The sequence below is a fragment of the Catharus ustulatus genome, chromosome 12 (genome assembly GCF_009819885.2).
Source record: "Catharus ustulatus isolate bCatUst1 chromosome 12, bCatUst1.pri.v2, whole genome shotgun sequence".
Taxonomy (NCBI): Eukaryota; Metazoa; Chordata; class Aves; order Passeriformes; family Turdidae; genus Catharus; species Catharus ustulatus.
The window spans coordinates 3,958,853-4,082,176 of NC_046232.1; the positions used below are offsets into that span (position 1 = coordinate 3,958,853).

General features: G+C 52.6%; 9 protein-coding genes across 19 annotated transcripts; 5 read left to right on the forward strand and 4 right to left on the reverse strand.

Moving 5' to 3' along the window:
* Nucleotides 1-1,590: 1,590 nt before the first annotated feature.
* Nucleotides 1,591-15,300, reverse strand: UBL7 (ubiquitin like 7). Of its 8 annotated transcripts, none has more exons than XM_033070919.2 (12): nt 15,239-15,300; nt 14,433-14,623; nt 13,875-13,994; nt 13,279-13,361; nt 13,095-13,179; nt 12,217-12,274; nt 10,965-11,098; nt 10,809-10,858; nt 10,132-10,299; nt 9,227-9,349; nt 8,460-8,614; nt 1,591-1,691 (listed from the first exon to the last, which is right to left on the reverse strand). In XM_033070919.2, the coding sequence occupies exons 2-11, from the start codon at nt 14,614-14,616 to the stop codon at nt 8,477-8,479; spliced, it is 1,143 nt and encodes a 380-aa protein (XP_032926810.1). In that variant the 5' UTR covers nt 14,617-14,623; nt 15,239-15,300; the 3' UTR covers nt 1,591-1,691; nt 8,460-8,476. The 8 variants fall into 8 exon arrangements, with proteins under 8 accessions (XP_032926810.1, XP_032926809.1, XP_032926808.1 ...); XM_033070918.1 differs by lacking the exon at nt 1,591-1,691 and adding an exon at nt 4,609-4,687; XM_033070917.2 differs by lacking the exon at nt 1,591-1,691 and adding an exon at nt 8,229-8,354.
* Nucleotides 15,301-15,927: 627 nt separating this feature from the next.
* Nucleotides 15,928-18,421, reverse strand: LOC117002105 (actin, cytoplasmic type 5). The gene is made up of 2 exons (XM_033070926.1): nt 18,324-18,421; nt 15,928-17,317 (listed from the first exon to the last, which is right to left on the reverse strand). Exon 2 carries the CDS (start codon nt 17,305-17,307, stop codon nt 16,177-16,179), a length of 1,131 nt encoding a protein of 376 aa, XP_032926817.1. The 5' UTR covers nt 17,308-17,317; nt 18,324-18,421; the 3' UTR covers nt 15,928-16,176.
* Nucleotides 18,422-18,533: 112 nt separating this feature from the next.
* ARID3B (AT-rich interaction domain 3B) lies at nt 18,534-46,032 on the forward strand. Its single transcript, XM_033070925.1, has 9 exons — nt 18,534-18,645; nt 20,539-21,070; nt 28,416-28,487; nt 30,114-30,186; nt 36,547-36,730; nt 41,505-41,758; nt 43,007-43,267; nt 44,484-44,576; nt 45,183-46,032. The coding sequence occupies exons 2-9, from the start codon at nt 20,582-20,584 to the stop codon at nt 45,356-45,358; spliced, it is 1,602 nt and encodes a 533-aa protein (XP_032926816.1). The 5' UTR covers nt 18,534-18,645; nt 20,539-20,581; the 3' UTR covers nt 45,359-46,032.
* Nucleotides 46,033-48,129: 2,097 nt separating this feature from the next.
* LOC117001991 (synaptotagmin-5-like) lies at nt 48,130-52,632 on the forward strand. Its single transcript, XM_033070762.1, has 5 exons — nt 48,130-48,142; nt 49,737-50,476; nt 50,874-51,039; nt 52,104-52,270; nt 52,391-52,632. The coding sequence occupies exons 1-5, from the start codon at nt 48,130-48,132 to the stop codon at nt 52,541-52,543; spliced, it is 1,239 nt and encodes a 412-aa protein (XP_032926653.1). The 3' UTR covers nt 52,544-52,632.
* A 1,315-nt stretch (nt 52,633-53,947) lies between these two features.
* Nucleotides 53,948-63,278, forward strand: CLK3 (CDC like kinase 3). 2 transcript variants are annotated; one of them, XM_033070873.1, is made up of 13 exons: nt 53,948-53,998; nt 54,251-54,399; nt 56,389-56,596; nt 58,365-58,458; nt 58,715-58,781; nt 59,603-59,719; nt 59,911-60,077; nt 60,163-60,257; nt 60,921-61,050; nt 61,485-61,567; nt 61,869-61,948; nt 62,035-62,125; nt 62,909-63,278. In XM_033070873.1, exons 2-13 carry the CDS (start codon nt 54,251-54,253, stop codon nt 63,092-63,094), a joined length of 1,467 nt encoding a protein of 488 aa, XP_032926764.1. In that variant the 5' UTR covers nt 53,948-53,998; the 3' UTR covers nt 63,095-63,278. The 2 variants fall into 2 exon arrangements, with proteins under 2 accessions (XP_032926764.1, XP_032926765.1); XM_033070874.1 differs by lacking the exon at nt 53,948-53,998 and adding an exon at nt 54,082-54,106.
* A 1,163-nt stretch (nt 63,279-64,441) lies between these two features.
* On the reverse strand, nt 64,442-86,567 carry EDC3 (enhancer of mRNA decapping 3). 2 transcript variants are annotated; one of them, XM_033070987.2, is made up of 7 exons: nt 86,495-86,567; nt 81,811-82,008; nt 79,675-79,988; nt 74,040-74,375; nt 69,688-69,841; nt 67,362-67,579; nt 64,442-66,339 (listed from the first exon to the last, which is right to left on the reverse strand). In XM_033070987.2, exons 2-7 carry the CDS (start codon nt 81,972-81,974, stop codon nt 66,005-66,007), a joined length of 1,521 nt encoding a protein of 506 aa, XP_032926878.1. In that variant the 5' UTR covers nt 81,975-82,008; nt 86,495-86,567; the 3' UTR covers nt 64,442-66,004. The 2 variants fall into 2 exon arrangements, with proteins under 2 accessions (XP_032926878.1, XP_032926879.1); XM_033070988.2 differs by having other exon boundaries at nt 86,522-86,561.
* Nucleotides 86,568-88,412: 1,845 nt separating this feature from the next.
* On the reverse strand, nt 88,413-92,700 carry LOC117002005 (cytochrome P450 1A4). The gene is made up of 6 exons (XM_033070777.1): nt 91,837-92,700; nt 91,552-91,678; nt 91,249-91,338; nt 91,039-91,162; nt 90,531-90,617; nt 88,413-88,719 (listed from the first exon to the last, which is right to left on the reverse strand). Exons 1-6 carry the CDS (start codon nt 92,695-92,697, stop codon nt 88,413-88,415), a joined length of 1,596 nt encoding a protein of 531 aa, XP_032926668.1. The 5' UTR covers nt 92,698-92,700.
* Nucleotides 91,581-101,524, forward strand: LOC117002004 (cytochrome P450 1A5-like). 2 transcript variants are annotated; one of them, XM_033070776.1, is made up of 7 exons: nt 91,581-91,588; nt 98,350-99,169; nt 99,742-99,868; nt 100,342-100,431; nt 100,516-100,639; nt 100,790-100,876; nt 101,042-101,348. In XM_033070776.1, the coding sequence occupies exons 1-7, from the start codon at nt 91,581-91,583 to the stop codon at nt 101,346-101,348; spliced, it is 1,563 nt and encodes a 520-aa protein (XP_032926667.1). The 2 variants fall into 2 exon arrangements, with proteins under 2 accessions (XP_032926667.1, XP_032926666.1); XM_033070775.1 differs by lacking the exon at nt 91,581-91,588 and having other exon boundaries at nt 98,313-99,169; nt 101,042-101,524.
* Nucleotides 101,525-108,090: 6,566 nt separating this feature from the next.
* CSK (C-terminal Src kinase) lies at nt 108,091-117,511 on the forward strand. Its single transcript, XM_033071100.1, has 13 exons — nt 108,091-108,174; nt 112,578-112,654; nt 112,821-112,934; nt 113,714-113,826; nt 114,345-114,564; nt 114,725-114,818; nt 114,899-114,964; nt 115,107-115,206; nt 115,329-115,419; nt 115,737-115,810; nt 115,910-116,105; nt 116,903-116,989; nt 117,087-117,511. Exons 2-13 carry the CDS (start codon nt 112,640-112,642, stop codon nt 117,267-117,269), a joined length of 1,353 nt encoding a protein of 450 aa, XP_032926991.1. The 5' UTR covers nt 108,091-108,174; nt 112,578-112,639; the 3' UTR covers nt 117,270-117,511.
* Nucleotides 117,512-123,324: the final 5,813 nt, after the last annotated feature.

Below are 123,324 nucleotides of genomic sequence, written 5' to 3' on the forward strand. Positions count from 1 at the left end.
AAAAACCCCGCAGCCTTTAACACCTGAGTTTCAATGCTCGTTCCGTGCGGGGGATTTGGGGTCTTTTTTTGGGGCTTTTTTTTTTCCTTTTCCGCGGTGGGAGGAAGGTACGGGGTACCCGAGGTTGGTGAAGAACTTCCCGTGGGGGCTGAGGAGGGGAAATAAAGGTTGGGACGGCTGAAATGAGAAGGGAAATGAGGGCGGTGGTGTGACAGCCAGGTGCGGTGGCGGCAGCGGAACAGCTGGATCAACAGCTGGATCAAAGGCCCGCTCCTAGGGCCACCCAGCTGTCACACCTCGCTCTGTCCCCAAAGGAACGCGACATTCCCGAGCGGATGCGGGAGGAAACCGAACCGGCTGCTCGCTCCTCCAAAGTCCTTGTCCCAAACTGTCACCTCCTCGTCCCAAAGGTGCCCCGGGGCAGGGCCGGCAGCCTTTGTGCCTCTGCTAAAAGAGAGGAGCGGGGCATTCCGAGCACGGAGAGCAAGCCGGGACGTGACCGGAATGGGAGAAGCCCACCGGGAACGAGCCGCAGCTGCGCCCTTTAAAGTCGCGATTGAAGCTCCGCTCCTGCAGGGACGAGAGCAGGGCCAGGCCAAGGGGGGCACGCTAAAAGAAGCAAAAAAAATAAATTAATGAGCCGGCTAATGGTGAATTTGCAGGAACCACAGGGATTTCCCGGCACCTCTTTGTGCGGCAGGGGTTCATCTTCCTCTTTGGCCACGCAGCTGCCGGGGTAATTACAGGGAGAAGGCAAACACTTCCTGCCCTGGAGCACTCCCAGCTCACCCCCAGGGCAGCTGCAGGGCCCTGTGTGCTCCCTGAGCTGCCAGGCCCTGTTAACTCTGGGTTTCCAGCAGGGAAAAAATGGAGTTTTCTTCCCAATAAACACTCCTGAAAAAGGAGTTTTCTTCTTTCTCCCCTAGCCAGCAGCTGGGGGGCTTGGGGGTGGTTGTGGTTTTGGCTCTGAGCTTGGGGATTTTTTGTTTTTTCTTTTCTCAAATTTAGCCTCAAGCTCCTTGAAGGTTTTAGGAGTGTTTGTAGGATCCCAGACTGGGATCTTGCTGTCCAACACCTCCAAGCTCATCCTGGAGTACTCACAGGGAATGATTCCTCCCTCAAACCCCTGAGAGCAGCCAGGAGGGAGCCTGGCTCCCAGAATCATGAGATCATTGCCTGGGACAGCAATTCCAGGACATGGAAAACAGTCCCAGGAAAACCCAACCCTTCAGAGCTCCTCACAGCCCATCCCAGCTCCCTCCAGCCGGATTGCAGGAGGTGCTGGAACGAAGGACACGCTTCCCAAAGCGGAGAAGGAGCTCACAGGTTCAGTTTGTCAGCTCAGGCCCATGTGGAATTGGATTGCAGGCACCAGCTCAGCCCCTTCCTGCAGCATTTTCCATCTGCTCCACTGCAGGATCAGAACTTCCCCAGCACAACTCGTGAGCAGCTTTCTCTCTCCCGGATCATGCGCTCGCTTCCAGCACGGATCAGGAGGCAGCCACCCCCAACAATCTTGTCAGAAGCACAGATTTTTCCCCAAGAGGAGCAGTTTTATTCATCACAAACCGAATGTTTGTGGCCCAGGCAACCCAGAGAGCTCGGATTGCGCTTGGCACCCGAGCAGGCGGCGCGGTGATTTTTATCCACAAAAACAGATCCGTTACCTTCCCTCAGCCTGGAATGTGACCCTTGGAAGCACCAAAAAACAGAAATGTCAGCCCTGGCTGAGCCAGGCAAGAGGATGTTCCTGCTCCTCACCCCCTTTTTCCCCCAGACAAGATTGGGATGCTGCAGGTTTTGTCCCAGAACCAGAAAATCCTGATGGCCCAGGAGGTTGGGACAGAACTTTTGGAAGATCAGAGCTGCCATTCCTCCTTTTGGGAAGGAGCTGGCTGCTGAGGCTGGGTTTGGAGTGGGAATCAGTGCAATTCCCCTCACAGCTCCTCTTGGTGCTGACAGCCCCTTCATTCCCCAGCTGACAGAGTGAGGAGGGAAGCGAGCAGAGCAGATCCTTCATCAGCTGCTGCATTTTCTGCTCTCCACGCTCAAATTCAATTCCCCAGCTCCTGTTCCTGGCAGGCAGCAACCAAAAAACCTCAACCACCCCTCCCCAAAGCCACAGTCCTGAGAGTCTGGGGGCTTCCCAGCTCATCTCTTCAAGCTGGTTTGAGTTTTGGGGCTCTGATCAGCTGGCACAAGTTCCCCCTGGGTTCTGCCAAAGGACAGCACGGCACAAATGTCACCAAAGGGGCCCAGATGTGCTGAGAGCCACCCCCAGGGCTTCACAAACCACTCAGGATAAGGGTGGAGGAGCCATGTGCCCCCATGATGAGATTTCCCAGGAGATTTTGCCCTCCCAGAGAAGATTTCTCAGGAGATTTGGCCAGAAGGGAACTTGTGACCGAGCTGATTTGCACTCAGTGATTTTGAGAGCAGCACAAAACCCCAGCCTGGGACTCCCCTTCTTGCTGTGCCTCCAAAGGAAAGCCCAGGGGCTGGCCCAGGCCCTTCCAGGCCAGTATCACCATGTGATTTACTGGTGACAGGTCCTGCCTGACAGCCAAGCCCACCCTGGTCACCAAACCCCCCTGAAGGTGTCACATCTTCAGAGGGGTGGGGCAGGAAACGAGGCAGGGGTGCCAAAGGTTTCAGGCAGAGAAAATAAAATCCTGAGTGAAGTTTCACACAATTAGATAAGATAGGAGAACAGAAAGAACAGGAATGGGGGGCTCTGCCCAGCCACACTCCCTTCATCAGAGTCAGCTCCATCTCGCTGCCAGGACCCAGCAGGTCACACTGCTCTGCAATTCCTGATCCTTCTTTCCCTGGGTGCTGTGCTCCTCTGCCATGGGAATGGCCACAAAACAGGATTGGCACATCCCTGGAGGACCCAGCACCATCACCCATCCCCTAAACAAGATGACAATTTTGACTAGTCACAAAATCCTCCTGCACACACTTGGTTAAGGTTTGACCTCTCTGCAAATCAGCAGCTGGAACGGTCAGCCTGCAGAGAATCCAAACAAACTCACCTGGTTCTGCAGAAGCTGCCTGGGAAAAATGCCAGAGTTAACCAAGCTCATAAACCCTTGAGCTGCTGGGGAAAAGCAAACTCCTTTCCCTGTGACCTGGGAGCGCTGCCAGCAGTGCTAGTGCTGTCTGTCTCGCCAGGAAGGGAGGCACAGGGAAAGGCCATGCCCTGCTCCTCCTTCCTGTGGGACTCCTGAGAGCCCCCCCCCAGGCCTGGTGACACACAGGGACACTGGTGACACTGCCATCAGCAGCACCAGGCCACCAACATGTGCTCAGGCAGAACTGGCTGGTTTTTCCTTTCCTCCCGTGTCCCATCTGCCTTTCCTGCCCTGCCTGTCACCTGTCATGGGGCCAGCCTGGTCCCACAGGGACCTTTAGGGATTGGGGATCAGGGAGGAAAATGGGAATAGGGAGGACAAACTGGAGCTCATCCCAGCAGACAGCAGCTGGCAGGACTGGAGGTGATTAAATGATGGCAAACAGAGTGCTCTGGGGTCAGAGTGTTTAATGCCAGACAAACCCCATGGAAGGGATCCTGAGGGGTGGGAGCACCCTCAGATTCCCTGCCCTGGAACAGCCAGCAAACCTGGCAACACACAAATCCCAAACAAAAAAAAAAAAAAAAAATTCAGCACCAAACAAATCCAGCACCCAAAAAAAAAAAAAATCCAGCACCATGGAGGGAAATGCTTAGGGTGTGCTGGGCTGGCTCCTCACACCCCAGTGACAATGTCTTTGCTGTCTGCCCTGTCCTTGGCACCTCCTCATGCACCCCAAAAGGAACACTCAAAGCTTTCCTGTTTACCAGATTTAGCAGTTGAAGGAAAATCCTGGTGTGGGGTGTGTTCCCAATTCCCACACCCAGCTCTGAAAGTCCCCCAACCTCTGACAGCCAGAAAATCTCTTAGGAATGGGTTTTTCTCTGCTCCACTCTCTGTTCTTGGCCCTTGTAGGAAAAAAAAAAGGAACTCTGGCTCCCCTCTGATGCTTTTATGGCTCCTGGAGTGGAACCCCACAGCTCCAACTCAACACCTGAATTAATTCCTCCCTGCTGAACCAGCAGAGCTTGCTCTTAAATCAGCATTTATTTCAGAGATAGAGGGGGGAAAAACCCTCTCAAAGGGATTTTGGGACACGTTTCTGAATATTGGAACACTATAAATATAAAAGGGAACAGAAGGAAATAGAAATATTCTCACAGGGTGACATTTTCAGCCCATTTCTGCTTTCACCAAATTAAAATAGTTGCGTGGTTTTATTGTGGATCACGTGGGCCTCTCAACTCTGTGACCTTAAAAGGGCTTTGAACTCCTTTTCTTGTCACTCCTAACAGGAAAATGGTGATTCATGCCAGGAAAGGGAGCAAACCCCCCAGGACATGGGTCACTGGGATGTGTCACCTGCTCTCACCTCAGCAGAATTCTCCTCCTTTCTCCAAATTTCCCCTAAGAAAGAATAAAACCAAAATGTCCTTATTGCCAAGGACATCTCTGTCCCCTCTTCTTTTGTCCCTTCCTGTCCCCTCCCTGAGACCCCTCAGCTCACTGAGCCAGCACAGAGCAGGAAAAGGAAGAAAAACTTGAATTTTTGATGTATTCTGGACTTTCCTACAAGGACAAAGCTGGAAGCAGCCAGGAAACCACCGAGTCCTCTGCAAAAAAAAAAAAAAAACAAAACTGGTGGGCAAAGGCTGTGCCAGACAAATTCCTGCTGCTGCTGCTGGATGTACCTGCCCAAGAAATCCTGGAGCACCAGGGAAAGTCACCTTGAGAGATTTTTCTGGAATTTATGTGCCAGGGAAAGGTGTGGAGCCCCAGGATGTGATTCTCAGAGTTTGTCAGGCTAGGGGAGAGTAAGGAACAACCATTATCCCATGGAAACCTGTCCAGAATTGGTTGAAGCACTGCAAAAACAACCTGAAAGATTCTGCTCCAGCTCTATTCTACCTTTTAGCTGGAAAATTAAGCAATCAAAAAGGGTTCCAGAAAAGCAGAGCACAAATCAGCCCAAAATGAAAAAGATCTCCAGAAAAGCAGAGCACAAATCAGCCTAAAATGAGAGATGAGGAGAAAAAGATTCCAGAAAAGCAGAGCACAAATCCCAAAATGAGAGAGATGAGGAAGAAAAGATCTTCAGAAAAGCAGAGCACAAATAAGTACAAAATGAGAAATGAGGAGGAAAAGGGTTCCAGAAAAGCAGAGCACAAATCAGCCCAAAATGAGAGAAATTAGTAGAAAAAGGTCCCCAGAAAAGCAGAGCACAATCAGCCTAAAATCAGAGGCAAGGAGAAAAAAGGTTTCCAGAAAAGCAGAGGACACACAGTGCCAATCCTCCCCCACCCTGCAGGTGTCCAGCAGCAGGATGAAAAACAGGATTATGGAAAACAAGGCAGGAAAAGCAGCTGCTCCCATCCCATCCCATCCCTGCTGTCCCAGCCCCATCAGGCCAGCAGGGAAGCAGCCCAAGAGCTGCTCTTTGATGTCACAGAAGGTCCCTGCTGACGTTGGGGAACTGGCCCGACCTCCTGCTCTGCCAGGGTGAGCCAACTCTTCCCAGTCTGCTCCCTGGCTGTAAAATTTAGCAATTAAAACCCCCAGTACAGTAATTTCACGATTATAAGCCCCACATTACAATACAGAGTGTGATAAAAGGTATCTGTTCTATCACCATCTGTTGAGGGTGGGGGCAGTGATCCTTATCTCAGTGGGAGATATTCTGCTAATGGGCCATCCATTGAAACCAGGCAGGGCATTGTTCTTTATCTTTGCACAACCCATCCTCCCTCCAGCCAGTCATTTTCTGCTCATGGCCATTGAGTCCCACTGTGGGACTGATAAAATTACTGCATCCCATTGGAAGTTGCTCCAGCCAGGGGGAAGAGCCCAACATTTCTTACCAAGATAAAAACAGAGGTTTTGGGACACTAAGGGAGCCCCTTTCTCCACTGGACTCCAGAGGAAAACCAGATTTCTCCACATCACCACTGGAGCTCCGGAGGGAAACTGCACCTTGTACAGGAGCACTGCTCCAACTGAATCACATCTGTCACTGCAGGAGGATGCAGCCACTATGGAATGAGACTGCTGCCAACACCCTGCCTGATGGGGTGTCAGGTTGTACTCTGACTGTGTCAGGGTTTGGGGTTTGTTTCTTTGTAGTGCTGTATTTCTATTTTAATTTCCCTAGAAAAGAACTGCTATTCCTAATTCCCATATCTTTGCCTGAAAGCCCCTTGATTTCAAAATTATAATAATTTGGAGGGAGGGGGTTTACATTCTCCATTTCAAAGAGAAGCTCCTGCCTTTCTCAGCAGACACCTGTCCTCCAAACTAAAACAGCAACTTTTCATTCTTTGTCCATATATAAGCCACACCTGATTATAAGCCGCACTTTGGGTTCAGACCAAAATTTTAGTCAAAACGGTGCAGCTTATAATCATGAAATTACTGTAAATACAAATCTGGGTGTTCTCAGTTATATGGACAACTGGAGCTTTGAAGATGCTTGTGTAAAATGTCATTGTCTCCCCCCACTCACGTTTTTAGTACAAAATTTTGATTGCAAAATTCTTTGCTTTTAGTAGGTTTAGTGTGAGCTGAGGTCAGCTCAACATTCAGCATCTCCAAGTCAGCACATGGTCCATGATTCCATGGAAATTTAGAGAGAACATTATTTCACTGTGACATTTGGAACTGAGTATTTGGTTTATCCCCAAAATCCAGCACTGGAAGATTTTTACTTCTACCAATTAATCTTTTTATTGCTCCCTTTTTTTCATAGCAGAGAGGGGAATGATGTGTTCAAATCCCACTCTATCAGGGTCCTGACAAATAAATAACTCAAAAATTGTCTTTTCAGCTGCAAAATCCACACCCCATGCCAATAAATACCACAACCTAACCCTGTATTTCCAAGCCTTTCCTTGCTGTTCTGCTTCTCCATGCCCTTGAGCATCACTTCTGTGTGCCAGCACCAATTCCATGTGAGGCTGGGAGCTGGAACGTGCCCTGGGGCAGCTGCAGAAGCATTCCCAGCCCCCTCTAAGCTCCCTTGCTCCTGCAGGAGCTGCCCAGCCGTGCAGGAGGCAGCAGAGCCTCTCCCCAGCCCTGCAGCTCCTGCCAACTTCTCCTCTGCTGCAGCCTGAATGTGCCTGAGATGCTGCTCCCAGCCAAGCCCTGCTGGTCGGGAGAGGAAAGCAGGGAAAAGTCACTTCCAGCCCAAAAATCCAGGCAGTTCTCAGCTCTCTGGGGGTGTGGGGAAGCAGGAATAGCAGCAAAAACAGCTTTGTGTCAAACATGGGTCAGCAGGGGGATCAAATATCCTGAGAGTGATGCAAAAAACACAATTTTGGGACAGCAGTGAGGCCTAAATTGAGAAATCAGGTGGGGCAGGAAGGGAAACTGGTGTCCAGTGCTTCCCAGCTTTGGGCAAGAGCTTAATCCCTGGTGATCCTGCAGGATTGGGGGCTGCCAGCAGGGCTGTGGGGAAGGGAGGGTGCTGTGCATATGCTCTGCAAAGCCAGGAGCCAGGATTAATCAGTTTTCTTACACATAAAACCCGTGTGGTGTTCGTGCAGAGGGCAGGGACCCCGGCAGGGTGTCAGCAAAGCCATCGGTGTCCATCCCATCTTATCTGCTGCAGCTTGAGGCACAAAAACAGCCCCTCCCTGCTTCCCTCGGGCATTAATCCTCTGGACAGGATTAAAGCCTATCAGTGCAGGGCTCCCCCCGCAGAGAGCAAGCCGAGATGGTATCAGCAGGATCACAGAGCTCACTCAGGGATTACAGGGCAGCGCAGCAGCCTGGAGGTGAGGCAGGAGAGCACCCGAGGAGAACCTGCTCCCGTTTTCACGGCTCGTTAAACCCTGGCTGCGATGGCAGTGACGCTAGGCCCGGCTCCAGGCCGGGCTTTGCGCTGCTCCCACTGATTGCAATTACAGGCAAACATGGTTAATTGGTTTTGCAGCCCCGGCACGTGGTGGCACCCGGGATTAGAGGGCACTTCTCCAGCTCTGCAAACAGCCTCGGTCCTTGTGCTGTGATTTCTTTGTCACTGTCACCTCGTGGTGGCCGTGAACCGGCTGCCCTCTGCTGAAAGCACCACCTCCCACCACAGCAGAGCTTTTCCTGCAGTTCCACTCCCTGCTGCGATCTGCAGCACAACCCGGGACAGAGCACAACCCACACAGCAGCCAGGGAACCGCCCAGGGTCTGTTTAATGCAAGGATAAAACAACAGGCAGAGTGTGGGGACAGATCAAACATTGCACAATTGGAGGGGTCACATCTCCAGCACCTCTTCCCTTCTCCGTGCTGAGTCCTGAGGAGGTTGGAGAGAGGATTTGGAGCTGCCCTCGGTGCTCCCCCACAGGAGAGCAAGGCAAGGAGCATCCCCAGGCACAGAACCAGCCTCAGCACAACTCACCAGCCCAGCAGGAAGATTTAGGGAGCTCCCCCAGCAAAGATGAGCTCCAGGGCAGCCTGGATGTCCCCTCCTGTGGCCTGCAGGGCCCTCAGGCTCAGCTCGTCGTCGTGGATTCCCATGTCTCGCAGCTGCTGCAGCTGGGGCTGCCACTGGCTCTGCTCACAGCAAACAGGAGAAGTTTGGGGTGGGTGTGAAAACCCCAGCTCCTGACAGCCCAGTGATGCAGTATAGCCCCCAAATCCACCCTCCATCCCAGCTCCACCCAGTGTTTTTGCAGTGTCTGTGGTGATGCCTTAGGATTTCTTGCTTTTCTATTTCTCATCTATTTGTAATCCTGCAATTCTTTAGTGGCTGATTCTGAGCTCCATACAGAGTGTCAGCTGCTGCTTTCCCATTTTGGTCAGACACAACAATTCCTCCCTAGGCCTGGAATCAAGGACACTTCACTGCCTCAGGCCCTGAGGAATGTAAACAAAAATGAGTTATGGGGGAGTAAACTCATTGGGGGATATTAACCTCCATTATGCAGATGGACCAAACTTATAAAAGTGTGAAAACCCATGACACATCATCCATTTTTGGGTGTAGCCCCTGGGGGAGCTTCATCTGCCCAAAACCTGCCTGAAGGCCCTTCAATAAATATAAACAAACTGACTTTTATCCCTTAATTCTGTCTGGCCTCTGGTTTTAGGTAAAAAAAAGAAAATCAGTGATGCCCCTTCCAGCCCCAGGAGGGATTGAGGATTCCAGGGGCTGCACTGACTGACCTGGAGGCTGGGCTGCCCTGAGGCCTGCAGGGCATGCTGGAGGGCCTGGCTGAACAGGTCATTGGTGATGGGTGTCCCTGACTGGACACTGGAGGACATCGGGGACGTCCCGGACGAGTGGCCCTAGGAGGGAAGGGATCAGAGAAGGATCACAGGAACCAGCACAGCCTCAATCCCAGAGGGATCAGGATCACAGGAACCAGCACAGCCTCAGTCCCAGAGGGAGAGGATCAGGATCACAGGAACCAGCGCAGGCTCAATCCCAGAGGGAAGGGATCAGAGAAGGATCACAGGAACCAGCACAGCCTCAATCCCAGAGGGAAGGGAGCTCCTCCATGAGGGAGGGAAGAGATCCCAGTGCTGAGCCAGGCTGTGCTAGCTGTCCCCTGGGTGCTGGGATCATGGGGAAGATAAAGATCACATGGATTTGCAAGGGTGAATGCAGAGCCAGGGTTGGGATCACACTGGGAACAGCTCCCTGAGGGAACTGGGATCACCCTGGGAATTGCTCCCCTGAGGGAATGCAGAGCCAGGGTTGGAATCAGCCAGGAACCTCCTCCCCAGGGGAACTGGGATCACCCAGGAAACTCCTCCCCTGAGGGAATCCAGAGCCAGGTGTGCCAGGGGTTGGGATCACCCAGGAAACTCCTCCCCAGGCGAACTGGGATCACCCAGGAAACTCCTCCCCTGAGGGAATGCAGAGCCAGGTGTGCCAGAGGTTGGGATCACACAGAGAACTGCTCTCTGAGGGAAGGGAACTGCTCCCTGAGGGAATGAAGAGCCAGGGTTGGGATCACCCAGGGAACTCTTCCCCAGGGGAACTGAGATCACCCAGGGAACTCCTCCCCGAGGGAATGCCCACCCAGTCCTGCCAGCCCAGAGCTGCCCCTGCTGCTGGCTGTTACCTGAGTGCCCGGGGTGGGTGTGTGGGAGCTGCTCTCGGGGGTGCTGGCCAGGGCCAGGGCTGTGGCCAGCTCGCTCTGGGTGATGGGCCGAGGCCCCGCCGCCCCCGCGTAGCCCAGCGAGGCCGGGCGCGAGCCAGAGGTGCTGCTGGAAGGGGTGGACCTCGTGCTCTGCAGGGAGGGAGAGACAAACCCAGCTGTGACCTCGGTGTTTGTGTTCCAGTCAAACCACTGATCCCTGCCCTGCCATCCCCAAGACTCCTAAAGGTGGAAATTCTGGAAGGCAAACATGCCAGAGGGGGATGTGCTCTTTTTCCACACAGTCAGCTGGAAACCAGCAGGAAAGCTTTCAATCTATCATCCATCAGCCCCCAGCCAGGGTGATATCAGCCTGGAACAAAACAACTGCCCATTGACAGGCACCCAAATATCCAGTTTTCCTTCCCCTTTGTCCTATGGAGAGGATGAGTGCAGGAGGGCAGGATCTGCATTCCCACGCTCCACTTTGGCCCTCTGCTCCCTTTTCCTGTTGTGTGCTCAGCACTGAGGAAAACCCTGCAAGCAGCCAGGATCAATATGTTTGTCTCCACATCCCCCTGGGGAGCCAGAGCAGCTCGTGCTGTTCACCAGGCAGGAAGAAAACAGCTACAAATTAAACCCCAAAAAGAGGTGTTGCTTACCTGGTGGAAGTCATCTTCATCATCAGAGAGCCCCTCAAAGAGAAAGCCACCTGCACCAGAAAGGGGGACAAAAGGATGTTGCACACAGCAGGAATTGGGAGTTTCTGGCTGAGTAGCCAGGACTCAGGCCTGAGCTGCCCTCACAGGTGGCCATACCTGGCATGTCCCGGTAGGAGCCCAAGGCCATGGCCCGTGAGGACGTGTCCGGGGCTGGCAGGGGGGTGCTGCCGGCCACCGAGTGCAGCACCAGCACGATGGCGTTCACCAGGGCAGGGTGAGCCGGGATCAACCTGGGCACAAATGGGCACAGGGCAAGGTAGGAACCAGCCCTGAGCAGCTCAGGGCACAGCCAGCACCACTGCTGCCTCAGTTGCACAACAAACCCCTCCAGGCAGCCAGGGATCCTTCTGGGACTGGCCTTGGTGAACCAGGGATTCATCTTGGACTGACTTGGTTCACCAAGGATCCTTCTGGATCCATATTGGACCCGGGCTTGGATCCTTCTGGATCCATCTTGGACCTGGGCTTGGATCCTTCTGGATCCATCTTGGACATGGCTTGGGTTCACCAAGGATCCTTCTGTCTCCATCTTGGACTGGCCTTTGTTGACCAAGGATCCTTCTGGATCCATCTTGGACCCGGGCTTGGATCCTCCTGGATCCATCTTGGACATGGTTTGGGTTCATTAAAGATCATTCTGTCTCCATCTTGGACTGGCCTTGGTTAACCAAGGATCCTTCTGGACCCATCTTGGACTGGACTTGGTTGACCAAGGATCCTTCTGGATCCATCTTGGACCTGGGCTTGGATCCTTCTGGATCCATCTTGAACACGGCTTGGGTTCACCAAGGATCATTCTGGACTGGTCTTGGATGCTTCTGAATCCACACTAGACCTTTCCCTGGTTCACCAAGGATCCTTCTGGACCTGGATGCTTCCAGACACATCTTGGACCTGGCCTTGGTTCACCAAGAATCATTCTGGTTCTATGATGAACCTGGCTTTGGATCCTTCTGGATCCAGGCTGGAGCTTTCCTCAGTTCCCCAAGGATCCTTCAGGATTTATGTTGAACCTGGCCTTGGATCCTTCTGGATCCATGCTGGACCTTTCCTCAGTTCCCCAAAGATCCTTCTGGACCCACATTGGACCTTTCCCAGGTTCTCCAAGGATCCTTCTGGACCCATGCTGACTTTCCCATGGTTCTCATTTCCCACGTGCTCTCTCTTCTCTGGCTGAGCAGCCCCCTCCAGGTGTGACCCCCAGTCTGGAGGTGATGGTGGCACCCCCTGCATTAACCCAGCTGCTGAGGGAGGGGTGTCCCAGCCTGGCAGGCAGGAGCAGAGCTCTGTCCCACCCAGGTGACACTGGGGACACTGCTGAGTCACTGCCCCACCTCAGGGAACTTACGTGTCCAGCATGCTGGGGTCTGCAAACACGGAAAACAGATCCTTGTCCTGCAGAACTCCTGGAAAAGACCAGGAAATGCAGTGAGACAGGATACAATAAACAGGAGCCAGTCTCAACAAAAGCCACAGAGACAAATAGGAATTGTTTTCCAGGAAGTGAGTCATGAGTAAACACCACAAATAATATTGTTATTGTTCCTCTGAGGCCTTTGTGTTCCTGGAGAGGCTCTGGTCACAGCCACACACCCAAGGGACCTTTTTTTTTTTTCCCCAGCAGATCCTGTGGGTGTTCCACCTCAAGGGCAGGATGGAAGCTGGGCCCCAGCTCCCTGCAGCCAGGCTGTGACTGCATCCCAAATTCCACCTGCCTCACACTGCCACCATCCCACAACAGGCTGGATTTAATGAACCACTTTGTAGCACTTGGCAGCAGGGAGAGAGCATCCATTCCCTCTCTTCCCTGATCCTTCTGAAGCCAGGATCCATCCCCAAGGGAAAATCATCCATCTCTCCTTTCCCTGATCCTTCTGAAGCCAGGAGCCATCCCCAAGGGGAAATCATCCATCTCTCCTTTCCCTGATCCTTCTGAAGCCAGGAGCCATCCCCAAGGGGAAATCATCCATCTCTCCTTTCCCTGATCATTCTGAAGCCAGGATCCATCCCCAAGAGGAAATCATCCATCTCTCCTTTCCCTGACCCTTCTGAAGCCAGGACCCACCCCCAAACATCACCAATGGAACACAACAATGTTTTCAGTTTTTTTTTTTTTTTAAACTCTGCTTTCTCCCAATCAGGAATTCAAGCTAGATTTGGGTCTCTCCCTTCCCTTACCAGGAATCAAACCCTTCCTCAGATCCTCTGGATCACAGCCAGACTCACCCAGAGCCACAGGGTCACTGCTGAGGCCAGGAGTAGCCACAATTATCTGATCCAAGGATTCCTTGTTTCCCAGCATTTTGAAGACCTGCCAGGGCAAGCAGAGCAGCTCAGGAATGTCACCCACTGTGGGACTGTCCCCAGAGGGAGGGGACAGCTGAATTCCCCCCAGGAGCAGAGCACTCACAGCATCTCTGTAGGCTGGGCTGCTGTGCAGGGCAGTGTGCAGGACACGGAATTCCCGGACAGCTGCCACCTTATCCACGGGCTCTGAGGGGAGAACACACCAAAACAAAAACACAGCTCAGCCTCTGCCAGCCCTCAAAGCCATTTCACATCCCACTGAGGCTTCCATGCTGCAACAGGGATCCTTTAACATCCTTGGATTGGGTGCAGTCACTGCAGAGTAACGACTTGCTGCACACTCATAAAAATAGCCAGGAATATCCTCCCACATGTGCCATTACAGGAATGCCAACTCCAATTCCTCTTTTTGTACAGTCAGAGTACACAGCAGCTTGCTCATCCCTGGGGCTTTGCTCCAGATTGCCTGGCAATGCCCTAAAATGGATCAGAGGCAATTAAGGAAGGGATGATCCCTCTCCATGCTGCACAGCCCATTCCTTAACTCTTCTGTCAGCAGGAAATCAACACCCAGGTGCTGCTGGGAGAGGTGGGGAGTTCCCAAACAAGGGGATTTGTTCCACAGCAGCAAATTCAGAGAGAAGCTGTCCCTCAGCCCAATAAAACACATCCCAAGGGGTAATTCCCACAGCTCCTCACCGGGTTTCTGGTCAGGCTCAGGCCAGGACTTGCGCAGGACATGGACGGTGGAGCCAGACTGGATTCCATAAAAATCCAGGGTCTGGTCATCCCTCAGCTTCCTGCCACAGTAGATCAGGTCTGGGGGAACAAACACCTGAAGATAAACATGTGCCACAAGCTGGGGGTCTCTAGGTGTGGTTTATACCCCCAGGGGTTATTGAGCAGCTGTAGCTGCTCCAGCTGGCTAGGGAACAACACAGGGAAATTGTGGAGCTGACAGCCAGGAGGGAAATCATGGAGCTGACCTAGAGGGGGTGGCAAAGTCACCTCCTGTGTAAGAGCTGACCTCTCTCTCGTTGTCTCAGTCCCCATGAGACATCTCACAAGGACACAGAGACAGTGGGAAGCACAAATACTCCCTACCAAGGGCACTGCCGCAGCTGGAGCGCCGTGACCCCAAGGAAACAGGGAAGGAACACCGAGCCCTCCCAGCAGCAGCAGCGGGATGCGCTGGGAGGACGGGCCGAGGGTGTCCCCAAGCGGCGGGACAGCGCCAGGCTCGGGCGGGGCACGCACCGATGAGCTCGGGGTCCGGCATGGATTCCTGCAGCTTGCCTGCGATGAGCTGCTTGAGGTGCGAGATGCTGCAGCCGCCCAGCGGACACTCGCCCAGCTCGGTCTCCGGCAGGCGCAGGATGGATTTGGGGGCCAGCGGCTGCTCCGCCAGCTTCACGGCAATGTGCCACTCCGGCAGGGCCATGGCGGCTCTGTGCTGGGGACACGCTCAGTCAGACCCCGCACCCCCATCGGCTCCGGGGGACACAGAGCCACAGCTCCGAACCCCGCTGCTCAGGGGTCCCGGCTGTGTGAGCCATCCCCAGAGCCCCGATCCCTCCCGGTGCTCAGGGATCCCATCCCGTGCTTCTTTTAGAGCTTCCCCTCAGCTCAGGGGGATCCCGTGTTCCTCCCAGAGCGTCCCCTCAACTCAGGGGGGTCCCGGCCATGTTCACCCTAATGCTCCCCTCAGCTCAGGGAGATCCGGGCCGTCCCCCATCCCAATCCTCCCCTCAGCTCAGGGAGATCCGGGCCGTTCCCTATCCCAATCCTCCCCTCAGCTCAGAGCGACCCCGGCCGTGTTCCCCATACATCTCCCCTCAGCCCAAGGGGGCCCGGCCATACCCACTTCAGGCCGCCCCTCACCTCAGGGGGATCCCCCGGCCGTGTTCCCACCAGAGCCTCCTCCTAAGCTCAGGGGGTCCCGGCCGTGTCTCCCGCCCCTCCCCACCTCCAGAGGATCCCGGCCGTGTCTCCCACCCCCCTCACACCTCAGGAGGGTCCCGGTCGTGCCCCCCAGGCCCTCCCACAGTTCGGTGCTACCTCACCCCAACGGACCGGAAGCGGAAGTGCTGTAGGGAGCGCAGTGCGTGCTGGGAAATCGAGTCCGGCAGAGTGGGCGGTAACGCCCTCCCGAAGCGAAGGCGCTGCTGATTGGCTGCCCTGCCAAGACCAGCCAATGGGCGGCCGGCCGAGGGTTTAAAGGCAGGAGCGCGGCGAGGGGCGCGCAGTTCCGCGATACGCCCCCACCACGACCGGCTCTAATTAACGCTACCTCAGTAATTAAGCGGCTGCCATCCTTCCCCCGTGGGCGAGCAGCTCCAGTAGATACCCCGCCACCGCAGGAGGGCCCAGCTGTCCGAAGCTGCCCGGTCTTCAGCGCTATCCGCTGCTCCATCTCCTCATCCTCTCCCAAAAAAGGAGAGGCCACTACGCCTGTGACCAAATCCCGTGCCAAGGCGCCAACTTTTTCTGACAAGAAGAGCTGTTTGTGTTCTAAAAAAAGCCGAGTTACCATGAAAGTCCAGTCAGGCTGCAAGAGCCACATTCCAGGCACGCTTGGCTTCCTAACAGCTCTTAAAATGGTCCGAGCAGCACCAGGGACCGTGATGGGATTTGAAGAGAATTCAGAAAACAAAACTCAGGCTAAACTTTAACTTCAAGCCAGGTCATAATCGCAAAACCTTTCCTTTAGGATAGAGAACCCACCCCTGAAAGAAAGCAAGCAAAAATCAGCTTTTCTAGTGTTTAAACCTGGGAAGTTTATTTGTTTTCCTACAAAGGAACCTAGAGGTGACAAACCAAACCTAGAGGTGACAAACCTAACTGTAGTGCCATCCTATCTGTGTTACACAGGGAAAGTGAACAACCCTCGAGGAGGAGGATGAACAGGAGCCTAACGAACCATTAAAACACACACACTAATTAGTACCTCAACAAAGGAATGGGAACACAGGCTGAGGGACAACGGGGTCCAGCAGCCCCTCTAGAAACATTTACGGTGCACGATGGAGGGGCCGGACTCGTCGTACTCCTGCTTGCTGATCCACATCTGCTGGAAGGTGGAGAGGGAGGCCAGGATGGAGCCGCCGATCCACACCGAGTACTTGCGCTCGGGCGGGGCGATGATCTTGATCTTCATGGTGCTGGGCGCCAGCGCCGTGATCTCCTTCTGCATGCGGTCAGCGATGCCCGGGTACATGGTGGTGCCCCCAGACAGCACCGTGTTGGCGTACAGGTCCTTCCTGATGTCCACGTCGCACTTCATGATGGAGTTGAAGGTGGTCTCGTGGATGCCGCAGGACTCCATGCCCAGGAAGGAGGGCTGGAAGATGGACTCGGGGCAGCGGAAGCGCTCGTTGCCGATGGTGATGACCTGCCCGTCGGGCAGCTCGTAGCTCTTCTCCAGCGAGGAGGACGAGGCGGCCGTGGCCATCTCCTGCTCGAAGTCCAGCGCCACGTAGCACAGCTTCTCCTTGATGTCGCGCACGATCTCGCGCTCGGCCGTGGTGGTGAAGCTGTAGCCGCGCTCCGTCAGGATCTTCATGAGGTAGTCGGTGAGGTCGCGGCCGGCCAGGTCCAGACGCAGGATGGCGTGGGGCAGGGCGTAGCCCTCGTAGATGGGCACCGTGTGGGTGACGCCGTCCCCAGAGTCCATCACGATGCCCGTGGTGCGGCCCGAGGCGTAGAGGGACAGCACGGCCTGGATGGCCACGTACATGGCGGGCGTGTTGAAGGTCTCGAACATGATCTGCGTCATCTTCTCCCGGTTGGCTTTAGGGTTGAGCGGGGCCTCGGTGAGCAGCACCGGGTGCTCCTCGGGCGCCACGCGCAGCTCGTTGTAGAAGGTGTGGTGCCAGATCTTCTCCATGTCGTCCCAGTTGGTGACGATGCCGTGCTCGATGGGGTACTTGAGGGTGAGGATGCCCCTCTTGCTCTGCGCCTCGTCGCCCACGTAGCTGTCCTTCTGTCCCATGCCCACCATGACGCCCTGGTGCCGCGGCCGCCCCACGATGGAGGGGAAGACAGCGCGGGGCGCGTCGTCCCCGGCGAAGCCCGCCTTGCACATCCCCGAGCCGTTATCCACCACCAGGGCAGCGATCTCCTCGTCCGCCATCCCGCCCAGCCTGCGGGCAAAGGGACAGCGGGGTGTCACTGCCTGCCCCTGGGGGACAGGGCAGGGATGTGTCACCAGGGGTGGAAGGGAGGGGATGTATCATGGAGGGTGGAAATTAGGCCCTAAGGGGTCTGCAGATAGAATTTCTATTTATTCCCTCAAAACACGCATAGAAATAAATGCGATCCCCCAGAGGACAAGATGTCCCCACCAGTGGCAGGGGGTTGGAAAGAAAACAACGTTAAGGCTCTTCCAATCCAAACCCTTCTGCAATTCCCACTCCTCTCCCAGGGATCTGAGAGGGAGACTCCCCCACACAGCCCCACACCCCACAGGCCTGAGGGAATAAAGGTCCCCAGCACAGATCACCATCGCCCTTCCCTGACAGGGCCCACACAGGGCATCCCAAACCCACGCACCCAAGAGCCCAAAACCGCACAGGGAAACCCTAATCTCACCCCAATAGCCTCAGCAGGGCATCCCAACCTTCCCTGGTGGCCCAGACAGACACGGGGAAGCCCAAATCCCACACTCAGAGCCTGAACAGACATAAGGGTGGCCCCAACCCTCCCTAAGGACCGAGACAGGCATGAGGGGGGACCCCTAATCCTCCTCAGGGACCCAAGGAGACACTGGGGGACCCCTAACGCTCCCTAAGGGCCGAATAGACATGGAAAGGGCCCTAAGCCCCGTCTGAGGGCCAAAGCAGACATGAAGGGACCTTAACCCCTTCCCCAAGAGACAGACCCCTAAATTCCCCCCCGAAAGCCCCAACACACACGAAGGAGCCACTAAAGCCCCCTGAGAGACCCTTAACCCCAGGCTGAAGGGCCAAAGGGGCACAGGGAAGCCCGCTAAGCCCACCCTCAGAGCTCGAACAGGCACGATGAAGACCCTAACCCCTTCTCGGAGGGATCCCTAAGTCACGCCTCAAAGCCCAAACAGACATGGGGGGAACCCCTAAACGCCGTCCCCGAGGTCTCGCTGGGTGCCAGGGTTCCCCGGGCCGCGCTCACCCTCACGCGCTCCCTCAGCCCCTGGCGGCGCCTCCTCCGCGACTGCCGGGCCCGCGCCCCGCGCGAGCTTTTTATACCACCCGGAAGCAGAAGCCGGCCCGCGGCGCGCTCTCTGATTGGCTGCCGCTTTCCCTCCCCGCGGCCGTTCCCGGAAGCGGCGCGAGCGCTTCCGGCGCTTCCGGCCGGGCGAGGAAGGGGCGGGAGGGGGGAAGGAAAGGAAGGGAAGGAGGAAGGGAAAGGAGAGGAGAGGAAAGGAAGGAGGGGAGGAAGGAAGGAGGAGCTGAGGCGGCCGCGCACGGACCGGCGGGACCCGCCACGGGAGGTAACGGGGGATAACCGCGGGCGGGGGGGCGGAGCGGTGCTGGGGGGGGCCCCTCGGTATTTCCGCCCGAGGGGAGGGTCGGAGCCCTCGGTCATTCCCCTTGAGGCGGGGTCCGCGGTACGACGGGGATGAATTAATGAATTAGTGAATTAATCAACCGCTCGGTCCGCCTTGAACTCTTCCAGGTAGTTCCCGCTTGGAAAAGCGCTGCTTCCCAGCGAAGCCGGTTAAAATCTGCAATTAAAGGGGCTCGCACGGGGGTTTAAAGCCCCGCCGGGCGTGGGGAGGCTCGGTCCTTGCTCCCATTGCGTGAGGGAAGAGGCGCAAAAAGCGGGGGAAAGCCGCCCAGAGTGGCGGGGGAGACGCTGAGAAGTGAGGCAGGGCCACCAAAAGCGAGCAAACATCCCCCCGAGGGCGTGGAGCCGCTCGACAAACCCGCGCTGCCTTCGTGGCTCTGTCCCCATTCCAGTTGTCACCTCAAAGGAGCGATTAACCTGAGCGAATCCTCTCCTTTCTGCCCCAAAACCCGCTGTCCGTGCCCCCGGGAGCGGTGTTTATTGGGGAACACTGACCGTGCCAAACCCCGTTTTTGCCGGGATTCTGCCCTGCCCCAGCCCTGTACCGCATTCCTGGGTGGTGCTGCCGCACCTGAGCCGTGTTTTTTGCTCTGCTGCTCCTTCCTCAGCCTGGATCTGCTTTTTGGGGCCGGCTTGTTCCTTCTGGGGGAGAGTTTGGCCAGGGAAAAACCAGCTGGGCAAAGCCAGCTGTTATTTAGGGGTTAGAGGGAGGGGAAAAACTGAGTTTGGCACCCAGCTAGGGATGCTCCGGCGATCCTGGAAGTTGTCTCACTCAGAATCCTGCTGCCTGGTAGGTGCTCAGCAATTTTAGAGCCGTTTCCAGCCGGTTTTTGCCAAAATAATCGCTTTTTTCCCCCCAAGCAAGCGGGTGGCAGGAGCTCGGCGCTTGTTTGGGGTTGGTTTTTCCTTTGTTTCCCCGAGCTGGCCGTATTTTGATACCCCCCAGCCCCGGGATGGGAGGTGTTTGATCACTTTGGATGTGTTTGATCACCTCTGGATGTTTGATCACCTTTTCCTCCCCCCACGAGGAGGACAATCCGTGCCAGCAGGGCCGGTGGGGGACACAAAGTCCAAACTGACTGCCGTGGCTTTTCCAGGATTTATCCCGAGCTCTGCTTCCAGCCGGGGGCTGTTCTGTCGGGCTTTGCTCAAGTGCTGGCTCAGCAGGTCAGAAATGGAGAGCTGGGAAAGCTCCCGGGCTCCTCGGGCTGGGAGAAAATCCAAAGGAGGGCAGGGATGGGGCTTGGGATACCCTGGGAATTCCAGGATCCTGCGGCAGGAGCTGCTTGGTGCTTTGCTGTGCACTGAAAAATAACATCGACATTTCTTTGTTTTTAAAATTATTTTATTTATTGATCTATTCTGTAAGAAGTGGCAGGGAGTGAGAGCACAGAGAAGCCCTGCATGACAAATCCCAGCCTGGCACGGGTGTATATATATATATATATTTTTTTTTTTTTAATATATAAATATGGTCAGGCTCATCCTGGCTGTCTCCTTTTAAGGCAGTATTCCAGGAGCACCGAATCCCAAACCTGCCCTTGCAGCAGCAGTAATTTGGGAAGCGTGGAAGGCTGGCTGCCTGCACAAAGCCGTTCGGGACGGTGTCTTTGGGGCAGAGCAGAGCTGGAAAAAAACACAATTAACCAGTCTGCAAACTGAATAGTAGCCGGGAGCCCGAGGCTGTTAAACGCTGATTGTTTCACGGTCTCCTGCACAGGAAAGAGCGTTCTGTCCATCCCCTTCCTGGGGAAAAAAAAAAAAAAAAAAAAAAAGATGAAAGGCTGTTTCTCAGCCCCGTTTGTGTCCCCGGCAGATCCTGCGCGGCTCCCGGCGCTGCCAGCCATGCTCACGGCGGGATGAAGCTGCAGGCGGTGGTGGAGCAGCTGCAGAAGCAGCAGCAGCAGCAGCAGCAGCCAGCGGCTCCCATGGATTGCCGGGAGCGCCAGGTGCCCTTCCCAAAACCGCCCTTCCCCGCCCAGCCCCGCGCCGGCCCCGCCACCATGGCACCCGCTGTCCCCTTGGGCTGTCACCCCCCTCCTGCCAGCCGGCCCGAGCACAGCGCCAGGAACTCCGAGGAGGAGGAGGATGAAGATGACGAGGATGACGATGAGGAGGAGGATGAAGAAGACGGCAGCGAGCTGGAGGTGCCCTCCCGGGAAAGCTGCTCTGCCCTCAAGTATTTCCGTGCTCCCAAAGCCAGCCATGCCAACCAAAGAGTGGCCTCCAGCCCCGGGGCAGCCCTGGGCCACCAGCAGGGCAGGGAGGAGCAGGGCAAGGACTCTGGCAAACATCCCGGAGCCACGGCGGGGCGGCCAGGCTGGCGCCTGGAGGAGCAGCTCAAACAGGTCAGTGCCAGCATCCCCTGCTCCCAAAAACTGCTCCACTCCCATTTCTGCACCCTCAGCAGGTGATGCTTCCATCCTGTCCTCTGTGGAGAGGTTCTATGGCAATTTCTGGGTTCTGTCCCAAACCCAGCTCTCCAGGGCTGTAAAACACCCAGGGGAAGCATTTGCTGCTGGTTTTTTTGAGGGAGCAGCTCAAACAGCATCCCCTGCTCCCAAAAACTGCCCCACTCCCATTTCTCCACCCCCAGCAGGTGATGCTTCCATCCTGTCCTCTGTGGAGAGGTTCCATGGAAATTTCTGTTCCATGGCAATTTCTGGGCTCTGTCCCAAACCCAGCTCCCCATGGTTATAAAACACCCACTTGCTGCTGGTTTTTTTTGAGGGAGCAGCTCAAACAACATCCCCTGCTCCCAAAAAACTGCTCCACTCCCATTTCTGCACCCTCAGCAGGTGATGCTTCCATCCTGTTCTCTGTGGAGAGGTTCCATAGGAATTTCTGGGTTCTGTCCCAAACCCAGCTCCCCATGGTTATAAAACACCCACTTGCTACTGTTTTTTTTTGAGGGAGCAGCTCAAACAGCATCCCTTGCTCCCAAAAAGCTGCTCCACTCCCATTTCTCCACCCTCAGCCGGTGATGCTTCCATCCTGTCCTCTGTGTGCTTCCATCCATTCCATGGCAATTTCTGGGTTCTGTCCCAAACCCAGCTCCCCAGGGTTATAAAACACCCACTTGCTGCTGGTTTTTTTGAGCATCCCCTGCTCCCAAAAAAGCTCCACTCCCATTTCTCCACCCTCAGCACCCTGGGGTGCTGTCCTCTGTGGAGAGGTTCCATGAGAGCTTGGATTTCCAGCTCTTTGAGAGCCATTTTGGGGAAGAAAATCCCCAAAAGCTGGTGGATTTGTGCTCATTTTGGATGCAGGCAACTCTCTGCTGACATCTCACAAGGAATTATTTCATGTCAGAGCTCTGAGATCCTGGAATTGGGAATTTCTGGGTGCTGACCTTGATGCTGGGAGTCAGAGCCACTTTATATTCCATGTGTAGGAAGGGAAAGGAAGGAAAAGGAAAATAAAGGAAAAATAAGGGAAAGGAAAAGGAAAATAAAGGAAAAATAAGGGAAAGGAAAAGGAAAATAAAGGAAAATTAAAGGAAAGGAAAAGGAAAATTAAGGAAAATTAAGGAAAAGGTAAATGAAGGGAAATAAAATTAAGAAAAAGGAAGGGAAAGGAAAAGGAAAATTAAGGAAAAGGAAGGAAAAGGTAAATGAAGGGAAAGGAAAATTAAGAGAAAGGAAAAAGGAAAATTAAGGAAAATTAAGAAGCCATCTCGCTGCTGGCTCGTGGGAGGTGAATTCCCCATTTCACTGAAAAATTGCTGCTCCTTGCAGCCAGGGGATGGTGGAATGAGTCCCTTTGTTGGAAGTGGGAATTTCTGGGGCCTGTCCCTGCAGAGCAGCTGGGTGTTCCCAAACCCAGCTCTCCAGGGCTGTAAAAACACCTTTTTTTTCAGTTTTTCTCTGAGAGGGAGTTGCTCAAGCCTCCTGCAGGGAAATGAGGTGGGTTTGGCAGTCAGGGGCCATTGCCTCAGAATTTACTGGATGGGAGTGGTGGAAACTTCCTCTTTCAGGGCTGGCTGGGTGGGGAAAAGGAGGCAGGGCTCAGGTCTTAAGGGATCTCTTTCTTTAAAAAGCCAAATAAGCTCGGCTTAGTCCGGTTTTTAGTCTGGTTTTGTTCCTTGCCCAACTGCTGCTTCTCACTCCTGTTGGATGAGCAGATCTCACTGGTCATTCTGGCCATTAAACCAGCCAGAGTTGGGTTTGGCTTGTGTTGAAGAGAAGAAAAAATAAAATAAAAGAAAAGTTGGCACAATGTGTTTCAGGTCATCCCTAAATTTGGGAGCTCAGGGAGCCCAAAGTGCCCAAAAAGCTCCAGCAGGAAAAACTGCACTTTTGGTGCTGGGGAAGGCAGGGATGGGAGGAATCAATGGACATTAAATAAAGTAAATAATAATAAAGGAATAGCAGGGCTGTGCTAGGAAAATGTGGCAGGAAAAGGGCAGGTCCCCCCTGTTGTCCCAGATTTTGTCCCCTGCCACAGCTATTGGAGGTGGAGTGGCTTGGATCCATGGTTGGGGTCCAAATGGAACTGCTGAACTGGGAAATAAAATTTGGGGGGCCTGGCATGGCAGAAAAGGCACAGAATTGTGTGGGGAGCTGAGAATTGTGTGGGAATTAAATGGGCTGGCCACTCAGTTCCTTGGAATTTTGATTATCAGGGCATGTTTTGGAAGGATGAACTCTTTCCTTTGCTCTCTGAAAAATCCAGGATACAACAGGCTCTGCAGTTTGAAAGGAGAGGGGGTAAAGCAGGCAATTCCCTCTAACCAGTGGGTTTGAACTTGGGATAATTACCAGGAAATAAAACTTTTAAAGAGCTTGAAAAATTAAACATTTGGCTTGTTCTCTAGGGAACCACAGCTCCACTCTGGGATCCTGGGAGCAGCTCCTGGGAAAAGGAGCTTGGGGGGAGCTGAAATCCAGGGAAAATTGGAATTATCCAGGGGAAAAACTGGAATTATCCAGGGAAAAACTGGAATTATCCAGGGAAAACTGGAATTATCCAAGGAAAACTGGATAAAACTGGAATTATCCAGGGAAAAAAACTGGAATTATCCAGGGAAAAACTGGAATTATCCAGGGAAAAACTGGAATTATCCAGTGGCCACCACAGCCTTGTCTGGGCTACTGTCACCTTGGGGCCACCACAGCCCTGTCTGGGCCACTCAATTCCTTGGAATCTTGACTATCAGGGCATGTTTTGGAGGGATGAGCTCTTTCCTTTGCTCTCTGGAAAATCCAGGATACAACAGGCTCTGCAGTTGGTTCCCAGAATTATTCCTGCATTAGGCTTTTCTTTTTTAGCTTCTTTTACCAGTGCTGTGCCCTGCTCCAGGAGCATTCCTGGACTGCAGAATTCTCTTGGAAATGGGGGGAAAAAATCAATTAATTCCTTCCCTCAAGGCTGGCTTGTTCTTCTGGAATCCAATCCCTTGGAATTGTGAGGCTGCCATTGCCTGGAGGTGGCAGAAAAATGAAGCCACTTCTGTCCCAGCCCAGGAAAAAACTGTAGGGCAAGGCAAAATGAGCTGGATTTTGGGATGACTGGGAATTTTTTCACCACAGGGAGTGAAGGTTGCTCCTCTGGGATGCTCTGAAATCCATGGCAGCTCCTGGAAAAGGAGAGTTTCATTCCAGGGCTGATCCCTTGGGTGAGTTGGGAAAGCTGAGCAGGGAAAAACAGGAGCAGAGCTGGAGGCTGCTTCCTCCTGGTGCAGCACTTTGATCAGGAATGGGAGGATAAATCCCAAATTTCCAGCCCTCAGCTGCTGCTTGGAGCCTTTTTGGGGTGAAGTGAGTGGGGGGGTTTGTGCCCTGGGATTTTGGGGATAACTCAGGGCAGCTTCCCAGAAATCAGCAGCTGGAAAAGCCTGACCTGAACCTCAGCAGAGGTCACGCTGTTTATTAAGATAAGTCAGCTTCAAATAATTACTGAGCCTTTGCTGCAGGCCCTGGGATTCCAAAAGCTCAGGTATGTGCCTGGAGTGCAGGGATTGCTCAGGAGAGACCCCTTGGTCCAGCAGGGAAAAAAAAAAAAAAAAAAAAAAAAAAAGGGGCATTTCAACACTGGGGTTTTGTCCTGTGGTTTTTCAGCTCTTTTTTTTTTTGGTTTTTTTTTCCTGGGATATTTTGCTTTTTATTCCACTTTGGGAGGTGATTCCTCACTCTCACCTGCTTTTTCATCTGCTGTAGTGATAGCTTAGAGTTGTCTTGTTCTGCTCCTCCTGAAATCCCTGGCTTAGGCTCAGAGGATGGCAGGATTCCATAGGTGAGTTTTAGGCAGGAGAAGGAGCTCCTTCACATCCCAGGCTCCCTGTAGGATTTATTTATAAAATAAATTCTATTTCTGGGAGTAGTGGCAGCTCCCAGGAAGACAGGAGGAGCTGGAATGTGTGGGCTAAATCTGAGAACCACTCTTCTCACCCCAAATCAGTGGGGTTTGGCTGATTCCTCTGGCAGCAGGAGCCATTCAGAGAGCTGAGTTTTCCCTCAAGGATTAAGGAGCAGGTTCCTGTTTGTTTAGGAACTTAATTTAAAAAAAAATGAATCAGTTAAACCTCAGCCCTTCCCCATCCTCCCTGCCATTCCTGAAATCACTAAAATGTTTTCAGGGGCTGCCTTTGAAGCTGGGCTTGCTGGATTGAGCTCTGTGATTAGGGAAGGTTTGATTCCCATTGCAGGGAGCTGCTGTGGGCAGTAATTACTGCTTGGCTCTCTCTGTGCCTGAGAACTTGCAGCCTGATCTTATCAGCGTTTGTACTACAACACTTTTCTTTCTGGGAGCATCTGTTTCACTTCCTAAGGCTTAACTCTGCCCACAAAAGGAATTTCTGTGGATTCCCTGATAATCCTGAAATTGCTGCCCCAGTCCCTTTTCATTGACTCAAGCCACAGCCTCATGCCCAGGTGGGGATTTCAGGAAAAATCCTCGGTAAAAGAGTCAGGAGGAGCAGAAATTATTTTTCCTCTGCTTTGGAAGGGTTTTTTTGTCCTGGAGAGGATGGGGAGGGTTTGTGATCTCCTCCATCTGCTCAGGGTGGGACAGAAGTGGCTTCATTTCCTGGTGGCTCCCAGATTTCTGCCAGGAAATCCCAGCCTCAAAATTCCAAGGGATTGCTTTTCCCTTGGGACAGAAGTGGTTTCATTTTCATTGTGGCTCCCAAATTTCTGCCAGGTAATCCCTTCAACAATTCCAAGGAATTGCTTTTCCACTGGGACAGAAATGATTTCATTTTCCTGGTGGCTCCCAGATTTCTGCCAGGCAATCCCAGCCTGAAAATTCCAAGGAATTGCTCTTTCCCTGGGACAAAAGTGACTTCATTTTCACTGTGGCTTCCAGATTTCTGCCAGGCAATCCCAGCCTCAAAATTCCAAGGAATTGCTTTTCCCCTGGGACAGAAGTGGTTTCATTTTCCTGGTGGTTGCACCAGGAGGAAGCAGCCTCCAGCTGTTCTCCTGTTTTTCCCTGTTCAGCTTTCCCAACTCACCCAAGGGATCAGCCCTGGAATGAAACCCTCCTTTTCCAGGAGCTGCCATGGATTTCAGGCCATCCTCCACTCCCTGTGCTGAAAAAATTCCCTGTCATCCCAAAATCCAGCTCATTTTGCCTTGTCCTACAGTTTTTTCCTGGGCTGGGACAGAAGTGGCTTCATTTTTCTGCCACCTCCAGGCAATGGCAGCCTCACAATTCCAAGGGATTGGATTCCAGAAGAACAAGCCAGCCTTGAGGGAAGGAATTAATTGATTTTTTCCCCCATTTCCAAGAGAATTTTGCAGCCCTGGTAAAAGAAGCTAAAAAAAGAAAAGCCTAATGCAGGAATAATTCTGGGAACAAACTGCAGAGCCTGTTGTATCCTGGATTTTCCAGAGAGCAAAGGAAAGAGCTCATCCCTCCAAAACATGCCTTGATAGTCAAGATTCCAAGGAATTGAGTGGCCCAGACAGGGATGTGGTGGCCACTGGATAATTCCATTTTTTTCCCTGGATAATTCAATTTTTTATCCTGGATAATTCCAGTTTTTTTCCCTGGATAATTCCAGTTTTTCCTGGATAATTCCAGTTTTTTCCCTGGACAGTTCCAGTTTTTCCTGGATAAATCCAGCTTTCCCTGGATGATTCCAGTATTATCCAGTTTTTCCCTGGATAATTCCAGTTTTCCCTGGCTAATTCCAGCTTTATCCAGTTTTCCCTGGATAATTCCAGTTTTTCCCTGGATAATTCCTGCTTTCCCTGGATAATTCCTGCTTTCCCTGGATAATTCCTGCTTTCCCTGGATAATTCCAGTTTTATCCAGTTTTCCCCTGGATAATTCCAGTTTTTCCTTGGATAATTCCAGTTTTATCCAGTTTACCTTGGATAATTCCAGTTCTTCCCTGGATAATTCCAGTTCTTCCCTGGATAATTCCAGTTTTATCCTGGTTTTCCCTGGATAATTCCAGTTTTATCCAATTTCCCCCTGGATAATTCCAGTTTTATCCCTTTTTCCCCTGGATAATTCCAGTTTTATCCCTTTTTCCCCTGGATAATTCCAGTTTTATCCGGTTTTCCCTGCATAATTCTAGTTTTCCCTGGCTAATTCCAGTTTTATCTGGTTTTTCCCTGGATAATTCCAGTTTTATCCAGTTTTTTCTTGGATAATTGCAGTTTTCCCCTAGATAATTCCAGTTTTATCCAGTTTTTCCTGGATAATTCCAATTTTTTTCAGTTTTCCCTGGATAATTCCATTTTTCCCTGGATTTCAGCTCCCCCCAAGCTCCTTTTCCCAAGATCCCAGAGTGGAGCTGTGGGAAGTGGGATGGATTTATTATTCTAATAATTTTTTTTTTCCTAGAGAACAAGCCAAATGTTGAAGTTTTCAAACCCTTTAAAAGTTTTATTTGCTGGGAATTATCCCACTGGTGGGAGGGAATTGTCTCCTTTCCCCCTCTCCTTTCTCATCCCTGTAGCAGAACAAGCTCTCAGCATGAGCAGAATTCCCTCTGGAATTAGGAATTAATCAACTTTTAATCCAGAATAAACTCTGGATTCACATCCCAGTGCAAAGGAAAGGTGAGGAAGCTGAACCTTCACAAATCCCTGGTGGTTTTGGGATGTCTGGATTTATTTCAGGATCATCCTGGCCTTCCAAAATTCCCATGTTCCCAAAACAAAAAAATCACCTACAAATTCAGGTGTGGCAAAAAAAAAAATTACCTAAAAATTCCCATGTTCCAAAAAATTTCACCTAAAAATTCAGGTGCTCCAGAAAAATTCCCATGTTTCAAAAAAAATCGCCTAAAAATTCAGGTGTTCAAAAAAAATTTCACCTAAAAATTCAGGTTTGCAAAAAAATTAATCTGAAAATTGAGGTGTTCCAAAAAAATTCCTGTTTTTCAAAACAATTCACCTAAAAATTCAGGTGTACCAGAAAAAATTTACCTAAAAATTCCAATAAAAATTCATCTAAAAATTCCTGTGTTCCAAAAAAAAATTGACCTAAAAATTCCAAAAAAAATTGACCTAAAAATTCAGGTGTTCTAAAAAAATTCATTGAAAAATTCCAATAAAAATTCATCGAAAAATTCCTGTGTTCCAAAAAAATTGACCTAAAAATTAAAAAAAAAAATCGCTTAAAAATTCCAAAAAAAATTCTCCTAAAAATTCCAAAAAAATTCACCTAAAAATTCCAATTTTCTGCAGCCTTTTCTTGTGTTTTTTCCAACCTCCTTGTTGTTTTTTCCCTCCCCAGAACGGCAGCGTGAGCTGGAGCGACGACGGCGACGGGGGCCGGGGCAGGGAAATCTCCCGAGACTTTGCCAAGGTTTGTGCTTTGGGAGGGGGAATTTGGGGAGTTCCAGTCCCTGATCCATCATTCCCAGAGGGAATCAGTGGGAGAATTTGGGGAATTCTCCTCTCTGATCCAGGATTTATTTCCAAAGGAAATCAATGGGAGAATTTGGGGAATTCTCCTCTCTGGTCCATGATTTATTCCCAAAAGGAATCAGAGGGGGAATTTGAGGAATTTAGGGAATTCTCCTCCCTGATCCATGATTCATTCCCAAAAGGAATCAAAGGGGAAATTTGGGTAATTCTCCTCCTTGAGCCAGGATTTATTCCCAAAGGGAATCAGTGGGAGAATTTGGGGAATTCTTATCCGTGATCCATCGTTCCTAAAGGGAATCACTGGGGGAATTCTCCCTGATCCAGGATTTATTCCCAAAGGAAATCAGTCAGGGAATTTGGGGAATTCTGCTCTCTCATCCAGGATTTATTCCCAAAGGGAATCAGTGGGAGAATTTGGGGAATTCTCATCCATCATTCCCAAAGGGAATCACTGGGGTAATTTGGGGATTCTCCTCCCTGAACCATGATTTATTCCCAAAGGGAATCACTGGGGGAATTTGGGGAATTCTCCTCTCTTATCCATCATTCCCTAAAGGAATCACTGGGGGAATTTGGGGAATTCTCTTCCCTGATTCATGATTTATTCCTAAAGGGAATCAGTGGGAGAATTTGGGGAATTCTCCTCCCTGATCCAGGATTCCCAAAAGGAATCAGTGGGGGAATTTGGGGAATTCTCCTCTCTCATCCAGGATTCATTCCCAAAAGGAATCAATGGGAGAATTTGGGGAATTCTCCCTGATCCATCATTCCCAAAAGAAATCCCTTTGGGAATTCTCCTCCCTGATCCAGGATTTATTCCCAAAAGGAATCACTGGGGGAATTAGGGGAATTCCCATCCATAATTCCCAAAGGGAGTCACTGGGGGAATTTGGGGAGTTCTCCTCCCTGATCCAGGATTTATTCCCAAAAGGGATCACTGGGGGAATTTGAGGAATTCTCCTCCCTGATCCAGGATTCCCTTTGGGAATCAGTGTGATTTGCTTTGTCCTGCAGCTGGTTTGTTGCCTTGCAAAACTAAGAATTAACAAGCAGATTTTGGATATTTTAAAATTAAATTATTAAATTATTTAGTGCAGTTTTTCTCCAGCTGGGAGAAGAACATTCTCCCTCTGAAATGATGGATTTAAATTGTCACAGCAGCTGGAGGAATTCAGTTTAAAGCAAGCTGCTGTTCCCAGAATTCCCAGGAATTCAACTCCAAAAACCCCTCCCATTTGGGATACACTGCTTTCAGAATTTCATTTTCATGATTTGTGCATTTCTGATAAAAATTATTCCTGCAGCAAATCCGTTCTGAGCTCCTTTTCTGGGCATTTCTGAAGGTTTTTGCTTCACAGATGTTGCAAAAAAATTAATCTAAAAAGTTCAGGGAGGCTCTGTCCTTCCTTCTGGGGGTTTGCACTTTGGTGTGAATTCCTGGAAAAAGAGAATTGGGAGTTTGACCCCTCTGGAGTCCCTGTTTCCCCTTTCCCTTCCCCCTGGAAGAAGGCAGCACTCCTGAATTTTCTGTGAATTTTGCCCTCATTTTGATTTGTTCCCCCAGCTCTATGAACTGGACAGTGATCCTGAGAGGAAGGAATTCCTGGATGACCTCTTCATCTTCATGCAGAAGAGGGGTGAGTGCCCAAAACCCCCAAATCAGCTCTCCTGAGCTGTCCTATTCCCTAAAAACCCCAAATCAGCTTTCCTGAGCTGTCCTGTTCCCCAAAACCCCAAATCCAGCTTTCCTGAGAGCAAAGTGTTTCTAACATCTGAATCTTGGTTTGAGGAGCTGCCCTGTTCCCAAAAAACCCCAAATCCAGCTCCTCTCCCCAGACCAAAGTGTTTCTAACATCCCAATCCTGGGCTGAGGAGCTCCCTTATTGCCAAAAAAACCCAAATCCAGCTCTCCTGAACAAAGTGTTCCTAACATCCCAATGCTAGCTTCTTTCCAGCCCAAACCATTCCCTGTTCCTCAACCCAAACCGTTCCATGTTCCTTCAGCTCCTTTCCAGCCCCAAAACATTCCCTGCTCCTTCAGTTCCTTTCCACCCCAAACCATTCCATGCTCCTCATCCCAAACCATTTCCTGCTCCTTTAGCTCATTTCCACCCCAAACCATTCCTGCTCCTTCAGCTCCTTTCTAACCCCAAACCATTCCCTGCTCCTTCAGCTCCTTTCCAACCCCAAACCATTCCCTGCTCCTTCAGCTCCTTTCCAACCCCAAACCATTCCATGCACCTCAACCCCAACCATTTCCTGCTCCTTCAACTCCTTTTTAACCCCAAACCAATCCATGTTCCTTCAGCCCCTTTCCACCCCAAACCATTCCTGCTCTTTCAGCTCCTTTCCAACCCCAAACCCCTCCATGATCTTTCAGCCAAAACCATTCCTGGTCCTTCAGCTCCTTTCTAACCCCAAACCATTCCATGATCCTTCAGTTTCTTTCCACCCCAAACTATTCCCTGCTCCTCAACCCCAAACAATTCCATGTTCCTTCATCTCCTTTCCAGCCCCAAAACATTCCATGGTGGTTCTTCAGCTCCTTTCCACTCCAAACCCTTCCTTGTTCCTCACCCCAAACCATTCCCTGCTCCTTCAGTTCCTTTCCACCCCAAACTGTTCACTGCTCCTTAAGTTCCTTTCCAACCCCAAACCATTCCATGTTCCTCAACCCAAACCATTCCCTGCTCCTTCAGTTCCTTTCCACCCCAAACCATTCCCTGCTCCTCAACCCAAACCATTTCCTGCTCCTTCAGCTCCTTTCCACCCCAAACCATTCCATGGTGTGTTTTGAAGTTCCTGCTGCACGAGCAGCTGCTTTGTGGGCACTTTTGGGGTTGAGGATTCCCTGGATTTGTTCCCCCCTGTCTAGCAGGAGCTTTCCAGCTTTTCTCCTTGGATCCCTTGGAAGTGTTTCTGCCTCTGGATTAGGCAGGGTTCTCCAAATGGGACATCAGTGGGCATGAATTCCCTTCCTGCACAGCTCTGCAGTGGCACATCCTCCCTGGAGCATTGCAGAGGGGTTTTGGATGCTCCCAAAAAGCCAGGAAAGGCTTTTTCCCTATCAAACCCTTGGATTTGTGTCCTCCTGAGCACCTGTTCCAGCCCAGACTGGGGGAAGTTGATGCCTTGTGCAGGTGGAGCATTGGGGGAAACCATGAAATGTTTTAGGGCAGGTGGCCAAAAGCCTCCACAGATCCATCTGTTGGTATTTTGGGGTAGTTTACCTGCAAATTCCAATTATTTAGAACAAGTTAGCAGCAGTTCCTTCCTGTAAAACCCAAAATTTCTCTCCCCTTATTTTTATGGAATGAAACATTCCTTGCAGGCAGACAGGAGAATTTTTTTTCTCCAATTGGGAAAAAGCTTGGAACCTCCCCTTTGGAAAGATCTAAAAAAAGAAATATTTTCTGGGAAAGCAAACATTAGAGTTCAAATAAATAATTGTCACTTTAAGCAGTTGGAAAAGGTGGTTTAGAGGGAATCATGTTTTACCTCCAACTCTGGAGAACCAAACCCCACAAAACTCAGGCTGAAGCCCTGAACCAGCCAGGATTTGTCCTTGGAGAGGGATTTGGGCCAACCTGGAGCTGAGACAGTGAGGGGGCTGAGTTGATTTGCTTCTGTAAAATGAATTTTCCCACACCCCACGGAATCACCGTGCCTCCCTTCAGAGAAACACAAAATTCTGTTCATGTTGAGATTCAGCTCAGCATTATTTTAAACCCCTGTGGACTTTCCCAGTTTCCTGGGGAAAAACCTGTTCCTTTTGGCATCTCCTCTGAACATATTTGGAGTGGGAAGAGCAGCTTTTTATTTACCTGCTCCAGGTCATGCCTTAAAATCGTCTTTTCCTGTGCCTGTTTTTCACTCCAGAGCTCATCTCAGTGCAATTCCAGTGTGGCTGTGCTGAGCAAACACTGGGGATTCTCACCTCCTTTGTTCCTTGCTGTAAAATGGACACTTGTGTGAGGAAATTGGATAGGGAAGGTGGGAGGTGGTCGGGGAAGCAGGGCTGGGTGTGATTAAGTGCTCTTTGTGCAGGACAAGTCGTGGCTTAGGCTGCTGGAAATCCCTGTGTGGCAGGCAATCTCCGGCACAGAGGCCAAGCAAACCCCTGAAATTCCCTAGAATTCTCAATTTTGAGGCAGTTTTTCCTCAGTCTGCATCTCCAAGTTGAGGTCTGGCTCCCCAAGTGGAGAACAAACTCCTGGGGTGGTGTTGGATGGGAGGGAGAGTTTGATCCCACATTAATCCCTCAGTGATGCATCTGCCAAACCCCCTTTCCCCAGGAGCTGCTTCCTGAACATTCCAGGCTGCAAATCCAGCAGGTTTTCCAAGCATGGAGCAGAAGGGACAATTCTCTGGAAGCTCCTGAGGCTCCTGATCAAAACAGAGGAAAACCTTCATTATTATTATTATTATTATTATTCAGGAAAACCTAAAACTCCAGGAAAACCCTTTATTCCAGAAATCAAATCATGGCTGCCTTTCTGCTCAGAAAACCAGGAGCCATTGGGATGACTCTGCTTTCCTATTTCCACATTTATCAACTCTCCATCTTCCCTTTTTCCAGTGGGAACCAGACTCCTTATCCCCCTGGTTTGGAAAAATTTTTGAAAAATTGTTTTCCAGGCAAACTGGGAGAGGAGGATCTTGCTGTGCCTCTGGGAGGTTTGGAAGTACAGTAAAATGAGTTTGCCATCAAAAGGCAACAAGTCTTGTGCTCTGCCCTCTGCTGCTGACCTTTCCCTCTGGAATTCTGCCCCCTGACCCCAGGATCATTAATCCTGGTACTGCCAGATGACAGTAATCCATCATGGCCCCTGACAGCATTGGGGGTTTCCAATAAAACCCTTCCTTTATCACCTTCCCCCAGGCAGGGCTGGGGGAGGAAGGGCAGCACATCCCTCTGGAAAACACCGGGAATTCTGCGGGGTGGGAGCTGAAGGAACGCATGGAAAATGGAATTATTCCAGCACTTCTGGGCAGTTTCTCAGCTGTGCAAAGAAATCTTTACATTTTACACTGAGGTTTCAGCAGATAAATTTATGTTCTCTGTGTAAACACATTTATAAATGCGTTGTTGTGTAGAATTCCCCGTTTAGCCGAGTTTATAAATGCGTGTTTCCATCTAAATCTCGATTTAGCTGAGATCATAAATGTGTGTTCCTGTAAAATTCCCCATTTAGCTGAGTTTATAAATGTGTTTCTGTCAAAATCTCGATTTAGCTGAGATCATAAATGTGTGTTTCTGTAGAATTCCCCATTTAGCTGAGTTTATAAATGTGTGTTTCCATCTAAATCACAATTTAGCCAAATTTATAAATGTGTGTTTCTATCAAAATCTTGATTTAGCCAAATTTATAAATGTGTGTTTCCATCTAAATCACAATTTAGCCAAATTTATAAATGTGTTTCTATCAAAATCTCGATTTAGCCAAATTTATAAATGTGTTTCCATCTAAATCTCGATTTAGCCAAATTTATAAATGTGTTTCTATCAAAATCTCGATTTATCCGAGTTTATAAATGAAATTTTGGGACACTTTGGTCCTGTTCAAAAGCAAGGGAAGGTGTCCAGGGGGTGCTGAGGGGATCCAGGGAGGTCAGACCCCGTTGGGAGCAGCTCCCTGGAAATGCTTCAGCCTTTATTCCCCACGGATGCAGTTGATGTTTGTGCCTCTCACAGGAGGATCTGCATTCATAATTTGTGTATTTTCCCTGCTGCTGAGCTGGGCAAATCTAGAGAAGGGTAGAAGTGTGTCTGGGAGTTAAAAAGCAGGTATTTGTTAATACTTTCTGTGTGAGCTTTACCCATGGCTCTTCCCTTTCACTCTCCATCTGGATGAAAGTCCCTGCTGGACAAGTTAATGCCATTCCTTAAATTGGATTGGTGGCTGTGGCTGGGGGAACAGAAGCCAAGGCTTTGCTGCTCTGGCTAATTAACGAAAAAAGGGGAATTTTGGGGTGTCCTGGCTGTCCCTGAGGGCTTGGGAAGGAAATATTTCCCTGTTTTTTTCCCTGTGGGGGTGACTCAGGTGATGAGTGACAGCTCAGGGTAATTTGATCATTCCCTGCTTCCCAGAGCTTCATGGATCCTGTGCTGCTGTCACCCTGCTGCCAAAATGGAGGCTGGGCAAAAAAACAGCAAATCCAGGTTTTTTTGGGAGGGAGGGAGGGAGCCGCAGGGAATCTGGAGGGTTTGGAATTCCCTCTGTGCTCCCTGAAATATGGGAAGGCTGTGGGATCTGCTCTGTGAGCTCAGACAAGGGAAGAGAGCGGGGTTGATATAAATTGATCCAATCCCATCAAACTGCTCCTGAACACTTTGAATCTGTGGGGTTTCCAGCCCTTTAGAGCTGCACAAATGGGCTGTTTCATCCAGCATCTCGTTAACCTGTGGGCACCACGAGATAATAATGCCTAACAGGCTTCCCAAAGAAAAGCCAGGGGGAAAAAAAATCCCCCTTGGATGTCTGCAAGGACATCTGCAGGGCCGGGCTCCTTTCATGGCACAGAATAAACTCGTTTATAAGGGCCATAAAGGGGGGATCTGGGGCTGCCAGCAGTGCCACCAGCCTCCCCTGGGGACTGAGGATTCCACAATTGTCCCCTGCCCCCCTCCCAAGCCTTCCTGCCAGGCTGGGGCTGCCCATTGTGGGGACAGGATGCTGCCCTGGGCTGGGCAGCCCTTTGATCCAGGACAGAGTTTCCCAGGCCAAATAAAAGCTCTGCCACTTGAGCTTTTAAAATTCCTTCCTCCTGTCCATGCTTAAATCTCCTCACTTTGGGAGTCATCACTTCCAGGAGCTGCCAGGTTAAAGATCAGATTTTCTCCCCTGTTAACCCAAAATGTGATAAAGCCAAGCAGGAAAGATGGAGCTTTGGGGTGCTCAGAGCTACTGTGGTCTCAGCAGGGAATTGTTTGGAAGCTCTGTGGAAGGAGCAACCTTGATTTACCTTGGTTATCCCGAGGGTTGGAGGATGGAGTTGTGTCTCTGTGGGGGGAGAGATGTTTTCCAGTGCTGATTCCCTTGGTTCTGCTGTTCCCAGGCAAACAGCACAGCACACCCTGGGGGTTGTCAGGATTTTTATCCAAGGATTTTTAACCCTGAGCTCATAAAACCCATTCCTTTGTGCCTTGCCTTCAATAGTCCCGACTTCCCCTCTTTCTGTTCCAGGAGCTGTGGGTTTTTTATTGCTCTGCTAATTCCCTTTGCCCACAGGAAAGGGTTTTCCATGGAAGGGCCATGCCTTGTGGATGCTTTTCCCTGTTGGTTCCCAGAAACCTGGGATTTTGGAGCTTTCTGTGCTTTCTGGCGCTGACCCCTGGAGAACACTGCTTTGGACCTGAAGGCTTCCAAATCTGAGTGATGGAATTAAAGTCACATGTGTGGAGTTAAATAAAAGTGTGATTTCATATGGTGAAAGGTTTTAAATACGAGGTTTTTACAATACAGTAATAGGTATGGGACAAGGATTTTGGGTGGTGTCTTTTTTTCTGTGCTCTTCTTCCTTCTCCTTCATGGTTTCAGGCAGCAGTTTCTGGTTGGACACTGAGGGTCACAGGAATTTGGTTATTGGGTTAAAAGTATAAATAATATAGGTGTTAGTTCTCTATTGGACTGTTTAGCTTTAAGAGACCTTGGAGCAGCTGGGTCTTTCTCCATTTTTCTCATTTCTAGCTGGTGGCTGGAAGTGTTGCTGAACATTCTGTACTTTAGATAAGATTTAATAAACAGCCAAGCCCGAACACGAGAAAATCCATTTCCTTTGTCAGGGGAGACAGGAGAGACTCCAGACAAACCACAAATTAAGTGGTGAACAACACCACCTCTCTTACACTTCCCTTGCCACATTTATGAGGAGACCTCAAGCCAGGCTGCAAATTCCCCAGATTTCCCATTAGGAGAGAGATGGATCCCTCCAAGCTGGCTCCATCCTTTCCATGCTCCCATTTTTTATTCTTTTTTTCTTTTTCCCCCCTGCAGGAACTCCCATCAACCGGATCCCCATCATGGCCAAGCAGATCCTGGATCTCTACATGCTCTACAAGCTGGTGACTGAGAAGGGAGGGCTGGTGGAGATCATCAACAAGAAGATCTGGAGGGAGATCACCAAAGGCCTTAACCTGCCCACCTCCATCACCAGCGCCGCCTTCACCCTGCGCACGCAGTGAGTTGAGGATCAGGAGGGGAATCTCCATCTCTGTGGGAGCCCAGGATGGTTTGAGACCCAGGCAGGGGGTTCAGGAACCTTGGCACAGAACCCCTGTGCCTTCTATTTCTCTCCCTGAGAAAATTTAGCACCGTTACATGAAGAACTACAAGTCAGAAAAAATAAGTAGAGTGTAAGTTAGATTGTTATGAGATGGAAAAGTCTGGGATCAAAATGGAGGAATCTGGGAGTGTTCTGTCCTTCTTTCTCCTTCTTCCTAACATCCATCTTTTAGGTGATGTTGGCATTTTTAGATTGGCTTAGAGAAGAACCAGACTGTACAATACAAGTGATAGGTATTGGAAGATAATTGTAAATAATGTTTATGTAGTTTTTAGTATAAAAGATAATGCCATCCCAGGGGCAGGCAGCGTGCCTGGGGCTGACTAGCTGGAAGGACCTCAGCTGATCAGGGAAAAAACTTTTAGATTAGATAAAATAAACCAGCTCTGGAAACAACAGAAGACATCTCCTGACTCGGGCTGGAACACAGAGACTCTAAAACATGCACAGGTGGTCGGCTCAGGTTCCAGAGACACCACCAACTACACATCCCCACCTCCCTCGGGGAGCTGCCAGCCCCTGTGGAAACTCAGTTTGGGGAATTTTTTAGAGGGTAGCTCTTTAACCTTCCCAAAAGCTCTGTCTTCTCCAAACCTGAGGGCCAAAACTCCTCCCAAACGGGGAGGTTTGGTGCTGCTCTTTCCAAACGCCTCAGACGGGGAGAATTCCTAAAAAATTCCTGCGGTTGTAGGCCGAGATCCGCGCCCTGGGGGATTTATAGGGGATATTTCAGGTGTGAGGGAATTCTGGATAAATTATAGACAGTATTGTACTTGTGAGGGAGTCCTGGGGGATTTATAGGGAACATTTCAGGTGTGAGAGAATTCTGGATAAGTTATAGAGGGTATTTCAGTTGTGAGGGGATTCTGGGGAAATTATACAGGGTATTTAAGTTGTGAGGGGATTATGGGTTAATTATAGACAATATTTCATTTCTGAGGGGATTCTGGCTGATTTATAGACAATATATAATTTCTGAGGCAATTCTGGCTGATTTGTAGAGGATATTTCATTTCTGAGGATATTCTGGGTGATTTATGCATGATAATTCAATTCTGAGGGAATTCTCGCTGATTTATAGAGGATATTTCATTTCTGAGGGAATTCTGAATTAATTATAGAGGATATTTCAGTTGTCAGGGAAATCTTGATGAATTACACCGTATGTTTAAATTATGAGGGAATTCTGGATGAACTACAGAGAATATTTCATCTCTGAGAGAAGTCTGAATTAATTATAGAGGATATTTCAGGTGTGAGGTAATTCTGCATAAATTATAGAGGGTATTTCAGTTGTGAGGGGATTCTGCATAAATTATAGACAATATTGTACTTGTGAGGGGATTCTGGGTGATTTGTAGAGAATTTTTCATTTCTAAGGCAATTCTGGCTGATTTATAGAGAATATTTCATTATTGAGGCAATTCTGGCTGATTTATAGAGAATATTTCATTATTCAGGCAATTCTGGCTGATTTATAGAGGATATTTCATTTCTGAGGGAATTCTGAATTAATTATAGAGGATATTTCAGGTATGAGGGAATTTTGTATGATTATAGAGGGTGTTTCAGTTGTGAGGGGATTATGGGCAATTTATAGATAATATTTCAGTTGTGAGGGAATTCTACATAAATTGTAGAGGCTATTTCAGTTGTGAGGGGATTCTGGAGGATTTATAGAGGATATTTCAGTTGTGAGGGGATTCTGAGTAAATTATAGACAATATTTCACCTGTGAGGGAATTTTGGCTGACTCATAGAGGATATTTCAGTTGTAAGGGAATTTTGCATAAATGATAGAGGGCATTTCAGTTGTGAGGGGATTCTGGGTAAATTATGGACAATATTTTACTTGTGAGGGGATTCTGGGGGATTTATAGATGGTATTTCATTTGTGAGGCAATTCTGGCTGATTTGTAGAAAATACTGTATTTGTGAGGGGATTCTGGGTGATTTACAGACAATATTGTATTTGTGAGGGGATTCTGGGTGATTTGTAGAGAATTTTTCATTTCTAAGGCAATTCTGGCTGATTTATAGAGAATATTTCATTATTGAGGCAATTCTGGGTGATTTATAGACAGTATTTCATTTGTGAGGCAATTCTGACTGATTTAGAGAGAATATTTCATTTCTGAGGGAATTCTGAATTAATTATAGAGGATATTTCAGGTGTGAGGTAATTCTGCATAAATTATAGAGGGTATTTCAGTTGTGAGGGGATTCTGGGTAAATTATAGACAATACTGTACTTGTGAGGGAATTCTGGATAAATTATAGAGAATATTTCACTTGTGAAGGAATTCTGGGTGACTCATAGAGGATATTTCTGGTGTGAGGTAATTCTGGATAAATTACAAGAGGGTATTTCAGTTGTGAGGGGATTCTGAGTAAATTATAGACAATATTTCACTTGTGAGGGGTTTCTGGGGTATGTATAGATGATATTTCATTTGTGAGGCAATTCTGGGTGATTTATAGAGAATATTTCATTTCTGAGAGAATTCTGAATTAATTATAGAGGGTATTTCAGTTGTGAGGGGATTCTGGGTAAATTATAGACAATAGTTCACTTGTGAGGGAATTCTGGGGGATTTATAGATAATATTTCAGTTGTGAAGTAATTCTGGGTAAATTATAGAGGATATTTCAGTTGTGAGAGGATTATGGGTGAATTATAGACAATATTTCACTTATGAGGGGATTCTGTGTGATTTATAGACAATGTTTCATTATTGAGGGAATTCAGGGTGATTTCTAGAGGGTATTTCATTTCTGAGGTAATTCTGGGTGATTTATAGATGATAATTCAATTCTGAGGGTATTCTCTGTGATTTATAGGGGATATTTCATTTCTGAGGAATTCTGAATTAATTATAGAGGATATTTCAGCTGGGAGGGAATTCTTGATGAATTATACTGTATATTTAAATTATGAGGGAATTCTGGATGAATTACAGAGATTATTTCATTTGTGAGGGAATTCTGGCTGATTTATAGAGAATATTGTATTTGGGAGGGGATTCTGGATAAATTATTGACAATATTTCACTTGTGAGGGAATTCTGGATGATTCATAGAGAATATTTCAGTTGTGAGGGGATTCTGGGTAAATTATAGACAAGATTGTACTTGTGAGGGGGTTCTGGGGGAATTTTTAGAGGTGTTTCAGTTGTGAGGGGATTCTACATAAATTATAGAGGATATTTCAGTTGTGAGGGGATTCTAGGTAATTTATAGAGGTTATTTCAGTTCTGAGTTAATTCTGGGTATAGACAGTATTTCAGTTGTGAGGGAATTCTGGATGATTCATAGAGGATATTTCAGTTGTGAGGGGATTCTGGGTAAATTATAGAGGGTATTTCAGTTGTGAGGGGTTTATGGGTTAGTTATAGACAATATTTCACTTATGAGGCAATTCTGGGTGATTTATAGACAATATTTCAATTATGAGGGAATTCTTGGTGATTTATAGAGAATATTTCATTTCTGAGGGGATTCTGGGTGATTTGTAGAGAATGTTTCAATTGTGAGGGAATTCTGGGTGATTTATAGAGGGTATTTCATTTCTGAGGGAATTCTGAATTAATTATAGAGGCTATTTCAGTTGAGAGGGAATTCTTGATGAATTATACTGTATATTTAAATTATGAGGGAATTCTGGGTGATTTATACAGAATATTGCAGTTGTGAGGGAATTCTGGGTGGTTTACAGATAGTATCTCATTTGTAAAGGAATTCTGGAAGATTTATAGGCAATATTTTATTTGTGAGGAAATTCTGTGTAATTTATAGATGATAATTCAATTGTGAGGGAATTCTGGGTGATTTATACAGAATATTGCAGTTGTGAGGGAATTCTGGATGGTTTATGGACAATATTGCATTTGTGAGGGTATTCTGGATGATTCTTTGAGGATATTTTACTTGTGGAGAAATTCTGGATGATTTCTAGATGGTATTTCAATTGTGAGGGATTTCTTGGTGGTTTTATAGAGGATATTCCAGTTTTGAAGGAATTCTGTATGATTCTTTGAGGATATTTGAGTTGTGAGGAAATTCTGGGTGATTTATGGATGATGTTTCAGTTGTGAAGGAATTCTGGATGATCCTCTGAGGATATTTTAGTTGTGTGGGAATTCTGGATGAATTATGGAGTACATTTCATTTGTAAGGGAATTCTGGATGATCCTCTGAGGATATTTCAGTTATGAGAGAATTCTGGATGATTTATAAACAATATTTTATTTGTGAGGGCGTTCTTGGTGATGTATAGACAATATTTCATTTGTGAGGGAATGCAGCTTGGTTTATAGATAGTATTTCCATTTTGAGAGTATTCTGGATAATTCTTTGAAGTTATTTTAGTTATGAGGGAATTCTGAATGATTTATCAAAGATATTTCATTTGTGAGGGAATTCTTGATGTATTATAGAGGACATTTCAGTTGTGAGGGAATTATGGATTAATTATAGAGGATATTTCTGTTGTGAGGAAGTTCTGGGTGGTTTATATACAATATTTAAGTTATGAGGGAATTCTGGATGATCCTCTGAGGACATTTCAGTTGTGAGGGAATTCTGGATGATCCTTTGAGGATATTTCAGTTGAGGGAATTCTGGATGATCCTGAGGACATTTCATTTCAGCACTCCTGTCCCTCCCCCAGGTACATGAAGTACCTCTACGCCTACGAGTGCGAGAAGAAGTCCCTGAGCTCCCCGGCCGAGCTTCAGGCCGCCATCGACGGCAACCGGCGCGAGGGCCGCCGGCCCAGCTACAGCTCCTCCATGTTCAGCTTCTCCCCCTCCACACCTGGGCCTCCCTCCCTGCTGTCCCCTCCCAAAATCCGCTTTCCCATCATCGGTGTGGCGCCGGGCAGCGGCAGCAGCAGCGCCCGCGTGGCGCCGGCCGTCAGGAAAGGTCAGCTCGGCCCTCAGAGCTGCCGGGGGGTCCATGGTGGGGTGTGGGAGTTGGGAGTGAGGGGACTGGGTTTGGGGTGTGGGAGTTGGGAGTGAGGGGACTGGGTTTCCATGTTGGGAATGAGGGGTTTGGGTTTCCATATTGGGAATGAGGGGGTTGAGTTTCCGTATTGGGAATGAGGGAGTTGGGTTTCCATGTTGGAAATGAGGGGTTTGGGTTTCCATGTTGGAAATGAGGGGTTTGGGTTTCCATGTTGGGATGAAGGGATTGAGATTGAGGGGGTTGGGTTTGGGATGTGGGAATTGGGAATGAGGGGACTGGGTTTCCATGTTGGGAATGTTGGAGCAGGGGGTTCAGTTTCCACATTGGAATGTGGGATTTGGGAATGAGGGGGTTGGGTTTCCATGTTGGAATGTGGGATTTGGGAATGAGGGGGTTGGGTTTCCATTTTGGGAATGAGGGGTTTAGGTTTCCATGTTGGGAAAATGAGGGGGTTGGGTTTCCATGTTGGAATATGGTGGAAGTTGGGAATGAGGATCTTGGGTTTCCATGTTGGGATGTGAGAATTGGGAATGAGGGGGTTTGGTTTGGGATGTGGGAGTTGGGAATGATGGGGTCAGGTTTCCATGTTGGGATGTGGGAATGAGAGGTTTCAGTTTGGGATGTTGGAGCAGAGGGTTGGGTTTCCACATTGGGATGTGGGAGTTGGGAATGAGGGGTTTGGGTTTCCACGTTGGGAATGAGGGGATTGGGTTTCCATGTTGGGAATGAGGGGATTGAGATTGAGGAGATTGGGTTTGGGATGTGGAAGTTGGAAATGAGGGGGTTGGGTTTGCATGTTGGGATGTAGGAGCAGAGGGGATGGGTTTCCATGATGGGATGTAGGAGCAGAGGGGATGGGTTTCCATGATGGGATGCGGGAGCAGAGGGTTGGGTTTCCATGATGGGATGTTGGAGCAGGGGGTTGGGTTTGGGATTTGGGAATGAGGGGGTTGGGTTTCCATGTTGGAATGTGGGAGCTGAGGTTTGGGTTTCTACACTGGGATGTGGGAGCAGGAGGTTGGGTTTGGGATGTGGGATTTGGGAATGAGGAGCTTGAGTTTCCATACTGGGATGTTGGAGCAGGGGGTTGGGTTTCCATGTTGGGATGTGGGAGCAGAGGGCTGGGTCTCCATGCTGGGATGTAGAATTTGGGAATGAGGCAGTTGGGATGTTCCCACCATGGCTGAGTGTCCCCTCCCCGCCCAGGTGACAGCGTCCCCCTGAGCGTGTCCATGCCGAGCCGCATCCATGCCGTGCCGGTGGCCCTGGCTGGCCAGCAGGGGGCCGTGGCAGCCAGGACGGCCACGCTGGAGCAGCTGCGGGAGCGGCTGGAGGCGGGAGAGCCCCCGGAGAAGAAGGTGCCACGCATGACGGACGAGGAGCAGCGGCTGGTGCAGCAGGCGCTGCAGCGCAACCTGTTCAGCATGGCCCGCCAGATCCCCATGAAGATCAAAATCAACGGCAAGGGTGAGGCACAAACCCTCAGGAAGCAGCAGGGAGGGAAAGGCTCCAGGTCTGGAATGTCACACACACAGCTGGGTCACCTCTGAGGGGCACAGGGCATGGAGGTGTTGGAGTTTGTTGGGTTTTCCTGCTGGGTTTATTATCCAGCTCATCCAGATTCAACATCTTTGCCACCTTTGCTGGTCAAGTTTGGCACGGCTGGGAAGAAAGGGAAGAGCTGTTCTTGCTCCAGCAGTGCTGGTTTGAGGTGTTTGGTCACAAATATGGATGGGAAAGGGCAAAGGAGGTTCCTCCAAAGCAGCAGCAGCAGCTGGGATTGGGATTCCCAGTTCCTGGCAGCTTTGCATCCCCCTAAATTTCACATCAAAACCAAAAGAGTCAGGGAAAGGGAACACAGGTTTTATCCAGGAGTTCGTTCGCTCTCACCTCACTTTGCTTTCACCCTGAACTTCCTAAACCCAAACTCTGGGAACAATTGCAGTCCCTACAAACAGGAACAGCCCTGGGGATTCAGGGATGGGATTCCCACCTTTGTAGGGGCTGTCTTTGTCTTCCATGCCCTCTTTTTCCCCACTGCACCGTAAGAATCAGATGGAGCTTTGGGAGCTGCTCTGACAGGAGGTTTTCATAAGCTCAGCATGGCTTGATGACAACATTTAGGTTCAGCATTAATAATGTGGAGGTTTTTGGGGGGTGGCCTTGCTGCCCTCCGTGGAGGAGCAATCCCAAAATCCAGGCTCGCCCTTGGGAGCTCCTGGGAAAGTTTGATGTTCAGTTCCCCTCAAACACAGCTGCCCATCCCTGCCCAGGCTGAGGAAATGGAGGACAATCCTGATTTCCGTGAAGGTTTTCCCTCCCTCCAGTGGCCGCTGGAGCTGCTGCAGCCCGAGCACTGAGAGCTAAATCCAGCTGAGGGTTAAATCTGGGTGTGCTCCCAAGCCCTTCCTGGGAATTTGGCCCTCAGGGAAAGATTTCCAACTTCACCAAAGCACTTGAGCACCTTTGCAGCCGTGGCATGGCATGGTTTGAGTTGGGAGGGACCTCAAAGCCACCCCCATAGGTCAGGGACACTTCCCATATCCCAGGGTGCTCCCAGCCCCATCCAGCCTGGCCTTGGGCACTGCCAGGAATTCTGTGGGGACAAAAGAGGGGCTGTGCTCACCTCTGGGGTGCAGGATTGTGTCCCTCTAACTCTGCCTCCCTCTTTTCTTGGGACAAGACAAGGGTGACTCAGCAGCGGCGCTGAACCTGTCCCCAAACGGCATCGGCAGCATCAACATGTCTGTGGAGATCAATGGCACCACCTATGCTGGTGAGGGAGCAGCTGGAACTGGGAGAGACCTGCTGGGAACGGGGAGAGACCTGCTGGGAATGGGAGAGACCTCCTGGGAACGGGGAAATCCCTCCTGGGAACTGGAAGAGACCTCCTGGGAATGGGGAAATCCCTGCTGGGAACGGGGAGAGACCTGCTGGGAACTGGGAGAGAGACCTCCTGGGAATGGGAGAGATCTGCTGGGAACAGGGAAATCCCTGCTGGGAACAGGGAAATCCCTGCTGGGAACAGGGAGATCCCTCCTGGGAACAGGGAGATCCCTCCTGGGAACAGGGAGATCCCTCCTGGGAACAGGGAAATCCCTCCTGGGAATGGGAGAGACCTCCTGGGAACTGGGAGAGACCTGCTGGGAATGGGGAAATCCCTGCTGGGAACAAGGAAATCCCTCCTGGGTGTGTGAATGGGATCCTGGGTGTGGGGATGGGATCCTGGGGCTGGAAATGGGATCCTGGGGGTGTGAGGATGGGATCCTGGGGGTGGGGGTGGGATCCTGGGGGTGTGAGTATGGGATCCTGGGGGTGGGGATGGTATCCTGGGGGTGGGGATGGGACCCCTTGCCCAGGCTGACCCTCTGTGTGCCCTCAGGGGTGCTGTTTGCCCAGAAGCCCGTGGTGCAGCTCCTGGCCGGCTCGGGCATGCAGAGCTCGTGCAGCAGCAGCAGCTCCAGCAGCAGCTCCAGCAGCAGCTCCAGCAGCTCCCACTGCTCCCCCAGCCCTACCTCATCGAGGGGCACAGAGCCCTCCACCAGCTGGTCCCTCTGACGGGCACGCCCCGCCCCGGGAGTGCACACATACCTCATCTCAAGGAACCTGCTCTCGTGGCTGCCCAGGAGGAGGAGGAGGAGGAGGATGATGATGTGGTGGTGGTGAAACCTTTCCATGCCAGCGAGTTTTCCTTCATTGTCTCTTTGTCCAGCCTGGTTTTGCTTTGTTGCCCCCTTTTCCTTTCTCCCTTGTGCTCTTTGTTTCCTCCTCCTCCTCCTCCCGGGTTTGTGGTGTTCCCGTGGAGGGGGGGCACACCCGGCGTTTCTCAATCAGGGATGGGCTCCAGGCGTGGCCAGGACGTCACCAGGGCAGGGAAAGGGCCGGGGCTGGGGCTGGGAATCCTGGTCCTGCTGGAACCAGGAGCCCCCAGGGCTTTTCCCAGCCCCAACTCCGTGTTTTGACAATCCTGAGAGCCGGGGGTGCCTGGCCCTGTGGCAATATTCTGCTGTTCCTTCCTGCTATGTCCCCATGTGATGGTTCTGGCACCATCAGCTGCTCGGTCCTGGCTGGTGCCACCTCACCCCTTGAGCCCTGAGTGTCCCCTGAGGAGTGATAGCTCCGTGTCCCACCCCTCTTGTGTTGGTCCAGGCTCCCTGGAGCAGCTCTGGAAGCTCTGCAGGGCTGCTGGTGGGATCCAGCTGAATGGAGGGGGGGTTAGTTTGAGGATTTGGGGCTCTCCAGCTGTAGCCGAGCAGGGCAGGCCTGCTGCTCCCAGGGAGAAGCAGAGCACAGGGAATGCAGCCCTGGAAGCAGAGCTGGAGTTCCCTGCCTCTGTCAATCAGCTGCTCAGGTGGCCTCGTGCTGTCCCCGTGTCCCTGTCCCCTTTCCCCATCCCTCCTGCCCATCCTTCCCGTGCTCTGGGCCCAAGTCAGGTTTTTTTGAGCAGACGAAATACCTCAGATATGTACTTGTTGGGTTGGTTTTGTTTGTGTTGGGTTGGTTTGTTTTTAACCTTCTTGAGGAAGTATTGGCATATCCTATCGCTTGGGGGTTTTCATAGGTGGGTTTGCTGACTTTGTGTTTGCTTCTGTTTGTGTTCGCTTTTAAACGCATCACCAAAGACAGGGAGTTCAACAAGGCTGAGCAGAGGAGCAGTGGCTTCCCCACCCTCCAGGAGCAGAATTCCAGCATCATCCCAGGACATGTGCGCGGGAGAAGGGGCCAGGAGTGATCCTGGCCCTGGGATCTGTGTGCTGTGCTGGCTTTCCCGAGGCTTTCCTGCCCCCCGAGGGCTCTCTGGGATCAGGAGGAGGGAATGCACATGTCCTGAGGGCGATGCTCCCGCTGTCCCAGCCCGCTGCTGGGACTCAATCAGATGATTTTTTTTTGTTTGTTTGTTTGTTTTTTATTTTATTCGGGGGTGGGGTTGGGGCTGTTTCCTCTCAGTGGGACTGGGGCACTTTCTGCTTTTCCCGGCTGCTCCGGGGTGGGGTTGCTTTGTCTCACTTGCTAACGTCGTGTTTTCTTGCACAGAAAGGCACTCGAATCACTGAACTGCTTGGACACTACTAGAGTATTAATGTTTATAAGCTTTACTCAACCTAGACTGGAACTAGCCAGGGACTAACAGATTGTTTTGTATCCAATTCAGGGAAAGAATCAGGTGGGGAAGCGTAACAGATACCTCAGTTAAATAAGCTGCAACAATAAACCGGTCCTTTTGCCAGCCCAGGGCGACAAGGACCATCCAGACTGTGAAGAGTTAACCCTTTCCCTCAGCCTGGCTTTGGCCCTGGCAGCCTCGAGCTGCGGGTCTCCTGCTGAGCTTGCCAGGCTTTGGGTTGGGGGTGCTGGGAACCAGCAGCAGAGCGGGGGAGGCTGAGCCCAGGGCGGTACTCAGGGTTTGTTCTCGAGGGCAGTGCTCCGCTTTGCAGCATCCCTCCATCCTCCCCCCAGCTCCACACACCAGCCTCAAACCCCCAGCTCGATCCCCCGGCGCTTCCAGGGGGGAAAAGCAGCCCCGGGGGGAGGGTGGGATCAGGGGAGGCTGCGTGTGCCTGCTCGGGACTGCGCTCAGATGTTCTCTCCAAAACAGCTGCAGCAGCCTTGCTAACTAGTTTTCTTACCTATTTAAAAGAGAAAAAAAATAATAAAATAAGTAAATAAAAAGCAAATGTGATAGCCTAGGCGGTGGATAAATACCTCAACGTCTCCTTCCAACAAGTGTCTGTATATGTTGTTGTTGGGTTTTTTCTATCTTACAGGTTATCTGAATGTTTATATTCCAATAAACTTCTACCTCTTCACACCGTGACCCTCCTGCCTGCTTTGTTAAAGAATTCCCAGAGGGAATTTCTTGTTAAAGCTATTTCCAGAGGCTGGGCCCTGTCCTTGCAGGGGCCCGGAGCTCCCAGTTCAGAGCTGGGCCGAACTGCTGTGGGCTGGTAGCGCTTCCAGGCTGTCGCTGGAGCTGTCCCCGCCCCGTCCCTTGCCCAAATCTCCCAAATCCCTGCTCTGTCACCACCTGCTCCGCACAAGCAGCGCCTCGAGTGCCTCCCCGCAGCTCCGCTGTTTGCTGTTCTTCCAGTTGGGCAGCGCCTTCCCAGTCGCTCCCGTCCCAGCCTTGCCTTGGCCGGCTCCGGCGAGGGGATGGAGCCCTCGACCTTGCTCCTCCATCCTCCCCCCGAGCTCACCGCATGGAACCAGAACCTCTGCCCTTCTTCCCCAGCTCCGCTCCCAACCTATCCCAGCCTCTGCCCCCACCTCCCCTCCCGTCCTGCCCACCCCTCCCTGCTCCAGCTTCTCCAGGACTTCTCCCGGCCCCGGCGATGCCCGCAGCAGGTAAGGTGGGGTCCCCGCGGGGTTTGGGGTCTGCCCCGGACACCCGGGCTTAGTTCAGCCCCCATGGAGCTGGGCATGCCAAAGGTTCCCATTCCTATTCCCACCCCGCAGCCCTGCGGCTCCCCCAGTGTCCGTGTGTCCGTGTGTCCGGACACGCTCCGGCCCTCCCGGAGCTGGCGCAGTTTGGGCTGGAGGAGAATCCCTCGAGGGAAATTCCCAGCCATTTCCACTCCGCTCCATCCCTCCCTAAACGCCGCCATTCAGCTCATCCCAGGCACGACCCGGCTCCCGAACAAACAACAAAGGGCTGGGGAGAGCCCAGCTCGGATTAAGGCACCTGGGCAGGGAGTGAGACAATGCCTGCTTTTCTCCTTCCAACATCCCATCCCTTCCTGGAACCCGGCTCAGCTCTGGCTCCCGGCCCTATTCTCCTTAATCCCTCACTGCAGCGCTGGAAGCAAAGCCAGCTCTGGGCACGGGGAGGTTTCTGCCAGCACAGTCACACAGGTGCCACCTCTGAAACCCAGGAAATTCCAAAGCAGCTTCAGCCCTGATGTCCGGGAGTTGCTTCTCTGTTCCCTAAAGGCGTGCAGGGATGCCCTCTTTCCATCCCGAAACCCTGCGGAGGGAGGGACAAAATTCAGCTCAGGAAGGAGGTTCCCCTCTATTGGGACCAGGCTTGGCTTGTCTCAAACCTCAGGGGCTGAATCCAGCTCGGACACGCCAGATTTCCCCCCGCAGGTGCCTCCCTGGCCCTGCACACGCTCGGAGCCCCCAGCGAGGCCGCTGGTGGTGGCCGAGCTGTGGCAGCCTGGCAGCGCTGATAAGCGCAGCCCTTATCGCTCCGGGTTTGTTTTAGCCCACAGCCGTGTCAGGCTGCCCGAGCACGGCTCCTGTCCCACCTGCTGCCTTTGGGATGTTCCAGCTCAACCCCGGGAGCTGCTGGGTTGTTTTGGGTTTTTTTAAATATTTGAGTAGTTATTAGTTGTTATAAAGTTTTTTATTGTAAAGGCACGTTAGTCTAGAAAGGTAAAGGGTCTTAAGTGTTAAAGTCCACGTTAAAAGTTTTTTTGGTATAGAGTTTTAAATAGAAGTAAGGATTTAATTAGAAGTGGAAGCAGCTCCTGGTGGAAGGATGAAGTTGCAGCCACAGTTTCTATTTTCTTTTGGGCAATGGTGATGGTGGTGAGGGGAGAGAAGAGAGAGAGAGAAAGCATCTTTCCCCAATGTATAGATATTTATATACAAATTATCTAATAAGCTAAAAATACGAATCTGAACTATTTCTTTTTAACCTATTAGAATTTTAGGGGTTTTAGCACGCTAGTTAATCTATAAACTACACATATAGTCTATTTTTTCTATTTAAAAAGTGTAAGCAATATTTTGACCATATTTATATGATGTTTAACACTACGGTTTTGGAGACTTGTTTTTTACACTGGTATGTTTTTTAGCTTTCGCTGACACTTGTTGATTTATATTTTTTTTGAGGCGCTCAGAGTTCTTTGTTTCAGACTCCAACAGGGAGGGATCCCCGGGGGCGGGGTGCACCCGGCAGAGCCGGGCTAACAGCGCCCATCTCTCCCTCCAGCTCACCTGCAGCTGTCCCTCGGCTCGGAGCTGTCCCTCCTCTGCCTCGGCGTCCTCCTGGGCTGTGCCATGTGCTGGTGGCACCGCCGGCGCCCGGGCCGCCCCCTGGGCCGGCAGCGAGTGGAGCTGGGGGCGGCTCTGCCCGCGGCCACGGTGCCGGTGCCGGTCCAGCAGCACCGCGAGGAGCGGGCGGGACCAGCGCTGGGTGCCCGGGCCAAGGAGATCTCCCAGGGCAGAGCATCCCTGCCCTTCCTCCCCTTCCTCCCGCAGCTGCCGGGGCTGTGGCAGCGCCGCTGCACCATCGCCGGCACCGAGCTTCTCTGCCAGCATCGGAGCCCGCTGGTCCCCGCCGAGCCAGGCTCGCCCCCGCGTCCCCGGCTGCGCTGCGAGCTGAGCTACTCCGTGCCCGAGGCCACCCTCACTGTCACCGTCCTCGGCGTGTCGCCCCTGCCCCAGGGCCACCAGGGCTCCCGGGTTAAGGTGGCCCTGGTGCCGCTGGCCCGGCGCGGCTCCGTGCGCTGCAGGAGCGTCCGGCCCGGCCGCCGGTGCCGGTTCGGCCCGCACGGCCCGGAGGAGCTGCGCAGCTGCACCCTGCGCTTTGCTGTCTACGCCAGGGCACGGAGCCTACGGGATTCCTTCGTGGGCGAGGTGCTGTTCCCCTGCGCCGAGGCCTCCTGGGACCCCCGCGCCCCCTGCAGCTACTCCTGGGAGCTGGCGAGCACCAAAACCAAGCTCAGCAAGGTGAGCACTCAGCGTCTGGGCTGAGCTTTGCGTGATCTCAGAGCCCTGGAACCCGACGGGCTGAGGCAGAGCCTCCCACAAGCACCATCAGGAGCTCCCTGGTGTGTCCATGGCAGTGCAAGCCCGTGGCAGTGCCTCATCCCAGGTTTTGCTCCTCATCCTCAGGGGGTGCTGAGGGGGAAGGGGTAAAACGGAGCTGGTGAGCATCAAACCCACCTTGCTGTCTCATTCTGACCTGCTGGGGGATGAGCATCACTGGGCTGGAAGAGCTGGATGAGGTTGGAGGAGGAAAGAATGGATGAGGTCAGAGGAGGATGAGGTAGAGGATAATGAGGTCGGAGGAGGATGAGGTCAGACGAGCTCTCACACCATCTCCTGCTCTCTCCTCCCATTCCAGCCCCGCGGTGCCCACGGCCTGAGCTGCAGCGTCCTCTCCTCGCCCCCCAGAGCCCTGGGCCAGCTCCTGCTGCTGCTGCAGCTCCAGGCCCCGGCCGGGCGCATCAAGGTGCTGCTGCGCAAGGCAGAGGCGCTGGGCCGGCTCTCCCGCCTGCCGGGCACCCCAGGTAGGGCAGGACGAGCCCAGGTGGCACAGGGAACGGCTCCCCCTCCTTCTGCTTGGCAGATTCTCTTACTCCCTCTCAAAGTGTGGGGGAAGGTTGGAATGAGATGATCTTTGGAGCTCCTTCCTACCCAAATCATTCTGTGATTCTGTGAGTGGATGAAAGTGAGCACAAAGAACGTAAAACAGATCTAGGTATCTCCAGTGTGGCCCCAAAGTGCTTGAAATGTATTTATTGATGGTCCAGAATTAGCAGGTGGCTTTGTGTCCTGCTGGACATTGTCACCTGTGGCTCTCCCTGCTCTCTAGGATGTGAGCTGAGGACTTTGGAGGTCCCTGCTCTCATGAAGGATGAAACCTCAGGAGCTCTGTGCTCTCCCCACAGCTCCACAGAGCCCCACGGGGGTCCTGCAGCCCCCCAGGCACCACCTGGGAGCTGCCAGCCTCCCTCTCTGTAACAAAGGTGCTGTTTTTCACCACTTAATTAGTGGTTTGTCTGGAGTCTCTTCTGTCTTCACTCAGAGCCAGGATACACGAAGGAACTTCTTGTTCAGGCTTGGCTGTTTATTAAATCTTATCTAAAGTACAGAAAGTTCAGCAACACTTCCAGCCACCAGCTAGAAGTGAGCAAAATGAAGACAGATCCAGCTGCTAAAAGGTTTGCTAAAGCTAAACAGTCCAATAGAGAATTAACACCTATATTATTTGTACTTTTGATCCAATAACCAAATTCCATGACCCTCAGTGTCCAACCAGAAACTGCTGCCTGAAACCATGAAGAAGAAGGAAGATGAGCACCAAAAGGGAGACACCACCCAAAATTCTCCATCTTGTCCCATACCTATTACTGTATTATAAAAACCTCAAATTTAAAACCCTTCACCATGTGAAATCACACACTTCTATTTGACTCCACACCCATGATTTTAACTTTACCATTTAAATTTGGAAGCCTTCAGCAAGGCCTCAGGTCCAAAGCAGTGTTCTCCAGGGAGTCAGTGCCAGAAAGCTCCAAAATCCCAGATTTCTGGGATTCAAACCCCTCCAGAGCTCTGTCTCCATTTCCAGGCCACTATGTCATCGTGCACCTCCTCCACCACGGCCACATCCTCGACACCAAGGAGACCAAATCTGTCAGCAGCTACAACCCCGTGTGGAACACGCCCTTCCTCTTCAACATCCCCACCGGGGACACCCAGCAGCAGGAGCTGGCCTTGGAGTTCATTGTCATGCAGGTGAGGAGGTGACAGAGGTGACATGCAGGAATCACCCAGGGGAGGTTCCTGGGCTGGGAGGGCTCCTCTGAGGAGAAGAGAAGGTCACCAGCCATGTCTCCCTGCCCTGTGCCGCCCCAGGCTCGGCTCCACGCCCGCGGCTCCGCGCTGGGCCGTGTCCAGGTGGGACCAGCTGTCCCCAAGGCCGGGATGCAGCACTGGAGGGACATGTGCAGCCGGGCACCGCTGGAGTCAGAGCGCTGGCACCACATCCAGCCCCATCCATCCCCATGATGCTGGTGTCTGCACCACTGAATTGGTGGCTTCTCTTCATTTTCTTCTGTCTTCACTCAGAGCCAGGATTAAAAACGCGAAGGAGACGAGTTTTCTCGTGTTGAGGCTTGGTTGTTTATTGAATCTAATTTAAAATACAGAGAGTTCTGCAACACTTCCAGCCACCAGCTAAAAGCGAGCAAAATGGAGGTGAATTTAGCTAGTTACAAGGTCTTTTAAAGCTAAACAGTCCAATAAAGAACTAACACCTGTATTATTTATACTTTTGAGCCAATAACCAAATTCCTGTGACTCTCAGTGCAGCACTGACTGTCCGACCAAAAACTACTGCCTGAAACCATGAAGAAAGGAAGACAACACTCAAAATCTTCTATCTTGTCCCATACCCATTACTGTATTATAAAACCCTCAAATTTAAACCCCTTCACCATGTAAAATCACACACTTCTATTTAACTGCACATCTGTGACTTTAACTCCATCACTCAGATTTGGAAGCCTTCAGGTCCAAAGCAGTGTTCTCCAGGGGGTCAGTGCAGAAAGCACAGAAATCCCCCAAATCCCAGGGTTCTGGGCTGCAGCACAGTCAGGGCTGTGTGGAAGGTGATGAGGCCGTGCTGAGGATGGCCCTGAGCGTGGGAGCCGCGCTGAGGGTGAGGATGGTGCCGGTGAGGAAGGACAAGCTGGCCCAGAGCGCTACGACCGCACCCGCCCCTCGCAGTCCCAGTTTAACCGCGGCCCGTCCCTCCAGGCCGGGTTTAGCCCGGGCCCGCCCCGGCCCGGCGCTCTGAGGCGGATTTAACCCCGGCCCTGGGTGTGAGGCGGGTTTAACCCCGGCCCATCGCTCTGAGGCAGGTTTAACCCCAGCCCATGGGTCTGAAGAGGATTTAGCCCCGGCCCATCGCTCTGAGGCGGGTTTAACCTCAGGCCGGCCCGTCGGGACTTACTTAACCCCAGTCCATCGCTCTGAGGCGGGTTTAGTCGCGGCCCAAGCCGTCGGGGAGGGCTTGACCCCAGTCCATCGCTCTGAGGCGGGTTTAGTCGCGGCCTAGCCCGTCGGGGCGGGTTTAACCCCAGTCCGTCGCTTTGAGGCGGGTTTAACCCCGTGCCGGCGCTCTGAGGCGAGTTTAATCACAGCCCGGCCCGTCGGGGCGGGTTTAACCCCGTGCCGGCGCTCTGAGGCGGGTTTAACTCCAGCCCGTCGCTTTGAGGCGGGTTTAAGCACAGCCCGGCCCGTCGGGGCGGGTTTAACCCCAGCCCGTCGCTCTGAGGCGGGTTTAAGCACAGCCCGGCCCGTCGGGGTGGGTTTAACTCCAGTCCGTCGCTTTGAGGCGGGTTTAATCACAGCCCGGCCCGTCGGGGCGGGTTTAACCCCGTCCGGGAAGCGGAAGCGGCGCTGCGGGGCCGCAGGGGCCGGGCCGGGCCGCACCCGCCGAGCGCGGCCGCAGTGGCGGCGGTGAGGCCGGGGGGGACACGGCGGGGACAGGGCACACACGGAGGGGACACACGGAGGGCACTCACGGAGGGGACGCGAGGGTGACGGGCGGAGCGGGCGGGCCCGCCGGTAACGACCCCGCAACCCCCGGCCCCGGCCGAGCGCTCCGGCAGCGCCGAGCCCCGGGCGGGCTGGGCCGGGCCCCGCGGCTCCGGCGGCTCCGGCGGCTCCGGGACCAGCGCTCTGAGCCCCACCGTGCTCTTGTCCCCGCAGATGCATCACTGCAGGAGGTTCCGGTCCCCGGAGCAGGACGGCGAGCTGGGGCACCGGTGGAAGCGGCGGCGGTCGCGGAGCAGGGAGTACGAGGGCAGACTGCGGTACCCGCCCCGCAGGGATCTGTCCCGGAGATCCAGATCCAGGAGGTGAGAGCGCTGCGGGCAGGGCTGTCCCCTAAAAAATCCCGTGATGAGCTGCAGATCACCCTTAAACCCCAAAGTCGCGGCGGTGGAAGTGAAGGGATTGTTGGTGTGTGTGTTCGTGGTTTCACTGCCACGCTCAAGTTCTTCCCAAAGCCACGGCTGGCATGTTAAGGAGGGAACAGCCTGCCCTGGAATCGCGTTTGAGGGAACAGCCTGCACTGGAATCACGTTTCCATGCTGCAGAGGCATTAAAGCCTTTCCTGACAGCCCGCTTCTCTCTGACGGGATTAAAGTCAGATTTAAAGCAACTGCGCTCCTCCCTCACCTCAGAAAGGATGCTGGCTGAGGGATCCTACTGATCTCTGCTGCTTTGCTTCGGGATTTTACGTTTGAGCCTCTCTTTGTTCAGCGTTTCCCCAGGGACAATTAGGTGCTGGAAGCCTCTGGTAAGGACAGAGTTCTGGAACAGAGGCTGCCGTGGGCTGCTGCTGCTGCTGGGGCTGGTGTGGTTCCACTGGTTGGGCTGGGCAGGTGCAGCCAGGCGGGAGCTGAGCTCATCTTTAAATTCCTGGAATGCTCTCCAGATTAATTTCTCTCCCCGGCCTGGCTTTTGTTTACTTGAAGGAGGTGGATTGTGAAATAGAGCTGGTGCATGTAATGGGCTTTTCCCTTTTATTTTTTTTTATCTGATGGGTAATTTGGAACAGATCTGGACGAGAGCAGCCTTTTGTTGTGTGAAAACAACTTTGTCCCTTCAGTCTCAGCTTCTCTGAGGAGACCTGAGTGTTGGAGTCCCTCAGGTCATTATTTCTGTTTTCTGTGTCCATCCAAAGCACACTGAGGTGTGTTGGGGTCCATGCTGGCAGAAGCAGGGAGAGCTGCTCTCGTGGCTGATGTGCCCAAAACCTCGTGTGTGACACCTGTGTGTCAATACCCACACAGCTGAGCCTGCTCTCAGGTCCCCTGGCCCTTCCTGATGCAGAGTTTGGCCATTGTCCCAGCAGGCTGTTGCTCAAGTTCAGTGACAGATTTTCCTTCTGGCTCTTGCTGATCCATGGAGCTGCACACTGAGGGTTTGGTGCCCTGGGACCTCCTGTCCCCCCTGGGTGACAACCAGAGCCCTGCTGCTGCTCCTTGTTTGGTTAAGAACTAATGAGGCACCTTCCTGAGGGAGGAGGAACGGTGACAAACACCTGTGTGTGCTGGCACAGGTGGCTCAGTATGGAGTCAAGGAGTGTTGGAAGGGACCTTAAGCTCATCCAGTGCCACCTTCCACTAGTCCAGGGTGCTCCTTGTCCAGCCTGGCCTTGGGCACTTCCAGGGATGGGAGTCCACAACAAGGCAGGCAGCCCAGCTGCAGCTCTCAGGGTGGTTTTCCCCCAGCTCCCTAAAATGTGGGAATGCCACACTATTTTCTCTGCAGAACTTTTCCTCAGTGGTCAGGGTTTGAGGTGCAGAAAGTTTTGAAGCTCCTGCCACAGGGGAGTGGGAGCATCACTCCCTGCCCTGTGGGATGCTGTGTTTGGGATGGGGGATGCTGTATTTATTCGGGATGGGAAGCAGCTCTGGAGGATGCTGTATTTGGGATGGGGGATGCTGTATTTGGGATAGAAGATGCTGTATTTGGGATAGAAGATGCTGTATTTGGGATGGGAGGCAGCCCAGCCCCAGGGATCCTGAGTCTTTCTGGATGTCAGGGCAGGAGGATTTCTCTGTGGTGACAGGTCCCGAGGGAACAGCAGGGCACTGTGTCAGGGATGAACATTAGGGATGGACATTAGGACAGGTGCTTTTCTCCAGAGGATGAGGCAGGCCCTGAGCAGGCTGCCCAGGAGACAGGCTGGAATTGTTGGGGTGTCCCTGCAGCAGCTGGGCCTCGACGCTTGCCGATGCTGCAATCCATGGCTTAGCTCCAGCGGGGCTGTTCCAGCACCCCCAACCCCAGCTCTCCGGGCTCTGCCAGCCTCTGAGGGCGCTCCTGTTGTGCTGCAGCCATGAGAGGATGCCTTACCAGCGCCGGTGCCGGCGGGACAGCGATGCCTGCAGGCTGGAGGAGCGCAGCCCGTCCTTCGGGGAGGAGTGTTACCCGGCACGGCCGCGCGCCTGGCGGCGCTCCAGGGGCAGGGAGCAGCACCGGCCCAGGAGATACCAGCACCACTGCCGGAGACGCAGGAGCAGGTCTTGTAGCAGTGCCTCCTCGGTGAGTAGCATCCACAGCCAGCTCAGGCTTTAACTGTTCTTGCCTCCTTCCAGCCCTGAGCGCTCTGGTGAGTACCTTGAACCCTGTTTTCGTGTTTGTTGTGAAGTCCCGGATCTGTGTCGTGCTCGGCGGGGAGCTGCTGGGTTTTGCAGGCCAGCCCTTGTAGCCTTAATCTGTGAGGGAGCTAAGCCGTGTTCTTTAGGGCTGGGGAAGGGATCAGGGAGAGCTTCCAGTGGCACTCATGTGATGCTGGCCCAGGGCCAGCCCTGCTCGCAGGGATCCGTACAGCTCCACTTCATCCAGGGATTCGCTTCTGCCTGCAGCTGCTGCTGCTTCTGGGGGGTTTGGTGTGCAGCATTCCTCGGTTTGGCTCTGTGCCTGGATCCCCTTCTGGGTGGGATCTGGCCCAGCTCTGCAGAGATGTTTTTCAGCCCTGTTAGTTCTCCCACTCTCCTTGTGTATCCTCTTCACCTGTTCCCACTTGGATTTCAGCTTCTCAGAAGCAAACTTCACCCTGAAACGTAGCATTCCCTCCAGGGATTACCTGGGAATGTGTGGAGCTGGGCGGGGGGGCTGTCCCAGGAATGCCCTGGAAGTGGTGTGAGGTGTGAGACCGAGCAATTCAGCTCTTCCTTCCTGTGAGGAACGCTCCCCTCCCACCTGGAATGTTCCCACAGCTGAGTGGCCAGCTCTGATCCCAGCAGCTGGATAATCTGCATGGTTGGGAACTTCTGAGCTCCTCCTTTTGATTCCTTTCCAGCCAAGGTTGGAATTTGGGTGTTGAGGGAGCCAGGGCCGTGCTGGAAGTGCAGGGTGGTGATGCCGTGTGGGTCTGGGCTGGCAGGAGCTCAGTTCTCTGACACCTCACAGCTGTCCTGGCTCTCCTCCCACCTTCTCCTCTGCTCCAGCTGATGTTTTGGGGAGTTTTGATCTTAACTCATTGTTTTGGACCTGCTGGGGGGGGGTGAGTGGCACAGAAGAGAAGCCTGCTAGAAGCTCAGGCATGGAAATGTCAAAGGTTTTTGTGAATTCCTTTGGCTGCAGGGATTGTAACTATTTTGAAAGCAGACTAGAACAAGGTGAGGAATTAGGGCAGCTTGCTTTGTGGCCCCCAGGTCCTTGCAGGAACATTGGGCTGGTTTTCCAGTAGAAGCTTGCCAGTAGCAGGGTGTGAACATCACCTCAGAGCTTGCCTGAAGTGTTCCCTGGGGATTGATTTACCTGTGCTATTCCTAAAGCTCTCCCAGTTTCAAAAAGGCCTGTGTGCCCCAGCATAGCAGCCAGATGGGCACGTGGATGTAGGATAGGTGTGGCAGCAAGTTCCCCTTCAGGGCTGGACACAGCTCTGGGCAGCTGGAGCTGCATTTCCCGAGGCACAGGATGCACAGAGAGGAAATAAACTGCTACTGCAGCTTCTACTGGGCAGCCTGTCCAAACCCAGTGCTTGCCAGCAGAGAGGTGGCGTTCTGCTGGCCAAGGCCTCCTCCCCAGTGCCTCTGGGGAACAGAGGATTCCTGCTGCAGCTTCCCATCCTGGAAGAGGGGCTGTAGCTAATGCCAGAAGTTTTCTTGCCGTACCTCTGTAGCTGTTGATGACTTTTCTGTTTTGAAGTCAGTTTTGTGTCTTGACGTGTCCCTTGCAATATCCCTATCGTTATATATGCTGTGTGCCTTATGAAATGCTGGGATCTGGAAAATCCATCCACCCACCCACCGGCGGCCCCGTCGTCTCTGCAACCTCTGCCTGGCCCGGGGGGCGGTGAGTGCAGAGAAGCCAGCAGAGCAGTAAGCGCAGCAGGAGCGTGGAAGATGACAAGGAAGGTCACCTGGTGTGCAGGATCGGCGATTGGCTTCAGGAGCGATGTACAGCCACCTTTCGTAAAACTTTACCTCTACTTTTACCCCGGGTTAGCCCAGATCTCTCGGCCCGTACTCGAGGGGTCTCTAGTGTTTGATTTGCTCACCAGTAACTTGCCTGAGGCAGAGTGTAGAGTTTTAAAGAGTGTAGCGGTGACAGTTCTTTTGTTTGCCTGGACTGTTTTGTTGGTGTGAAGTTGGCAGGAGCCCAGCTCTGGCCCAGCCCCCCCAGGCTCACACCCGCTCCTGTTTTCTCTCCTAGATGAAATCGTCGGCAGCCTCGGCGAAGGCACTTTTGGGAAGGTGGTGGAGTGTGTGGACCACGCCAGGTGGGCACCTCTCCCTGCATCTGTCCCTCCTGGGCTCCACAGGGCCGAGTTTGTCACCTTCCACGTGTCACTGCCTTCCTCAGAGCAAGGGGAAGGGGCCTGGCTCAACCCTCAGCCCCCTACAGAATTGTGTTAAGGGAAGCAGGGCGTCACGGAATAGAATAATGGAATATCCTGAGCTGGAAGGGACCCACACAAATCATCCAAATCCAACACCCCAGCAATCTCACCCTGGGCCTCAGAGAGCAGCTCCTGGAGCTGTGGCAGCCTTGGGGCTGTGCCCATTCCCTGGGGAGCCTGCTCAGTGCTCCACTACCCTCTGGGGAAGAGCTTTCCCCTGATATTCAGTTTTTCCGTGATCTCCAGCCTGATCCCCCCAGCCCCAGCCATGGCAGTTGAGCAGTAAGTTCCTGCTGAGGGGTGGCCCCTGTGACCTCCTAATCTGCCAGGGCACTCCTCCATTCTCTCCTTTAACCTCCCCGTGGTTACATTTGACCCCAGTGCCCTCCTGACCTTTTGTCTGGCCCCGAGCCCTGGGGTCAGTTTGCTGCAGGGCTCTCCTGCCTCCCTGGGGCTCTCTGGCACGCCTGGGGAGGGGAGGTGGCCCTGGAGTCACAGAGAGCTGAGGGACTGCTGTGTCAGGAGTGTCCCTTGGAGTGATAGCTGTCACTGCCAATTCTCCACTGCCCAGCAGCACCCGTGGCTGGCAGAGTTTTGTTGGGGGCCAAATGATGCCTGGAGTAACAGGATGTTCCTCTCTCCATGGGCTGAGCACACTGTTTTTTTCTCTGACTCCATCCTTCTGTCTCCTCCCTTTCCAGAGGCAAATCACAGGTGGCACTGAAAATCATAAAGAACGTTGGGAAATACCGAGAGGCTGCCAGGCTGGAGATCAACGTCCTGAAGAAAATCAAAGAGAAGGACAAGGAGAACAAGTTGTGAGTTCCCAGTGCACACAGAGCAATGTGGGGCTGAGGATGTGGAGAGGGGGAATTGGGGAGCTCTCCAAAGGTGGCTGAGAAAAGCAGGAAGCGTCTCCCTGGGCTCACCAGCCACTCCTGAAGTGCCAGGAACAGCAGAGTGGCATCCCTGGAGCCTGCTTAACCCCTGCCTCTCTGTCCCTGCCCAGCCTGTGCGTGCTGATGTCAGACTGGTTCAACTTCCATGGCCACATGTGCATCGCCTTTGAGCTGCTGGGCAAGAACACCTTTGAGTTCCTGAAGGAGAACAACTTCCAGCCCTACCCCCTGCCTCAGATCCGGCACATGGCCTACCAGCTGTGCCATGCCCTGAGATGTGAGTGGCCCTGGGCTGGGCTCAGCTGTGCACGTGCTTCTCTCTGGTTCTTAGGCTGGGTTTTATTTCTCCTCCCTCTGTGCAGTTCTGCACGACAACCAGCTGACTCACACCGACCTCAAGCCAGAGAACATCCTGTTTGTCAACTCGGATTTTGACACGCTGTACAACGAGAACAAGGTGGGTTGTGTTCCAAGGAGCTCTGGCTGCAGAAATTGGATCTTCCCTGCTCTGTCCAGGCCTTGAGAACCTGGGACGTGGGAACAAAATGGAAGTCAGGCTTCTTATTCCTGCTGTGCCTTCCAAAAGCATTCAGGCTGCCCCTAAGTTCAGGGATTTTCTGTAATGCTGCCCTGGGATGTTCAGAGCTTGGAGCTCCATGGCTCCATCCATGTGAGGAGGTGCATTCCAGCCCTGCTGCAGCTCCACAGCTCCATCCACATGAGGAGGTGCAGAGCAGCACTCCTGCAGCTCCATGGCTCCATCCCTGTGAGGAGGTGCATTCCAGCCCTCCTGGAGCTCAAGGGTTCCATCCCAGTGAGGAGGTGCAGAGCAGCCCTGCTGGAGCTCCAGGGTTCCATCGCAATGAGGGGCTGCATTCCAACACTCCTGGAGCTCCACAGCTCCATCCCTGTGAGGAGGTGCATTCCAGCCCTCCTGGAGCTCCACAGTTCCATCCCTGTGAGGAGGTGCATTCCAGCCCTCCTGGAGCTCCACAGCTCCATCCCTGTGAGGAGGTGCAGAGCAGCACTCCTGCAGCTCCACAGCTCCATCCCTGTGAGGAGGTGCATTGCTGCCCTGCTGGAGCTCCTGTCCCAGCCTGGCCCTGTGCTTTCCCTGCAGAGCTGTGAGCAGAAGTCCATCCGGAACACGAGCATCCGCGTGGCCGATTTTGGCAGCGCCACCTTTGACCATGAACACCACACCACCATCGTGGCCACCCGGCACTACCGACCCCCAGAAGTGATTCTGGGTGAGAACTGAGTTCTTTGGGTTTTTATTTTAGAGTCAGGATTCAAAAATACAGGAAGGAAATGGATTTTATTAAATCTTATTCGAAGTACAAAATGTTTAGCAAACACTTCTGGCAACCAGCTAGAAGGGAGTAAAATGGAGATGAATTTAGCTCGTTATGAGGTCTTTTAATGCTGAACAGTTTGGTAGAGAAATAATATTTCTGTTTTTAATTTAATAATTAAATTCTCATGACCTTCAGTGTGGCACTTACTGCCTAACTGGAAATCACTGCTTGAAACCACAAAAAAGAACAAAGATGAGCACTGAAAAAAACACTACTTAAATTTTTTAAATCATGTCCCATACCTATCATAAATGTAATATAATGTTGTTTCACGAAGCAGAAATGTGGTGGGGTTTGCTGGGGAGTTAATTTGGTTTTCTTTGCAGAGCTGGGCTGGGCACAGCCCTGTGATGTGTGGAGCACTGGGTGCATTCTGTTCGAGTATTACCGTGGCTTCACGCTCTTCCAGGTAAGATTCCTGGTCCCTGGGAACCTTTTGTATCCAGGATTAGGTTGAGGGGAGGGAAACACACAGCAGGCACTAAAAATGACGAGTGTGAAAATGAGCCCTGGAACAGGGCTGGTTTGAGGAGTGCAGGGAGGACAGAGTTGGGATAATTTCTGGGTTTGGGTTACTTCTGTTCTCTGAAGAAAGGGAAAAGCAAAACAGGAGGAGTTGGATTTCTCCCCTGTCCCTGCAGAGGTGACAGACCTTTTGTCATGAACTCCCCAAGCTGTGATTAACCCAGCACTGCTCTGCTCCTTCACAGACCCACGAGAACCGGGAGCACCTTGTCATGATGGAAAAAATCCTGGGGCCGCTCCCATCTCACATGGTCCACAAAACTCGGTAAGAGCCTGCTCCTGAGCTCAGCCCAGGCCCCACCTGCCTGGGAGGGAGGGAGAGATCCTGCCTGATCCCCACCTTCCCCACAGGAAGCAGAAATACTTCCACAATGGCAGCCTGGTGTGGGATGAGAACACGTCTGATGGCAGATACGTCCAGGAGAACTGCAAACCCCTGAGGGTAGGAGCTGCTCCCTCCCCTGGGCAGGGGGTGGGGCTCAGGGATGGGGATTCCCACTGGAGCTGCTCTCAGCTGCAGTGATCCTGGTCTGGCTGGGGCAGGATGGGGAGTAGGGAAAGGGGGATGCTGTATTTGGGATGGGAGGCTGCTCTGGGGGATGCTGTATTTGGGGTGGGGGCAGTACAGGGGGATGCTGTATTTGGGATGGGGGCAGTACAGGGGGATGCTGTATTTGGGATGGGGATGCTGTATTTGGGATGGGAGGCTGCTCTGGGGGATGCTGTATTTGGGAGGGGGATGCTGTATTTGGAATGGCAGGCTGCTCTGTATTTGGGGTGGGGATGCTCTATTTGGGATGAGGATGCTGTATTTGGGATTGGAGGCTGCTCTGTATTTGGGATGAGGATGCTGTATTTGGGATTGGAGGTAGTACAGAGGGATGCTGGATTTGGGATGAGGATGCTGTATTTGGGATGTGGATGCTGTATTTGGGATGTGAGACTGTCCTGGAGGATGCTGTATTTGGGATTGGAGGCAGTACAGGAGGATGCTGTATTTGGGATTGGAGGATGCTGTATTTGGGATTGGAGGCAGTACAGGAGGATGCTGTATTTGGGATTGGAGGCAGTACAGGAGGATGCTGTATTTGGGGTGGGGATGCTGTATTTGGGATTGGAGGATGCTGTATTTGGGATGATGCTGTATCTGGGATGGGAGGCAGCCCAGCCCAGCCCTTCATCCTGTCTCTGTGTCCCCGTGCTGAGTGTCCCCTGTCCCTTTCAGACCTACATGCTGCACGACTCGCTGGAGCACGCGCAGCTCTTTGACCTGATGAGGAGGATGCTGGAATTCGACCCCTCCCAGCGGATCACGTTCTCCCAGGCCCTCCTGCACCCTTTCTTTGCCGGGCTCTCGGCAGAGGAGCGCATGCTGTGCGGGCGTGGCACCGGCCGGGACTTGAGCAGATGACAGAGGGATCCCCAGGATGGATCCACGGGGAGTGCATCCCTCGGGATTGGATCCCTCAGGCCTCTGCAGCTCATGGCACAAGGACCCTGGGGAGGGGAGGTGGAAGGAAAGCTCTACTGGAAAGCACAGATTTGTCTATTTATATGTTGTAAAGTTAAAATAAAGTGTTTCTTATTGTTTGATACTTCCCTTGTAGGCAGGTGTGGGGTTGTGCTGGCCCAGGTTTGCAAAAGAAAAATGACCTGGAATGGGTGAGGGGCAGCAGGAAGGTTCCAGAAGGAGAGCAGACAAATAAACAGCTGCACACAGTAGCACACATGAAGAGTTGCACTTTATTTCAGGGCATGGCCCCCAGCAGTGGCAGGAATTGGTGGTTACAAACATCAGGTCACACGTGGGGACACCAAGCAGTGCCACAGGGCAGTGATGGGCACCTGTCACCAGAGCAGCAGCCAGGGCAGCTCCTGTGCTGCTGGGGTAGGAACTGTCCCAAACACAGTTAAAGGATGAACTCTGGCACACCCAGACCTGTTCTGGGTCTCTTGAGTGCTCCACAAGAGCTGGGACCTCACATTCCAGCTGTGTGGAGCCAAGAAACATCTGCCTGGGAGGGGGAGGACAGCCACACACCCAAATGGAGCAGGCAGTGAGCACAGCCCCACGCTGCCTGAACCCTGCAGGGATTTGGGATGAGGAATCCCAACCCCAGGGGCTGAGCCCTCCTGTTGTGCAACGCTGTTCACTTTATTTTTTCAGTTCGAGGCTCCCAGAACTCCATCCCTGCACAAACAGCAGCACCTGCTCCAGAGCCTTCCAGCAGGGCAGCCTGGGCTGTCCCTGCCCTGCTCCTGCTCCCTGTGTACAAGCTACAGCTCAACAGCCAAACCCACAAAGGGCAGGAAAAACCTGCAGAAAGCAGAAATTGAAACAGCAAGTCTCCTACTGAGTGTCTTGAGCAAAGAGAGGGAAAATAAGGCGACTAAAGCTAACACTGACTACAGCAACAACCTTTTTAACCTGGGTAAAGAGCCGAGGAAACAGCCAAAGAAACCAAAGAAAGGCAGAGGGAAACCTTGTGTTTGTGTTGTGAATAACCACCACACTGCTGTCCTGTGCCAGTCAGAACCACAGCCTGGTCGGTGCTGCCTCAGCTGGGGCTGAACCGTGGGGCACAAACTGAGAGCAGCTGAGGGGAACCAGGGCTGCACCAGCCAGGGCACAGCCCCTGCTCCTGCTGAGGGGAACCAGGGCTGCACCAGCCAGGGCACAGCCCCTGCTCCTGCTGAGGGGAACCAGGGCTGCACCAGCCAGGGCACAGCCCCTGCTCCTGCTGAGGGGAACCAGGGCTGCACCAGCCAGGGCACAGCCCCTGCTCCTGCTGAGGGAACCAGGGCTGCACCAGCCAGGGCACAGCTCCTGGTCGTGCTGAGGTAGATATGGCAACGTGCAGGGGGGACAGAGCTCAGGGTGAGCCCGGTGCTCAGCAGCCTCCTGGGCCCTCCACACTCCCAGGCTGGGCCCTGGAATTGCTTCTTTCCGAGCAGGGAAGGTTCTTCCCTCCTCCTCTGACAGCCCTGGCCTTTCTAGCAGAGGAAAGGAAAGATGAGTGCCTGACTAAAGGCTGGACCCACACTGGACTGCTCCCTGGGCTCCAGCCTCCCAAGGGATCCGCTCCCCTGGGCACAGGCAGCACCTGGAGCTGTCCCCGAGGCCAGAGCAGGTGCAGGAGCCCTGGGGCTGGGTGAAGTGTGAGAGGAGCAGCACAGCTCCCAGCAGCTGCAGCTCTCCAGGTGCCAGCAGGGTGGGTGCCCAGGCTGATTGCCAAACCCAGCTGGTGGCTCCTCACTGCACCCAGGCCAACAAAAGGAGCTCAGGGAGGATAATCCAACATTTCTGGCTGGGCATGGGACAGCAGTCCAACAGCAGAGCAGATTTGTGATGGAAATCCCACCCAGGATCTCAGCAGCTCCCACCATGCCCTCTCCTGCCAGCAAACAAGAGGGGCCAAGACAGCAGCCCAGCCCAGCCCACATCCAGGCTTTGATTCCAAAGGGAATGAACAATCCATGAGCTGCTTCCCAAAGCACACCAAATGCAGCAGGGATGCTGGAAGGGCAGGGGAGCTCACCAAAACATCACCTGCACCACCCAGAGCAACCCTGCCCTGCCCCACTCCCCCATCCCTGGGCCAGCATGGAGAAAAGAACAAAAGAAACCAACCCCAAAGCCCACGAGGATCCTGGAAAATTCTTTTCCACACCAGGCCTCCACCCCACAGAGCAAACAAAGAAAAGCCAACAGTACAGAAGCAGTAAGGCCTAGCTGAGGAAGGACATCAGTGCTCCTGCCACAAGCTTTCCAAGCAGGGAACCCTCCCCTGGAGGGTTGGGAAGGACAGGGAGCTCCAGCTGCCTTCCAGAACACAAACCAGGGATGGGGCAGTCAAAAACAACACGGGAACAAAATGAGATTTTTCCCTCGACACAAGGGATTTCTACACAATCAAGGGGTGCTGTTCCCACCAGGATGTCCTTGCTGGGAATACCCAAGCACAAGGACCAGAACCACATCTCAAAGCTCCAAACCACCCTTATTTGTACCACGTGCCGGCAGCAGGGGACAGACAGCACGGTCCTGCTCCTTCACCCATGGCACGAGAGAACGAAAACAGGAACAATTCTCTTCCTCCTCCTTCTTCTTTGCTTCGTTTTTCATCTGTTTGTTTCGGGATTTTTTTTGTTTCCGTTTCATTTTACGATTCTTCCATTTTTTTTTCTTTTGAAACACACAGTGTTCCTCCCTCCAGAGCTTCACACCTTCACATCCTTTTTTTTATTTTTTTAAGGCGTCACCAGAATCCGGGATCCAGCTTGGATTTCACAGAGCTCCTCCCTCCTCTCAGAGCTGCCTCTAAGTAGAGTGCAAGGGGATGACGAATTTACAGCCAAAGGGGGAGTGGTAGTTGATGCCCACCTCCTGAAAGACCTTCTGGGGAATGCCAATGTCACAGAGGTAGACGCGGCCGGCGCGCTCGCCCAGCGGCAGCGGCAGCCCCAGCGCCAGCGACCACTTGGCGTCGATTCCCAGCTCCATCTCGCTCATGGGGGGGTCTATGCTCAGCACTGGGGCCCTGTTCTGGTTGGCCCAGTCCACCACAGCTTTGTACCAAGGCTGGTCTCTCAGAAAGGCATTCTCGTGACAATCCAGGCAGTTGATCACTAAGTCAACCGGGGTGTCTGGGAGGTCTGGAAGAAACACACACAGGGCTGCACCACCAGCAGCTTTGGGCTTTGGCCTCCCCTCCCTGGCCTCAGAGCTGCTGTTACTGCCACCCTTCTCCCACACAGAGCCATCCTGAACAGCTCTTCAGCACTCTGGGGACCAAACCTCATCCATGAGCACACCAGCCCAGGCAGCCCAGGGGAGCAGTGGGGCTCTGTGGCCATCAGAAGGGATCATTTTCTACTCCACTGGCTGTTTTTGGGAGCACACCAACTGTGCTGCACTGCTGCCTGCCCCACTGAGCTCTGTCACCCTCACCTGCTGCACCACAAACTCCTTGGTGCAAAATCATGGAATGGTTTGGGTTGGAAGGGACATTAAAGTTCATCTCAACCATGGCAGGGACACCTTCCACTGTGGTTGCTCTAAGCCACATCCAACCTGGCCTTGGGTATTTCCAGGGATGAGCTGCTCTGGAAAACCTGTTCCAACATTTTCCAGTGTTTTCTAATGGGCAGGAAGCCCTGTCAGCACAGCACAGCACAGCCCTAACTCCCAGCTTTGTTTCTCCTCAGAAGCTCAAATGAACCAGCCTGGGAAACAACTGCTGTAGTGCCAAGCAGAACCCAGCAGTCTCCCAGGAGCTGTTTATTCTGAGATGGGAATCCTGACAGCTGCTGCAAGTGGCTCAGCAGCAGCTGGACACTCATTCCCTCCCAGCTCCAACAAGGCAGCCCCTTATCCCAGCAGAGCAGCTCCATACGGCAGCTCTTCCCAGAGGAAACATCTGTGGCAGCACAACTGCTCCTCTGTGGAGGCTCCGAGTGCCTGCTGTGCCTGCAGCCTCTGGGCAGCCACCAGGCCTGCCAGGGCCACTAGATGGTGCCAGGGCAGCGGGGAGAAGGCAGCCCTGCTCCTGGGAGAAGCCCAGCCCTGCTCCCGGGAGAAGCCCAGCCCTGCTCCTGGGAGAAGCCCGGCCCAGCTTCCCGCACAAGCCCGGCCCCGCTCCTCGCACAAGCCCGGCCCTGCTCGGCCTTTGCCTCACCTTTGACGCTGGACACCTGCTGGCCCTGTGTCTTGCTGAACAGGTTGAGCTCGTTGGTGATGGACTCCAGCATCTTGACGAAGTTGGGGAGGAAGAGGATGACGTGCACGTCGTGGTTGGAGAGGTGGCGGCCGCAGCTGATGCCCTGAGCCCCCTTCACGTGGGGGCCGCAGAGCAGCGCCACCGTGGGCCGCTGGTGCACGTTCTTGGGGTTCAGTCTGAAACACAGGCAAAAAAAAAAGGGATGTCAGTAAACCCCAAAGTCTCTCACCTTCTTCCTGCACGAGAAAAAAAACTTTAAAAAAGAAATCAGTAAGATGCAAATCGGCAGGTGCTCTGCAAATCTGTCGCTCTGGAGAACGAACCCACATCCTTTTGTGGTGCTGATGCTGCTCTGCTTGCAGTTCAGAGAATCTCAGACTTGGTTGGGTGGAAGGGACCCTAAAGGTCATGCAGGTGGGCAGGGACACCTTCCACTAAGGTTGCTCCATCCAGCCTGGCCTTGGACACTCCCAGGGATCCAGGAAGCACAGGGAAGAATTTCTTCCACATATTTGAACTAAATTTCCCCTCTTTAAGTTCCTGATGAAGAGTCCCTCTCTGATTTCCTTGCAGGTCCCTTCAGATACTTGAAGGTTGTTCCAACCTTCTCTTCCCCTTCCCTTCAGGACTTCCCTGTACCCACAAGGTCCCAAGGACTGTGGAAGCAAGCTAAAATTTGAGGTGAGTTTCCCATCAAAGGAGCCATAATTTAAAAAAAGAAGAAAAAGGATCTCCCTAGGTTTCATTAACTGCAAAATAAAGTTGATTTGAAAGCCATCAGGGCTTGTAGCAGGAATTTCAGTGGCCTGTGTGTGCCATCCATCAAGTGATCAGGTCCTGAAGAAGCAGATGGAGACTGGAGGGTTCTCTTTCATTTTGAGAGCAAACAATCTGGAGCTGCCATCAACAGCACAAAAACACAGGTGCAGCTCCTGCCCACGCCAAGAGCCACAGAAGCAGGGAGTAGAGCTCTTCAGCAGGCAGCAAAAGGCACTGGGTGCACTCCAAAGCTGAGCAGGATGTGCTCAGGTGAGCCTGAAAAGCTGAGTTAGCCTCACAAAAATCCGCACAGCAGCGTTCTATGGGCTGCCCTCTGCTCAGCACTGTGAAATTGCAACAGAACAGCGAGGGAAGTGTGCAGAAAGGAGCTCATCACACATTCTGCACTGCTTCCATCCACCTCAGGCAGCACTGTGTAAAGCTCAGCTCCCTGAAAAACTCCCAGGAAGGGGGAAGGAAAAAACCTTCAGCTCTGCCTTGTCTGTGAATCAGGAACAATTCCCAGTGAGAGGGAAGGAAAAATCTCAGCTTTGTCTGTGAATCAAGAACAATTCCCAGTGAGAGGGAAGGAAAAATCTCAGCTTTGTCTGTGAATCAAGAACAACTCCCAGTAAGGGGGAAGGAAAATCTCAGCTCTGCTTTTGAGTCAAGAACAATTCCCAGTGAGAGGGAAGGAAAATCTCAGCTCAGCTCTGTCTGTGAGTCAAGAACAAGTCCCAGTGAGAGGGAAGGAAAATCTCAGCTCTGCTTTTGAGTCAAGAACAATTCCCAGTAAGGGGGAAGGAAAAGCTCAGCTCTGCCTTGTCTGTGAGTCAAGAATAATTCCCAGTAAGGAGTAAGGAAAATCTCAGCTCTGCCTTCTCTGTGAGTCAAGAACAACTCCTAGTGAGAGGGAAGGAAAATCTCAGCTCTGCTTTTGAGTCAAGAACAATTCCCAGTAAGGGGGAAGGAAAAGCTCAGCTCTGCCTTGTCTGTGAGTCAAGAACAATTCCCAGTAAGGGGGAAGGAAAAGCTCAGCTCTGCCTTGTCTGTGAGTCAAGAATAATTCCCAGTAAGGAGTAAGGAAAATCTCAGCTCTGCCTTCTCTGTGAGTCAAGAACAACTCCTAGTGAGAGGGAAGGAAAATCTCAGCTCTGTCTGTGAATCAGGAACAATTCCCAGTGAGAGGGAAGGAAAAGCTCAGCTCTGCCTTGTCTGTGAGTCAAGAACAATTCCCAGTGAGAGGAAAGGAAAAGCTCAGCTCTAATTTGTGAGTCAAGAACAATTCCTAGTGAGAGGGAAGAAAAAATCTTAGGTCTGCCTTGTCTGTGAATCAGGAACAATTCCCAGTAAGGAGTAAGGAAAATCTCAGCTCTGTCTGCGAATCAAGAACAACTCCCAGTAAGGGGGAAGGAAAAATCTCAGCTCTGCTTTGTCTGTGAATCAAGAACAATTCCCAGTAAGGAAAATCTCAGCTCAGCTGTGTCAGTGAGCCCTGGCAGCCCCTCCCTCCCCCCAGTTGTACCTGTTGGGCCCCCCCAGGAGGCTCAGGGCCATCTGGCTGGCACACACCCCTGTCATCTCCAGCCTCCTCTCCAGGCTCAGCCCGTGCTTCTCGGCCACGGCCAGCAGCTTCTTGTGCAGCTCGTAGGACACGCTGGGCACCACCAGCCCTGAGTCTGGGGGCACAAACAGGGGAGGGGGGCACACAAAGGGACAGTCAGACACCTCCAAACAGTGGCAGTGAAAAGGCTCCTTAGCTGCTCACCCACGTTCCTTCCAGAGCCACCAAACAAATCCAAATGATCCTCAGTGAAGCAGAAGGATAAACACAACTGCTGGCTTAAAATAACCCTGCCACCAAATTTGTGTGTGACTAAAATTGCTCAGTTTTAGTAACACACAGCCTGAGAAGGCCTTACAGATGGAATTTGAAGGTTTTTCTTCATGGTCTCCATTCCAACAGAGCTTTAACCCACCATGAAGTGCCAAAAAAAAAAAAAAAAGGCCTGGATGTTTAAAGTGTTTAAAGCCCACAGATGAGAGCAAAACCAAACCAGGATGTTTTAAATGTTTAAACCCCACAGATGATAGCAAAAAAAAAAAGCCCTCCCACATTTGCTGGCAGGTGTTGCCATGCCAGAAGGGACAACAGCTGGATCACAGCAGGGAAATGCTCACAGAAAAATTTCTGCAGGGAAAAAAAGCCCCCCCAGGTGTTCTGGAGAGCCTGGGAAATGCTTCAGCATTTGGAGAAAGAGAAAAGAAACAAGAGAGGTTTTGTGGAGTAGTGAGGAATGTCCAGCCTGGCCTTGGACACTTCCAGGGATCCAAATTTAAAAAAAAATAAAATTACATAATAATGAAATCTTTATTCTCCCAAACAAATAATCACTATAACATCAAAGCTACAAAAAAATAAAAAACAAAACTACTTCTTATCAAGAAATCCCCATCAAACAAAAAAAGAAACTCTCCTCTTCCAAATGAAATAGTGAAAATTTTAAAAATAGTAAATCAAGCTATTTTTTGTACATTTTCAATATTAAAAAAAAGTGGAAAAAAAATGCCCCAAGGGGCACAGGCAGCACTCACACATCCAGCCAGGGAGGAAATCCAACTCCTCTATGCCTCATGGAATTTTTGGATTTTTTTTAGGGAAATTTAGGAATTTTGGGGTGAAAATTAGGAGAATTTTGGGGAAAATTGGAGGAAATTTGGGGGAAAATTTGGGATTTTCAGGCATCCAGCCTGAGATGCACTCAGGGTTTGCTCTCCTGCTTCCTCATTTTCTTCCTCATCAAGGTGAGGCAAAATTGGGGCAAAAAAAGCCAAATTTTGGGCAAATCCAGAGAAAACTGGAAAATGAGGGATGTTTTTGTGGAAAACACAAAGTTTTGAGAGGAAAGTGGAAAACTTTGGGTGAAAATTTTGATTTTTGGGTGGAAAAAATTGAGTTTTGGGTTGAAAATGGAGTATTTTGGGTGGAAAATTTGGTATTTTGGGCTGAAAACAGGGAATTTGGCACACAGCAATCAAGGAGGGGACGTGTAAAACCCACAAACAGTAACAAACTGAAGCCCTGCCAACTTTAATTATGTTTGGGTTGGACAGGGCATCTTTATTGTTCGCTAATGAAGGCAATAAAAGAAATTAGCCCAGGGCTTTTAATACTAAATAAATGTATTTTACAGCTGCCTGGGATTAAAAAAAAACCAAAACAAGCCATAAGGCAGATATAGACTGAACAGTTTGGTGGCATGCAGAGCAGACAAAAACATCCTATGGTAGCACAAGAGCTGAGTTAACTCTCCAGAAATTAAATACAGTAATTTCACGGTTATAAGCCGCACTGAGTATAAGCCGCACTTCTGGGTGTTGGCAAACTTTTCGTTCTTCGTCCATACATAAACCACACCTGATTACAAGCTGCACTTCGGGTTTGGACCAAAATTTTAGTCAAAATGGTGCGGCTTATAATGGTGAAATTACTGTAAGTCTTTTGGAGAACTCCAGACTGACTCAAAACTGACATCAGCAGTTTGGTTTTCTGGTTATTCTCCAGCTCCATGGCATAAAAAAGCAGGCAGAGATGCAGAGACAGGGATCCCACAGTGCCAAGAGCTGGGTATGAACTCCCTGCCAATCTCCAGCATCAGTTTTGTGCTGCTGCAGCAGACAGAGAATCACTGTCTCAGTCAGGGCTCTATTAACACAACCATCTCTCAGATTGGTTCTGGGAAAAAAAAAAAACAACAAAACAACAAAAAAGCAGGAGAAAGAAGTGCTTTGTCATGAATTTGCAAGGAAACCAGAAAAAAACTCTGCAGGGAGAATCCTGCCACAGCCACATCCCAAACCAAGGTTTTTGGAGCTCTTGGCACTCATTTCATCTCAGCAGCCACTGAGAGCAGGTTGCCTACAACTCAGCATCTTCCTTCCAGCTGCTGAGCACTGCTTTGAGTCTCCATCCCTGAATTTACTCACTGCTGCTCAGTGCATGGTGGTTTTGCTCCCAGGAATCCCCTCTCAGCCATCCTGCCCAGACTGGCTGCCAACAGTGGCTTAGCTTTTGTTTCAGACTAGACATCCACTGTCTCCTCTCAAACAAGCCAGCTGGAAGATGGATTGACAAGTGGGAAATTTGAAAAAAAAAAAAACCCCACAAGATAGACAGGAAACCACAGAGCAAATGAAGAGGTGCTCATTCACACAGCACACAGGTCATTAGTGTGGCTTCTTCCACAGAGACAGATTTAAAAAGCAAGAGGTTAAATTAAGCAGAAAAAAAAGCCATTAATCCTGAACTCTCACTGCTGCCTCAGGAAATCTCAAAATTGTGAAAGACAAAACAGTGGGGGAAGTCTCACTGCACATTTGTTTCACTCTGCTGCAGGATCCTTGCAAACACAACACTGAGCTGTTACAACCCACAGTGTTCTCCTCTCCCAGGCAGCAGAGTGGGACAATAGGAAGAGGAATGACAGAAATGGAGAACTAGGACATTGTTACACACCAGAACCATTAAAAAAAAGGCACTTTTCAGAAGGGAAAAGCAGCAAATCATTACAAATCCATCAGCTTTCTCCCCTGAAGCGCTTCACAGCCCAGATGGAATTTCCAGGCAGAGGAGGAATGCCAGCCCAAGGAGCTGCTCACACTTCTGCTCAGGCCACCACAATATCAGTTGGTTTGAGTGCCTGCAGGAAGAGCTGACATCTGATTTTATTCTGAAGTGGCAAAGAAACGTTCCTGGAATGCCAAATTTCCTTCACTCCTACATTATACAAGTGCTTAAAAATCTCCTGAGGAGACCAGAGTTACCTGGAATTTGGAGCTAAATGTGCCAAAAGTTCTTCTTGACATGAATTGTATTTAAACTCAAGCAGCAATGGAGAACTGCAACCCAAGCACAGGAAATCTCTGGAAACCATGAAACCACAAATCCTGAGCCCATCCCTCTGTGCCTCTCCAGAAGGTTCACCAGGCTACTGAAATCAAAGCAAGGATTCAAACACCTCTTGCTCAGTTGGAGCCATCAGCTTTGCTCCCTGCTGGAGCAACACTCACCCTGCTGCCCTCTCAGTATTGATAAATGTCTTAGTAAAATACCCTCAGCATTGATAAATACCTCAGAAAAGTCTCAGTATTTATAAATACCCTCAGAAAAATACTTTCAGCATTAATACCCTCAGCATTGATAAATACCCTCAGTAAAATATCACAGTATTGATAAATACCCTCAGCATTGATAAACATCTCAGTATTGATAAATACCCTCAGTAAAATACTTTCAGCATTGATAAATACCCTCAGCAAAATATCACAGTATTGATAAATACCCACAAGCACTGAAAAATACCCTCACAAGCACTGAAAAATGCCCTCAAGCAAAATATCTCAGTATATCTCAGTAAAATACCCAGTATAATATCTCAGTATTGATCAATACCTCAGTAAAATACCCCAGTATTTATAAATACCTTGAGCATTGATAAATACCTCAGTAAAGTCTCAGCATTGATAAATACCCTCAGAAAAATACTCTCAGCATTGATAAATACACTCACAAGCACTGATAAATACCCTCACAAGCCCTGAAAAACACCCTCAAGCACAATGTCTCAGTATATCTCAGTAAAATACCCCAGTATAATATCTCAGTATTGATAAATACCTCAGTAAAACACCTCAGCATTTATAAATACCCCAGCATTTATCTCAGAATCACTGCAAGACAAAGCCACGTGCGGACACACAAACCCAACTTTACGCAAACAACGCCCTCACTCAGACCCCATCCAGCTGAGCCCTGGGAGCAGAATTCCCCCCAAAAGCAGAACTTTGGGTGTTTAGCAGGAAGGGAGGGGGCCATACCCGTGCAGAACTCCTTGTGGGGGTTCTGGGGCACCACGATCCTCCTGTAGACGATGGGCTCAGACTCCAGGATGTTCTCGTCGTGCCGGTAGCGGGCGGGTTTCTCGCTGGGTGTGCCCCGCGAGCGGGTGCCGCTCCTCCTCTCGTAGGTCTCGATCTCCTCAAACACAGCTGCCTTGTCAAAAAGGGCCAGGTTGCCCTCAAAGTCGAAATCAGTGTCTGGGATTTCATCAATGTCGTCCCCGAAGCACTCGTCGTCCTTGCTCTTCATCTGCCCGTTCTTCAGGCCGCTCTTCTTCGGGGTCACCTGGTTGGGGTGGCGGCTGCTGGACGACCCTAAACCCAAAAAAAACCCAAACAAACAAGTTGAGAGTTTCCTTTTTGTAGGAGAGAGGAGCTCCTGCTTGCAATCCCCCCACTGTAATGTGATGGTGTTTTGTACCACTTAATTTGTGGTTTAGTTGAAGTTTCTTCTGGTTTTGCTCAGAGCTACAGATGAATTTTCTCATGTTCGGGCTTGGTTGTTTGTTAAATTTTATCTAAAGTACAGAAAGTTCAGCAACACTTCCAGCCACCAGCTAGAAGTGAGCAAAATGAAGTGAGCTATAAGCTTTGTCAAAGCTGAACAGTCCAATAGAGAATTAACACCTGTATTATTTATACTTTTAACCCAATAACCAAATTCCTGTGACCCTCAGTGCAGCACTGACTGTCCAACCAGAAACTATTGAAATCATGAAGAAGGAAAATGAGCACTAAAAAAAAAGACACCACCCCAAATCCTCCATCTTGTCCCCATACCTATTACTATATTCTAAAACCTCAAATTTAAAACCCTTCACCATGTGAAATCACACACTTCTATTTAACTCCACACCCGTGACTTTAACTCCATCACTCAAATTTGGAAGCCTTCAGGTCCAAAGCAGTGTTCTCCAGGGGCTCAGTGCTAGAAAGCACAGAAATCCCAAAAATCCCAGGGTTCTGGGATCCAACACCAGCCATGGAACTCACTCCTGGCATTACTCACAATCAGCTAAGCCAGCAGAAAAGAGAAAAGTATCAGCAAAGAGACTTTCAGGGACTTCCCAGCAGGCAGGTCAGAAAACCAGGCTTACCCACAGCAGCACAAGAGGTGTCACTGCAGGTTTTATTTAACCCCAGTGTCACTGCAGGTTTTATTTAACCCCAGTGTCACAGCAGTGCTGAGGTTATCAGCTGTGACCTCAGAGCTTTGCTCCTGTGCTGAGTCCCTGTTCAGGCAGCTGTGTGACCCAAGGCCTTCTCTGGAATTCCCCTAAATTTCAGAAATTGCTGTGGGTGTTAATATTTCTCCCATATTAACACTCATTAATGATCTTTAATACATTACCTTGTAATTTGGAATACACTTCTTTCCAATCACATTTATTGGGAAAGCCAAATTCTCTGCAGTGAGACTGATGGAAGTCTCCTGCTTAGGGCTGGAGATTAAGAACTGATGCAAAAACACAATTAGGAGGTCAACATATCCTTTACTTGCTTTTTAATTCCTTTGCTCTCCAGGTCCAGACAATATTATTCTGTTTGCCATTGCTACATTTGCAATTACTAGAAAATATTTCAGGCCAATTGCTGCAGCTACAGGAATCACCCACAGTGTCCAACAGATGGAGTAAGTCACCAAGCAAGGTTGCCTGCTCTGCTAAACCACTTCCTGTTGTTTAAGATGATCCCCTTTGTGAGGGATTTATACAAATGAGTTTGAGAGAATTGCACAGAAACAAAGAATTTCAGCCATCCAAGGAGACTTTCAAACATCCCAAAAGATTTGCAACAGGCACCTCACAAGTTCCAGGTTCAGCACATCTAACTCCAGCCATGCTGAAATGGGACTTGCTGAGGTTGTGCACCTGGAGTGATGTTTATTCCTGAGGATGTTTATTCCCAGTCAGAGATGCACTGCCTCAGCAAGGATTTATTTCAGGTTTTTCTGGAGAATTGGTTCATGATTACAGTAAATTCACGAATACAAGCCGCACTGACTATAAGCCGCATCTCTGGGTGTTGGCAAATATTTCGGTTTTTGTCCATAGATAAGCCGCACACGAATATAAGCCGCTCTGTCGTTCGCAGCGAGGACCCGCGTGCAATTAGTAACAGAACCGCGGGAGGGCGGGGTTTACTGGCTGAGCTAAGGCTGTGCAGGCTCGGCCCGCTAGGGGCCGCTGACGGGGCCAGGTGGCCCAGCCCGGTGCTGCCGCTCGGGGCCGGCCGCCGCTGCCACTGGGCTCGGTCACCCCGGGTCGGCGCTGCCCCGCGGTGGCAGGCAGGGACGGAGCTTCCCCTGCTCCTACGGCAGCGGCGGCGGGCGGGGACGGAGCTTTCCTGCGCCCGTGGCGCCGGCGGCGGGCACGGACAAAGCACCCCGCCTCCTCCCCGAGCCGCGGCAATGGTGGCGCGCACTTCCCCCCCCCTCCCCGGGCCGCGGCAATGGCTGCGCAGGGCTCCCGTCGGCTCCCGGAGCCGCGGCAATGGCGGCGCCCCCCCCCCCCGTCGGCTCCCCAGGCCGCGGCAATGGCGGCGCCCCCCCCGCCTCCTCCCCTGGGCTGCGGCAGAGGAGGGAAGAAGAGAGCTCTCCCGCCTCTCTCCCCGCCCCCCGTGCTGCCTGCAGGGAGCCAGGGCAACACGGTAACACTGTAACAATTGCGAAATGCCGGCTTTTACTGGCAGGTGCTTGGCTCGGCACTCTGGCTGGCACGTCTGGGGTTGTAAATGTCAGAAAATTATTAATATATTAGCCGCACCCGACTATTAGCCGCACTTCCGGGTTTCCACCAAAATTTTTGTCAAATTGCTGCGGCTTGTATTCGTGAAATTACTGTAACCTGAAAGCTTTCCCAGTCCCCACAGCAAGATCCCAAATCTGCTGGGCTTTGCAGAAAAACCATTCCCCACTAAGAAAAAACAAAAAACAAACACCCTTCTCAAATGAGGAGGACAGACAGAAGAATTCCAGCACTGTGGTGATAAAACATGATTTAGGAGAGAGGAAAGGGTAAGGCTTCTCAGAGGGAGAATTTCAGTAGGCACACACTGCAACCACTCATTTATGTGCATGGTTTTGAAAGCTTTTTGGTAACAATTTCCACTCTGTCCCAGATACAGGGCTCCCAAACCAAAGGTGACACAGAGCTGGACAGGATTTGGTTTGGAATTGAACTGCCACTGCTGAGGGAATCACAGCCACAGCTGCAGCTCTGGAGGAGGAAGATGAGGAATGCAAACACAACAGGCCCAAGCTCTCCCAACACTCAGGAATTTCAGCTTAAGCAGAAGCCAAGGGATTCTCAGGGCTCAGATGGACAAGCTGGAGCCTGCACTGCACAAAGTCCTGCTCCTCATGCCAGTGGTGAGAATTTGGCCAGGTCCCACTCTTTGCCAGACCCCTCTGCAAACAGCTCCACACTCCCCAAAACTCAGAGTGTGTGTCCAGTGGGACAGGAGCAGCTGATGTGAGCGTGGAATGCTGATGGAATAAAGGAAAGCTGGAGAACAATGGCTGCAAAGCTCCCTGCAGCCACAAAGAATGGGAACCGGGAGCCCAGCTCACCAAAATCCATCCTGGGGGGTCCCAGCTCTGCCAGGCTCTGCCCTGCCTGCCCCACAGCCACAGAGCCTGGCACAGGCCTCCAACCAGCTGGGAGCAAAGTGAGGAGTTGTTCCTCCTCAAGCATCACCTGTAGACAGGAAGAAAGGACAGCTGGTTCTGCTCAGGGAGGAGAAAAGAGCCAAGAAAAGGGCAAGGGGAGGAAAGGAAAGGCAGGCTGCAGAAAGGCAGATTTCCTATCCTGCTGCTTTTGGACTCCAGTGCCTCTGCCCTGCACGAGGAGAGCAGCTCCACTCCAAGCTGGCAGCCCTGTGCCATGCAGAAAATCACCTCCCTCACAAGATAAACAATCCTTCCCGGGCTTTTTTTTGTTCCTAAGGAATAACAACCCTTTTCAAAGTCTGCAGCAAGCTGGCTGCCTTCCTGAGAGATCCCTGTGGGAGGCTTTGCTGCCAGCCCTGGCACGAGGAGCGCGGTGCCAGCACGGCAGCGCAGCCATTGTTGGGAAACCTGCCTTGGTGTTTGTTGTTTGTTGATTCCTGTCACACCAGGGACATTCCAAAGGGAAATTCTGGCCCTCACTTGGCACGCTAGAGGCCAACAAGAGGTCAGCTTTCAGATGTAGGACCCAAGTTGTGGGTGATGTTCTTCCCTGGACTCCTGCACAAAGCCAGGCTTAACTCCATCCCCCTCCCAAAACTCACCCATCACTCTCCCTACTCTCCAAACACACACATTTTACAGGGTCAGACAGTCCTTCTCTAACTTTATTCCAAAATTAACCCAAGCTAACAAACTGCACCTCACTCAACCTGCCTCAATGTCTGTAAAAGCAACCTCATGTAAACCTAACATGAATTGCTTGTGGCTTGAAGCATTCTCTGCCCACCCCAAATCTACCAGGCATCCTGGAAGGGGTAAAAATATCCCAGATGTTGGTGGGGGAGGGATTTCCAGAGGCCTGGGAATTTCTTACACCTGTTTAACAGGTCTGGCCCACTCTAGTTTGCTTCTTTTCTAACTGAAATGGGGGGAAAAATGAAGTCATGGCTTCAACAATTAAGTCATGGAAATATGCTGGATGTACACTGACATTTCAGGAATTGGATTATGAAGATCTGGAAAGGAAAATAGCCCAGGGGGCTTTGAAGGGAAAAAAAGTGCACAAAGTTTTGGCCCAGTTTTGAAGATTTTATCAGGAGAAATAAAAATAATGGATGTGTGACTTTGGGATGCTCTGATTGTATCTTACATCACCCTCATTAATTTGTATTTTTAACAATACAGCCAAAACCCATCTGCAATTATGTATGGGGTGATGTTGTAATAGGTTATGGGTATAGAAGCCTTAAATAGAAAAGCTTGGGGAGATTTAAAAAGCAAGAAGTTAAACTAAGCAGAAAAAAAAAAAAAGCCATTAATCCTGAACTCTCACTGCTGCCTCAGGAAGTCTCAAAATCATGAAAGACAAAGCAGCGGGGGAAGTCTCACTGCACATTTCTTTCACTTTTCCTTCAGGATCCTTGCAAAGACAACACTGAGCTGCTACAACCCACTGTGCTCTCCTCTCACCTGAGGATAACACTGCAGTTTGTTTGCAGCTCCTTTTGGGGGAAAAGCTGGGCAATCTTCAAACAGGAAAAAGAGCAAAATGAGGAAATCTTGAGAACTGGCATTGGACATTTTCTACATAGACAGAATCACTGAGATGGAACAGACCTTTCAGATCATCCATCCAACACCACCTCAACTAGACCAGGGCACTGAGTGCCACATCCAACCTTTTTTTAAACACATCCATGGTGATGGATGGTGACTTCACCTCCTGCCCAGGCAGTCAAATCCAGTACTTTGGCACTCTTTCAGTAATTTTTTTTTCCTTTCATCCAACCTGAATTTAAGGCTGTGTCTGGAAAAAGAGATGAAACCCTCACCTGACTACTTCCAGGTGGGGTCAGAAATATATTCTGTTTCAAAATAACTCCCAGGTGGGCAAAGTCTGGTGAAAAAGGGGGATAAGCTGGGGCAGGGCAGCCCCACACTCACAGGAATTGTGCCTCCGACGGAAGCCTTTGGACTGGCTCAGCGTTTCCATGTGTCGATCCATGTAGCTCTTGGAGCACTGCTGCTGTGGGGAGATGACAAGGTCCTGGCTCTTCATGTCTGTCCTCCTGGGGATGTTCTGAGGGGCACTGCTGGACATGGGCTTCTTCAGCACTTTGCCAGTGCCATTCTGGCTGGGCCCCACCTGGCAGCCCACCCCTGGCATGGCCGTGTCCATGTGTTGCGAGTCCCCGCATTGTCTGCTGTCCCCTGGCCCTGGGATCTCCAGAATCTTCAGCTCAGTGATGTCACCTGCCCTAAAAACAGCAGGAGAAAATCATCAATTTGGCACACATCTTGGCAGGGAAAAAAACCAAACCTCAACGGAAAAATATCATTTTGCAATGGGATTGTTCTGATGCCATCAGTGATAGAGACCAATGCACCACTGTCTGATGCCATCATCAACAGAAACAAAAATAATAAAATAATAAATAATAAGAAGATTTTAACACTCAAACATACAGGGCATTTCCACAGACATCAAAATGCTCAACTGAAATGGCAAATCTTCAAAATAACCACTTCAGTATTCCTGCACTGCACCTGGAATTGGTTTCAAAGGTTCTGTAGCCAAAACAGGAATCAGCCAAGCAAAAAAGATGGAAGCAACTGGGCCAGAGCTTTGCAGAAATCTGCATTAATTTAACAGTTTCTAGCTAATTAATTGCTCTCAGCCTTGAGGCCACTATTACTTTTAATCCATTTCTGCAGAAAGCTACCCTCAGATTAGCACAGTTCATGCTCAGACAAGGACGATACTTCCCATTTCCAAAGAAAAAAAAAAAGGATCAAGAAAACCAATCCAGCACTGGGCACGAGCCAAACGCAAACAAAGGAGTGATTATAAAGACCTCCATTTGCACTGAGTGCAAGAAATACTGCAGGAATTAAGCTCTTCTAGTTTGAACTCAGCCTTTGTCCAAGTGGGATATGAGAGCAGGACTTCCACACAATCCCTGGCAGAATGTGGCTGTTGTCTTCTCCTACTCTCTTCAAAATCCAAGGGAAAAAAAGATAAATCAAGAGCATTGAGGTTGTGGAGTCAATGTGAGTGACAAATGAGGGACTCAGGGCCTTAACTACAACATTCCAGGCAGCAGGAAAACGTGCAGTGAGGAGTGACTCCTATTTATACTTTTTAAGCACAGTGTTATCAGGAACTGGTGGGAAAGAACTGCTGAGGGCAAAGCTTTAAAAAAGCACATCTGCTACAACAGAACACAAATAAAAATAATGAAAAAGAAAATATAAACATGTAATTGTACAGATATACAGTGTGACCCTTAAATAACCTCTGAGCCTGAGCTACCCCACTCCAACTCCAGGATCCCAGCCAGGAATCAAGAACTGCTGAGGGCAAGGCTTTAAAAAAGCACATCAGACCCCTCTGCTACAACAGAATAGCAATAAAAATAATCAAAATTAACTTAAATATAAATACATATTTGCATATATACACAGTCTGACCCTAAATAACTTCCAAGCCTGAGCTATTCTGCTCCAACTCCAGGATCCCAGCCAGGAATTAAGAACTGCTGAGGGCAAAGCTTTAAAAAACACATCAGAGCCCTCTGCTACAACAGCACAGAATACAAATAAAAACAATCAAAATTAACTTAAATATAAATATTTATTTGTATATATACACAGTTTGACCCTAAATAAATTCCATGCCTGAGTTACCCTGCTCCAACTCCAGGATCCCAGCCAGGAATCAAGAACTGCTGAGGATAAAGCTTTAAAAAAGCACATCAGACCCCTCTGCTACAACAGAATAGCAATAAAAATAATCAAAATTAACTTAAATATAAATACATATTTGCATATATACACAGTCTGACCCTAAATAACTTCCAAGCCTGAGCTACCCTGCTCCAACTCCAGGATTTAAGCCAGGAATTTAAGTACACAAACACCAGAGGCACTCAGCAGCAGCATGATGTATGAAAAAAAAAAAAAAACAAAAAAAACCCCCCAAAAACAAAAACAAAAGCAAAGACATGTTATAATATATATATTAGGGGACAAAAAGAAGCATGTGAGGATGTGAGGCACAGGGGTAAGAGTGGCACTAACCTGAAGGTGACTTCTGGCACCAGGCATTTGACACCGTTGTGGAAGGGCCGTGTGAGGGAGATGGTCTGGCTGACCTGATCCACAGCAGAAACTCTGCCCTGGTAAACTCCCAAACTCTCCCCACAGTTAATGGACACAATGCTGCCCAGCCAGTCTGTGGCCATGCTGCTGGAGCTGCTGGGGAGAGCACACAGCTGCCTGCAAAACACAAAATTCACAACCGGCATCAGCATCAGCCTTCCTCCCCTCCAGGCAGCTCCTCTCTGCTCTGTGGGCAGGAAATGACATCCCAAGGGTTAGAAATATAAACTGAGGATTGGCTTTTCCCAAATATTACAGTAGATACTACATGTTAAAATGGTTTTTTAAGATATAATTTTCTTGCTGTGAAGAGCACAGAGCTGGCTGGAAAACACAAAATTCACAACCTGGATCAGCATCAGCTTTCCTCTCTGCTCTGTGGGGAGGAAATGACATCCCAAGTATTATAAACACTAATTTAGGATTGACTTTTCCCAAATATTAGGGGAGACACTAGATAATAAAAAGGTTTTTAAGATACAGCTTTCTTGCTGTGAAGAGCACACAGCTGGCTGCAAAACACAAAATTCACAACCTGGATCAGTTCTCCTCCCCTCCAGGCAGTTCCTCTCTCCTCTGTGGGGATCCCAAGTATTATAAACACAAGTTCTAGGATTGGATTTTCCCACAGATTAGGGTAGATACTAGATGTTAAAATGGTTTTTAAGATATAATTTTCCTTAAGAGTAGAATAAAGAGTAACATCCCTTGTGGAGCTGCTGAGAGCACAGAGCTGGCTGGAAAACATAAAATTTCCAACCTGGATCAGCATCAGCTTTCCTCTCTGCTCTGTGAGGAGGAAATGACATCCCAAGGGTTATAAACACCAATTTGGGATGGGCTTTTCCCAAATATTAGGGTAGATACTGTGTGTGTGGTGTTAAAATGGTTTTTAAGCTTAAAGAGTAACATAAAGTTACCCTTTGTAGTTCACTTTGTAGTAAGTGAATTGCCTGCTTAACTGAATAAAACCCAATTAAAACATAAACTAATAAAATAACTTTGTATTATAATAAACTGCATTCTTGGCTGAATAAAACCCAATAAAAATATAAGCTAATAAAGTATTTTTGTATTAAATAAACTGCATGCTTGGCTGAATAAAACCCAATTAAAACACAAACTAATAAAATATATTTGTAATAAATAAACTGCATTCTTGGCTGAATAAAACCCAATTAAAACACAAACTAATAAAATATCTTTGTATTAAATAAACTGCATTCTTAGCTGAATAAAATCCAATTAAAACATAAGCTAATGAAGTATCTTTGTAATAAGTTGAATAGCACCCAATAAAGTTACTTATTACAATAGATCCATTATTTTTTTTCCTGTAAAAATTGAAAAGCACAAGCCAAATTCAGACTGATAAAGAAATTCAAACCACAACCAAAAAATGCAGGCTGGAAAAGAACAAACTCGAGGAGTGACCACGGAAAACAGTTGTTGGAATATGGAAAAGAGTCTGGAAAAAAGTTTAAAGTTGGTAAAAAAGATAAAATCTACCAAAAAAAAAAGTAAAACTCATTTCCAAGAGGAATATTCAGTGTTTTGTCCTGCCTCTAATATTCTCCATATTCCCTAATATTCTTTTTTTCTCCAACCTGGAAATGAAACATGAGATAATTTGTCTGGGAGTTTTGAGTTTTTTATATTTTAAAATATAAGAATAAGTATAAAACAAAATAAAAAATGTTACGTATTATCTCTATCTTCTTCTTCCTTCATAATTTCAAATAGAAGCTTTTAAAAGTAATTTTAAAATGTAATTAAATAATTAATACTACACTACAAATCACAAAAGTTTAACAATTAAGTAAAAAATATAAATAATATAAGTATTAATTCTTTATTACACCGTTCTGCTTTAAAAAACCTTGTAACTAAATTCACCTCCATTTTACTCACTTTTAACTAATAACTAAAAGTATTACAAAACTCTCTGTACTTTAAATAAAATTTAATAAACCAAGCCCAAACAGGAAAAATTCATCTTCTTCCTGTTTTTAATCCTGACTGAAATTAAACTAAGAAAATAAAAAAGAATTAAGGAAATAAAAATATAATAAATAAATAATACATATATAATACAATAAATATATAAACCAAATAAATATATAAAAATACATTAAAAATAAATATATTTTTAAAATAAATGTATTTAAAATAAATATATTAAAATATAATATATATAAATATATAAAATTTATAAACCTAAATATATATAAACCTAAATATATATAAACTATAAATAAACAAAATATATTAAAGTATATATTAAAATCAAATATATAAAAATATATAAATAAAAATAGATATAAACAAAAAATAAATATATTTTAAAATATATTTTAAAATAAATATATTTTAAAATAAATATATAAACCCCACTAATTAAATAATCCAATTAACCCATTTACAATAATTTTAATACAAAAAATGTCCACAAAAGCCCCTGAAGGCTTTCAAATAAAGATTTGCTCTTATATCACCTCCTTACTAAAATTATCTGGAGTTTTATTTCCAGGCTGGGAACAAAAGACAACACTCCCTGGGAATTTATCTTCACTTCCCTCCTTAATGCAAACAGCTCCTGTGGATATTCAGGATTGATCTCTGCATTTTAGAAATCTAAAATTTTTATGGGAACAGAGAGACAAAGAAAGGGGAAAAAAAATCCCCAAAAATTGGAATCCACTGCAGAGGCAGCATTAGCATCAGTGCCACAATTAGATAAATCAGAATTAAATTAGAATTAAAGCATTCTCATTCTTCCCAGCACCTGAATTTGTCAGGAGCAGGGAGGGAAAACTCCAATTTGCTCAGACAGATGTTTGCAGCATTCCTGGCAGCAGCCAAAGAGCTCCTTTGATCTGAGATTTCCCAGTGACAGGCTCCTAAATGTGGAGATTTGCCTTTCATGCTGCAATCAAAGAGGGGAAAATGTTTGATATTTACTGTGAGCAGCTCAAGGAGATCAACATCCAGGTAGAAATCACATTTCTGGCACAGGCAGACGGTTCTCTGCAAGCTGAGCCTCTTGGGAAAAGATGTGAGGAAAAAAAAAATCTAATTTCTCCAAACTTTGACAGGGGGAGAAAATCCTAAATTTGGTCATGAAGTCTCAGGAGCAGCCTCCAATCTCCCTTAGGAAACAGGGAAAGAGCTCAGCACACATCACCTAACAAGGATCCTCTCCAAAAAAGAGCCTCTTTTTAGGGGAAAATAAACCCAAAACAATAAATCTATGTTTGAGTGCAAATATAAATTAAACATCCCAGGATGGGACTGTGTCACTAAAGGAAAACACAGAGAATCCCAGAAGGAAATACAGAGATCCCAAATACTGTAAATACTGTAAATAATACTGTACATACTGTAAACAATACTGTAAATAATTCTGTAAATACTGTAAATTATTCTGTACATACTGTAAATTGCAAACATGTGGAGCTACCCCAGGTAAATTCAACCCGCCCCAAAGGAGCCCCACAAGGTAAAACCAGGGAACCCCAAAAATAAACAAACAGAACCTCAATGAATAGACACAGGGAACCCTACTAGAAATAAACACAGGGACATCCCCTCAAAAAAATAAACACAGGGACACCCCCACAAAAAATAAACACAGGGAACCCCAATGGATAAATACAGCAAACTCCCCATGGATAAAAAAAGGGAACCCCAAAAATAAACATAGGGAATCCCAATGGATACACACAGGGAACCCTCCCAGATATAAACACAGGGACACCCCACAAAAAAATAAACACAGGGAACCCCAATGGATAAACACAGGGAACCCTACCAAAAATAAAGACAGGGACACCCCCTCAAAAAATAAACAAAGGGAACCCCAATGGATAAACACAGGGACGCCCCCCAAAAATAAACACAGGGAGCCTCATATGTAAACACAGGCCCCCCATAAGTAAATACAGCCTGCCATAAGTAAATACAGCTCCTCAAAGGTAAACACAGCTCCCCACAGGGACCCCAGAGTCAAACACAGCCCCCTCAGGGATCCTATAGACAAACTCAGCCCCCTCAGGGATCCCATAGACAAACACAGCCCCCTCAGGGATCCTATAGACAAACACAGCCCCCTCAGGGATCCCATAGACAAACACAGCCCCCTCAGGGATCCCATAGACAAACACAGCCCCCTCAGGGACCCCACAGCCAAACACAGCCCCCCACAGATACCCACAGGGACCCCACAGTCAAATATAGCCCCATACAGGTAAGCACAAGGGATCCCACAGCCAAACACAGCCCCCCACAGGAAACCCAGAGTCAAACACAGCCCCCCCACAGGTACCTACAGGGCCCCCACAACCAAACACAGCCCCCCATAGGTAAGCACAAGAGATCCCGCAGACAAACACAGCTCCCCACAGCCAAACACAGCCTGCCCTCTCGCTGCCCGCCCCGGCCCCACCTCCCCCGCACGGCCCGTTCAGGCCGGGCAGGGCCTGGAGCGGCGGCCGCGCCTCCCGGCAGCCAGGCAGCGCCGCAGACGCCATGGGAAGGCACCGTGCCAGCCCGGCCCGCTCCCCCGAGCGCCCGGGCCGCGCCCCCCGTTCCCCGCGGCCCTCACCCGCCGCCGCTCCCGCTCCCGCCTCACCGCGGCCCCTCCGTCTCGGCGACGCTCGGCGTGACGTCACTTCCGGCCCCGCCCCTCGCGCGCGGCGCGCCGGCCGCAGGCAGGAGCACAGGGACAGCGTGGGAGCCGCGCTGGGCGCATGCGCACTGCCCGCGGGGGCTGCAGGGACGGGTCACACCTGGGAGAAACAGCTGGGTCACATCTGGATCACACCTGTGTTACACACCTGGGTCACATCTGGGAAAAACATCCGGGAAAAACACCTGGGAAAAACACCTGGGTGATACCTGTGTTATACACCTGGATCACACCTGGGTCACACCTGTGTCACACCTGGGTCGCACATCTGTGTTACACACTTGGGTCACATCTGGGTCTCATCTGGGTCACACCTGTGTCACACACCTGGGTCACACCTGGTTCACACACCTGTACCACACACCTGGGTCTCTGGAGTCACACCTGGGTCACATCTGGGTCACATGCCTGGGTCACAGACCTGGGTCACACCTGTGTTACACACCTGGGTCACACCTGGGTCATACACCTGTACCACACACCTGGGTCTCTGGAGTCACACCTGGGTCACATCTGGGTCACACACCTGTGCCACACCTGGGTCATATCTGAGTCACACATCTGGGTCACACCTGTGCCACACACCTGGGTCACACCTGGGTCAAATTTGGGTCACACCTGTGTTACACACCTGGGTCACATCTGGATCATACCTGTGCTACACAGCTGGGTCACACACCCAGGTCACACCTGTGTCACACATCTGGGTCACACCTGGGTCACATCTGGGAAAAAAACCTGTACCACATACCTGTGTTACACTTGGGAAAAACAGCTGGGTCACACCTGGGTCACACCTGTGCCACACACCTGGGTCACATCTGTGTCACATCTGGGCCACACACCTGGATCACACATCTGGATCACACACCTGTGTTACACCTGGGAAAAACAGCTGGGTCACATCCATACCACACACCTGAGTCACACCTGGGTCTCTGGAGTCACTCATTTCCAACAGGAAAACCCTGATCCAACACACCAGCACAGATTTTTAAGGATGACAGAGATGCATAGGGTATTTCTCTCCCCCGCAAAAAAATAATTTCCCAGTGGAATAAAATCAGCAGGAGACTCGAGAAATGTTCTTGTAAGTATTTATTGGGTTAGAAAGGCGCTGTGGTTTCCATCCCAGCACAGGGCTGCATCCCAAACGGGCACAGGCAGGCAGGAATTGCTGCTCCATTCACCAGAGGCTTCAGCTTCCCCCTGGCTAGAGCTGAGAGCAGCATAAGGCACCTCCCGCCCTCCTGAACCTGGATATAGGAACCCATTGCTTGATAAAGAAAAAAAAATAACTCTGATATCAAAAAAGGCAGCAAATGCAGAGTTAGTCTGAAAGCCACGAGGGTCCTACAGCTCCCTGTTCTTTTTCCCAGTCCTTTGAGATTTTCCAGGAGCTCCATGATAGGATTGATTTAAAATCTCAGTTTGTGAGAGGCACTGATGGTGGATTGTTTTTGTTTAAAATCAGTAGGAATTCACTCTGTGGGTTTACATTCAATGAATTCAGGTGTGGGGGTGCTCCCAGGACGGGTCCCCTCGAGGTGGGTGCTCCAGAGCCTTTCTGAAGCAGCAGGAAGCACCCATTCCTCATGGCACAAAGAGCTGCAAAAGAGAATTTCAGCCCCCAGGATGAGGTTGGGCAGGATCCTCTGAGAGAAGGATTTATTTAAATTTGGACCAGCACATCCCCACTACAAGCTGGATCTCTCTGAGGAGCATCCCTGTGGGAAGGGCTGATGGAGAAGAGCCCCACAAATCCCTCCCAGGTGCCAGGAGAGGAACCAGCCTCGACACAAACAAAGCTGAGCGTGAGTCCAGCACTGCTTCCTCAGGGAGAGCTTTTCACAGGAAAACGCTGCTGGATCTGGAAGGCCTCACACTTCTTGTACTTCATGGTCAGCCCATACTGGGGGGTGATGTCCACGTGCTCCCCAGGCCTCAGGCTGAAGTGCAGTTGCTGCAGCAGGGTGGTGAGGAAGAGGAAGATCTCCCAGCGGCCGATGACCTCGCCCAGGCAGCGCCGCTTGCCCAGCCCGAAGGACAGAACCTTCTCACTCTCTGTCCTGCTGACTTCTGTGCCTGTGGGGGTCAGGAAACGCTCGGGCCTGAAGGCTGAGGGCTCCTTCCAAAGTTTCCTGTGACAAAGAGGGGACGTTCCTGAGAGGGTGGTTTGGTCACAGAATCGGCTCCCTGGTTTTTGGGGATGTAACAGCTTGGCCAGTGTCACCCTGTGCCATGAGCAGGGACACCTCCCATCATCCCTCCATCCCTTCCATCATCTCCATCCCACACCTTCCCATCCTATCCATCATCTCCATCTTCTCCATCCCTTCCATCTTCTCCATCCCTCCATCCCTTCCATCATCTCCATCTCTTCCATCATCTCCATCCCACACCTTCCCATCCTATCCATCATCTCCATCCTCTCCATTATCTCCATCTCTCCATGCCTTCCATCCCTCCATCTCTTCTATCCCTTCCATCCCTCCATTCCTTCTGTCATCTCCATCCCTTCCATCCCTCCATCCCTTCCATCCCTTTCCATGCTACCCATCCTCTCCATCCCTTCTGTCATCTCCATCTCTACATCTCTCCATCTCTTCTATCCCTTCCGTCCCTCCATCCCTTCTGTCATCTCCATCCCTCCATTCTTTCCATCATCTCCATCCCTTCTGTCATCTCCATCATCTCCAACCTGGCCTTGGACACTTCCAAGAATCCACAGCTGCTCTGGGCACCCTGTGCCAAGGCCTCACCACCCTCACAGGGAAGAATTCTTCCCAATATCCCATCCAGCCCTGCCCTCTGGTAGTGAGAAGCCATTTCCTGTGTCCTGTCCTTCCATCCCTTGTCCCCAGTCCCTCTCCAGCTCTCCTGGAGGCCTTGGAAGGTGTCCCCAGATCCTGGCTCCAGAGCAGAGGGCTCCAGCCCAGTTTTGACCCCCTGCAAGGGGTCAGTGACCAAAACCTGTCCTTGCAGGGAGGAGATTTGCTGCACTGTCTCACTCCACCACCCAAAACCGCCCTTGGCAAGCTCTGTCCCTGGTCTAAAACACCAACTCTGTCAGACCCCATCAGCTCAGCCTGCTGAAACCTCTGTCCCAGGCTCAGGCTGTGTTTGTCCAGGCAGACACCAGAGATGGATTTAATTCCATCCATTGAATTCCAGCAGCATCAGCACTGGGATCAGCCAGCAGCCCTTCAAACAGACAAGTGGGGACCAGGAGGTTTTTCCCTTTTTGAATCCTCTCAGCAGAACTTCCCAACCTGCTGGGAGGTGCCAGGTGGGATTTTACAGCTGGGAATTTCTGCTTGGATATGTGGAATCCTCTCTGCCCTAAAGGCAGCATTCCATGAAGGAGCAGGAGGGATATCAGAAAGTTTTCAGCCTCTTGGGGTATTTGGGTACAAATATCTCGGCTTTAATCCAAAATACCCCATCTGGGAACCCCCTTGGCTTACTCCCTGCTGGAATGCCTCTGCTGGGAACAGCAGAGGGGCAGGATGAGGCTCTGGTTTCCAGTCCCCTCATCGTTCCCAGAGCTGATTTTAGGCAATCACAACACGAGTTTAACAGAGTCACGTCACCACATTTTCCTCCCTTGAAAAGGGAGCCAGGCAATTCCCATTGAGCACATCCAGAGCTGTCAGCTCGGATCACAGGATCTGCCTGGCAGCACGATTCACCCATGCCTGATGATCCAGCAGCCTGAGCTTCCACATAAATTCCACATAAATAAAGGTAATCCCTGGTGCTGGGGAGCTGCTGAACCAGGAGCCAAGTCAAGCTGGACCAGCATCATGCCCAGCAGATCCAACATCAAACCCACACCATTTTTGGTCCAATCTGCCTTTCCAGGCACTTTTTAGCACGAGGATCAGCGTGACCAGAATGCCAAGAGAAGGCACAGCAGCCTGGATGGGCAGGGGGGGTTTGGAATACTCACTCATCGTGGTTCACTTGCCACTGGTTGATGAACACACAGGTGTCCTTGGGGATGTAGTAGCCATTCAGCACCGTTGCTTTTGTCGTGCTGAAGGTGAAAAGGGAAATTAGAGGAGACCCACAGCTCCTGAGAAGTCAAAGCCCAGCGAGTCCTGCAGGAGTTTCATCTTCAAAGCCACATTTGTGCCCTTAGCTAGGCTTTCCTTGGCTGGGAAACACCCCAGATTCTATCTGGGAGATTTAACACTCTTGCTTTCCTCGAGCAGAAAAATTCCAGTTTCATTTCACAGCTCGTTCCAGACGAGTTGTGATGTGCTTCCTCCCAAGGCAGGAAGAAATATAAACCCAGGCAGCAAAGGTTTGAGGGGTGAAACCACCCTCAAAACCAACAATTCAACCCCAGAAGGTCAACGAGTTGGCATATTTCCCCTTCACAGGGATCAATTCCCTCCCCCCAAAAAAACACTCCAAAAAAGCCTGAAAAAAGGTGTCAGCAGCTCTGTCTGTACCTGTGTGGGATGGTGAAGGGCACGAAGGAGGAATGCCTGAACATCTCCAGGATAAAAGCTTCCGTGTAGGGCAGCTTGCCCCGGTCCGAGAGCCGCGGCCGCCTCTCTCGCCCGATGGTCTGGTCTGGGGGAGATGGATCAGGAAGAGGGTCAGGATCAGGGCTGACCAGAGGGATTTTGGCCCTCTAGGAATGTGGTTCATGGACTCACCGAGCTCTTCCTGGATCTTCCTCTGGACATCAGGGTACAAGGCAACGTACATGAGGCTCCAGGACAGGGCAGTTGCCACAGTGTCAAAGCCTGGGTGGGTGTGGAAAAGGTGTTTAGGTACCACAAGAGGACAGGTGAGTGTTTCAGATTCCGTCTCTCTAGAAGAGTTTGTTTCCCCATCACCTGCCACCAAAAAGCTCTGGTTGCCACTCAGGAGGGTGCCTAACAGCAGCTCCATGTCCCCACCCAGCCCCCAGCTTTGAAAAAAAAAAGCTTGAGTGGTGCCTTCAAAAACATTCCCACCTGCTCCAAAGAGGTCGTTGACGATGTGGATGATCTTGTCGTTGGAGAGCTGGCCATGGGCGTCCTCCTCGGCACTCTTCTCCTGGCAGTGGCTGATCAGCGAGTCCGTGATGTCGCGGATGTGCTCCTGGAACAGAGCCGGAGGCTCAGTGACACCGTGCTCACACAGGGATGGGGACACCAGCCCCAAAAAGCACTGGCTCAGGTAGTGGGGGATAACTGCAGCTCAGAGGGCACTTGCAGGCATCTCCACCCACATCCAAGAGTATCCAAGCCCTTCCTTACCTTATCAAAGCTGCTGTAATGCTCCTGCACGATTTTCTTCACGAAGATGCTGAAGCGCCGGTTGATGTCCTTGAAGAGCTCCATGCTGCGGCTGGGCAGGTACCGCAGCAGGGGGATGAAGTCAGCTGGGTTGCCAGAAGCAGCCACCTCCCCAAATTCGTTGCCCAGGTTCACCAGGCTGAGCAGCTCCTGGTCCTCGTGCTCGTAGCGCTTGCCAAAGCACATGGCACAGATGACATTGGCCACAGACACCACCACGTACTGGCTAAGGTCAAACCTCTTCCCCTCCTCCATCAGCTGCAGGAATTTGGTGACCAGGTACTCGGCCTCCTGCGACACGTGCTCCTCCAGCAAGCAGCTAGAGGACGAGGTGGGGCTGGGGGCGACCGAGAAGCTCTTCAGGGCACTCTGGGCCAGCCTCCTGAGCGCCTTCCACACCTCCCCGGAGTCGGGGCTGAACGACAGGCTCTGCCCGTCGGAGATGTAGTGGAAGCTGTGGAGGTCGGGACGCCCCATGAAGTCCTCTCCTTGCTTGACCAGCGCTTGCCTGATGGTGTCCAGCCCGCTGAGCACCAGCACGGGCCGGGTGCCGATGCGCACCTCCATCACGTCCCCGTAGCGCTGGCTCAGCCGCCTCAGCGCCACGTGCGGGTCCTTGCGCAGCTCCAGCACGTTGCCCAGCACGGGATAGCCCCGCGGGCCCGGCGGCCTCCGCAGCCCTGAGGGCACGGGCTGCTGCTGCTGCTGCTGCAGCCACTGCAGCAGCGCCAACACCAGGCACAGCGCCGCGGCCACCAGCAGCACCTCGGTGGCCGACACCGCCCCGGGGCTCCCCACCAGCCGCATCGCAGCCTTCAGCATCGCGGAGAGGAGCTGCAGGAGCGGAGAGAGGGAGGGTGAGAGCCGGGATCAGCGAGGGGCTGAGCGCTGCGGCTGTTCCTGAGCCTGGGACAGCCCTCAGTCAGTCCGGGGCACGCAGCTGCCCCCGCAGCGCTGCAGACTTGTGAAGGCTCCAAACACACCCGCCCGTCCCTTAACTTGAACTTCAACCCATTAGAGACTCCCCTGTCCCCACAGAAAACCCAATCCCCCACTGGCACAGCCATGGCTCATGCCCAGGGAACAGAGTCTTGTCAAACAAGGCATGGAAAAATGCAGCTCAGCAAACCCCGGGGAAGCAGGAGGAGAGGAACAGCAGTTCCTCCTTGAATGTGGATCCAGGACTATCAGACCCACCAGGAGTCAGAGCCAGGAGGATGGACATGGGGGATGATCCTGGGACAGCCCTTAGCCAGCCCAGGGCACGGAGCTGCCCCCGCAGCCCTGCGGGTTTCCAGCGGCACAAGCTGCAGACCTGTGACGGCTCCAAACACACCCACCCAACCTCGACCCCTCAGGGACATTGTGACAGCCCTTTCCCCGCAGCAGAGCCTTAGACGGGCGTACAGAACCCGCGGAATAAAGCAAAGTTGCGTTAGGAGCTGGGGCTGGTCTCTAGGCTGAGACACCTGGAGCAGAGCTGGACTTCGCTTGTGATCCGCAGTTGCCGCACTAAAAGTTGCTCGCACTAAAAGCAGATTTTTTGCTAGCCAGGAGTGGAAAGAATAGGTCCCCCAACTTTTTCTCTACGTGCCAGGGAAGCAAAAGTGTTCTCTTAACCACAAGACCTTTCTTTTCTCCTCAAAGTTTTTTTGCAGAGCGCTTGGCTAGAGGAGAGCTGATCCTGAGTCACCGAGCCAGCACTCACCAGCAAGTGCAGCCCAGCAGTGCCAGGAATCGTCCCAAAGATCGATGGTGTGAAAAACAACCCTGCCTGCAGCGGGATAGCTGCACCCCTCTCCCACCTCTGTCAGAGAGTCCCTCAAGCTGGACCATCGAGTCCAACTCCCAGCTCCTCACAGGACGAAATCCTCCCGAAAACCCTGAGCAGGGAGGTTGGCTGTCAAATCCCCGCTCCCCTGGGTTTGGCAGGGTGCCGCGGGACACCCGAGGGGGGACATTTCGGGGGAGCTGTGGGGTCTGGTTGCAGCCCCGCCGGGACCCCTTTCCCAACCCTCGGCAGCTCAAGATCCGTGAGGGCAGCGTTATCCCCAAAAACCACCTTCCAACAGGTGGGGGAGGATGCTGCTGGGGTGGAGAAGCGAGGACAGCCCACGGCGGGGTGTCCATCACCCAGGGGTGCTGGAAGCTCCCCCCAGTCCCGTCCGTAGCGGTCCGGGCTCTCCAGTACTCACCTCAGCTCGGAGCGGCGGGAGGGGCCCGATCCCGCGGCAGGTGCCCGCTCCCTGCCGCTCCTGCTTTATATGCACCGGGCCGCGCTCTGATTGGCCCGGCCCCTCCCGTGACGTGTCCCCAACTCCCCAAGAACTCCCCGAACCCCCCCGGACCCCCCCATCCCCGGGGCTCCCCCACGCGTGGGATGCGGGACCCCCGAGCATCCCCGGAGGGGAGGCAGCGAGGCGGGCGGGGGGAGGGTCGGGGAGGGAGTTGGGGTCCCGGTAGATCGTGGCGTGGGGTGCGGGGGTGTCGGTGCCGCCCGTGGGTTGCAGCCCGGGGCGGGCATCGCGTGCGAAGAGGGCGGGATGTTTGGGCAAACCCGCACCGCCCCGGTCACTCCAGTCACGCTACCGGCAGGATCTTAAAGGCGCCGGTCCCGCGCCCCCCTGCTCCCCGGGACCCCTCCGGGGGTCGCCCCCGTTGCCCTGCTCCCCCCAGACCCAGAAGGTTCCAGAAACCCACGCCCGCCCCCTCCGCCGGGGTGCCCGCAGCCCCGGGACATCCGCGGTGTCCGGAGCCCGGGGACAGCGGGAGCGTGGGAAAAGCGCCCCGGGCAGCGCGGTGCGGGCTCGGAACGGGGGATTGGGGGGTTCGGGCCCCGCAGGGCTCCGCGAACACGCGGGGATGAGCGCGGACGGTCCCCGCGGGGTTTAGAGGAGCGCGCAGCCCCGCGGGGCCGTGCCCGTCCCGCCGCCGGTGTGGCCGGCACAGCGCAGCGGGGACCACGGGCTCCGTGCGTGTCCCCCACACCTCGCGCTGCGGGACCGCTCCGCAGCTCCGCAGGGTCCCCGTGGGGACGTGGGCGGCGGGGCAGCCACGGGGGTCACGGCCCGGGCTGCTCCGGCCCGGTTAAAGATTGTCCAGGTTCGCGTGAGAAGCCGCCGTGCCCTCTGTCACCTCTATCCCCTGGGGACAGGGCGACCCGAGGGGCTGGCATGGGGCAGAGGGTGCATCCGGAGGGAGGGGGGCGATGTTCGGTGTCCGAGGGGAGGCTCAGGCAGAGCTGGCAGCCCCCAGCCCCGGTCCCCGCTGGGTGACAGGCCAGGTCCTGCCCTGCAGACAGGACAAGGGGGACCAGCCCGCTCCCAAAATCTGTCCCCTCCGTCCTCAGCCTCGTTCTCAGCCCAGCTGCCACGAGGTGGGAGATAGGCCAGGGGGTCCCGCCCTGCCGGGGGGGTCCCAGAGGTGGCATTAGGGACATCGCGTGCGAAGGGGCTCCGGCCAGACCCGGGAGGGCCGCCCCGGTCACTGGCAGTCACGCTACGGGTGGGTGGGGGGGGAAATGGTTTTTAAAGGACCAGGGCGGTGGCCTCACGTCCAGGAGCCTGGCCCGGGGTCAAGGCGGCGCCGGAGCAGCTCGGGATCAGCTCCCCCCACTGTTGGCTGGAGGCTGGGGAGCTTGTGCGGGGTCCCCAGCCCTGGGGACAATCGTCGGTGCCAACAGGGGTGCCCTCTGCCACAGGATGCTGCAGCGCGACAGCAGTGCCCGTGTCATTTGTGTCCCCTCGATAGGACACGGTCATGCCAGACCTCTCCAGCCACGAGGAGGGGGAGTGCAAAGCGGGGAGATCCCACTCGTGCCACCTGAAATGTCCCCTCAGCGCCAGGTGACACCGAGCGGTGCCCCGCACCGTGCTGGTCACAAATGTCACCAATGTGCCCCACAGCTGGGGACACTCGTCACGGCGACCATAAAGCCCGGCCGGGAATGTCTCTGGCACCGAGGCACCGGGTACAACACCTCCGTGTGTCTGTCCACGTCCCGCACGGACAGGTGGCACACCCCGGAGCCGCGTCCGTGTGCGGTGGGAGCGCTCCGGGGTGCAAACATCCTCCGTGTCCCCTACGGTCCCGTGACACCCTCCGTGTCCCTCACAGCCGCGTGTCCCGCACAGCCCCGGGGTGCAAACACCCTCCGTGTCCCGCACAGCCCCGTGTCCCTCGCGTGCGGCCACCTGCCCATGCCACGCCGTGCCGCGCGTGCCTGCGGGCACTGTCACCGCCCCGCTCCCGCCTGTCCCCGCACGCACAGCCTGGCACGGCCCATCCCGCGGGACGGGGACAGCGACACGCTACAGGGGCAGGGGGCCGGGAGTGACAGTGTTTTGAGGTCGTTTTTGGGGTGTGAGGCTGCCTGGCACGCAAGGCAGCAGCTCTTAACTCTGTTCTCATCAGGAGGCACCCTGCCCTCGCAGGGCTGGGCACAGCGGGGAGGGTGGGAAGGGGTGGAAGAGGGTCCTGGGGAACCTCTCCGGGACTCTCCCCAGCTTCTCCAGAGCTTTAGGATGTGCTGCATGAGGAGTGCGAGGGTTCAACATCAGCACAAGGGCTGAGACGCTGCTGCGGGGGTCCCTCAGCCCCCCCAACCCCAAGCCGACCCCATCCAGTGGGTCTGGGTGGATCCATAAGGGATGGGAGGCGCTGGCAGGGTCCAGCCCTACTCCTGCAGCCTGCCTCCCTAAAAGCATTCCCAAGGGTCTTGCCGGGGCCGGGAGGGCTGTGGCATTCCTGGGAATTATCAGCAGGAATATTAGCAGCAGACGTTTTGTAATTGTTCTTGCCAAACATTAATGAACGGCGTCATTGCTATTAACGAGCCCGATTAGACCAGATGTTGAAAGCCTTTATTAAATATTAGCTAAGCTTTTACCTGGGCCAAATTCCCCCTGGAATTTTCAAAGATTGAAGGAAACTTAGCGGCCAAATCACCAAGCTCTGGTTCTTTCCTGCTCGTCCCACCCAAACTGCCCTGAATTTTGCCCCTCCTGGAGAAGCAGCCCCGCTGGCTCGAGCATTTCCCTGCCGGGTGTCACCCAGCGCTTTGCGCGAATGAGCTGCCCCAGCCTTGCCCCGTGCTGCCCCTTCACCTCTCCTATCTGCCGGGCTCACCTCCTCCCCTCTGCCCCGCCACTCCTCCTCCTCCTCGCTGCCTGTTTGCCCCGGAGAGCCGGGGGAAGCGAGCCAGCCGCCTTCTCACGCAAACCTGGCCAATCGTTAACCTGAGCCTGGCTCTGCCCCTGGCCCGATGATCCCGCCGCCACCGCTCCCGGCACCGCGGACCTGTGGGATGATTCCCCAGGGATGGATGGGCAGGGCTGTGGATGCCTTGTCACAAACGCGTCCCCTCGCTCCCAGCACCTCCAGAGTGGCCGTGGAGGCGACAGCCCTCTCTGGCTGCTGGGCACAGAAAAGTTTTTTGGGGAAATGCTGGCACTGCCATTCCACAGGCGAGCTATGCTGACAGCATGTCCTACATCCTCCCCAAGGCAGGGCTTAGGGACCCCCTCCTTCCTCCCTGTTCCTCTTCTGCCTCCCCACAGCAGGCTCCAGGGTGCAAACCAGGAGGAGAAATCACCATTCATGCCCCAGAGCCTGTTGGAGGGGTGCAAGGCTCTTCCCTGGTTTTTTGGGTGGGCTCCAGCCAGGGTTTGCCTCTTTTGTTAATGGGTAGCTACTCCCAAGGACTTCTGCAGCATAAATACACAGCGGTGCGGTGAGGGAAGAGCTCAGAGAGCTTCCAGGGGGCAGGAGAAGTAGGAGCAGGTAGAGGAGAACGAGGTGACAGGAGAAGGTTGAGGAGACAGAAGAGTCAATCCCTACTGGGAGCCCCGGGTGACAAAACCAGCCCAAGCACCTGCAGGTAGGACACAGCTTGTGTGTTTTGGGATGAGGGGGCTGGACATGGACACAGGACCAGGAAGGTCAGTTTTGTGTAGTCCTGCTCACCCAGTGAGTTCTCACAGAGCAGCCCTGTGACATCTCCACTCCCCAGTGCCCCACTATTAGGGCCAGCAGGTCCACCCTCCTGGCTCTGACTCCTGGTGGGTCTGGTAGTCCTGGATCCACATTCACGGAGGAGCTGCTGTTCCTCTCCTCCTGCTTCCCCGGGGTTGGCTGAGCTGCAGTTTTCCATGCCTTGTTTCACACGACTCTGTTCCCCGGGCATGAGCCATGGCTGTGCCAGTGGGGGATTGGATTTTCTGTGGGGACAGAGATGTGACAAAGTCTCTAATGGGTTGAAGTCCAAGTTAAGGGACGGGCGGGTGTGTTTGGAGCCGTCACAAGTCTGCAGCGCTGCGGGGACAGCTGCGTGCCCCGGACTGACTGAGGGCTGTCCCAGGCTCAGGAACAGCCGCAGCGCTCAGCCCCTCGCTGATCCCGGCTCTCGCCCTCCCTCTCTCCGCTCCTGCAGCTCCTCTCCGCGATGCTGAAGGCTGCGATGCGGCTGGTGGGGAGCCCCGGGGCGGTGTCGGCCACCGAGGTGCTGCTGGTGGCCGCGGCGCTGTGCGTGGTGTTGGTGCTGCTGCAGTGGCTGCAGCAGCAGCCCGTGCCCTCGGGGCTGCGGAGGCCGCCGGGCCCGCGGGGCTATCCCATGCTGGGCAACGTGCTGGAGCTGCGCAAGGACCCGCACGTGGCGCTGAGGCGGCTGAGCCGGCGCTACGGGGACGTGATGGAGGTGCGCATCGGCACCCGGCCCGTGCTGGTGCTCAGCGGGCTGGACACCATCAGGCAAGCGCTGGTCAAGCAAGGAGAGGACTTCATGGGGCGCCCCGACCTCCACAGTTTCCGCTTTGTCACGGACGGGCAGAGCCTGTCGTTCAGTCCCGACACCGGCGAGGTGTGGAGGGCGCGCAGGAGGCTGGCCCAGAGTGCCCTGAAGAGCTTCTCGGCTGCCCCCAGCCCCACTCTGTACTCCAGCTGCCTGCTGGAGGAGCACGTGTCGCAGGAGGCCGAGTACCTGGTCACCAAATTCCTGCGGCTGATGGAGGAGGAGAAGAGGTTTGAGCCCTACCGGTACCTGGTGGTGTCGGTGGCCAACGTCATCTGTGCCATGTGCTTTGGCAAGCGCTACGAGCACGAGGACCAGGAGCTGCTCAGCCTGGTGAATTCAGCAGAGAAGTTCACCCAGGTGGCTGCTGCTGGCAACCCCGCCGACTTCATCCCCCTGCTGCGGTACCTGCCCAGCCCCAGCATGAAATTGTTCGTGGATTTCAACAAGTGCCTCCTCAGCTTCCTGCAGAAGAGGGTCAAGGAGCACTACGAGACCTATGACAAGGTAAGAGCTTGCAGAGCCTCAGCTGCTTTCCTCACCTCTCCATCTGTGGGGTGAGTGTGTCCTGGCAGCCAAGCAGCAATGGTCATCTCTCCCCAGTCCTCCTCCTCACAGAATCATGGAATATCCTGAGTTGGATATGGATCATCCAGTGCAGCTCCTGGCCCTGCATACACCCCCCAACTATCCCATCCTGTGCATCCCTGGAGCGGTGTCCAAACTCTTCCAGAGCTCTGGCAGCCTTGGGGCTGTGCCCATTCCTTGGGGAGCCTGGGCAGTGCCCAGCACCTTCTGGAGGAGGAACCTTTTCCTGATGTCCCACCTGAACCTCCCCAGACTCAGCTTCATGAGCCTCTCAGCATCTCCCCCACTCCCTGAGCCATGTGGCCAGCCTGGTGGTCGAACATCTGCTCTGTGCTCAGGCTCCTCAGCGAGTCCTCTCCTTGTTTTTCTGTAGGGACCCCTAGAACTGAGGGATGATGCTCCCCAGGCTCCCCCAGCACCTGTGGGGCTGCTCATGGGCACCCACCCCTGTGCCAGCCCTGCTCCATGACTTTGTCCCCCCTTCCTTTCAGAACAACATCCGGGACATCACAGACTCCCTCATTGATCAGTGCCTGGACAAAAATCAGGGAACGACCATGGCCGCGCAGATCCCCAAGGAGAAGATCATCAACATTGTGAACGACCTCTTTGGAGCAGGTGTCCTCTCCCACCTTTCCCCAGCTGTGGCTGAGGGATGCTCTCAGATTTTCTCCAGCTCCTCCTGTCTGACCCTTCCTTGTCCAGCACCAGGCAGGCAGTTTGGGTCTGCTCTCCTGCTCACTGGGCCTTCCAGGGATGCCTCTAGAGATCAGTCTGGAAAGGTGAAGGGTTACAGCTCAGTCGAGGGTGGCTTTTCCTGGCCAAGGGAGATGTCTATGAGCTGATTCATCTTTCTCTGGAAATTCCTCCAATTCTGGAGAAGTTGTACAAACCTGACACAAGCCAAGAGCGGGACAGGTTAAGAGATCAGGATATTTTAGCAAAGTTTATTATGGGAGAGCAAAGCCCCGAGCCTTGCTGAGTGTCCAGGTTGTCCCCCAATTCCTGAACCACCCCAGACTGCCCCGTTTGATGGTCAGCCACAGTCCAGGGTGGGTGTTGTGCTGAGCTCACCCCTCCTCTTTGCCCAGGTTTCGACACCATAACCACAGCCCTGTCCTGGAGCCTCATGTACCTTGTGACGTACCCCAACATCCAGAAGAGGATCCAGGAAGAGCTGGGTGAGTCCATGAACCACATTCCTCTGCTCAGCCCTGAGGGTCAGCCCTGATCCTGACCCTCTTCCCCATCTTCCCCTCCCCCAGACCAGACCATCGGGCGGGAGAGGCGGCCGCGGCTGTCGGACCAGGGCACGCTGCCCTACATGGAATCCTTCATCCTGGAGATGTTCAGGCACTCCTCCTTCGTGCCCTTGGCCATCCCACACAGGTACTGGGCTGGCAGAGGTGACAAGGTGACACTCGTGGAGGACACAACTGCCCCCACAGGAGCACCCCTTTGGGTCACACCCTTCAGGACAGTCCCATGGGGATGCAGAACCTTTGGCCTTGCCCAACTCTCCATCCTTTCTGTCCCCAGCACGACCAAGGACACGGTGTTGAACGGCTTCTACATCCCAAAGGATCGCTGTGTGTTCATCAACCAGTGGCAGGTGAACCATGACGAGTGAGTAGCTTGTGAGGCACAAACCCTCCTGTGGTGACAAACAGGTCCCCTCCTATGGTGACAAACCACCAGGGATGTTCTTCCTGACAACTCCCACTTCCCAGTGTTCCCCTGACACCCATGACCAGGAGAAGCCATCCCAACACTTGATGTTCTCCCTTCCAGGAAGCTTTGGAAGGACCCAGAAACCTTCAAGCCCGAGCGTTTCCTCAGCGCTGACGGCACCAAGGTGAACAAAGAGGACGGCGAGAAGGTGCTGCTGTTTGGCCTGGGCAAGAGGAGGTGCATTGGGGAGAACATTGCCAGGGGACAGGTGTTCCTGTTCCTGGCCACGCTGCTCCAGCAGCTGGAGTTCAGTGTCTGTGAGGGCAGCAGGGTGGACATGACCCCTCTGTACGGGCTGACCCTGAGGCACAAGAGGTGTGAGCACTTCCAGGCCAGGCAGCGCTTCCCCATGAAGGGCAGGAGCTGAGCGGTGGAGCAGACATCTCCAGGGTGTCCTTGCAGCACAGCTGGCTCTGGAACAGCTTTGTGGGGTGATGGGATAAACTGGAAACACCAGGACTCTGGTTTTATCTGCTTGATTTGTAGCAGTTGTTGCCTGCTTTGTTTCCTGCTGTTGGATATTCCATTAAATGTTGGCTGTTCTGCCACATGCAGTCTTGGACCATCTCCTTCTGGAATTACTCTCTGATAGAGGCAGGACAACCAACCCATACCATAACCCCACCCATGGGTGCTTGAGAATGACAGAATTACAGAATGGCTCAGCTTGGAAAAGGCTTTAATATCATCAAGCACTAACCCATGTCCCCACGTGCCAGGGATGGTGGCTCCATTACTGACACCTTCATGGTGAAGAAATTTTCCCAATATCCAAACCTCCCCTAGTGCAACTTGAGCCTTCATCCACCTCCTTCACCATGGTCAGTGGTGGCCCTGAAGGACACAAGGAGGACACAGGGAGGGACACAAGGAGGGACACAAGGAGGACACAAGGAGGGACACAAGGAGGACACAAGGAGGGACACAAGGGAGGAAACTTTCAGCCCCAGCTGCTGAGAAAGCTGAGCTGCTGCTGTTCCAGGCTGGAACAAAGGTGTTTTCACATCAGGAAGAGAATGAGACCCAGGAATTGCTCCAGCTCAAACCCAAGAGTTTACATTGGCTGTCAGTCAACCCCAGGCAGCAGAGCCAGATGCCTCCTTGTCCCCAGCTTGCACGCAAAGCCTCCTCTGCCAACCCCACCAGCTGGCAGCAATGACACCGGGACAAGCACAACCCCCAGTGCTCTGCTCCTGCACCCATTCCCAGAATTCTGCTCCAGACCCCAAGCAGGGAGGCTCCTGTGATGTCCAAATGCCAATCACTCATCAGGCATTGCACAAAAGCTTCCCAGAAGAGGTAGAGATGAAAGAGTGGTGGGGAAGAGAAAGGGGAAGATGATTACCCAAGATTTTGGGGAGATCCTGCCTGGCCCAGACCCACCAAACCCAGCCTGGGGGCAAAGGAGGGACTCTGTGTGTCCAGGCCCTGCTTGGTCACCAGTTTGTGGTGACACAGCCTCAAAGCCACCCAAATTCTCTGACCCAGCACAAGCAGCAGTTGGTGGCACAGCAGCTTTGTCTTCCCTGCTCAATGTTATAATCCCAATATTGTAGGAAAAACACTGGAGGGGAAGGCTCCAAACCTGCTGCAGGCTATCAGAAGCCTTGTAAAAAAAAAAAGTGGGAGGATGCTTTAGGACAACCCATGAGGTTCACCAGCCTCACAACAGCTCCACAAGCTACAAAAAGGACACGGGGCAATGCACCAGAGCCCCAAACCCACTTCCCACAAGGGAAATCCCAAAGCCAGCATTCCCCTGCTGCAGGGGAAGGTGGGACCAAGCACTGGAGGTGACTCAGAAGAGAAATGAGGCTGCCAGGGTGCCCTGATGTCTCCGTGGGATGGACTTGGCCCCGTGGGGACACAAGATGCTGTGTGGGACCACCCACCTCGCGTGCTGCATGTCACTCCTGTGCCCAAAGGCTGGCTGGGTGTGCTGATAAGGCTGCAATAAGCAGGAGCAGAGAGAAAGAACAGCAGGAATTTTTTTTCTCACCCACTTTGCAGATGAGAGTTTTATAGCCCCGGGGTAGATAAGCAGCTTAACGTTAACATCAGTGGTGTGGAACTGCCTCTTGCTGGTGGAAGGGCTCCCCAGGATCCATTCATGGAGGGCTGAAGGAGTCACCCCTGTGTCAGGATGGATGGAGCAGGGGAAGGGAAGAGGCTGGAGGGGAGAGGAAGTTATCCTTCCCTTCTCTTCGTGGGGCTGGAGGAAAAGCAGCCACTTCATAACTCCCTGTTGGATCCCAGAACCCTGGGATTTTTGGGATTTCTGTGTTTTCTAACACTGACCCCCTGGAGAACACTGCTTTGGACCTGAAGGCTTCCAAATTTGAGTGATGGAGTTCAAGTCAAGGGTGTGGAGTTAAATAGAAGTGTGTGATTTCACATGGTGAAGGGTTTGAAATTTGAGGTTTTGATAACATAGTAATAGGTATGAGAAAAATGGAGGATTTTGGGTGTTGGGTGTTGTTTCCTTTCTGTGTTCTTCTTCCTTCTTCTTCATGATTTCAGGCAGTAGTTTTTGGTTGGACAGTCAGTGCTGCACTGAGGGTCACAGGAATTTGGTTATTGGATCAAAAGCATAAATAATACAGGTGTTAGTTCTTTATTGGACTGTTCAGCTTTAAAAGACCTTGTAACTAGCTAAATTCACCTCCATTTTGGTTACTTTAACTGGTGGCTGGAAGTGTTGCAGAACTCTCTGTATTTTAAATTAGATTTAATAAACAACCAAGACCAAACACGAAAAAATTCATCCCCTTCGTGTTTTTAATCCTGGCTCTGAGTGAAGACAGAAAAATCTGCAGACAAGCCACTCATTAAGTGCAAATACAACCTTTACAACTCCCTGCCTGCATTTAGCACCTCTCCCTCTCTTGATGCCGATGGAACCATCCCACAGAGCTGCGGGATTCCTTCCCAGGCATTCTGCAAAGGCAGGAGAGACCTTGGTGTGAAATCCCTGCGTGCTCACCGCTCCTTGGACATCCCATCCAACAGTCCAGACCCCAGCTGAGGCTCCAGTTTTCCTGCTGGGGTCCACAAAATCATAGAATGGAATCTCCTGAGCTGGAAGATACCCTAAGGATCATCAGTCCAGCCTCTCACCCTGCCCAGACCCCCCAGCAATCCCACCCTGTTCCTCAGAGCATTGTCCAAGCTCTCCTGGAGCTCTGGCAGCCTTGGGGCCGTGCCCATTCCCTGCTCTGTGCCCCACTCCTCTGGGTGAGGAGCCTTTTCCTGGTACCCAGCCTGATTTTCATCCTCACTGCCATGAAAGCCTCAGAAACTCACAGCAGGCAAGAGGCTCCAGCTCCCCTATCTTTGCCTGCCCCTAATGACCTTCCTCAATTAAGGCCTCCAATCACTCCCCGGGCAGGCTGTGAGCACCACGGTTTCGTTACTGGAATCAGGGCAGCGATAAGCCAGGGAAGCTTTGATCACTCCACAGAAAATTGCTTTTATGGTTGTTTTAAAATGAGTCATGGCAGCAGGGCTCCAGCTGGGCTCCAGCTCCTCTTCCAAATGCTCCCAGCACCCTCGTTCCTGCAGGAAAAGCTCCAGGCACAGATTGTCCCTCTGAGACACCTGCCTGCTGCATCTCCTCGCTGGGAAAGTCAGCCCCAGAACAACCCATTTGTGACTGTCCTGGATGGAAAAAGGGAGTTGCTCCAACACCCAACGCCCCCCCTGATTAAAAGTGAACCCTGCATTTCTAATTCCTGTCCTTTGGCTGTTTGGATCTGTTATCAGGAGTCATCTCCCCATGGGGATTAATGCTTCTGTATTAATGCTTTTGTAAATTCACTTTTGCTGTTTGTCCCCAGCACTGGTGGCAGAAGGAAAACCCCCAACACCATCTCCGTGGGGACAGAGCTGGGCTCTGAACTCCATTGTGGTTTCTACCTTTTTCTGGGTAAAAAAAAATCTCTGCTCAGCCTCCATGAGCAGTTTCTGGGGTGTTGGAGCTGGCGGCTGAGGAAGATGCTGGTTGTCCAATCCATCCACAGCAGAGCTGGATGCAAAGGAGGTGGGGACATTAAACCTGGCACATGGCTCTGCTCCAGCGTGAACCCTTTCTCCTCCTGCCACCCTCCCCTCCCAGCCCTGTTTGGGCTGACTGATCGCCCCGAGCCATCGGAGGTACAAGGTACCTGTGAATCAGAGGGCAGCAAAGATGGCAAGGATGGAGTTTGTCCCCAGGCTGAGAAGGGAACTGCGGAGATGCGGAGATATCTCCTCCCTGCACGCACAGCCCTGCTCAGGAAAAGCTCCAGGAATTCCCTCAAACCTGGCAGAACACCCACCCTGGCAGGATTTTCCATGGGAGCACCAGGGTCCCACAAGCAGTGTGAGCCCAAACCTCTGGGGTGGTGGGTGCTCCTCAAACTCTGCCCAGGCTGTCCCCTGCATGTCCCCAAGGCCACGGTGGCAGCGTAGCAGTGAGAGGAGCGGTCACACAGAGGGACAGGCTCTCATGTCCCCACCCTAACACGATGTCCCAGCGGTCTGCCCCGCTGTCGCACCCCTAAAATCATCTCCCCGAACCCCAACAGGGTGGGTAGAGCAGGGCTGGTGCTGTCAGGGTGGGGGGCACAGGCAGAGGAGGGGGTCCCACCTCCTGAAAAGCCACCTGCTGAGAGCCAGCGTCCCCAGCCTGCTCCCCTCCAACTAAAAAAATTAAATAAAAAATTAAAACCACCCGGGGGACGAGGGCTGCCCGGGAGAGCCCTGGGATGAGGCTGCTCCCCACACCCGAACGGGCTTTGAGGTTGGACTGGTGGGAGAGAAGCAGAACTGGGATGGGGGAGCAGGATCCTCATTGACCGAAGCGCTGCCGTCCCCTCCCGCTGGCATCGGGACGTGACCGCCCTCCGGTGGCAGCGGTGGCACCGAGGAGCGCCGGTCCCACCGCTGGCGGGACGATTTTTGCCGGGAGGAACATTTGGGGAGGGTGGGATGTGTCGGAGATGGACCCCGCTGCAGAGCATCCCGCATCCCCCTGAGCCTGCGGGGACAGAACCGGCCGAACCCGGCTCCCTTGGGGCCTTTTGCAGCTGGAAGGTGAATTCTCCAGGCTGGAATGAGCTGGGAGCTGTTCACGCCGGCTTTCCTCTGTTGTTCCCAGCCACCGCCTGCGAATCCTGCGCTGTCTCGTACATCCCAGGAAGGAATTTCCCTGCCCACCCTTCTCATCCCGCCCGCGCTGCCGGAATCCCTCGGAGCTCCCAGTATTTTTTCCCTCTTTTCTCTATTTTCTCTTTCCCTGCCGACTCCAGCCGGCTGAAGGGCCCCCTCTCCTGGTGCAAGGCGGGGAGATGTCCATCCCTGCCTGGCTGGCCGTGAATCCAATCCTTCCCTTCCCTTCCCTTCCCTTCCCTTCCCTTCCCTTCCCTTCCCTTCCCTTCCCTTCCCTTCCCTTCCCTTCCCTTCCCTTCCCTTCCCTTCCCTTCCCTTCCCTTCCCTTCCCTTCCCTTCCCTTCCCTTCCCTTCCCTTCCCTTCCCTTCCCTTCCCTTCCCTTCCCTTCCCTTCCCTTCCCTTCCCTTCCCTTCCCTTCCCTTCCCTTCCCTTCCCCAATGATCCCCTATTAACTAAATTCATTCTGTATTATGATTAATATCATATCTTTATATGGCATTATATGGTGCTATGGTCTCTGACACGTTTATGGGATGCCATGCTATATATTATTAATTATTTGAGCGATTTTATTGCATTATTGATATTATTATTGATAATAATACTACTGATAATAATATCTTCTAGGACCAGGGAATGGGCTAGGTTGGAAGGGACCTTAAAGATCTATTCTATTCTATTCTATTCTATTCTATTCTATTCTATTCTATTCTATTCTATTCTATTCTATTCTATTCTATTCTATTCTATTCTATTCTATTCTATTCTATTCTTCATTGCCATTTGGCCATTCTAGCATTATTTCCTGAAGGCTTTGTACCGATTTTTATTATTTTTTTGGCAATTTAGCATCATTTCAGTGCTACTCTGCACCCATGGGAGCACACACCGGGCAGGAACCGGGGGTTGGTCCCGCTCCCTGTGCTGCTCATGGTGCCTGTCCCATTCCCGGTGAGTGTCCCATTCCAGTGAGTGTCCCATTCCCAGTCAGTGTCCCGTTCCAGTGAGTGTCCCATTCCAGTGAGTGTCCCATTCATGGTGAGTGTCCCATTCCCAGTCAGTGTCCCGTTCCAGAGAGAGTCCAGTTCCAGTGAGTGTCCCATTCCCAGTGAGTGTCCCATTCCCAGTGAGTGTCTCGTTCCAGGGAGAGTCCAGTTCCAGTGAGTGTCCCATTCCAGTGAGTGTCTCGTGGTGCGAGCCTCGCTGTCCCCCGTCTCAGTTGTCTCGCTGTCCCCGCCGCTCCCCCTGCTCTTGCTGTCCTTTCTGTCCCGGCTGTCCCCGCTATCCCCGTTATCCCTGCTGTCCCCACTATCCTCGTTATCCCTGCTGTCCCCACTATCCTCGTTATCCCCGCCGTTCCCGCTGTCCCCACCGTTCCCGCTGTCCCCGCTGTTCCCATTATCCCCGTTATCCCCACTACCCCCGTTATCCCGTTTTCCCCGTTATCCCCGTTATCTCCGCTATTCCCACTGTCCCCATCGTCCCCATCATCCCCGCAATCCCTGTTATCCCCGTTGCCCCGACTACCCCCGTTATCCCTGCTATCCCCGCTATCTCCGTTATCCCGTTATCCCCGCTATCCCCGTTATCCCCGTTATCCCCACTACCCCCGTTATTCCCGTTATTCCCCCGGTCCCCGCCGTTTCCCTTCGCTGCACTACCGGCGGTGACCGCCAGGTGGCGCCGCGCCCCTCCCGGTGCCCCCGCCCCGCAGCCGGCGCGGCGCTGGCGGCGCATGCGCGCTGCGCTCGGGGCTCTCCGGTTCCGGGCGCCGCTCCCTCCGTCCCTCCTTCCTTCCCTCCCTCCCTCGCTCCGTCCCTCCGCTCCCTCCGCTCCCTCCGGCCCCGCCGCCCCGGGACCCCCCGCGCCCCCCGCCCGCCCCGCGCCGCGCTGGGCCCCGCCGCGCTCCGCCGGCGGCGGCGGCTCCGGCTTCCCCCGCCCCTTCCGCCCCCCCCGTTCCCCCCGCCGGCCCAGCCGAGCCCGGAGGCCCCGGCGGCGCCGCATGGAGCAGCCGGCGGCGGGCTGAGCCCGTGCCCGGAGGGAGGTGAGTGACGGCGGGGGCAGCGCACAATGGGGCGGGCAGGGGGGCTCCGGCCCCGCCTGACCCCCGGTGACCCCCCCGGGGACCCCTCGTTCCCCTCCCCATCCTGCAGGACCCCCCTCCGCAGCAGCCCCTGGCCGGGGCGGGGGTCCCGAGCCCCGCCGGGGGTCCCGCATCCCCCGCGGCCGCATCCCCATCCCCATCCCGTACAAAGGCCCGCGGGAACGGGGGATCCGGGGGGATAAGAAGCGGCTGTTCCCAGGGACTGGCGGCGCGTTGCTTTGAATGTTTTAATAGCTGGGGCTTTTCTTTTTATATGTATTTTTTTTTTTAATTTATTTTTTTTCGGGCAATAAGGCGGCGGCGGGTTATTTATAGCCGCGGCTGTTGCTCGTTTGGTGTAGCGAGAGCGAAAGGGGCTGTGCCGTCGGGCGGAAAAAAAAAAAAAGTCCCCCGAAAAAAAATCAAAACGCGGGGCAAAAAGTCCCTAGGGAAGAAAAAAAATAAAAAAAAAAAAAAAAAAAGGCAAATGGGTGGTGTGAGGGCTGAGGAGGAGGATGGCAGCCTTCCTCCCGGGACAGGGTTTGTTCCCAGGGGATCCCGGTAAGGCAGGGAGTGTCCGGAGATGTCCCCGGAGGGATGCGGGAGGTTTTGGGAGCATCCTCAGCGGCTTGGGAGTGATGGAGCCGTGGGATAACCCCTGCAAAGCCAGGGAGTTTTGGGGTGGCTCTTTGACTGCTGCCTCCCCCCAGCTTCTCGGTTTTGAGTTTGTCAAAAAACCCCTTCCATGCCCCCCCACTCCACATCCTGTCCCCATCGCCCAGGTGACAGCACCTGGGCGGGGGATACTGGGGTGATTTGTGGTGGAAAATCACACTGGGGAGGTTTTTGTAGGATAAAGGAGGACCAGGAGAGCCTCTCTGCAATAGGAGCAGCTTCTCTGCAGGCCTCCAGCTCTCTGACCAGCAGCATCTTCTCTTTCTCTTCTGAAAGAATTAAAAAATCATTGAGAAAGAAGCAGCCTCCCCCTCCTTCCCCCCTTTTTTGCAGCCGGGGCTGCTTTGGGGGAGCAGCTCCGAAACGCTGCGAGCTGGCGGGTGAGATGAAGGAGGAACAGTTTTTTTTCGATTAGAGTAATCGTGGGTGTTCGTTGTAATAACAGCAGATAAGATCTTTCGGGGACAGGGAGGATGTTGCTTGGTTTGGGATTTTTTTGGGGTTTTTTTTTTTGTTTGTTTTTTGAAGTTTAAAGAGGGAGATGAAGGGGGTGGGTGATGCCCACACACCTGTTCCCACTGGGAATGAGGCTTCTCTGCCGTCAACAACCAAACTTCTTTTAGGCAGAGTCATCCTGGTGCTGGGTTTGAAACTGAAACACAGCATCTTTCACCTCCCCATCCCACGCTGGTGCTGCTCCTCAGGCAGGATTTGCTCAGGGGAGGGGTCCCAAATTCCTCTCCCAGCCTGCCCATGGGTCTGGCACAGCTCAGTTTTATTTTGACTGATGACAGGAGCGGTGTCCCCAGCTCGTTTCCCGGTGCCCTTTGGATTTTCAGAGGTGTTGGCTGTTCCTGCCCTGCCGTGCCCTGCTCCTGGCCAGCCTTCCCATAGGGAAATGTGTGGGGATGGATGAGATCCATCCCTGGGGTCCTGGGCAGTGCCTGGCTGAATTTGAAACTGAAACACAGCATCTTTCACCCTCCCCCATCTCATGTTGATGCTGCTCCTCAGGCAGGATTCGTTGGGGGGGTCCCAAATTCCTCTCCCAGCCTGCCCGTGAGTCTGGCTCAGCTCAGTTTTATTTTGACTGATGACAGGAGCGGTGTCCCCAGCTCATTTCCCGGTGCCCTTTGGATTATCAGAGGTGTTGGCTGTCCCTGCCCTGCTGTGCTCCTGAATGGCTTCCCACAAGGAAATGTGTGGGGATGGGTGAGATCCATCCCTGGGGTCCTGCACGGAGGATGCTGCGCTGGGGAAAACAGGGAGGTGAATTTTGGCAGAGGGTGCGTTCACCTGAGCACATCCTGAGCCCCAAATTCAGGAATGGGGAGCTTGCAGAAGGAACAAACCCAGGAAACAGCCAAACCCAGCGCTCTGCCCAATCAACCAGGCAGCTCCCTGGCTAATTTCTTTAATTATTATTAATTTCTTTCATGTGCTGCCGCACATCCTCCTGGAGGAGAGAAGGGGCGATGCCCGTGTTTTCCCGGAAGATGTTGCTTTGAAGCATCTCCACGTCCTTCTCCCAGCCCAGCATCCCAAGGGATGCTCGGGGAAACGGGCACGAGGCCGGGGCTGGCCCTGGTGACATGTTGGCTGTCACACGGGGCCTTCAGGGGGCTGCTCCTGCGGTTTCCTCCTCCTCCTCCTCCTCGGAAAGTCTCAGCTTTGAGGCAGAAATTAGAAAAAAACCCGAGGCTCAGAGGAGGAAGGCCTGAGTCGGGCTGAGGGGTGTTGTAAGCACCTCCCAGTTGAAAACCGAAAGGCGAATTTATTGTGTGTGATTATAACAATGCCACAGTCCGGTGCCACGAATATCCACGATCCCAGGCAGATAAAAAAGCCTGGGCTGGCTGCAGCGTGTTCTTGGTGGGGTTTGCTCAGTTTCCTCTTTAGCAGGGGAAAAGAAAATAATTCTCTTTATGAAGGCAGGCTATGAATTTTGTATCCTGGCTGCATTTATCAAATATAAATGCTGGTGACATCCGTGAGTTGAAAACCCGAACAAGCGGCCTTTGGGATTGGGAGGATTGAGCTCCTGCACGAGGTGGGAAACATGGGATGAAGCTTTGGGCATCCCCTGTGCTGGCTCCAGGGTTTTCCAGCTGCCTCTTGCTGGTTTTTGGGGGTTCAGAAGTAAGGCCTGGCCGGTGGGAAGCGCTGACTCAGGGCTTTGGGCCGGAGCTCTCCTTGAGCAACACCCGCAACCAGCTTGTGCTCGGTGTCCCCACGGGATGGGGAACAGGCCTGAAAGCCCCAGCGATGGGAAAGTCCCTCCCTAAAGCTCCTTCCACGCTTCAGCTAAATCCCTGCACAGCCTGAGACAGTGGAGGTTATTCCGTGGTTTCCTGCTGCTGCTGCATTTCAGCCTGGCAGGATCCAGACCCCTAAGTGGAATTTTTGTTCCAGGTGTAAATCCAAAATTTAAGCAAAAAAAATCAGCTTGGAACAGCGGGGAGTTGGAGCTGGGAATGTTCGGGGGGGCTGTGCTCCCAGCTGGAGGGATCTGCCCTCCCCTGGATCCTGGCACTGCTGGCATTGTCCCCAGCAGGTTGGGTTTGGGTGCCATCTCCAGCTTTTCTTGAACTGGCTGGGAAAGAAACTGAGCCAACTGTGGTGATGGGAACCCCTCAGGTCCCCAAACTCTGTCCTTGGGGTGAACATCCCAGCCTCGATTTCTCCTCTCTGCTGCCAAAATCGTGTGCCCACCCAGGGGGAAGGTGAGGAAGGTGCTGGGTGGCAGCGTGACGCCTTTTCCGGAGCGCTGCGGGCACGTGGTGGAAACAAGGCCATGTTCTCACCACACTCTTCCTCCCCACAGCTCTGCCCCTTATCTCCTTCCTCCTCCCGTCCTCGGCCTTGCCCCCCGTTTCACTTCCTCCTTCCCAAAATACTCCCAGCTGCTGACGGCACGGCTGGCGGTGGTGACCCCGCTGGAGGTGCTGAATTCAGAAATATTTGGGTGGGTCTTGGGGGTCGCTCTGCCTGTGTCCCCCTGTGTCCCCCCCAGCCCAGCACGACCCCGGTGCCCCAGCCCAAGAAAGCCTGGTTTGATTCTGGGGCCGGTGACTTCATCCCTTGCCGGGGGCTGGAGCGGAGGGAATAAAGCCGGGCTTGTTCCCCTCCCACACACCCATCCCAGAGCACAGCACCCCCGGGCACTGCTCCCCCTGGGCTTTAGGAGCTGCACTTTCCAGAGCCCCAGTGGGTTTTCTGCCTGCAGGGAGCAGCTTTGGTTTATTTCTTTTGGATCCCAGGCCTGGGAAGCTCTCAAGGCTGGATGTTTCCACGTGTGGGTCACCAGGGAGAGCAGGGCTCTGGCTGTGTAGCCTGGGAGAGGAGTGGGCTGGGCCTCCTGGAGCTCATCCCTGTTCCCTTTCCTTCTCTGGGCATTCCATGCCGTGCTGGACTTTTCTTTGGTGCAGATACTGCACTCAGAAACTCCCTTCTTAAGAAGCTGTATCCGTGCAAATGCCTCCTGATCCGGGTGAGCAGCTCCATGCTGGTCCAGCCCCAATTGCAGGGGCTGAGCAAGCCCAGAGCTCCCACTCCTGACTCAATTTGGGGACATTTTGGAAGCAGGACCTGTTCTTGGCAGAAGAGATGCTCAGCTGGCCTGAGAGCATCCTTTAGGGATGCTCACACCTCGTTCCCGCTGTCTCAGCCACCCCTTTGCCCCCACACAGGTCTCATGGTACCAAGTGACGTGTCCCCCCTGTGAGAGTCGCACCCCCAACCTCCTGAGAAGATGTCAGGGATGCAGGTGAGCTCTGGGTGAGGACAGGCGAGGATGGAGCCACCCCGAGGGGCTCTGGGGACACTTGGTTTGAGCAGACCCCATCTGTGAGGGGATCCCTGTGGGTCAGGGGGTGCCAGGGGTGGGTGACACCCTCAGGCATGGCTCTGATGGCACTCCCTGCTCCTGCCAGGCCGTGTGGCCGTCCGGTACAGAATGTATCGCCAAGTACAACTTCCACGGTACCGCCGAGCAGGACCTGCCCTTCAGCAAAGGAGACGTCCTCACCATCGTCGCTGTCACCAAGGTGAGGTGTCCCCTTGTCTAAAAAAGATCTTAGATTTCTGGTTTTCCTCCAAATGGCACTGCACTTCCCATTTTTGAGACTGTGCCTGGTCTCTCAGGGGTGGAGTTTGGTGCCTCGGCATCCTCCAGGATACTGAGAGAGCTGCTGAAGAAATCACTGCAAAAATCCATTACAAATCAGGGAATTTAACCCAGCCCCTCAAGCTGCCACTGTACCTCAGTTTCCCCACACAGACAGGGTTGCTCCTGCCTCAGGAGCTGCTGGAGGTGGATTTGGGCTCAGAGCTGCTCATGCTGGATCCCTCTATGTGGGATTTTGGGGCTCTCTCCATCAGCAGCAGCGTGGGCAGAGGGGACAGGCTGAGTGACACCCCAGGGCTCCTGAGTGACACATGCCAGTGGCAGCCCCTGGTCCTGCCAGTCCCTCTGGGCAGGAGTCAGGCCACCACCAGCTCGGTTAATTAATTCATGGCCTCGTTAGTTAAGGTTTCTCTGAAATGCCAGCGCCTCCTGGGAGGCGGAGGAGGGATGGGAGAGCCAGCGGTTCTGGGCTCCACTCCACTTGGGGAAGGAAAAGAGGGGCTGTGGGTTTGGGGGCCTCTGGCAAGGGGATCACAGTGATCACAGCACTGGGGTTTGGTGATCCCAGCACCGACCCCCATGCCCTGCTCGTCCCATCCTTCCTGCAGCCAGCAAGGGGGATACAGGAGTGCATGGGGATCCCTCAGAGGGCTCCTCGGGTGGCCCCAGGCTCTTTGTGACATCCTGCTGTCCCCACAGGATCCCAACTGGTACAAGGCGAAGAACAAGGTGGGCAGGGAGGGCATCATTCCCGCTAACTACGTCCAGAAGCGGGAAGGGGTCAAAGCTGGCATCAAGCTCAGCCTCATGCCGTGAGTATCCCAGGTGGCTTGGGCTGCAGTGTCCCCTGTCCCAGCAGAAGGGACATTCCTTACAGGGCACAGAGAGATCAGAGGGCAAAGGGGCAGCAGCGTGGATTTGTGGTTGGGATTTGCCACTGGGGGAGCTCTGAGTGTTTTGGGAGCTGGGAAGGTGAGTGATGGTTGGGTTGCGTTTTAAATTGGATTTTTTTACCCAAGGCTGGGGCTGTAAAAGCTGCTGGGAGGAGAAGGGAAGGTTGGATTGGGGTCTGTACAGGAGGGATGGGTTTGAAGTTCCTGCTGCATCCCAGAACTGCCAGTGACTCCCAGTGTGCAGGAGGAACCTGCTGGGAGTGTGTGGAGGGGCTGGATCCCAGCTCGGGGCTGGGAGGAAGGAGCAGGATGGGAGGGAGGAGCCGTGTCACGGCGGGGCTGGGGACAGCAAGGATGTGGGGACAGGGACAAAAGCTGCTCCACATCCAAACGCAGCCCCTCAGGGGTGCAGCCAGCCCTCACCCTGTGCCCCACAGGTGGTTCCACGGGAAGATCACGCGGGAGCAGGCGGAGAGGCTGCTGTACCCCCCCGAGACCGGGCTGTTCCTGGTGCGGGAGAGCACCAACTACCCCGGGGACTACACGCTGTGCGTCAGCTGCGAGGGCAAGGTGGAGCACTACCGCATCATCTACTCCTCCAGCAAGCTCAGCATCGACGAGGAGGTGTACTTCGAGAACCTCATGCAGCTGGTGGAGGTGAGGCCCGGGGGAATGTGGGGATGCTGGGGATGCTGGCGATGGACAGAGGGACCAGCAGGAGGGACAGGGAGCCATCCGTGGCCTCGTGCTGCCACCTGGTGGGAGCTCAGAGCCCGGCACCGCCGCGGTGTCACCCACACCGCCCCGCTCTCCCCAGCATTACACCACGGACGCGGACGGGCTCTGCACCCGCCTCATCAAACCCAAGCTGATGGAGGGCACGGTGGCAGCGCAGGACGAGTTCTCCCGCAGTGAGTGGCCGTGCCCCCCCCTCCCCTCCCCTACTGGGGACCCCCCAGCACCCCCTCACTCCCCCTCCTCCCCGCTGCAGGCGGCTGGGCCCTCAACATGAAGGACCTCAAGTTGCTACAGATCATTGGCAAAGGGGAATTTGGAGGTGAGCCCGCTGTCCCCAGCCCGTGGTGGCCCTGAATGGGGTGGGGGACCCTCTGTAGCCCCCCACCCCAGGGTGCTGGTGGGGCTCCAGGAGGCTGGGATGCTTCCCAGTGCCTCCTGTGCCCGTCTCTCCCGGCCTGCAGACGTGATGCTGGGGGATTACCGGGGGAACAAAGTCGCCGTGAAGTGCATTAAAAACGACGCCACAGCGCAGGCCTTCCTGGCGGAGGCGTCCGTCATGACGTGAGTGTCACTGTCACTGGGGGCACAGCACGAGGGAGGGGACACCTCTGTCCCTGTGAGCAGGGCTGGGTGGTCCCTGATACCCCCCAAAACCCCGCCCTGAGCCCTCCTGTGCTGTGCAGGCAGCTCCGACACAGCAACCTGGTGCAGCTGCTGGGGGTGATTGTGGAGGAGAAGAGTGGCCTTTACATCGTCACCGAGTACATGGCCAAGGTGAGACCCCCACCCCTGTCCCCTTGTCACCCCCCAGCTCCTGGGCCTTCACCCTGGCACTGCTGGGGCCACAGTGGTGGCTGGAGGTGACACGTCCCATGTCCCATCCTGGCTCCCGGGGGGGGTTGGCATCCTCAGATGTGCTCTGTGAGGGAGGGACATTGTCCTGGTGTCCTGCCCCTTGTTAAGGGACATCTCCCCTGGTCCTGCCCCATCTTAAAGGGACATCATCCCCAGATCCTGCCCCACAAGGGAGGGGCATCATGCCCTTGTCCTGGCCCTGCTGACCCCATGTCTCTCTCCATCCCTGTGTCCAGGGCAGCCTAGTAGACTACCTGCGGTCGCGCGGGCGGTCGGTGCTCGGGGCAGACTGCCTGCTCAAGTTCTCCTTGTAAGTAAGAGCCATGCAAGGCCATGCCCACCAACCCCACCCCACCCACGCTTTGGGACCGCCCTGCTGACCCCCTGTGTGCTGCCCACCCCTTCCCAGAGACGTCTGTGAAGCCATGGAGTACCTGGAAGCCAACAACTTCGTACACCGGGACCTGGCAGCGAGGAACGTGCTGGTCTCGGAGGACAACATCGCCAAGGTCAGCGATTTCGGGCTCACCAAGGAAGCCTCCTCCACACAGGACACGGGCAAGCTGCCCGTCAAGTGGACGGCACCAGAAGCACTTAGAGAAAAGGTGAGCACAGGTGGAAGCTGCAGGAAGGGGGGATGTAAGAGGCGAAATGAGGGATGTGGAACTGCAGACAGGCTCTTTAAAATGCTGTTTTGTATTTAAATGATGCAGAAATTCACGGTCGTGGGTGACAGAGCCCAGCCCACATCCTGACAACCACAGCTGAACTTTTCAGGTTCGCCTGAAAGTTCCCTCTAGTTCTGGTTCCAATGCAGGATGTACTTTTCATTGTAGATCGTCTTAATGCATAACAACCAATCAACACCTTTACCATTACCTATAGCCCATCACAACTACTAACATTGCCATGTTCATGTTACCATTGTCCAGTCACAAAAGGTTAGTGTGTTACAGTTTAAGCTACAAGTTGTTTTTCAGTTTTCTTGCAGTGGAGAATTCTGAAATATTTTCTCTCCTTGCAACATGGCACTTTTGTTTGTCTGTAAGAATCCTTTTGCTTGGTAAAAACATCTTTAGTTTGAGGTGGATTTATCCTTTGCTCAGAGTCATAAAAGCCCCTTCCAACTCACTTGCTCTTTGCCTTCTTAGCTACCCAGTAAGACTGGCTCAGAAATTCTTTTCCTCTGTATCAAAACTTGCTATCATTTCTATTCCTTCTTCTGATTCTGCATTCAAAGACCTTTCTGTTACACACACATATCTGTGAGACCTTCCTGCCAAATCCTTATCCTTCCCAACAGGGGGAGTTTTGGGGTGTCTGACCCCAAAACAAACTGCCCTGAGGGTGGGGAAGATCCCTCATCCCACAGGGCTTCTGCCCTCTCCCTCTTTCCCTGCAGAAATTCTCCACCAAGTCGGACGTGTGGAGCTTCGGGATCCTCCTCTGGGAAATCTACTCCTTCGGGCGAGTGCCTTATCCGAGAATTGTAAGTGCTGAGCGCGCCCTCGGGGATGCACTTCGGGGGGAAGCTGAGCCCCTGTTTTTGTGGGGAGCCCCTCCCTGACACCCCAAATGTCCCCCAGCCCCTGAAGGACGTGGTGCCCCGTGTGGAGAAGGGCTATAAGATGGACGCTCCGGACGGGTGTCCGGCCGTCGTCTACGAGGTGATGAAGAAGTGCTGGACCCTGGACCCCGGCCACCGGCCGTCCTTCCACCAGCTCCGTGAACAGCTAGTGCATATCAAAGAGAAGGAGCTCTACCTGTGAGGGGGGGGCTCTGCCGCCCCACAGCCGCAGGGGACCCACGCTGGGGGGGGGACCAGGGTGTGGGCAGCCCCCCTGCCCCGCCACGGCACCAGGAGGGAGCCCCGGGGGTGTCTCCCCCCACCCCCCAATTCCCCCGGTTGCTTCCAAACTTCCAAATCTGTCAGTTTGTATTTTTATTTACTAGGTTTGGGGTTTTTTTGTTTGTTTGGGGTTTGGTTTTTTTTTTTTTTTTGGGTCTCCCATGCTTTTTTTTATTATTATTATTTTTGTGGGTGTTTTTTTGTTGTTTTCTCAGTTTTGGGGGGCATTTATTGTTTTGGGGGTTTTTTTTGTCGTCGTTTTTTTTTATTATTTCAAGCAGGGCCCAGCTGAGCGTTGGGCGTTTTACTAAAGTACGAATCTTATTTTTTAATGTAATTAAAAGAAGAAAAAAAAAAGGAAAAAAAAATAAAGACAGAGAGAAGAAGGTTGTTAAAAGGAGAATAATAATAAATAAACCAATGAAACGGACACATGAAAAGGAAACCCCCAGCGACAGAAGTGATGGTTGACGGGGAGACGCTGGACTCGGCCGCGTCCCCGCCAGTCGCTTTTTTTTTTTTTTTTTTTTTTTTTTTTTTGGGTTGTTTTGCTTTAAACTCGTTGCAATGTTTGCATGCTGTCTCCAGAGGCCTTTTTTTCCAGTCCTGTCCAGTGCTTTATTCTCATGTAATGCTACCGACTGTGAGATTAAAAAACTGTAATAAAAAAAAAAACATTCCATACGGACGCGGCACACCCTGCCTCAGCCCCCACTCTGTTCCCAGCAGATCCAGGGATCCCCTGGCAGGGGAAAAATGGAGATGGACCCCCCATCTCCTATCTAAATAGAGTGAGGAGGAGCAGCATCCTGTCTGTGAGAACCGGGCTGAAGCAATGCCCAAGCTCCACTTTAGCCCAGGCTTTACTTTGTGATGCTCTGAGCAGCCAGGGGATGGAGTTTGGGGCTGATTCTTGAACCTCACTGCTTTCCCTGGAGTGGGAAGGGGCTGAAGCCACCTGTGCAGCGAGACCCCAGAATTATCCCCAGGAATCCCTGGAGGGAGGGGGTGGAGGTGGTGTCTGGCAGGTTTAGAATAGTTCCCCTCATCCGCAGGGAATTATTCAGCGTTAAAGACGCGCTGAGCACCGGCTCTGCTCTGCCGGGTGCCTGCCTGCTCCGATACCGGGAGTGAGACCGAGATTCCTCTTGGAGGGAGGTTAAAGGGGAAACAGGGCAGTGGTGGGACAGGGGCACAGCTCAGGGGTGTGTGGGAGGGGAGATGGTGCTGCTGCCCCCCTTCCTGAGGGGATGAGACAGGGATGAGGGATGTGCTGATCCACAGGGTTTCCTCTCCCCTGGACTGACCCCCCTCCTCTGTCCACATCCTCCCCGTTCCTCCCAGTGCTCCGGATAAGCAGCTTTACTTTTTGGGCTTATGAAGATTAAAGTCATTTAGAGGCAAAGCCTGCAAGAAACGGCTGTGGGAATGGTGAGAAATACCAGAATATTCACGTGATGGGAGACAGCAGGGAGGGGTCTGCTCCTGTCCCCCGCCGTGTCCCCTCCTGTCGCCTGCCAGCTGTCAGAAAATGGGGGGAAACACCCAAAAGTTGTTTCAGTTATTTAGATTTTTGATTTCCCTCCAAATGGCACCACACTTGAGACTGGGCCTGGTCTCAGGGGTGTTGTTGGGTGCCTCATCATCCTCTGGGATGTAGGTGAAGGATGCTGAGAGAACTGCTGGAAGAAATCACTACAAATCAGGGAATTTAACCCTGCCCAGCCCCTCGAGCTGCCACTGTACCTCAGTTTCCCCACACAGACAGGGTTGCTCCTGCCTCTGGAGCTGCTGGAGGTGGATTTGGGCTCGGAGCTGCTCATGCATGGGATTTTGGGGCTCTCTCCATCAGCAGCAGCGTGGGCAGAGGGGACAGGCTGAGTGACACCCTTGTGCTGGTTCACATCATGTCCCCTTCCTCCTCCTCCTCCTCCTCCCTTGGGCAATGAGATGGGCACTGAGCCCAGTTGTGTCAGCTCCATCCTGCCTCAGATTCCCGGCGTGGCTCATCCACAGCAGCAGCACCGTGCAGGGCAGGGCATTGTTCCTACAGGGACATCTCGGTGTGCCAGGAGGGAACAGGGACACGGTGTTTAAAAAAAGCTCTGGAAAATCCAGCTGTCAATCCAGGCAACGCTGCTGCCTCTCCTCTCCACACCAACTCAGGCTGGAGCTGAGGATCCCAGCTGGGTCAGGGGTGGGAGAGCTGGGGTTTGGTGCTGGGGGTGAAAGGATCGTCTCCAAAGTCACACATCCTTTGCTTTTCCATCCCCACCCATCACCTGCACCCCGCACCGACTCCTGAGCCAAAATTCTTTCCAGCACCTGGCTCCCCACAGATCCTCTCTCTTCCCCATCAGGGCTCCTTCCACAAGCTTTGGTTCTTCCCTGGGTCCCCACACCCCTCCTGCCTTGTCCCCTCAGATCTGCAGAGAGCCTTCCTCACCCTAAACACCCAAAAATCCCCGTCTCCCTTCAGAGGACCAATTCTGATTCTCATTTCCCCGGGTGGCAAAGCCTCCATCCCCAGAGGAGAGGGCGCAGTGAGCCCCTCGGTTCTCTCAGTGCTGCTTGGGGTTAATTAGCAGCGCTAATTATGGCACTCCTGCTCCATCCACGGGCTTCCCAACCCCTGGCTTCCCTCTCCAGCATCTGTGCGCTGCCGGCACCTCCTCCTCCTCCCCCTGCACGATCGACTTTATCACAAGGACTATTTTTAGCGCCATGTACAAAGCCATTGCCATCACCGTTCCGTGGCGTTCACCTCTCCAGCTCCTCTCTCTCTAACCCTCCCTTTTTTTGTGGCTTTTTTTTTTATGATTTTTTTTCCTCCTGAGCACTCCAGGAAATGAAGGCAAGGCAGGGAAGATCCCCCGTGGGAATGCTGCGTGTGTGCGGCCGTGTGTGCGCGCTGGGGCTGGCGTGTGCCTTTGCTCGGGGCTCGGAGCAGCACATGCTCGCCCCATGTGCCTGTTTACGTGCTCTGTATGTCTGTCCGGCCGCATTTGTGTCACGGCTCGGGTGCAGACACCGCCGTGGGAGCCCCCCCGCCGCCCCCAGCACCTCCCTCTTCTTCCTCACCTCGCCCAGCGTCCCTCCTCCCGGCGGGAATTGCAGCTGCTGGGAGCTTCTCCTCTTCTGCCAAAGCACTCACGGCACCCCAAACCCTCTCTGTCCCCTGGGACTGGGGCCGCGTGTCCCGTGTGACAGGACCGTTCCCATCCAAAAAATCCCATCCCGAGGGATGGATGCTCTGGATGACAGGAACATTCCCACTCCATATCCCCATCCCAAGGGATGGATGCTCTGGATGACAGGACCATTCCCGCCCCAAACTCAAAATCCCTCGGGACGAATGCTCTGGATGACAGAACCATTCTCACCCCAAGGGATGGATGTTCTGGATGACAGGACCATCCCCACCCCAAGGGATGGATGTTCTGGATGACAGGACCATCCCCACCCCAAATCCCCACCCCAAGGGATGGATGTTCTGGGTGACAGGACCATTCCAAATGCCCATCCCTTGGAATGGGAGCTCTGTGTCCTGTGTGACCATTCCCACCCCAAACCTCCCAAACCCCCATCCCTTGGGATGGATGCTCTGGATGACAGGACCATTCTCATCCCAAGGGATGGATGTGCTGGATGACAGGAACATTCCCACCCCAAAACCCCCCATCTCTTGGGATGGATGTTCTGGATGACAGGAACATTCCCACCCCAAAACCCCCCATCTCTTGGGATGGGTGTTCTGAATGACAGGAACATTCCCACCCCAAATCCCCGTGCCTTGTGATGGTGGCTCTGTGTTCTGTGTGATCATTCCCAAACCAAATCCCATCCCTCGGGATGGATGTTCTGGGTGACAGAACCATTCCCACCCCAAGGGATGGATGCTCTGGATGACAGAACCATTCTCACCCCAAATCCCCACCCCAAGGGATGGATTTTCTGGATGACAGGACCATTCCCACCCCAAGGGATGGATGTTCTGGGTGACAGAACCATTCCCATCCCAAACCTCCCAAACCCCAGCAATGGTGAGTCTGGGCAGCCCCGTGCTCATTGACACGAAGATGAGAGCAGGGAATTCTGAGGGAATTGTGGGGACACCCCAGCAGCATCCCCACTCCTGGCTTCTCTTCCCTGGACCGCTCAGGGGCTCTGCCAGGGCACCTCAAGGCGAGGAGAGTGCACTGGGATTTTTTCATTGTCAGGTTTGGGAACTCAGAGGCTTGGTTCTGTAGGAGTGGGGAGGCTTTCATAGGAATGCCTCCCTAGGTCAGGGAAAGGCAAATTCCAGCTTTATGGAGTTCTGTTCGAGCAAATGCCAGAAATAATTTCATTTGGTAATTTACCACACCCTTATCCCAAAGTTTCTTTATTGCCTCTGTTGGTGACACGGTAGGACTTTGATCCCACTGAAGGGATGTTTTTCCCAAGACCTTCAGGACATTTTCCCTCAAACCCCTGGGAGCCACTGGTCCATGACAGCGGTGGGACTCTCTGGATGGTGTCACCGTGCCTTATCCCATTCCCTAGGGGCACAGCAGGCTGCCCTGTCCCCATCCCACTGCAGCACGCCCCTCGGCAGGTGGGGAGAGCCAAGGTGACGCTCAGAGGTCAGAGGTTCCTGAGGTGGCGGTGCCTGCCGCCGTCAGAAGTGACAATCAGCTGCCAAGTGCGGGCTGATTTCCGCCTGCTGGCCTTGGGAACGGCTCGACTTTCCAGGATTCCCGCCCCTACTCAGGGTCTCCAAAGGTTTAAACGCTCCTGTTCTCTGGATTTCTGATGGCCTTATGGCCATGGCCCTGCAGCTCGAGGTCACCGAGGCTTCCCCTCCCCTCTACAAGCCCCGGGATCACTCCCGGGCCGTTCGGGGATGTCCGGAGCATCCTCTGAACCCCGGGTTCTGGTAACTGTGCCTTCGGGGGCAGTTACCTGGAAAGAAGAGCTGGAATGATCCCTCTCAGCATGGCAAGAGGGATCTGCTTGCCTCCAATTTAAATCAGGTGTCAGCGCTGAGAGAGGATCCTCTTAACTTCCACCGTCTTGTCTGAGGCTGCGACGACGGGGGGACGTCTCATCTCCGGGCCGTCTAATCCGCGGAGATGTGTGATATAGCATAAGCTAATATAATAGGTCATGCAAGGATTTACATCTCATTACGGCAGGTTAGAGTCCTGGCAGGAAGGATGACTCATCCTCACTTGAATATATTTCAGGGATGAGGAGCGCTTCAGCTGCCCAAGGAAAAGCAAATGGGGAATTCAACCACCTCGAAGGCTCATTTCCCAGCTCGCTGCACCCTCTGATTGTCCCCCCAGGTGGGACACCGGCCGTGGGAGAGCTGCAAAACCTCTCTGGAGGTTTTTTCCTTTGCCTTTTGCTCCGTCCCTATAAAACCCGGGCTGCAGGAGGCTGCAGAGCCCGAGCCGGTGAGCGAGCATCCCCACCACGAGCTGCCGGGAACGCCGGGCTCGTTTTCACCTAGCTGCCTTGGCCGAGTGGCTCTGCTCGTCAGGAGCTGTTTGCTCTTAGTTCCTCAGACAGGGAGGCTCCGTGGGAGCTGACCCATCTAACCCAGCTGGAAAAAATCGGTCCTGACTTCCAGTCTCTTATTGTTAATGGATGCTCGCAGCGAAATCCGGAGTGAGCGAAGCTCCCAGGACCAGCCGAAATCTGCTCTGAGCCCGCACGAGGCTCGGGCCAGCCCTCAAGAACACAACCAGGGGTGTTGGTTCTTCTCCCTGCCCCTCTTTCCAGCCAGACTGACAGCCAGAACCGCGCTGTTGGCGATGGGACATCTGCCCAGCCCACTCTGTGGGCAGCTCATTGTGGGTTAACATGAATTTTCCATGGGTTTTCCATGGGAAAGCGCTAAGGGGGGCCCGCAGATGGGTGTGAAAAGCAAAAATCATCACTTCAAAAAGCTGTCGAGGCTCCTGAGCTGCCAGTTTGGGGCGAGCAGC

What these genes read in the sequence shown, in the direction of transcription:
- CSK (XM_033071100.1), top strand. An exon ending in CCATCGTCGCTGTCACCAAG is followed by an intron (nt 112,935 to 113,713) that starts GTGAGGTGTCCC and finishes CTGTCCCCACAG; the next exon opens with GATCCCAACTGGTACAAGGC. An exon ending in GAGTGCCTTATCCGAGAATT is followed by an intron (nt 116,990 to 117,086) that starts GTAAGTGCTGAG and finishes AATGTCCCCCAG; the next exon opens with CCCCTGAAGGACGTGGTGCC.
- UBL7 (XM_033070919.2), bottom strand. Translation starts at nt 14,616, where the DNA reads ATGGCCCTGCCGGAGTGGCACATTGCCGTGAAGCTGGCGGAGCAGCCG. An exon ending in CTCCTACCGGGACATGCCAG is followed by an intron (nt 10,859 to 10,964) that starts GTATGGCCACCT and finishes TTTCTGGTGCAG; the next exon opens with GTGGCTTTCTCTTTGAGGGG. An exon ending in CAGGGCAGCCCAGCCTCCAG is followed by an intron (nt 8,615 to 9,226) that starts GTCAGTCAGTGC and finishes TGCTGTGAGCAG; the next exon opens with AGCCAGTGGCAGCCCCAGCT.
- LOC117002004 (XM_033070775.1), top strand. Translation starts at nt 98,318, where the DNA reads ATGCTGAAGGCTGCGATGCGGCTGGTGGGGAGCCCCGGGGCGGTGTCG. An exon ending in GAGGATCCAGGAAGAGCTGG is followed by an intron (nt 100,432 to 100,515) that starts GTGAGTCCATGA and finishes CCCCTCCCCCAG; the next exon opens with ACCAGACCATCGGGCGGGAG. An exon ending in TGGCAGGTGAACCATGACGA is followed by an intron (nt 100,877 to 101,041) that starts GTGAGTAGCTTG and finishes TCTCCCTTCCAG; the next exon opens with GAAGCTTTGGAAGGACCCAG.
- EDC3 (XM_033070987.2), bottom strand. Translation starts at nt 81,974, where the DNA reads ATGGCCACAGACTGGCTGGGCAGCATTGTGTCCATTAACTGTGGGGAG. An exon ending in GTGCCAGAAGTCACCTTCAG is followed by an intron (nt 79,989 to 81,810) that starts GTTAGTGCCACT and finishes TGCTGTTTTTAG; the next exon opens with GGCAGGTGACATCACTGAGC. An exon ending in CCGTCGGAGGCACAATTCCT is followed by an intron (nt 74,376 to 79,674) that starts GTGAGTGTGGGG and finishes TTTTGGGTTTAG; the next exon opens with GGTCGTCCAGCAGCCGCCAC.
- LOC117002105 (XM_033070926.1), bottom strand. Translation starts at nt 17,307, where the DNA reads ATGGCGGACGAGGAGATCGCTGCCCTGGTGGTGGATAACGGCTCGGGG.
- CLK3 (XM_033070873.1), top strand. Translation starts at nt 54,251, where the DNA reads ATGCATCACTGCAGGAGGTTCCGGTCCCCGGAGCAGGACGGCGAGCTG. An exon ending in CGATTGGCTTCAGGAGCGAT is followed by an intron (nt 58,459 to 58,714) that starts GTACAGCCACCT and finishes TTTCTCTCCTAG; the next exon opens with ATGAAATCGTCGGCAGCCTC. An exon ending in GCTGTGCCATGCCCTGAGAT is followed by an intron (nt 60,078 to 60,162) that starts GTGAGTGGCCCT and finishes CCCTCTGTGCAG; the next exon opens with TTCTGCACGACAACCAGCTG.
- LOC117001991 (XM_033070762.1), top strand. An exon ending in CCAAAACCAAGCTCAGCAAG is followed by an intron (nt 50,477 to 50,873) that starts GTGAGCACTCAG and finishes CTCCCATTCCAG; the next exon opens with CCCCGCGGTGCCCACGGCCT. An exon ending in CCGCCTGCCGGGCACCCCAG is followed by an intron (nt 51,040 to 52,103) that starts GTAGGGCAGGAC and finishes CTCCATTTCCAG; the next exon opens with GCCACTATGTCATCGTGCAC.
- ARID3B (XM_033070925.1), top strand. Translation starts at nt 20,582, where the DNA reads ATGAAGCTGCAGGCGGTGGTGGAGCAGCTGCAGAAGCAGCAGCAGCAG. An exon ending in CATCTTCATGCAGAAGAGGG is followed by an intron (nt 30,187 to 36,546) that starts GTGAGTGCCCAA and finishes TCCCCCCTGCAG; the next exon opens with GAACTCCCATCAACCGGATC. An exon ending in CAATGGCACCACCTATGCTG is followed by an intron (nt 44,577 to 45,182) that starts GTGAGGGAGCAG and finishes GTGTGCCCTCAG; the next exon opens with GGGTGCTGTTTGCCCAGAAG.
- LOC117002005 (XM_033070777.1), bottom strand. Translation starts at nt 92,697, where the DNA reads ATGCTGAAGGCTGCGATGCGGCTGGTGGGGAGCCCCGGGGCGGTGTCG. An exon ending in CAACGACCTCTTTGGAGCAG is followed by an intron (nt 91,339 to 91,551) that starts GTGGGAATGTTT and finishes ACACCCACCCAG; the next exon opens with GCTTTGACACTGTGGCAACT. An exon ending in GAAGATCCAGGAAGAGCTCG is followed by an intron (nt 91,163 to 91,248) that starts GTGAGTCCATGA and finishes CATCTCCCCCAG; the next exon opens with ACCAGACCATCGGGCGAGAG.